General features: G+C 48.2%; 1 protein-coding gene across 1 annotated transcript; it reads right to left on the reverse strand.

Moving 5' to 3' along the window:
• Nucleotides 1–6,159: 6,159 nt before the first annotated feature.
• Nucleotides 6,160–71,536, reverse strand: HIPK2 (homeodomain interacting protein kinase 2). The gene is given in 17 exon segments (XM_063929250.1): nucleotides 6,160–8,322; nucleotides 10,053–10,192; nucleotides 10,391–10,635; nucleotides 14,686–14,974; nucleotides 17,226–17,360; nucleotides 17,363–17,394; nucleotides 17,911–18,050; nucleotides 18,354–18,475; nucleotides 18,945–19,071; nucleotides 19,157–19,319; nucleotides 23,301–23,452; nucleotides 23,454–23,486; nucleotides 23,743–23,829; nucleotides 24,917–25,036; nucleotides 26,194–26,317; nucleotides 45,137–46,208; nucleotides 70,994–71,536. Coding segments are annotated over 16 exon segments (3,420 nt in total). The 5' UTR covers nucleotides 46,207–46,208; nucleotides 70,994–71,536; the 3' UTR covers nucleotides 6,160–7,881.
• Between the last annotated feature and the right edge of the window lie 72,643 nt (nucleotides 71,537–144,179).

The following is a 144,179-nucleotide window of genomic DNA, read 5'->3' on the forward strand; positions in this document are numbered from 1 at the left end:
AGTACCTTTGGTATGAGAGGAAGAGGAGGGAACACATAAACCGATCGGTACACCCACGGTGTTACCAGAGCGTCCACAGCTATCGCCTGCGGGTCTCTCGACCTGGCGCAATATTTTTCTAGCTTTTTGTTTAGGCGGGACGCCGTCATGTCCACCTGTGGTTTTTCCCACTGGTTTACAATCATTTGAAAGACTTCTGGATGAAGTCCCCACTCTCCCGGGTGGAGGTCGTGCCTGCTGAGGAAGTCTGCTTCCCAGTTGTCCACTCCCGGAATGAACACTGCTGACAGTGCTAACACGTGATTTTCCGCCCATCGGAGAATCCTTGTGGCTTCTGCCATCGCCATCCTGCTTCTCGTGCCGCCCTGTCGATTTACATGGGCGACCGCCGTGATGTTGTCTGACTGGATCAGTACCGGCTGGTTTTGAAGCAGGGGTTTTGCCTGACTTAGGGCATTGTAAATGGCCCTTAGTTCCAGAATATTTATGTGCAGGGAAGTCTCCTGACTTGACCATAGTCCTTGGAAGTTTCTTCCCTGTGTGACTGCTCCCCAGCCTCGAAGGCTGGCATCCGTGGTCACCAGGACCCAGTCCTGTATGCCGAATCTGCGGCCCCCTTGAAGATGAGCACTCTGCAGCCACCACAGCAGAGACACCCTTGTCCTTGGAGACAGGATTATCAGACGATGCATCTGAAGATGCGATCCGGACCACTTGTCCAACAGGTCCCACTGAAAGGTTCTTGCATGAAACCTGCCGAATGGAATCGCTTCGTAGGAAGCTACCATTTTTCCCAGGATCCGCGTGCAATGATGCACCGACACCTGTTTTGGTTTTAGGAGGCCTCTGACTAGAGATGACAGCTCCTTGGCCTTCTCCTCCGGGAGAAACACTTTTCTCTGTTCTGTGTCCAGAACCATCCCTAGGAACAGCAGGCGTGTAGGGACCAGCTGTGACTTTGGAATGTTTAGAATCCAGCCGTGCTGTTGTAGCACTTCCCGAGATAGTGCTACCCCTACCAACAACTGCTCTCTGGACCTCGCCTTTATCAGGAGATCGTCCAAGTACGGGATAATTAAAACTCCCTTCCTTCGAAGGAGTATCATCATTTGCACCATTACCTTGGTAAAGACCCTCGGAGCCGTGGAGAGACCGAACGGCAACGTCTGGAATTGGTAATGACAATCTTGTACCACAAACCTGAGGTACTCCTGGTGAGGATGGTAAATGGGGACATGTAGGTAAGCATCCTTGATGTCCAGCGATACCATGTAATCTCCCTCGTCCAGGCTTGCAATAACCGCCCTGAGCGATTCCATCTTGAACTTGAATTTTTTTATATATGTGTTCAAGGATTTCAAATTTAAAATGGGTCTCACCGAACCGTCCGGTTTCGGTACCACAAACATTGTGGAATAGTAACCCCTTCCTTGTTGAAGTAGGGGCACCTTTACTATCACTTGTTGTGAATACAGCTTTTGAATTGCCTGTAACACTGCCTCCCTGCCTGAGGGAGTGGTTGGCAAGGCAGATTTGAGGAAACGGCGGGGGGGAGACGTCTCGAATTCCAGTTTGTACCCCTGAGATACTACTTGAAGGATCCAGGTATCCACCCGTGAGCGAGCCCACTGAAATTTTTGAGACGGGCCCCCACCGTACCTGGCTCCGCCTGTGGAGCCCCAGCGTCACGCTGTGGACTTAGAGGAAGCGGGGGAGGACTTTTGCTCCTGGGAACTTGCTGTATGCTGCAGCTTTTTTCCCCTACCTCTGCCTCTGGGCAGAAAGGACGCGCCTTTAACCCGCTTGCCCCTATTGGGCCGAAAGGACTGTACCTGATAATACGGTGCTTTCTTTGGTTGTGAGGGAACATGGGGTAAAAATGTAGATTTCCCAGCTGTTGCTGTGGAAACGAGGTCCGAGAGACCATCCCCGAACAATTCCTCACCCTTATAAGGCAGAACTTGCAGATTCCAAACGACATATGGATCACCTGTCCACTGTCGAGTCCATAACCCTCTCCTGGCAGAAATGGACATTGCACTAATTTTGGATGCCAGCCGGCAAATATCCCTCTGTGCATCCCTCATGTATAAAAGTGCGTCTTTAATATGCTCTATGGTTAGCAATATAGTGTCCCTGTCTAGGGTATCTATATTTTCTGACAGGGAATCTGACCATGCAGCAGCAGCACTGCACATCCAGGCTGAAGCTATAGCCGGTCTCAGTATAACACCGGTGTGTGTATATATAGATTTCAGGATAGCCTCCTGCTTTCTATCAGCAGATTCCTTCAGGGAGGCCGTATCCGGAGACGGTAGTGCCACCTTTTTTGACAAGCGTGTGAGCGCTTTATCAACCCTAGGGGATGTTTCCCAGCGTGACCTATCCTCTGGCGGGAAAGGGTACGCCATTAGTAACCTCTTAGAAATTACCAGCTTTTTATCAGGGGAAGCCCACGCTTCTTCACACACTTCATTTAACTCTTCAGATGGAGGAAAAGCTACTGGTAGTTTTTTCTCTCCAAACATAATACCCTTTTTTGTGGTACCGGGGGTAACAACAGAAATGTGCAACACATTTTTCATTGCCTCAATCATGTAACGTGTGGCCCTACTGGAAGTTACATTAGTCTCATCGTCGTCGACACTGGAGTCAGTATCCGTGTCGACATCTGTGTCAACCATCTGAGGTAGCGGGCGTTTTAGAGCCCCTGATGGTTTTTGAGACGCCTGGGCAGACACAGGCTGAGAAGCCGGCTGTCCCACATTTGGTATGTCGTCAAACCTTTTATGTAAGGAGTCGACACTATCACGTAATTCCTTCCACAGCACCATCCACTCAGGTGTCGACCCCGCAGGGGGTGACATCACATTTACAGGCATCTGCTCCGCCTCCACATAAGTCTCATCAAACATGTCGACACAGCCGTACCGACACACCGCAAACACACAGGGAATGCTCTGACAGAGGACAGGACCCCACAAAGCTCTTTGGAGAGACAGAGAGAGTATGCCAGCACACACCAGAGCGCTATATAACACTGGGATCCCACTATCAATGAGTGTTTTCCCTATAGCTGCTTTTTATATATATATTACATATATATCTTATCTATACTGCGCCTAAATTTAGTGCCCCCCCTCTCTTTTTTACCCTTCTGTAGTATTCAGACTGCAGGGGAGAGCCAGGGAGCTTCCTTCCAGCGGAACTGTGAGGGAAAAATGGCGCCAGTGTGCTGAGGGAGAAGCCCCGCCCCCTTTTCGGCGGACTTTCTCCCGCTTTTTCTGTAATACTGGCAGGGGTAATTTTACATCTATATAGCCTCTAGGGCTATATATGATGTATATTTGCCAGCCAAGGTGTTATTTATTGCCCTCAGGGCACCCCCCCCCCCCCCCCAGCGCCCTGCACCCATCAGTGACCGAAGTGTGAGGTGTACATGAGGAGCAATGGCGCACAGCTGCAGTGCTGTGCGCTACCTTGGTGAAGACCGAAGTCTTCTGCCGCCGATTTTCCGGACCTTCTTCGTGCTTCTGGCTCTGTAAGGGGGACGGCGGCGCGGCTCCGGGAACGAACACCAAGGTCGGGTCCTGCGGTCGATCCCTCTGGAGCTAATGGTGTCCAGTAGCCTAAGAAGCCCAAACTACCACCAGTTAGGTAGGTTCGCTTCTTCACCCCTTAGTCTCTCGGTGCAGTGAGCCTGTTGCCAGCAGATCTCACTGTAAAATAAAAAACCTAAATATACTTTCTTTCTAGGTGCTCAGGAGAGCCCCTAGTGTGCATCCAGCTCAGCCGGGCACAAGAATCTAACTGAGGTCTGGAGGAGGGTCATAGTGGGAGGAGCCAGTGCACACCAGTAGTCTAAAGCTTTCTTTTAGTTGTGCCCAGTCTCCTGCGGAGCCGCTAATCCCCATGGTCCTTACGGAGTCCCCAGCATTCACTTAGGACGTTAGAGAAACAATATAACCCACCCAAATCTAACTCTCTCTGCACATGTTACATCTGCCACACCTGCAGTGCACATGGGCCCTCATTCCGAGTTGATCGGTCGCAAGGCGAATTTAGCAGAGTTACACACGCTAAGCCGCCGCCTACTGGGAGTGAATCTTAGCTTCTTAAAATTGCGACCGATGTATTCGCAATATTGCGATTACTAACTACTTAGCAGTTTCTGAGTAGCTCCAGACTTACTCTGCCTGTGCGATCAGTTCAGTGCTTGTCGTTCCTGGTTGACGTCACAAACACACCCAGCGTTCGCCCAGGCACTCCCACCGTTTCCCCGGCCACTCCTGCGTTTTTTCCGGAAACGGTAGCGTTTTCAGCCACACGCCCCTGAAACGCCGTGTTTCCGCCCAGTAACACCCATTTCCTGTCAATCACATTACGATCGCCGGAGCGATGAAAAAGCCGTGAGTAAAATTACTTTCTACATAGTAAAGTTACTTGGCGCAGTCGCAGTGCGAACATTGCGCATGCGTACTAAGCGGATTTTCACTGCGATGCGATGAAAAATACCGAGCGAACAACTCGGAATGAGGGCCATGGTTTTGCCCAACTGCTAACAAATTTGCTGCTACGATCAGGTCTGAATTACCCCCAAAGTCTGCTGCCTGGTGAGGTGCACGATTACTCATTACAGGCCGAATTCAAGCAGCAAACCAACTGCAGTGATCCTAACCGCGGTCAGTTATGGGGAAACGGTCACGTTTCGCATCTCAGTTTGTACCTATGGCTACAGTGGCTCCAAGAGAGGAGGGGAGCAGGTACTGTTTATTCCCGGCCCATTGGAGCAGCCCAGAGGGGGGCCGAGTCCCGCTGCCCTTCCCCGTTGCCGAGAGCCGCATGCTGAGTGGGGTAGTGAAGACTGGCCGCAGCGCGCTGGGGAGAGAGGTAGCTGCAGCCAGTCTGCTCTACCTGCACGATGAAAGGAAGGGGAACGATCGCGCCCTTCCTCCTGCTGCCCGCCAGTTCTGACACCGCCGCCCCCCTGTAATCCCATGTACTACGTAATCCTGACGTAATCCCACATGCTTATTGCAATCATGGCAGATGCACACGCTCTGTTGCGTGATAATCGCCCAGTGCATACACACATGAATTTCTCCCTGTGTACTAATCCTTAGAGAGATATAAAGTGGATGGAGATAAAGTACCAGCCAATCAGCTGCTATGTTACAGGCTGTGTTGAAAAATGACAGTTAGGAGCTGGTGGGCCGGTACTTTATCTCCCGCCAAGGCTTAGTACATCTCTCCCTATGACTAGGACTATGCACAGAATGGGTCCCGGGCATGTGCAGTTCCCTCGCCATCAGGACAGTACGCGTGTCACACTGCGCACACTCCAGGGTAGCTGAGCCATGCCGCCCGCAGTGAGGATGCATTCGCAGCGTGATGGACAGTCAGGGACTGGGGAGGTAACGGGGAGCGACGGCACAGACGCAGGAGCGTTGCAGCTGTTTCGGGGCGGGCCTCAGCCTACACTTGCGATCCCATACGCAGAAAACATGGCGCCAGCATTCCATTCTCCATAACAATAGAGTCACTCATGGATTCAATTATCGGAGGATCTGCGTCCGCTGCTGTGCGTTTGTACGCAGCCGCTGGGATCTGCAAAGCTGCCAGTGGGAGTCTCGATACAAATCCAGGCGTCTGTGTCATCTTTCACATATGCGCTACGCATTGGATCGCAACTGCGATTGCATTCGTTTATATTTCTGTCGTCAGTGCTGCGTCTCCGGTAGCAGCGGAGCCGAGAACTTATGTCAGTGCAGCAGGAGGCGTCTTCTGTAAAAGGGCGCCCACCGGCAGCTTCTCAGACCCGCTGCCTGCATCCGAAGACGCAGTAATGGATCGCCGCCGGCAGTGGCGGACCATCGGAAAATCTGCGCAACCTTACCAGGTTTCTTTATTCTTTGGAGATGAATCAGCTGATTTTTTTCTTCTATAACGCAATTTAAGGGTCCTGTAACTGGTGCTCCAGCCAAACAGCTCCCAACAGTCATGTGTTTGAAATATGACAGTTAGGAGCTGATTAGATGGGGTACCATTCATCATACGCAGCAAGTGTTATCACTCGTTGATAAATGAGCCCTTAAGTCTTTCAAATTTCACAAAATAAAACAAAATGAACACAAAGCAGCGATAGTAAATGTACGCACATTGTCTCACAAATTACAGGTCCTTTATTCCCTTTTTTTTTTTATCCCATCAGCACTGAAGGGGTTAAATTTCGCTCACATATACGGTCACACACATAACTATGCGCCAACATTTGGGATTTTGCCGTTTGTCTTCTTAATGACTCTGAGTCTTAGGAACTGCTGGGAATCTCGACGCGACCGGTATTCCAGGCAACGGTTGCGCCTGCTAAACTGCTTCCTGCAGCTGAGGGGTTAAAACGTAATGGAATTAAAATCAGTTTGTGAACGTGATTAATACTGGTTGCGCCTCCGGCACACAGAGATGGATGCCGCCCGAAATTCAGAAGGGTGAAGGAGAGACTTATGGTCCATGTGGATTTAGCACAGTTGGGTTTGACTCGCCGACAACCAACCTAACACGGGACGATATTAGAGAAACAACGAGAACCAAACAATTTCAGCAGTTTGTAAGGCACTAGGAGCGAAGGACATGGAATAGCGCGTTTTAGGACATCACAAATTTACATGCCGTTACCTTAGATCACAGACAGGGGTAGTGTTTTGGACTCTGGGATGTGTGATGGGTGGGGTCTATATCTATTGTGCAACTTGAACGGAATTTTTTTTTATATATATATATATATATATATACATATAGATCTGTCAGAAGTAGCATATAAAACAGCGCGCCCGGCTGTGCTACATTGTAGCGGTGGAAGGGGGGGGGCGAAGTGTCCGTTTCTAAAGTGACTCAGAATAGGGAGAGATTAGCAGCTGTCTCCGTTTCCGTCCATCCAGCAATTTCCATCTCGTCCCCCCGTAGACACAGTGCGATCTTTAGTCCACATATTGCAGTCCTTCTCCACGTAGCCACAGTCATCCCTTTTCACGACATCCGAGAACCCTCTTCAGAACAAAAAGAAAAAAACCACTGCCCATTGATCGTCTTTTTTTTTTTTTTTTTTGGTATCTTAAAACCCTCCCGGCTAGGCGCCAGAAGTCCATTATTCCTCTATACTCTATTGATAAAAATTACAATCCTCTAAAATTTAAAATTATTACAATTAGTGCTGGAGGGGGACCTGAAACCTAAAAAGCGGTGCAAATGTGTTATCAGAGGTATCCAGAGTGCTCCCCAGTTATAGGAGAGGGGTAAAAAGGAGGAAGAAACTGGAAGTGGGGGCTCCCTTTAGCGCAGGGATAGCCCTTGCTCCAATTCTTACTGAACACAATAAAATTAAAACAGAAACTAAAAACTTGAGTTACATCATGGTCACAAACCCCTAACTCTATAGACTCTGTATAAGCTCCTAAATCTGCACGACATCACCAAAGCCCGGTGTGTTTCTCATCAGTAAGTCAGATTAATAAATTACAGCATTGCGGTCACCCCACGGGTGCTGCAGCAACGTCCATACGCCTTCCCCCAAGAGTTTAAAAAGGTTAAAAGTCCAGAGGAGAGAGAAGACTTTGCAGACTCTGCGTCGGGCGGTCCCAGAGACCGTTCAGTGTTCATTGGAGTCCTAGAGTTCTAGGTCTCCGTAGACACAGGTCCAGGTGTCCCCCCCGAACCTTGCACAGGCAGAGTTACTCCAAAACGTGTTCAAGGATAAAGAAAAGGAACAAATGGCATCCTGCCGCCTCTATTTCCATAATTCTCCAGGTTAAAAAGTTATCACTAGTATCATACCCTTTACATTAGTCCGTGCCCCCCCCGGCGTCCTTTTCCCGCCAACCGGATCTAGATGTAAGGGTACTGATTAACTTTCGGTGGACTCAGCGGATATCCAGTGTAAACAGCAGAGGTGGGGGAGGCTGGGATATAAGTCTGATGCGCAAATTGAGCCTGGTAATGACTGGGGTGGAGACTGGGAGAGGGAAGCAACCGCGACGCCATGCTGACGGGCACAATGCTGGCTGGGTATGCGGCGTGGCGCGCGGATCCTTGAGATGCCACCAGGTGGGCCACAGTGCCGGTGGAGCCCAGAGCGGCAGGTGCCGTGTAGGTGTACAGGTGCGGCTGGCTGGGCAGGTGAGCGGTAGCAGCCAGGTGAGGGTGCACTGCCCCGTGGCTGGGGCTATTGTGTGGGAAGGAGTAGGGCGCCTGGGCCAGGGTGGGCGTGATGTAAGCCTGCTGCCTCCGGTGGCTGGCCGAGCGCTCTGTGCTGAGGTGCTGAGTGACCTGGAAAGAGAAGACGGGAGAAGGATAATCACTCGCCGGCTGCGGCACTGTACACAGATACACACTGATGGAAGAAAAGGAAAAGGCGAGACAACACAAAAGAGGAAAACGTCACAAGTTAGTGGAAGAGTTACAGGATTTAGAGAGGCAGATGTATTAACCGGGAGAAGTGATAAGTGCAGGGTGATAGCGCAACAGCCAATCATTACGGATTTGAAAAATGAGTGTTAAAAGCGGATTGGCTGGTGCTTTATCACCTTGTCCTCCCTAAAGCACTGTGCCCCCAATTTGGTGCAGGCTGGAAAAGTCTGGCACTCCTCTATGGGGAAACCCCTCTTTTCCTGAACTCCTTGCCTGGAGGGTGGGTCCCTCTGGTTCTCTAATAGAGCGGGACTGTGGGTCGCCTGTATCAGGATAGCGTGCTCCGTTCCCTTTGTCAGATTAGGATCTTCAGAACAGTATGTTTTATAGATATGTGCCGCTCCGTCACGCCCTCGGGGTACAGTTCCGGCTGGATCTGAATAGCTGCTCCCCACCAGAAGCCCAGCTCCTATGTGTATTCCTCCCCGACACTACATTCTGGAGATGGAGAATTGCAGTCATTGAGATTACGGTGGGAGAGAAACCTGGGTCCCCTGACGGACAATGACTGGACGATGATACTTGGGTCAGCTGATACAGCTTTATATACTGCAGAGGGTCTACTGGACTCCAGTGCATTTAGCTAAGCTTCCTACCTCCGTTCCTGATGCTTGGTCCCCTCCATCTATATCGGAATTATGTTCTGCAGTGATCCGATGTATCGCAAGATCAGGATCGAATCCCCTTTTTGGACCCTCGTATCTGTTGCTTCGGCCTCTGCCTTTAGGACTTTTTAAATACCTACCTACAAGCTCTATGTCACTGTTCTCCTAACGTTAATCAAGGTTCTTATTGCTAGGGGATGGATGGCTCCACAGGCTCCGTTCCTTACTGCCTGGATTGGGTTGTGAACTGTTCTGCTTCATGTATAAGTGTTAAAGTGTGGTCTCCCTGGCAATCATCCCACTGTGCCTTGCACCAGGATCTGCTCTCCAGATTCCCTAAGGTGTCCCGTGGGTGGCCCCACCTTCCGAATTGCTTTTGATGTGACCGCTTAGTCTTCTTCTTTAGTATAGCTTTATACCTTCTCAATTTATACTGTTTGTATATTGTTGCCCGTACATTCTATACGGTCATCACTTATACACCTGAATTGCTTTTATCTTCTCGTCATTCACCTAACATGCTTTGTTGCGCTTGTGATTCTGTTACTATGTTATTATTTTTTTTGTTTAACATTTGTTATTTTGTTGCACTCTTAAGAACAAAACCTCAGTAAAAAAAAATACTTCATTTAAAAAAAACAAAAAGACACCTTTATTGGAGCCGCCGCTAATAAAAGTTTAACTTTGGTTCTAATTAGCAAGAAACACCCTTCACGCCCGGCTTAGCGGACTCTGAAGTACACAATACACAGGCGCATGAATATATATATATATATATATATATATATATATATATATATATATATATATATAAAAAAAAAAAAAAAAAACTATAGTGCAATGGGCAGAAAATACAATACAAAATAGAATTTCTAGAGCCCAACGGTGGCCAATGACACCCCAATAAACAAATGCTAAATGACCTATGTAAACCACTCTCTGCACCCCCTGATACGGTGACGATCTGGACATAGAGGCTTTTACCTGGCTAAGGTTCAGTGGCTGTTGCTGGAACGAATGGCCCACAGGCCTGGGCTGTCGGTAGGTGGCCGACACCGTAGAATTGCTGGAAGCTGTAGTGGATGAGGAGGATTTGGGCTTGCACGAGTGGTGGCTGGTTGTATCTAGAGGGAGGGAAATCAGACATTATAAACCGCAGAATATTCTTACCGACACGGCAAGTGCTAAAAATTGTCACGGTGAATGGCGATACATCGATGCAGCAAAATATTATTCCGATCATGGTTCATTCCATTGCAGTGTTCTACAACGGAACCTATAAAAGGCAACCGCGATAATCGCCCCTAGTACCGGAACCGCACCTGGCTGCCTCTTTTCACACTCCAGACGCCCCTCGCTCGGCTGGGTCTTCAGAGGTGGCACAATGATGGTGCGGGGGTTGGAAGAGGAGGAGATCTCTGGCTGGCATTTGCTCTCCTGGGCAGCTGTGTTGGCGGTGCGTCGCTGCCCGTTGGCGGCATAGGGGCTGGTGTTGCTTGAGGAATCGGAGATGGGCGAATCGTGTACTGTAACGCAGCTGATGACGTTCCGGCGCTGCTTGGGCAGGCTGAGGAGAGACGAGGCAACTTGTGAACATAAGAACATTCTGAGGTCTAAAAGCAAATTGCCGCTACGATACAAGTTACTGCGGGTGCCATTCTCGCAGAGGCCCAGATTTATCCGGGAGAACTATTGTCATACACATAACAGAAAGACCTGCATTATACAATGAATGGCTTTTTAACCAAACATAAACCTGAGCTTGGACACTGGCAAACCCTGTGGAGCAAGTTTGTCTGGTGACGGCTTCCGTAGAAGAAAAACAACCTGAAGAATCATCGGATGCGACTGATAAATGACGATTAATCATTATTTCATGGTTATTTGTTGCAGGACAGACTTCCATGCCAGAACGGAAAACTAACAGCTGTGTAACTTTGTGTATTTCTATTTAATGAAACCCTCTAGTACTGGAAGTGACCGCACGGGATATCTGTGGAAGAGTACGGGACCAGTGACACTAGAGGACAGAACAGTCTTTAGTCTTCCGGTCAGGACAAGATGGCACAGAGTACTGGCACATACAGCAGCCGGCATCTGACGCTGTGCTTACTCTGTATTACTAATGAGCCTCACAAACCCCTCTATATCAGCCACAGGTTCTGAATTTCCCAGCAGCACCTGGGAGAACCTTTAACCTGTTATATACACGTGATCGATGCAATCAGCGGCTCCACTATTCATGAAGAGGATGAACCTAGATCTACAGATGGTCTTCAGGTGAGGCTCAAGTTGTTGTTTCTGAGGTTTCCAGAGTCCCCATACAGAGCAACCCCCAAGGGGTAAATTTGGTAAGAGGCGCTTTTCAAAGCCGCCATGAATTTGGAGTTCGGATTTAACGGGGCGATAATAATACATTTGAAAAAAAACAAAAACAGGAGTATGGGCCTCACAATTTGTCCAGGATCTGCTGGAACACTTCCATGTGAAGCCATTCTCCGGGGTGTAGGGTATGCCTGTTGAGAAAGCCGGATTCCTAGTTCTCCGCCCCAGGTACAGACACTACCAACCCAACACATTACCCTGCTGGTTTCATTCATGGCCCGGAAGCTCTGGGCACCACCCGGATGGTTGATGCATGTCCCCGCCGTGGTACTGTCTGGCTGAAGCTTGATTGCCTCTCCTCACAGCTGTACTACATTTATGGGGTAGTTCTGATACCTCCTACAACCGGGCAGCAAGGGAGTCTGCAGCTCTCACTGGCAGGTGGCTGGTGAGGGTAAGAGGCACCAGCCAAACCACATACACGGATAACCCCCTGAGCGAGCCCATCCCATCACAGGGGCAGAACATGGTGGATTGCTAGAACGCTGCAGAGAGACGACTTAGACCTAATCCTGATAAATGAGAGCAGAGCCTGATTTCAGGCAATAAGAACAGTATAATACCAGATCCAGGAATCAGCTGAATAAACCGTAATGACCGGTTTCTATATGCACCGTATTAGCAGCGGTGATTGTACAATGGGCCTATTTCATGTTTTATATGTAATGGCCAACGGAGCATTATTCAGCAGACTGCGCATGTGCTGCGACCGCAGTGCGCATGCGCGAAGGGGCCGCTGCGATCCCGCTCGCAATGAGGATCACATGGAGAATTGGTTGACAGAAAGTGACCGTTTGGAGGGGGTAACGTGGAGTGGTTGGGAAAACGCAGCCGTGTCGCGGACGTTTTCGGGGCGTGTATCCGTCATCAGCTGTGATCTCGTACATACAAAAACATGATGCCTGCATCGCTACTGCCGCGTCCAGTCTCGGCAGCCATAGGCCAACTCTTTAAAAAACGTGAACAAACAAAACGGTTTAAATTGCGCACCTCTGCTGAATAATTGCGCTCAGATGGTCGCCAGTAACAATGTGTGGCTGTAACCCCTTATTGCGCAGTAAATACCATTTCTCGCCACCGGAGCTTACTCTCATAGTACAATCATGGAGTGTATCTGTATCATTGCTGCAATGCTATGGATGTGCTCACATGAAGCAGAAGCTGACCCTGGACGGGTGACGGGAGATAGGGCGAGAGGGAGAGGCGGCGGCTGCTGCAGCAGCAGAGACACGAGGCACAGAGTGGCTGGGAGGAAACAGCTTGTGCACTGACTGCATTATGTTGCTATGATAACAGAGGTCTGAGATCAGTGGGGCAGGATGGATGGAGTAAACCAGCCCGCGCCATGTGTCACACCGCACAGCAGAGACAAAGGACCTTTCTACGCACAAATCCACGTCTCCGGCGAATGGCTATTTGCAGAGCCATAATAATGACGTTTTCCCAGGGGGTGGCCTATTTATGATCAGAGTGCAAACCTATAGCGGCCTGCAGCACCCAATCAGAAAGCAGCTTTCATTGCTGTAGTGCGAGTTGGACATGAAGGAAGAGTCTGATTGGTGGCTATGGGAGATTTCATGTATGTAGCTTGTTAGCAGATAATCCGCACCGCGTCATCTACGCTGGCTTCAACAACAGATGACGGACAAAAATAAATAAATATTAAAACATAATCCGGCAGTGAGTGATGATAATGATGTTTGCGCAAAGCAGAAATGAGCGGGGAGACAGATGCAGCAGGCATTCTGGCAGTGTAAAAAGGAAGAGTTATGTTTTCCGAGCCACACAGAAGGAGCAACCTCCCTTCACATCAAAGTGTCCGCACAGGAGGGACTGACGCACAAAACGCCAGACTGACACAACCTTACGTCTCTCATTCATTCCGGTATAAAGGTTTCCGCACACATTAGGGTTGCGGTGTTAGAACACGGTAATGGAACTACCTGAGGCCAAACGGTTACTAGTTACTAAAGAACAGAACTGTCGCAGCATACAGATTCATTGTCCTAGCAAACCGAAATAGTCACGTCACATTGCACCAGCTATCTCAAGCTTAGCGTATGTTATCAATTATCAAACAAAACATTCTCTAAGCATGTCATAGGAAATGACTTCCAGCTCACTATTATCTGCAATTAATACAAATTTAGTTTTTTTTTTTTTTTAAACCAGCGCAGCTGGTGACCTGGCGCTTCGTTAACCTTTATCTGGTATAAATTAGAGGAACGGTGACCGTAGGAAACCTGAAATAACTCTGTAAGACCACATCACACGTTTACACGCACAATTATTAACAATTTTTGATTAAGAAAAAATTAATTTAGAAAAACTCCTGTAATGGGGCAATAAGATTAAGGGGGGGGGGAATGTATAATTTATGTTAACACTCAGAGGCGCACCAACTACTATATCGATGCCTCAAAATAGCGCATTCAGCGTCTGATAATCTGGCTCCGATACCGTTTAAACACACAAACAAACAGAGATGTGTTTTCAAATGTTGTCATTATCCCTCAATACCCGCCTGTGTTTTTGGAAGCTGTTACGAACACACGCAGCCGCCCCCTCCTCTATATTGACAGTACGCCCCTTGTTCTATTCAGAAAGCAACTGGGATCCGATATGCGGCCAAACAGCTGAGTGGAGGGAGGCAACGAGATTATTTACCGGGGACAATTTCTTTTTAGGAGATCATTTAAAAAAAAAAAGTAAGGAGTTATTTCTTTTCCTGTAGCTAAAGTCATCCCAGAGTTACCCAAAGACACAGCTGCGGAAGATCTGCATCGTGTGAAACGCTGCAGCCGTCCACGTAATCTCAGGAAGTTTTCCCTGTCAGCTAGGAATACCCATCATATAGCCACCTGCCAAGGGCTGCAGCTTACATGGCCGCAACACAGTAAAAAAATAAATAAATAAAAAAGTGGGGGAAAAAATAATTTTTTACAAAAAGTTACCAAAAAGTAAAATGTCATGGCAACAAATAATCTTCATTCAGAAAGAAGCGCTTAGGATGATTGCTGACGAGGCAGATCCTAAATCTGCCTCCTGCAGAGCAAAGTGGAACCTATTTGTATTTTTGTTAAAAAAAAAAAATGTATTCTGAATGTAGAAGAACCCACGAGACCTCCAAACCAGCTGCCCCTCCACCAGCCCACGCATACTACAGCTAGCGGGAGACGTTGTGCTTCTGTCTTTCCCATCACCTGCAGGAGACGGCGTATTGGGGGCTCACCTGGGAGCGACGAGTTTCTGCTCCTCCTCCTCCTCATCTGTGTCGCTGCTGATAGTGATCACACTGACGGCCGGGCTGGGGGTGTCCGGGATGACTATTGGTTGCCGCTGGTGGTCAGCACGAGATGAAACCGCAGGTACGTCTCCCCAGCCGCAGGTTATGGAAGGGCCGCAGGGGGCAGGGTTCTGGGGTATGGAGCAGCGTGGTGGGGTGTTTTCCTTCACCCGCTTGGAGCGCTGGGGAGAACTGTGCGACTGGGAGGATAGCATCTCGTAGTTCCTGAGGGTTGTAGTCAGCGATGGGAGATGGAATCGGGAGGAGATCGAGGGTGAACAAGGGAGAGAGAAAGTGAGAGAGGGAGAGGGAGAGATGGTGGGATAAGGAGAGAGGGAGGGGGAGATAGAGAGAGTACGAGGTAGAGAGAGAAGGAAAAGGAGACAGAGGAAGAGGGAAAAAAGAGGGTGAGAGAGAGAGAAGGAGAAAGAGGGAAAAGGAGAAAGAGAAAGGGAGGAGACAGAGAGAAGAGCAAGGGAGGGGGGAGAGAGAGAGCAAGGGAGGGGGAGAGAGAGAGCAAGGGAGGGGGAGAGAGAGAGAGAGAGAGAGAGAGAGAAGGAAGGAGAGAGGGTGGTATAAAGAGGGGGTGGAATATAGAGAGAGGGTAAGAGGTAGAGAGAAAAGGAGAGACAGAGGAAGAGGAAAAAGAGGGAGAGAAATAGAGAGGGAGAAGGAGAAAGTGAAAAGGAGACAGAAAGAGGGAGGAGACAGGGAGAAGAGAGAGAGAAGGCGAGAGGGAAAAGGAGACAGAGGGAGAGTAGAGAGTGGGAGGGAGAGAGAGAGAGAGCGAGAGAGGAGAGAGAGAGAGAGAGAAGGAGAGAGAGAGAGAGAAGGAGAGAGAGAGAGAGAGAGAGAGAGAGAGAGAGAGAGAGAGAGAGAAAGAAGGGGACAGAGGGAAAGTAGAGAGTGGGAGGGAGAGCGAGAGGGAGAGCGAGAGGAAGAGAGAGAGAGAGAAGGAGGAGAGGGGAAAGGAGACAGAGGGAGAAGGTGGAGAGGAGAGAGAGAATAGGAGAGAGAGAGAGAATAGGAGAGAGAGAGAGAATAGGAGAGAGAGAGAGAGAGAGAGAGAGAGAATAGGAGAGAGAGAGAGAGAATAGGAGAGAGAGAGAGAGAATAGGGGAGAGAGAGAGAGAGAGAAGGAGAGAGGAGAAGGAGAGAGAGGGAAAAGGAGACAGAGGGAGAAGGTGGAGAGGAGAGAGAGAGAGAATAGAGAGAGAGAGAGAGAGAGAGAGAGAGAGAGAGAGAGAGAGAGAGAGAGAGAGAGAGAGAGAGAGAATAGGAGAGAGGGAAAAGGAGACAGAGGGAGAAGGTGGAGAAGAGAGAGAGAATAGGAGAGAGAGAGAGAGAGAGAGAGAGAGAGAATAGGAGAGAGAGAGAGAGAGAGAGAGAGAGAAGGAAAAGGAGACAGAGGGAGAAGGTGGAGAGGAGAGAGAGAATAGGAGAGAGAGAGAGAGAGAGAGAGAATAGGAGAGAGAGAGAGAGAATAGGTGAGAGAGAGAGAGAGAATAGAGAGAGAGAGAGAGAGAGAGAGAGATAATAGGGGAGAGAGAGAGAGAGAGAGAGAGAGAGAGAGAGAGAGAGAGAGAGAGGGGAAAAGGAGACAGAGGGAGAAGGTGGAGAGAGAGAGAGAGAGAGAGAGAGAGAGAGAGAAGGAGAAGGAGAAGGAGAAGGAGAAGGAGGAGAGAGAGAAGGAGAAGGAGAAGGAGAAGGAGGAGAGAGAGAAGGAGAGAGGGAAAAGGAGACAGAGGGAGAAGGGAGAAGGTGGAGAAGAGAGAGAGAATAGGAGAGAGAGAGAGAGAGAGAATAGGAGAGAGAGAGAGAGAGAGAGAGAGAGAGAATAGGAGAGAGAGAGAGAGAGAGAGAGAGAGAGAGAGAGAAGGAGAGAGGGAGAATAGGAGAGAGAGAGAGAAACCGGATCAAAATAATATTTTAACATAATTCAATGTAACAATCTCTGGTTATTATACAGTGCAGACTCCGCTATAATCAGTCTATTCTATACATAGAAACTCCTCTGTATTTTATCCAGATAATGTAAATTATTGACAATTTCTTATCCAGAATACCATAATATCCGTGTCAGTGTAATAGACTATAATGTGTGATTGACGTGTATAATGTGTGACTGGGAATTACACCCTATTCTCCTGCGCTCATGCAACAAACATTTTATATCGTAACGAGCGGAGAGTAATGAATACTATGTCCCTGATGGGAGGTTATCAGAAAATACAACCACTCTGTATGTCGGGATCATCGATCTGGTGCCAGTGTACGGAGATGAACTCAGGTTGGGGGGAAGTCTTTATCCAACATGTGGGCAAACTGGTTGTCAGTAACAACCACACTGCACGTATATTACCCCAATTGTGTATATGTTATGCTACGTTCTCATTGCATCCACTGCACGGTCTGTATACTTTACTCTTGCCGCATACCCCCCCCCACCCCCCCCTTCCACCGCCCCTTTTCGTTGCTCTCACCTCACTGACGAGTGATGCTTTTTGCGGGAGAGGAAGAGCTGGTTGGCTGCTGTCTCATGACGTGAGCCACGCCCACATTTCAAGGGCTGAGCGGAGGGTAGGGTGACATGACCGCCAGGAGCGCCGGCTGCTGCATTATGGATTGTAGTGGCCACCGTGAGCGTGACTGTTCCTGGAAAGAGATCAGAAGAAAAAACAAAAGGAGGGTCAAGGACAGGAGCGGGGAACGCGTCCGGAACACGCTATTGTCCGCAGTCATCTACTGAAAGTCAGACTGTATTTTTATGGTGCAGTTTGCAAAACAAAGGAGGCGTCAGGTCACCATACATTACAGCACATCTGTGCATACAGAATAATAAGACTTATACCGACTCATTAGGGAAAGACAGGATATTTACAGAGCCCATCAGATTTGGAACGTGCAAATTGGTGCGGCAGTTATAAGGGCGTCCTTGTTCCTTGCCCAAAATTCCATAAATTATTTGCACTACAGCGATGCAGATTATAAAATACAAAGACGTTACATTGCATCATGCTAAAACCGAATGACCAGCTTGCCCGTGTCTGAGGCATCTGGGCACAAGAGGGCAGTAAATGCCCAACAAGTGGGCAGACTCCACCCCACCCCCCACCACACACACACACACACACACACACACACACAACTACTACTTCAGGACAGACTCACCGCCAGTCTGCCAGCTGCTGGGTACTCGTCATGCTCTCTGGGATGACCGTGGCATGCTGGACAGAAGTAGGTGCTGCCACTCCTGCCAGCTGCTGCCACGCCGGGGGAAGCAGGATCTGCTGAGTGCCGCTGGGCCACGCCTGCAGTGCAGAAAAAAGGGTAGATTTACACACATAAATGCGCCATCAACTAGAAAATCCACTTAAGGTTTAAGTATGGTTTATATTCACTTTGCCATTACTGTGCGTGTGTTCAGTAAGATACATGGACACTGCGTATTATGCAGAGGGAAACGGTTTCCCCTTCCTCCCATAAAACTAAAAGGAAAATCATCTACAGCAATAGAATAGTTCCCCCTACAGGCCAAATCTAGAACTATAGATTGTATGATTGGCCTACACAGCAGTTTCTAGATACAGGCGTACGCTGGTCTTACACTGTACCTGAGTCAGGAGGCCCGACTGGATTTGCAGAGCTTGCGCGGCCGCCGTCTGCGTGACCAGCGGAAGTGTGTTATCCATACGCACAGAATAGCCGCCGTGTTTGGAAGGAGAGGTCTGCAGGCCTGAGGAAGCACATAACAGCATTTACTGTATCACAATAAAATCAGAGAAACCCTATTAAACAAATTATTTATTTATTGCTATTTATTTACGTGGCGCATTATGCAGCGCTGCACAAAGAATCTTCAGCCATTCGCGATCGGTCCCTGCCCCAGAGGAGCCTGTAATCTTCCCTTAAACCGGCAGAAACATACAAACAAGGGTTCTTTTTTTTCAGAAGCCAATTAACCTCCCAGTAGTTTTTGCATTTGGACTGTGGGAGGAAACCGCAAACTTACCATTATAGGAAGCTACCATACATCACATCACATCACATCCCACCCATTAAACAGTATAGGTCTCACAGGTGCAGGAGTGGCTTGCAATAGACCACTGTCTGAACGTCATAGATAAAATGGGTCATGTGACACCACAGGGCCGATTCCCATTGGTCAGTAGGCTCCCCCAAGAAAAAGGAGATGGAATACTCACCTTGGAAGGCTGGTGGGCAGACAATCAGAGCCTGCTGGAAGGGGTCAGGCCGAGCGCAGATCTGTGCGGCTGCTGTCTGCAGGGGCATGCTCCTCTGAGCAACAGCCGCCATGGAGGCTGCAGAGGGCTGGTGAAGAGGGGGAAGACGATTAGAACGGTATGAAAACCAAATGATGACATCATACATAGAGTTTGGGCGGCAGGGTCCTCACCTGGCTATGCACAGTGTTCAGCTGGTTGTTGAAGGTCATGGTGAGGTTGGTGGAAGTACTGGGGGCTACGTGTGTGATGAAGGGGGTCTTGCTGTGGTTCACAGTATCGTACATATTCACCCGCCTCTTGCAGATCTCCATATTCTGGAAACAAGACTTGACGCTGCGGAGAGAGGCAGGGGGGAGACACAGGCCAAAGCCATAGCGAGGAGGAGGAAGGGGCGATGGACGGGTGTTTGGAAGAAGATGGGAAAGAGAAATGGGAAAAAAAAGGACAACATTATTGAATGAAAAATAAACCACATGGTGGCGTGGCTTGACGGTCAGCCGAGGCAGACGTGCCTAATAGGAGCTCCTGCACTCGCAGCAACAAAAAGGACCTAAAACCCCTATTGCTGCCCGCTTTAACTGCATCATTTATTGCCCTAGGCTGCCCTGACAATTTGCATCCGGTGGGGCTAGGTTGCGGAGTCGGGGGGACGGGTTTTCCTGTCCCTGCATGTTGCGGCCTACCCTCCTTTCAGGATCCGTGACTTCGATTGGGCATCCCCCCCGCTGGGAGATCCGGTGTCTCGGGTGACATCTGCGGACCTCATCCCGTCTAGCGACGGACCTCCCGGGGAACTAAGCGGTGCTCTGCGCTGCTGCCAGGTTATCTTGGTGAGCGGAGAGAACAGACTGACTGAGCAGCCCCCGGCAACGGGACTCGGCCATTTTGGAACAGCTCTGAGGTGATAAGCGGCAGCCCCATGTCTGTCTCCAGCCATCCTGCGGTGCTCCCTGGGCTTATACAGTGCCACAGCACTACTGGCTGCGGATTGGTGCTCCGGACTACTGGCTGCGGATTGGTGCTCAACACCTGCTTCGTTGCCAGCAGACATAGTGGTGATCCCACAAACCTGACCGAGATTCCTCGAAAAGTGCCAACTACCGGCCAATGTCTCCACTTAATGTAGACCTAAAGAGTTACTCCAAAATCTTAGCGCTGCGTCTTCCCCACCTCATTCACCCGGACCAGGTAGGCTTTATTCCAGGTCGCCTGGCGTCCGACAACACTAGGAGAGCCATAGACGTAATTCACTCTATCCATATACAGAAACTCCCCTCTTTGATTCTTGTGCTGGATGCCGAAAAGGCGTTCGACCGGATTTCATGGTCCTTTGTCTTTCAGATCCTCCAAAGGATGGGTTTTGCCGGTAGATTTCTCCAAGGTATCCAAGCTCTGTACCACTCCCCCTCAGCCACGGTTTCAGTTAATCGCTTCACCTCTTCCCCTTTTGGATCGCCAACGGCACCAGGCTGCCTGCTCTCCCCCCTTAATATTTGCCCCTCGTTATGGAACCCCTAGCTGCGAGGATATGTGCCAATGCCGACATTGCTGGTGTGCGAATAGGCCCAACTTAACACCAAATCACGCTCTATGCAGACGATGTCCTGATATCCCTTGGACAACCGGCCCAATCTATGCAATCTCTTTTAGCTGAAACAGACCTCTATTCCAAATTTTCCAGTTAGACAACCGATACTGACAAAACTGAAGTACTTGATTTCTATGTTCCGGGGACTGGTTCCTGGAGCGTCCTTCCCGTTTAATTGGCATAAACGCAAACTTAAATATTTAGGTATCTATTTAACTCATCGGCATCATCAACTCTTTCAGGCTAATTTCCCCCGGGTCAAATCGGACCTGCTCTCATGGTCTTCTCTTTTTATATAGTGGAATAGGAACGAACTAAAAAACTCGGTAAAGATGAATGTGCTCCCTAGGCTCCTTTGTCTCTTCCAAACACTCCAATCTTCATCCCCTCCTATGTATTCAAATTTGTAAGATTTCAGTCCTCTCGCTTCATCTGGGCCAATAAAAACCCCAGGATTCACTTACACCTGCGACAGCGCCCTAGCCGTATTGGAGGTCTGGGTATCCAGATTTTAGACGTTATATTGCAGTGCAACCCTGAGGCACGGAAGGTCTGGACTGAGATTGAGGCTGCTGAATTTGGGCTCTCTTTAGTCTCCTCCCTTTTATGGATACCGAGGTCCAGCCGACCCAAAGGTGTCGTCTCCCACCCAATCATCTCCCGCTCCTTATCTGTTTGGGACTCTGCAAATAAAAAATACAGCCTAGCCCCCAATCCATCCCCGATTGTGCCTCTTCTACATGATCCTGCTTTTCCTCTCGGTATGCACAACACATTGTTCCTCCCGTGGAAGAACAGGGGCGTACTGTTTCTAAATGATATCTCCACAAACGCAACCCCAATTTTCTCAAATTCAGGAGGCTATATCTATCCCACCAAGAAATTTGTTTCAGTTCCTCCAAATTAGTCGTTTTCATTCTACCCCGTTATCACCAAACGGCCGCTGACTGCTTTTGAAGCATTGTGCCTTAGACGATCTTCCACTAGAGGTCTGATTTCTCTTATATACACATTGACACCGACCACCCTCCCCCCCCCCCCCCCAGCCCACCTCCTGCGAGACGGCTTGGGAATCTGATCTTGACACTACGCCAGCTGAGGACGAATAGGCGGAGATCTGGGACAATGCTGCTTCTAATTCTATATGCGTTAAGAACACTTATAAATTACTTTACAGATGGTACTATGGGGGTCATTTCGAGTTGATTGTTCGCTAACAGTTTTTAGCAGTCATGCAAACGCTATGCCGCCGCCCACTGGGAGTGTATTTTAGCTTAGCAGAAGTGCGAACGGTTGTATCGCAGAGCGGCTACAAACATTTTTTGTGTAGTTTCAGAGTAGCTCAAAACCTACTCAGCGCTTGCAATCATTTCAGACTATTCAGTTCCGGATTTGACGTCACAAACACGGCCCTGCGTTCGCCCAGCCAACGCCTGCGTTTTTTCCTGGCACGCCTGCGTTTTCCGCACACTCCTGAAAATGGTCAGTTCCCACCCAGAAACACCCTCTTCATGTCACTCTGCGGCCAGCAGTGCGACTGAAATGCATCGCTAGACCCTGTACAAAACTACATCGTTCGTTGTGCCCGTACGTCGCACGTGCACATTGCGCCGCATACGCAGAACTGCCGTTTTTTAGCCTGATGGCTGCGCTGCGAACAAATGCAGCTAGCGATCAACTCGGAATGACCCCCCATGTTGCTTCCAGACTCTGCAAACTGTATCCTGGTTCTTCCGACAGGTGTTGGAGGGGTTGCGATGCAGAAGGCTCATTCATACATATATCCTGGTCCCGCTCTAAAATAGTTACTAGTTTTTTCTTCTGCCATTATATGTCCCAACTTTATCCAGACGCCAAAATCTATTGATGCGTCATGTGGTCTCTGCGACCACCTGCCAAATTGCGATGGACTGGAAACGTGCCGCTGCCCCTTCCTTCCATTCTATATTAGCTCGTATTTGGTACATGACGAGCATCATTAATAATTCTTCCAAAAAATTTGATTCCGTGTGGTCCCCATGGATTTCCCTTTAGCAATTCGCCTCTCCATTTGCTTCCGGATGAGTCGTCCTGTTCTCAGGCTTCACTGGTTTGCATTTTTTCTCTCTCTCACCGAGGATCCGCTCTTCCGTCTTTTTCTCCTTTTCGGTTCCTCTTCTCTTCTATTGGTCTTTGCCCTCTTACTTACTACTTCGCTACAACTTCTATCCTTTTTTTTTTTTCCTACGCAAATTTTTAAAATGGATCATATTCAATATGCTGCCTGAATGGTCTTATCCGAAATGATGCACTTGCTTTTATTTCCCTGGATTTTGGCAGTTGTGTTCCTGTGTTATGATCCCCTAATAAGCAAATTTCTCAAAAACATAAAGAAGGAAGAAGAAAGTTAAGAGAACTTTCATAAGGTGTACAGAAAGTGTTCCGACCAAAGAAAACACACAGGATCCCCTCTCTATGCAAGCCACACCCCACTAACACCCACAATTACATCAGCTGACCCCAAGTACTCAAATCTTACCCATAAAGTCGCGCTCCCAGGACCCCTCTTCCCCGCCCTTTAAAATGCCCCATAAAGTGAACCTGATCTCGAATGAATAATCTATTTACGTTTGGGACTGGTTGCGATTATGTCTAGTCTGAAAGTAACTGTACTTTTTTACTGTGTCCCTATTTTCCTCCCTCTTTGCCCCCCAGTGCCCCTCCGAGACGCCAGAATGTATCCGTACTGTGAGCTGTGTGGGAAGTCCAGGAGATGAGTCATGGTGACAAACGGGTGGTTCAGGGTCTCGATGGGGGTTATTCTCTTGTCTGCATCTATGGTCAACATTTTCTTCAGCAGGTCGATAAACTCCCTCCTGTCCGCCTTCTCCACCAGCAATGTCGCTACCTTCCAGATCCGAGGTCATATTCACCTGCGGAGAGACCAGGCCACACCTACGCTGAGTAACACATTCGGAGCAGCTAAAGCTACACCCATCAGACCTCAGGCATTTCACATTCGCCCGCCACCATTGGCACCCAGTAGACCTGGAGGACAAATCTTTGCCCCAGCACTCTGGACATCCGAGCAGGAGAATATAAATGCCACACAGCCCACTGGGCCCACTAGAACACAAAATAGCCAGCTGAGAGCCTATACAACCCAACCATGGTGCCTGAGGGACATACCTGCGCCATGTCATCCAGACAATTGAAGATGTATTTCCTGGCCTCCTTGGACTTGATACCCGTTTCAGACTCATGATCGTCAGGCGTCTATACCAAAAGAGACAACACAAATGTTACACAACAAATCACAAACCAGAGGAGCTGAAGAGTTATGTATTCCCAAACCTCCATCCCAGTATAGTACATTAGAGGGAACCGTGCTGGCCGGTCACCTAAACAGTCATTCAGAATTTGCTCACTGCCATATTTCTGTAAATGTCTGTTCTACAACCTAAACCAATGACTTCTGTCAACAAGCAAAATCCTGCGCCTCACCTCTATGGGAGGAGTTCAAGTGTTTTGCGCGCCAGCGGCCACTAGATGGCGCCTGACAGAGCCGACATTACTGTTATGTTCTTTTGTCATTTTGACGGGCTGGTAACTAGTTCATGATAAAAAGTTGAACTCGTCAATGACACCAGTAAGAAAACACCAGCAACCATTGACATCACCGAGAGTGCGGCCTATCCAGTCACTAGTAACCAGTGATATCACTGAGAGTGCAGCCTATCCAGTCACTAGTTACCAGTGACATCACTGAGAGTGCAGCCTATCCAGTCACTAGGAGCCAGTGACATAACTGAGAGTGCAGCCTATCCAGTCACTAGTATCCAGTGACATCACGGAGAGTGCAAGCCTATCCAGTCACTAGTACCCAGTGACATCACTGAGAGTGTAGCCTATCCAGTCACTAGGAGCCAGTGACATCATTGAGAGTGCAGCCTATCCAGGCACTAGAAGCCAGTGACATCACTGAGAGCGCAGCCTATAGTCACTAGGAGCCCAGTGACATCACTGAGAGTGCAGCCTATCCAGTCACTAGGAGCCAGTGACATCACTGAGAGTGCAGCCTATTCAGTCACTAGGAGCCAGTGACATCACTGAGAGTGCAGCCTATCCACTCACTAGGAGCCAGTGACATCACTAAGAGTGCAGCCTATCCAGTCACTAGGAGCCAGTGACATCACTGAGAGTGCAGCCTATCCACTCACTAGGAGCCAGTGACATCACTGAGAGTGGAATATGGCATTAATAGGCTGTGAACATTAGTATAACACACATATGGGCTGCCTCCATTGTACACACACATCATGTTCTGCTTGATATAAAGGTTTACATATGAAACACTTCCCACCTTTAATCTCCACAGGGGATAAGGCGAGTCTCCGTCCCGGTTAAAGAAGCGGGTGGTCTTGGTTCCGGAGCTGAGCAGATATTCCGCCGGCAGTCCCTGTGTCTGGGAGATGTATCTGATCTATGAGGACGGAGATGGTAGAAATTATTACACAAGTAGGAGGGAAAGTTCCCTCTCCAGTCACCGTCCGGGTGCAGGAACCGGTCCTCAGCGCACAACCGCAACATTTGTCAGAATTCCAAAATCCTGGTTAAAGACATCATGTGGGTTACAGCGCCGGCAGGGATTATACAATGTGTCCATAATCCACCGCATTGTTATACTGTAACATTAGTTCTATGTTCTATAGGAGACAACAGATGTTATATCACCACTGGGAGCATAAACTGTTCACATGTAACAAAGAACCACAGATTCCACGTCGCTGGGTTACAGAGACCAGTGGACCCTTCAGAACGCAAAAACACAAGGTTCTAGGAAGAACGGGCATAACGCGTTTGATGGAGCCCTGTATCTGTTAGCGCAACTTCACGCAGAAGATCTTTGTGCGCAGCTGCCATTATATAGTGTCTGGCAGAGACCCCGTACAATCTAATGACAAGTCTGCAATTACTATTATTATTACTTTTTAAGCAGGTTTTAATGATCATATAAATTAAGACTTGGTCAACGTTCCAAGCTGGGTACACACTATATGATATATTGGACGTATAGTGTGTACCCCCTAATCCACCCAATGCATTGTTTAATGACTTGGGTGGTTGCATCATCATATCAGATGTGCTGCACATAAGATGGGACGATTCCACGCAGAACGTTGTGTTGTTGCATGAATAATATATTGCGTTGTCATACAACAGATTGTGTAGTGTGTGCGGTGATGCGATATACGGTTATATCGCATCGCCACGTCGCTGGGTTGCATCATCACTCTGGTGTGCACCCAGCTTTAGTTTTGAGGCCCCGATTGTGCCATGTGATTATGTGGTGATAAAAGTGTACTGGACAGCATAGTTGGCATAGTGGTTAGCATTGCTGTCTCATAGCAATGAGGTCAACAGTTAAATTCCAAGTCACTTTCTGTATGGAGTTTGTATGTTCTCATCATAACCCTAGTGTGTATGGACCAGGCAATGCTACTTCCAGGAACCACATGAATACAGATAGATATGAGATAGCGGGTAAATGCTGCATATACGAAGGATTGTGTATAATAGAGAGCGGGGATCTCAGTGCAAGACATGATAATAATAGTTTGTATGCACAACACAACCCACCTGGTCATATTCGGAGGCCCCAGGGTATAAGGGCCACCCCAAAAACAACTCGGCAATTACACATCCCAAAGACCACATGTCGATGGCCTCGCAAAAAGGTAAACCCAGGATAATCTCCGGAGCCCTGCAAAGGAGGGAGGGAGGGAGGGGGAGAGAGGGAGGGGGGGGGGGGGGGAAGAGAGAGAGAGAGAGAGAGAGAGAGAGAGAGATGAGAGAGAGAGAGGAGAGAGAGAGAGAGAGAGAAGGAAATAGTAAGAGAAGCAGAGAGAGAGAGAGAGAGAGAGAGAGAGAGAGGGAAATCGTAAGAGAAGGAGAGAGAGAGAGAGAGAGAGAGAGAGGAGAGAGAGAGAAGAAGGAGAGAGGGGTGGTATAAGGAGGGGAAGGAATAGAGAGAGAGGGTAAGAGGTAGAGAGAAAAGGAAAAGGTGAGACAGAGGAAGAGGAAAAAGAGGGAGAAAGAGGGAAAAGGAGACAGGGAGAAGAGAGAGAGAGGAGAAGAGAGAGAGAGAGAGAGAGAGAGAAGAGAGAAGAGAGAAGAGAGAGAGAGAGAGAGAGAGGAGAAGATGAGAGAGAGAGGAGAAGAGAGAGGAGAGAGAGAGAGAAGAGAGAGAGAGAGGAGAAGAGAGAGAGAGAGGAGAAGAGAGAGAGAGAGAGAGAGGAGAAGAGAGAGAGAGAGGAGAAGAGAGAGAGAGGAGAAGAGAGAGAGAGAGAGAGGAGAAGAGAGAGAGAGAGAGGAGAAGAGAGAGAGAGAGAAGAGAGAGAGGAGAAGAGAGCGCGAGAGAGAGAGAGAGAGCGCGAGAGAGAGAGAGCGCGAGAGAGCGCGAGAGAGAGAGAGCGCGAGAGAGAGAGAGCGCGAGAGAGAGAGAGCGCGAGAGAGTGCGAGAGAGAGCGCGGTGGGATTCGAGAGAGAGGTGGGATTCGAGAGAGAGCGCGGTGGGATTCGAGAGAGAGGTGGGATTCGAGAGAGAGAGAGGTGGGATTCGGGAGAGAGGGTGAAGAAGAGGGGGATTTGAGAAAAAAGAAAGGACAAAATAGACCATTAGGTAATGTTCTACAGCACAAAGTAAATCATATCAAATGTAATAAAATAACGATTATGCATGTAAGTAATAAGGCAGAGTTAATAATTTATTGTACAGAATATTTGGAGGTGGGCAGGTGAAAGACAGGGTTACCAGCCACTCGCAAGCACTCCTCTCAGGGAACAACAAAAATCAAGAAAGAGTTAACTCCGACATTCCCCACCCCCATTGTACACTGTTATTAAATGAGTTTGCAGAGCTGACCTGTCCCAATCTTATTACTATGCAAATCTCAGCGCTGTCCCATCTGGCTCTCCCATCCCCTGTCACAATCAGGGTACAAACTCCAGCTAGAGAAAGCCTCTAATATTATACATTGTGCTGGTAATATCACGCCACGACCAGGCCTAGAACCACCCTGTCACATCACACCCCATACAGGCCCAGAACCAACCTGTCACATCACACCCTGTACAGGCCTAGAACCACCCTGTCACATCACACCCTGTACAGGCCCAGAACCACCCTGTCACATCACACCCTGTACAGGCCCAGAACCACCCTGTCACATCACACCCTGTACAGGTCCAGAACCACCCTGTCACATCACACCCTGTACAGGCCCAGAACCACCCTGTCACATCACACCCTGTACAGGCCCAGAACCATCCTGTCACATCACACCCTGTACAGGCCTAGAACCACCCTGTCACATCACACCCTGTACAGGCCCAGAACCACCCTGTCACATCACACCCTGTACAGGCCCAGAACCACCCTGTCATATCACACCCCATACAGGCCCAGAACCACCCTGTCACATCACACCCCGTACAGGCCTAGAACCACCCTGTCACATCACACCCTGTACAGGCCCAGAACCACCCTGTCACATCACACCCTGTACAGGTCCAGAACCACCCTGTCACATCACACCCCATACAGGCCCAGAACCACCCTGTCACATCACACCCTGTCCAGGCCTAGAACCACCCTGTCACATCACACCCTGTACAGGCCCAGAACCACCCTGTCACATCACACCCTGTACAGGCCCAGAACCACCTTGTCACATCACACCCTGTACAGGCCCAGAACCACCCTGTCACATCACACCCTGTACAGGCCCAGAACCACCCTGTAACATCACACCCTGTACAGGCCTAGAACCACCCTGTCACATCACACCCTGTACAGGCCCAGAACCACCCTGTCACATCACACCCTGTACAGGCCTAGAACCACCCTGTCACATCACACCCTGTACAGGCCCAGAACCACCCTGTCACATCACACCCTGTACAGGCCTAGAACCACCCTGTCACATCACGCCATGTCCAGGCCTAGAACCACCCTGTAACATCACACCCTGTACAGGCCCAGAACCACCCTGTAACATCACACCCTGTACAGGCCCAGAACCACCCTGTAACATCACACCCTGTACAGGCCCAGAACCAACTGCGCAATATCACACCCTGTACAGGCCCAGAACCACCCTGTCACATCACACCCTGTACAGGCCCAGAACCACCCTGTAACATCACATCCCTGTACAGGCCCAGAACCAACCGCGCAATATCACACCCTGTACAGGCCCAGAACCACCCTGTCACATCAAACCCTGTACAGGCCCAGAACCACCCTGTAACACCACACCCTGTACTGGCCCAGAACCACCCTGTAACATCACACCCTGTGTACAGGCCCAGAACCACCCTGTAACATCACACCCTGTACTGGCCCAGAACCAACCTGTAACATCACACCCTGTACAGGCCCAGAACCACCCTGTAACATCACACCCTGTGTACAGGCCCAGAACCACCCTGTAACATCACATCCTGTACAGGCCCAGAACCAACCGCGCAATATCACACCCTGTGTACAGGCCCAGAACCACCCTGTCACATCACACCCTGTACTGGCCCAGAACCACCCTGTCACATCACACCCTGTGCTGGCCCAGAACCACCCTGTAACATCACACCCTGTACAGGCCCAGAACCAACTGCGCAATATCACACCCTGTACAGGCCCAGAACCACCCTGTAATAACACACCCTGTATAGGCCTAGAACCACCCTGTAATAACACACAGGCCCAGACCCAGAAGCACCCTGTAACATCACACCCTGTACAGGCGCAGAACCACCCTGTAATAACACACCCTGCACAGGCCCAGACCCAGAAGCACCCTGTAACATCACACCCTGTACAGGCCCAGAACCACCCTGTAATATCACACCCTGTACAGGCCCAGAACCACCCTGTAACATCACACCCTGTACAGGCCCAGAACCACCCTGTAATATCACACCCTGTACAGGCCCAGAACCACACTGTAATAACACACCATGTACAGGCCCAGAACCACCCTGTAACATCACACCATGTACAGGCCCAGAACCACCCTGTAACATCACACCATGTACAGGCCCAGAACCATCCTGTAACATCACACCCTGTACAGACCCAGAACCACCCTGTAACATCACACCCTGTACAGGCCCAGAACCACCCTGTAACATCACACCCTGTACAGGCCCAGAACCACCCTGTAATAACACACCCTGTACAGGCCCAGAACCACCCTGTAACATCACACCCTGTACAGACCCAGAACCATCCTGTAACATCACACCCTGTACAGGCCCAGAACCACCCTGTCACATCACACCCTGTACAGGCCCAGAACCACCCTGTCACATCACACCCTGTACAGGCCCAGAACCACCCTGTAACATCACACCCTGTACAGGCCCAGAACCACCCTGTCACATCACACCCTGTACAGGCCCAGAACCACCCTGTAACATCACACCCTGTACAGGCCCAGAACCACCCTGTAACATCACACCCTGTACAGGCCCAGAACCACACTGTAATAACACACCCTGTACAGGCCCAGACCCAGAACCACCCTGTAACATCACACCCTGTACAGGCCCAGAACCACCCTGTAACATCACACCCTGTACAGGCCCAGAACCACCCTGTCACATCACACCCTGTACAGTTCCAGAACCACCCTGTAACATCACACCCTGTACAGGCCCAGAACCACCCTGTAACATCACACCCTGTACAGTTCCAGAACCACCCTGTCACATCACACCCTGTACAGTTCCAGAACCACCCTGTAACATCACACCCTGTACAGGCCCAGAACCACCCTGTAATAACACACCCTGTACAGGCCCAGAACCACCCTGTCACATCACACCCTATACAGGCCCAGAAGCACCCTGTAACATTGCACCCTATACAGGCCCAGAAGCACCCTGTAACATCACACCCTGTACAGGCCCAGAACCACCCTGTAACATCACACCCTGTACAGGCCCAGAACCACCCTGTAATAACACACCATGTACAGGCCCAGAACCAACCTGTAATAACACACCCTGTACAGGCCCAGAACCACCCTGTAATAACACACCCTGTACAGGCCCAGAACCACCCTGTAATAACACACCCTGTACAGGCCCAGAACCACCCTGTAATAACACACCCTGTACAGGCCCAGAACCACCCTGTAATAACACACCATGTACAGGCCCAGAACCACCCTGTAACATCACACCCTGTACAGGCCCAGAACCACCCTGTCACATCACACCCTGTACAGGCCCAGAACCACCCTGTAATAACACACCCTGTGTACAGCCCCAGAACCATCCTGTCACATCACACCCTGTACAGGCCCAGAACCACCCTGTAACATCACACCCTGTACAGGCCCAGAACCACCATGTAATAACACACCCTGTACAGGTCCACAACCACTCTGTAATAACACACCAGCCCAGAACCACCCTGTCACATCACACCCTGTACAGGCCCAGAACCAACCGCGCAATATCACACCCTGTACAGGCCCAGAACCATCCTGTAACATCACACCCTGTACAGGCCTAGAACCACCCTGTCACATCACACCCTGTACAGGCCCAGAACCAACCGCGCAATATCACACCCTGTACAGGCCCAGAACCACCCTTAACATCACACCCTGTACAGGCCCAGAACCACCCTTAACATCACACCCTGTACAGGCCCAGAACCACTTGTAACATCACACCCTGTACTGGCCCAGAACCACCCTGTAACATCACACCCTGTACAGGCCCAGAAGCACCCTGTAACATCACACCCTGTACAGGCCCAGAAGCACCCTGTAACATCACACCCTGTACAGGCCCAGAAGTACCCTGTCACATCACACCCTGTACAGGCCCAGAACCACCCTGTAACATCACACCCTGTACAGGCCCAGAACCACACTGTAACATCACACCCTGTACAGGCCCAGAACCACCCTGTAATAACACATCCTGTACAGGCCCAGAACCACCCTGTAATAACACACCCTGTACAGGCCCAGAACCACCCTGTAATAACACACCATGTACAGGCCCAGAACCACCCTGTAATAACACATCATGTACAGGCCCAGAACCACCCTGTAACATCACACCCTGTACAGGCCCAGAACCACCCTGTCACATCACACCCTGTACAGGCCCAGAACCACCCTGTAATAACACACCCTGTATAGGCCTAGAACCACCCTGTAATAACACACAGGCCCAGACCCAGAAGCACCCTGTAACATCACACCCTGTACAGGCGCAGAACCACCCTGTAATAACACACCCTGCACAGGCCCAGACCCAGAAGCACCCTGTAACATCACACCCTGTACAGGCCCAGAACCACCCTGTAATATCACACCCTGTACAGGCCCAGAACCACCCTGTAACATCACACCCTGTACAGGCCCAGAACCACCCTGTAATATCACACCCTGTACAGGCCCAGAACCACACTGTAATAACACACCATGTACAGGCCCAGAACCACCCTGTAACATCACACCATGTACAGGCCCAGAACCACCCTGTAACATCACACCATGTACAGGCCCAGAACCATCCTGTAACATCACACCCTGTACAGACCCAGAACCACCCTGTAACATCACACCCTGTACAGGCCCAGAACCACCCTGTAACATCACACCCTGTACAGGCCCAGAACCACCCTGTAATAACACACCCTGTACAGGCCCAGAACCACCCTGTAACATCACACCCTGTACAGACCCAGAACCATCCTGTAACATCACACCCTGTACAGGCCCAGAACCACCCTGTCACATCACACCCTGTACAGGCCCAGAACCACCCTGTCACATCACACCCTGTACAGGCCCAGAACCACCCTGTAACATCACACCCTGTACAGGCCCAGAACCACCCTGTCACATCACACCCTGTACAGGCCCAGAACCACCCTGTAACATCACACCCTGTACAGGCCCAGAACCACCCTGTAACATCACACCCTGTACAGGCCCAGAACCACACTGTAATAACACACCCTGTACAGGCCCAGACCCAGAACCACCCTGTAACATCACACCCTGTACAGGCCCAGAACCACCCTGTAACATCACACCCTGTACAGGCCCAGAACCACCCTGTCACATCACACCCTGTACAGTTCCAGAACCACCCTGTAACATCACACCCTGTACAGGCCCAGAACCACCCTGTAACATCACACCCTGTACAGTTCCAGAACCACCCTGTCACATCACACCCTGTACAGTTCCAGAACCACCCTGTAACATCACACCCTGTACAGGCCCAGAACCACCCTGTAATAACACACCCTGTACAGGCCCAGAACCACCCTGTCACATCACACCCTATACAGGCCCAGAAGCACCCTGTAACATTGCACCCTATACAGGCCCAGAAGCACCCTGTAACATCACACCCTGTACAGGCCCAGAACCACCCTGTAACATCACACCCTGTACAGGCCCAGAACCACCCTGTAATAACACACCATGTACAGGCCCAGAACCAACCTGTAATAACACACCCTGTACAGGCCCAGAACCACCCTGTAATAACACACCCTGTACAGGCCCAGAACCACCCTGTAATAACACACCCTGTACAGGCCCAGAACCACCCTGTAATAACACACCCTGTACAGGCCCAGAACCACCCTGTAATAACACACCATGTACAGGCCCAGAACCACCCTGTAACATCACACCCTGTACAGGCCCAGAACCACCCTGTCACATCACACCCTGTACAGGCCCAGAACCACCCTGTAATAACACACCCTGTGTACAGCCCCAGAACCATCCTGTCACATCACACCCTGTACAGGCCCAGAACCACCCTGTAACATCACACCCTGTACAGGCCCAGAACCACCATGTAATAACACACCCTGTACAGGTCCACAACCACTCTGTAATAACACACCAGCCCAGAACCACCCTGTCACATCACACCCTGTACAGGCCCAGAACCAACCGCGCAATATCACACCCTGTACAGGCCCAGAACCATCCTGTAACATCACACCCTGTACAGGCCTAGAACCACCCTGTCACATCACACCCTGTACAGGCCCAGAACCAACCGCGCAATATCACACCCTGTACAGGCCCAGAACCACCCTTAACATCACACCCTGTACAGGCCCAGAACCACCCTTAACATCACACCCTGTACAGGCCCAGAACCACTTGTAACATCACACCCTGTACTGGCCCAGAACCACCCTGTAACATCACACCCTGTACAGGCCCAGAAGCACCCTGTAACATCACACCCTGTACAGGCCCAGAAGCACCCTGTAACATCACACCCTGTACAGGCCCAGAAGTACCCTGTCACATCACACCCTGTACAGGCCCAGAACCACCCTGTAACATCACACCCTGTACAGGCCCAGAACCACACTGTAACATCACACCCTGTACAGGCCCAGAACCACCCTGTAATAACACATCCTGTACAGGCCCAGAACCACCCTGTAATAACACACCCTGTACAGGCCCAGAACCACCCTGTAATAACACACCATGTACAGGCCCAGAACCACCCTGTAATAACACATCATGTACAGGCCCAGAACCACCCTGTAACATCACACCCTGTACAGGCCCAGAACCACCCTGTCACATCACACCCTGTACAGGCCCAGAACCACCCTGTAATAACACACCCTGTACAGGCCCAGAACCATCCTGTAATAACACACCCTGCGTACAGCCCCAGAACCACCCTGTCACATCAAACCCTGTACAGGCCTAGAACCACCCTGTAACATCACACCCTGTACAGGCCCAGAACCACCCTGTAATAACACACCCTGTACAGGCCCAGAACCACCCTGTCACATCACACCCTATACAGGCCCAGAAGCACCCTGTAACATCGCACCCTATACAGGCCCAGAAGCACCCTGTAACATCACACCCTGTACAGGCCCAGAACCACCCTGTAACATCACACCCTGTACAGGCCCAGAACCACCCTGTAATAACACACCATGTACAGGCCCAGAACCAACCTGTAATAACACACCCTGTACAGGCCCAGAACCACCCTGTAATAACACACCCTGTACAGGCCCAGAACCACCCTGTAATAACACACCCTGTACAGGCCCAGAACCACCCTGTAATAACACACCATGTACAGGCCCAGAACCACCCTGTAACATCACACCCTGTACAGGCCCAGAACCACCCTGTCACATCACACCCTGTACAGGCCCAGAACCACCCTGTAATAACACACCCTGTGTACAGCCCCAGAACCATCCTGTCACATCACACCCTGTACAGGCCCAGAACCACCCTGTAACATCACACCCTGTACAGGCCCAGAAACACCATGTAATAACACACCCTGTACAGGTCCACAACCACTCTGTAATAACACACCAGCCCAGAACCACCCTGTCACATCACACCCTGTACAGGCCCAGAACCAACCGCGCAATATCACACCCTGTACAGGCCCAGAACCATCCTGTAACATCACACCCTGTACAGGCCTAGAACCACCCTGTCACATCACACCCTGTACAGGCCCAGAACCAACCGCGCAATATCACACCCTGTACAGGCCCAGAACCACCCTTAACATCACACCCTGTACAGGCCCAGAACCACCCTTAACATCACACCCTGTACAGGCCCAGAACCACTTGTAACATCACACCCTGTACTGGCCCAGAACCACCCTGTAACATCACACCCTGTACAGGCCCAGAAGCACCCTGTAACATCACACCCTGTACAGGCCCAGAAGCACCCTGTAACATCACACCCTGTACAGGCCCAGAAGTACCCTGTCACATCACACCCTGTACAGGCCCAGAACCACCCTGTAACATCACACCCTGTACAGGCCCAGAACCACACTGTAACATCACACCCTGTACAGGCCCAGAACCACCCTGTAATAACACATCCTGTACAGGCCCAGAACCACCCTGTAATAACACACCCTGTACAGGCCCAGAACCACCCTGTAATAACACACCATGTACAGGCCCAGAACCACCCTGTAATAACACACCATGTACAGGCCCAGAACCACCCTGTAACATCACACCCTGTACAGGCCCAGAACCACCCTGTCACATCACACCCTGTACAGGCCCAGAACCACCCTGTAATAACACACCCTGTACAGGCCCAGAACCATCCTGTAATAACACACCCTGTGTACAGCCCCAGAACCACCCTGTCACATCAAACCCTGTACAGGCCTAGAACCACCCTGTAACATCACACCCTGTACAGGCCCAGAACCACCCTGTAATAACACACCATGTACAGGCCAAGAACCATCCTGTAATAACACACCCTGTGTACAGCCCCAGAACCACCCTGTCACATCACACCCTGTACAGGCCCAGAACCACCCTGTCACATCACACCCTGTACAGGCCTAGAACCACCCTGTAACATCACACCCTGTACAGGCCCAGAAACACCATGTAATAACACACCCTGTACAGGTCCACAAACACTCTGTAATAACACACCAGCCCAGAACCACCCTGTCACATCACACCCTGTACAGGCCCAGAACCAACCGCGCAATATCACACCCTGTACAGGCCCAGAACCATCCTGTAACATCACACACTGTACAGGCCCAGAACCACCCTGTCACATCACACCCTGTACAGGCCTAGAACCACCCTGTCACATCACACCCTGTACAGGCCCAGAACCAACCGCGCAATATCACACCCTGTACAGGCCCAGAACCACCCTTAACATCACACCCTGTACAGGCCCAGAACCACTCTGTAACATCACACCCTGTACAGGCCCAGAACCATCCTGTAACATCACACCCTGTACAGGCCCAGAACCACCCTGTAACATCACACCCTGTAAAGGCCCAGAACCACCCTGTCACATCCCACCCTGTACAGGCCCAGAACCATCCTGTAACATCACACCCTGTACAGGTCCAGAACCACCCTGTAACATCACACCCTGTACAGGCCCAGAACCACCCTGTAATAACACACAATGTACAGGCCCAGAACCACCCTGTCACATCACACCCTGTACAGGCCCAGAACCACCCTGTCACATCACACCTTGTACAGGCCCAGAACCACCCTGTAACATCACACCCTGTACAGGCCCAGAACCACCCTGTCACATCACACCCTGTACAGGCCCAGAACCACCCTGTAAATAACACACCCTGTAAATAACACAACATATACAGGCCCAGAACCACCCTGTCACATCACACCCTGTACAGGCCCAGAACCACCCTGTCACATCACACCCTGTACAGGCCCAGAACCACCCTGTAAATAACACACCCTGTAAATAACACAACATATACAGGCCCAGAACCACCCTGTCACATCACACCCTGTACAGGCCCAGAACCACCCTGTCACATCACACCCTGTACAGGTCCAGAACCATCCTGTAACATCACACCCTGTACAGGTCCAGAACCACCCTGTCACATCACACCCTGTACAGGCCCAGAACCATCCTGTAACATCACACCCTGTACAGGCCCAGAACCACCCTGTCACATCACACCCTGTACAGGCCCAGAACCATCCTGTAACATCACACCCTGTGTATAGGCCCAGAACCACCCTGTAACATCACACCCTGTGTATAGGCCCAGAACCACCCTGTAACATCACACCCTGTGTATAGGCCCAGAACCACCCTGTAACATCACACCCTGTACAGGCCCAGACCCGCCCTATAATAACACAACCTGTGTACAGGCCCAGAACCACCCTGTCACATCACACCCTGTATAGACCTAGAACCATCCTGTAATATTACACCCTGTGTATAGGCCCAGAACCACCCTGTAACATCACACCCTGTACAGGCCCAGACCCGCCCTATAATAACACAACCTGTGTACAGGCCCAGAAACACCCTGTCATATTACACCCTGTATAGACCTAGAACCATCCTGTAATATTATGATCTATGCGAGACAGGAGTAAAATGGATCAAACACATAATGGAATCTGGTCACATTCCATATTCAGGGTGGGTCACTGACAGAGCGGTGACAATGGGTGAAGGGGGTGACCATCACTGATAGAGGTGAGGACCGCAGGAGTGGTGGGAACTAGGGAGGAAATGAACAGTAACTGAGAGATAGGCCGCCCTGTGAGTGTGAGGGGTCCGCGGCTCTTGGGTTAATCAGGAATTTGCCGTTTCCGTAGTGGTAATAATAGTCGAGAAAAGGAAAAAATGTTTCTGAGGAAGAACTTTTCCTGACCTCTTCTCTGTAACCACAAACCCAGCGGATAGAGAAGGGGGGGGGGGGGAGGGGGCTACAGGGAGAGACGGGTATTACTGCAGCAGGACTACGTCCCTACCACTGCTGGCGGGCAAGACTAGGGAATGAGGATCTGCAGCTACGGATCACAGAGGATGGTGGGAGCTGTAGTCAGCCCAGCTATAGACCCTACCAACTAGAAATCGTACGCACTATACAATTATTGGGCAGACTTGGCAAGAATCGGGTGGTGGGACAGATTTTTGGTGCAGTGTGCAGACAGACATGAGTGTTTTTGTCACATTCTATGTTTCTAAGTAACTGGGTTTAATTGTAAAATTTGTTTGAATTGTTCGGGGGGGGGGGGGGGGGGAGATAATCGTTAGAATTCACGATAGTTTTAATTTACAACCCTATGGTATCATCGCTGCCACAGAAGATGGGTGCAGGCAGATTAGGAACCGCTTTCCAATACACAATGGACCAATTTTGATTTTATTTCCTAGCCATTAAAAGAAAGGAAGTGGAAAAATTGTATTTACGTCGTCTCTGAGCGGTTTGAGAATCGTATTTGTGTTTCATGTGAAAAAGAGGAGGGCGAGGGAGAGGACATTTTGCCGTCAGTGTCTCTTCCAGAGAACAATTATTTCCAAGGCCAGCGCAGTATGTGGTGCTGGACGCGGCGTTCTGCAGAAACTCCGGAAAATCCCAATATTAGACAATCGTGAGCAGGGTGCAGAAACAGAGCGGTGATAATGAGACGGAGGGAAAAGGAGGACAGGATCTAGAAGGGTGGATGGATGCAGAGCGCGGGGACCGAGGCAGGCAGGATTAAGGCTCTTATTAACCTAATTAGGTTCTGCGCCAGTCTCTGCAGAGCAGTGTAACGGCCATCTATCCAACGCGTAACAGGTTATAAAGTCTCAATTTAATCAAACGGTGCTAAACTTTACTTTAAAAGGAGGTTTTTCCTCTTGTCAAACTAAAGGAAAAGTTCAGTTTCTTTGCATGCAATTAATAAGCGGTCACAATCATCGAGCAAAACTTTAGGGGAAGCCGGTTATAATAAGATTTTACTTACCGGTAAATCTATTTCTCGTAGTCCGTAGTGGATGCTGGGGACTCCGTAAGGACCATGGGGAATAGCGGGCTCCGCAGGAGACTGGGCACTCTAAAGAAAGATTTAGTACTATCTGGTGTGCACTGGCTCCTCCCTCTATGCCCCTCCTCCAGACCTCAGTTAAGGAAACTGTGCCCGGAAGACCAGACATTATAAGGAAAGGATTTTGGAATCTCGGGTAAGACTCATACCAGCCACACCAATCACACCGTATAACTTGTGATGCACTTATCCAGTCAACAGTATGAACAACAACAGGGCATCAACAATGGATGCCAACATAACATAACCCATTATTAAGCAATAACTATGTACACGTATTGCAGAAAGTCCGCACTTGGGACGGGCGCCCAGCATCCACTACGGACTACGAGAAATAGATTTACCGGTAAGTAAAATCTTATTTTCTCTGACGTCCTAGTGGATGCTGGGGACTCCGTAAGGACCATGGGGATTATACCAAAGCTACCAAACGGGCGGGAGAGTGCGGATGACTTTGCAGCACCGAATGGGCAAACTCAAGGTCCTCCTCAGCCAGGGTATCAAACTTGTAGAATTTTGCAAATGTGTTTGAACCCGACCAAGTAGCAGCTCGGCAAAGCTGTAATGCCGAGACCCCTCGGGCAGCCGCCCAAGAAGAGCCCACCTTCCTTGTGGAATGGGCTTTCACGGATTTTGGATGCGGCAATCCAGCCGCAGAATGAGCCTGCTGAATCGTGTTACAGATCCAGCGGGCAACGGTTTGCTTTGAAGCAGGAGCACCCAACTTGTTGGGGGCATAAAGGATAAACAGCGAGTCAGTTTTCCAGACTCCAGCCGTTCGGGCTACATAAATCTTCAAAGCCCTGACTACATCTAGTAACCTGGAATCCTCCACGTCACGAGTAGCCGCAGGCACTACAATAGGTTGGTTCACATGAAAAGATGACACCACCTTTGGCAGAAATTGGGGACGAGTCCGCAATTCCGCCCTGTCCATATGAAAAACCAGAAAGGGGCCTTTACATGACAAAGCCGCCAATTCTGACACACGCCTAGCCGAAGCTAATGCCAATAGCATGACCACCTTCCACGTGAGATACTTTAGCTCCACGGTCTTAAGTGGTTCAAACCAGTGGGATTTTAGGAAACCCAACACCACGTTGAGATCCCAAGGTGCCACAGGTGGCACAAAAGGGGGCTGAATATGCAGCACTCCCTTAACAAACGTCTGAACTTCAGGAAGAGACGCCAGTTCCTTTTGAAAGAAAATGGATAGGGCCGAAATCTGGACCTTTATGGATCCCAACTTCAAGCCCATAGTCACTCCAGACTGTAGAAAGTGCAGAAATCTGCCCAGTTGGAATTCCTCTGTAGGGGCCTTCCTGGCCTCACACCAAGCAACATATTTTCGCCATATGCGGTGATAATGCTTTGCTGTCACGTCCTTCCTAGCCTTTATCAGCATAGGAATAACTTCCTCCGGAATGCCTTTTTCCGCTAGGATCCGGCGTTCAACCGCCATGCCGTCAAACGCAGCCGCGGTAAGTCTTGGAACAGGCAGGGCCCCTGTTGTAACAGGTCCTGTCTGAGAGGCAGAGGCCATGGGTCCTCTATGAGCATTTCTTGCAATTCCGGGTACCAAGGTCTTCTTGGCCAATCCGGAACAATGAGTATTGTTCTCACTCCTCTTCTTCTTACGATTCTCAGTACCTTGGGTATGAGAGGAAGAGGAGGGAACACATAAACTGACTGGAACACCCACGGTGTTACCAGGGCGTCCACAGCTATCGCCTGAGGGTCTCCTGACCTGGCGCAATACCGTTGCAGCTTTTTGTTGAGACGGGATGCCATCATGTCTACCTGTGGCAGTTCCCATCGATCTGTAATCTGAATGAAGACTTCTTGATGAAGTCCCCACTCTCCCGGGTGGAGGTCGTGCCTGCTGAGGAAGTCTGCTTCCCAGTTGTCCACTCCCGGAATGAACACTGCTGACAGTGCTTGCACGTGATTCTCCGCCCACCGAAGAATCCTGGTGGCTTCCGCCATCGCGACTCTGCTTCTTGTGCCGCCCTGGCAGTTTACATGAGCCACAGCGGTGATGTTGTCTGACTGAATCAGCACCGGTTGGTTGCGAAGCAGAGGCTCCGCTTGACTCAGGGCGTTGTATATGGCCCTTAGTTCCAGGATATTTATGTGCAGACAAGCCTCCTGACTTGTCCACAACCCTTGGAAGTTTCTTCCCTGAGTGACTGCCCCCCATCCTCGGAGGCTCGCATCCGTGGTCACCAGGACCCAATCCTGTATGCCGAACCTGCGGCCCTCGAGAAGGTGAGCACTCTGCAGCCACAACAGAAGAGACACCCTGGCCCTCGGGGACAGGGTGATCAGCCGATGCATCTGAAGATGCGATCCGGACCACTTGTCCAACAGATCCCATTGAAAGATCCTCGCATGGAACCTGCCGAAGGGAATGGCTTCGTACGATGCCACCATCTTTTCCAGGACTCGCGTGCAGTGATGCACCGACACCTGTTTTGGTTTTAAGAGGTCTCTGACTAGAGTCACAAGCTCTTGAGCCTTCTCCGTCGGGAGAAACACCTTCTTCTGGTCTGTGTCCAGAATCATACCCAGGAAGGGCAGACGCGTCGTAGGAATCAGCTGCGACTTTGGGATATTCAGAATCCAGCCATGCTGTTGCAACACCTCCTGTGAGTGCGCTACGCTGATCTGCAACTGCTCCCTCGACCTCGCCTTTATGAGGAGATCGTCCAAGTATGGGATAACTGTGACTCCTTGCTTTCTCAGGATCACCATAATTTCTGCCATTACCTTGGTAAATATTCTCGGTGCCGTGGACAGACCAAACGGCAACGTCTGGAATTGGTAATGACAGTCCTGTACCACAAATCTGAGGTACTCCTGATGAGGCGGATAAATGGGGACATGCAAGTAAGCATCCTTGATGTCCAGAGACACCATAAAATCCCCCTCTTCCAGGCTTGCAATGACCGCTCTGAGCGATTCCATTTTGAACTTGAATCTTTTCAGATAAATGTTCAGGGACTTTAAATTTAATATAGGTCTGACCGAACCGTCCGGTTTCGGTACCACAAACATTGTGGAATAGTATCCCTTCCCCTGTTGAGGAAGGGGAACCTTTACCACCACCTGCTGGAGAAATAGCTTGTGAATTGCCGCTACCACTACTTCCCTTTCTATGGGGGAAGCTGGCAGGGCCGATTTTAGGTAACGTTGAGGGGGCATCACCTCGAATTCCAGCTTGTATCCCTGAGACACAATCTGTATAGCCCAGGGATCCACCTGTGAGCGAACCCACTGGTGGCTGAAATGTCGGAGACGCGCCCCCACCGCTCCTGGCTCCACCAGTGGAGCCCCAGTGTCATGCGGTGGATTTAGTGGAAGCCGGGGAGGACTTCTGTTCCTGGGAACTAGCTGTAAGGTGCAGCTTTCTTCCTCTGCCCCTGCCTCTAGCAAGAAAGGAAGCACCTCTGACCTTCTTGCTTCTTTGTGCGCGAAAGGACTGCATTTGGTAATACGGTGCTTTCTTCGGTTGTGGGGGAATATATGGCAAAAAGTTTGACTTCCCAGCAGTAGCTGTGGAAACCAGGTCCGAGAGACCGTCCCCAAACAATTCCTCACCCTTGTAAGTTAACACCTCCATGTGTTTTTTGGAGTCGGCATCACCTGTCCACTGCCGAGTCCACAGGACCATCCTGGCAGAAATTGACATTGCATTAATTCTAGAGCCCAGTAGGCAAATGTCCCTCTGGGCATCCCTCATATATAGGACAGTGTCTTTTATATGCCCCAGGGTCAGCATAATAGTATCCCTGTCTAAGGTATCCATTTCCTCAGACAGATTATCTGTCCACGCTGCTACAGCACTACACATCCACGCCGACGCAATTGCCGGCCTCAGTAGAGTCCCTGAATGTGTATAAACAGATTTCAGGATACTTTCCTGCTTTCTATCTGCAGGATCCTTTAGGGTGGCCGTATGGGCCACCTTTTTAGATAAGCGTGTCAGAGCTTTATCTACCCTAGGGGAGGATTCCCAGCGCACCCTGTCCTCAGGCGGGAAAGGATACGCCATAAGTAACCTTTTGGAAATCAGGACTTTCTTATCTGGGGAATCCCACGCTGTTTCACATAACTCATTTAACTCATGTGAAGGGGGAAAAGTCACCTCTTGCTTTTTCTCCCCATACATATAAACCCTCTTGTCAGGGACAGGGTTCACCTCTGATATGTGCAATACATCCTTCATCGCTATAATCATGTAACGTATAGCTTTTGTCATTTTTGGTTGCAATTTTGCATCATCGTCGTCGACACTGGAGTCAGAATCCGTGTCGACATCTGTGTCAACCATTTTGGATAGTGGGCGCTTTTGAGACCCTGAGGGCCTCTGCGCTGTAGGATCAGGCATGGGTTGAGACCCTGACTGACCCGAGGTATCAGCTTTATCCAACCTTTTATGTAAGGAGTTTACATTATCATTTAACACCTTCCACATATCCATCCAAACAGGTGTCGGCACCGTCGGCGGTGACACGTCAGTCAACTGCACTTGCTCTGCCTCCACATAGCCCTCTTCGTCAAACATGTTGACACACGCGTACCGACACACCACACATACAGGGGAAGCTCTAAATGAGGACAGGACCCCCAAAAGGCCTTTTGGAGAGACAGAGAGAGAGTTTGCCAGCACACACCCCAGCGCTATATAACCCAGGGATTACACAGTAACTTAGTGTTTACCCAGTAGCTGCTGTATTATGATTAATGCGCCTAAATTTATGTGCCCCCCCCTCTCTTTTTTACCCCTCTACCGTGATTCTGCAGGGGAGAGCCTGGGGAGCTTCCTCTCAGCGGAGCTGTGGCAGGAAAATGGCGCTGGTGAGTGCCGAGGAAGAAGGCCCCGCCCCCTCAGCGGCGGGCTTCTGTCCCGCAATTTCTTGTAAAATAAATGGCGGGGGCTCATACATATAACAGTGTGCCACTGTTTATATGCAGCATTCGCCAGGAGGTAACAATTGCTGCCCAGGGCACCCCCCCCTGCGCCCTGCACCCTACAGTGACCGGAGTGTGTGGGTTAGTGTGGGCACAATGGCGCACAGCTGCAGTGCTGTGCGCTACCTCATGTGAAGACAGGAGTCTTCTGCCGCCGATTTCGATGTCTTCTCCGCTTCTGCCGGCTTCTGTCTTCTGGCTCTGCGAGGGGGACGGCGGCGCGGCTCCGGGAACGGTACGACAAGGTCAGGTCCTGTGTTCGAACCCTCTGGAGCTAATGGTGTCCAGTAGCCTAAGAAGCGCAACCTATCCGCAGTTAGTAGGTTTGCTTCTCTCCCCTCAGTCCCACGTAGCAGAGAGTCTGTTGCCAGCAGAAGCTCTCTGAAAATAAAAAACCTAACTAAAATACTTTCTTATTAGCAAGCTCAGGAGAGCTCACTAAAAGCACCCAGCTCTGTCCGGGCACAGATTCTAACTGAGGTCTGGAGGAGGGGCATAGAGGGAGGAGCCAGTGCACACCAGATAGTACTAAATCTTTCTTTAGAGTGCCCAGTCTCCTGCGGAGCCCGCTATTCCCCATGGTCCTTACGGAGTCCCCAGCATCCACTAGGACGTCAGAGAAATCAGGTCTTCACTTTGACAATTAATTGGAGAATATAATTCTATAACACCTTCTTGGAACTTGCGCTTGGTCTAATGGTCTGTCTGTTCAATGACCAGATACAGCAATATAATCCTGCATAAGGCAAGCACATCAAACACAAACTTCCCAAATGTTGCACAACTGGGAGTATCCTATTATTCTGAAGTTCAAAAAGACCCCCTCATAATATTATTGCTAGGGGATGATGTACTAAATCTTGGATAGAGCTAAAGTACCAGCCAATCAGCTCCTCTCATTTTTCAAACACAGCCTAGGCATGTGGCAGTTAGGAGCGGATTAGCTGGTACATTATCTCTCTCCACTTTATCACGCTTCAAGGCTTTGTACATCTCCCCATATATCTGTAAAGCGCCACCTGCTGTCCAACCGCACCTGACCTTTAAATACGGCTTAGTACCGTGCACCAGGAGACACCGTTCATCAGCAGAATGATTCATGGTCAGCAGGAAGGATTCACTTAGGTACAGTTAGTGGGGTCTTAGCCCATGACCATGTCTCACCTGTAATATCTGGACTGCAGGTAGGTGGAACACACAGCTTTGGACACATGGCTTGCGGACCCAAAGTCGATGACCTTGACTTTGTACGGCTGCCTGGAAGGATCAACCAGCATGATGTTCTCCGGCTTCAAGTCTGCATGGATGAGACCCAGGCTCTTCAGCTTCATGAGAGCGGTGCCCACCTGCTGCAGGACGGGCCGGATGTACTTCAGCGGTAACGGACTGAACTTGTTCTGCTTGAGATAGTCGTACAGGTTCTGCTCCAGCATCTCAAAGACGAGGCAGGTGTGGTTCTTGTGCTGGAAACACTCGTAGGCTCTCACAAAGTTGTAGTCGTCCGCGCTCTCCGTGCTGAGCCGCGCCAGTATGCTCACTTCAATCTGGCCCTGTCTGGCGTACGAAGGGTGGTTCTTCAAGATTTTGATTGCCACTATCTCATTGGTGCCCCTTTTCCAGCATTTCACCACCTGCCCGAAGGTGCCTCTGCCCAGGAACTCCAACACCTCGTAGGTGTTGGTCATGGAGCAGAGGACTTCATGTTGCACCAGCTGGTAATCCCCTTCGCTGTTGGAGCCACTGTTCTTGGAGGTGGCCGTGGAAGTGGTAGCAGCAGTAACCCCACTAGCATTGTTCTGCGTCATGGGGGGATGCTCGTCTACAATTTGCACACTGCCGTTATCCAGCTCCTCACACTTTCTCTTCAGGCCACACTTCTGGTAGGTGTCCAGAAGGCTTACCGTACTGCGACGCATCAGGCTGGTCGGGGGGCCGCAGAGCGTCTGACCGCTCACTGCTGCCGATGACCCGCTACTGGATGAGGTCACCACAATGTGACCCACACTGGTAGGAAAGATGACAGTCTGCTCGTAAGGTGCTTGAAGAAGGGAGGCGTGGGTGAGCACAGGCTGGCTGGACGTGGAGCTGCTCTTGCCTGGATTATAGACCTTGCTGTGGCAGCCGTAACCGGTCATATCCCAGATAGAGCCGATTTCCAACTTTGGCTTCTTCGCACTACAGAAGGCGCTCAACGAGAGGCCGTGGGAGGAGAACATCTGCAGGGGAGAGGCCATACCTGAAATAAAAAAATAAAAATAATGAGATATTTTATATATACTGGGGTCAGACTTTTCAAAGGCTTTCAAAATATTTTGTAGAAGTCGAAAATTGATGTTAAAAAAACACATTTGATGCTTTAAAGTCGGACAAGAAAAAAAGATAAGAAAATGAAAATTTTCCCCCCGCACACTGAAAAGTATCAGCAATGACAATATGCAATTATATGACCCAGAGTGGGTGCTGTTATCACGTAGCTGCCAGTAACAGAGTTACCTTGATGTGGCCTGGCAGTTTAATCATATCTTTGCAAATATATGCAACCAAGTCTCGGAATTTCTATTAACACGTAGTATTCAAATCTCATTGCTGATACTTTTCAGTGTGCTTGGGGAATATACTTTTCCTTTTTTTTCTTTTTTTGTCTAGAATAACCCCTCCCTTTCATGCACTTGAAAAGGATTACTAAATTAATTGATTGATTGATACAAGTTTATAGTACTGTTCAGGGAGGCATGAACAGGACCAGCATTTGGAGGATCTAGTGGTGACTCCAGGTGACTTGGCTCTCAATTTAGATATATTCATGTATGTGCTATTATCATGAAGCATAACAATATCAATTATAAGACCCAGAGTGGGTGCTATTACTACATAGTGTTAAGGACTACCAGTAACAGAGATGCCTTGAGGCGGCCTGGCACCTTAATCATATTTTTGCAAATATAAGCAACCAAGATCTACGTTACGGAAAAGCAAACCACCTAGCACCAAAGAAAGTGAAGTCATGCAACAAGAATATTTCTATGCACTTATCTGTTAATATTTTAAAACAGAAAGAAAATAAAAAGTAGTGTCAAAGTCAACAAGTTGATGTAATACTGTCCACAACATATTTAAGAGCCACCCCATGTCCTCTTCCTCTCAACCTTCTGTGAATATTGGGAACATGGATCATACATTCAAATGTTGCCCCACCTGCTGCCCATTCACAAGGTGGTCTCCAATTGCACCCCCAGGCCCAACAAGCGGGTAAGGAGGTTGGTTAAGACTCTGCCATGGTATGCATGACGTTGACAGTCCATTTTAGTTAAGGTTAACCTAGAGTTAGGGTGAGGCTAGAGTAGGATTAGGGCTACAAGCATCTGAAAAAACTATGTCAATATTCACAATGTTGACATTATATCCATGGGATGTTGAATGACAACAATCAGAACATGTCGAATTCTGTACACACCCTTCCCCATTACCTTTGCTGCACACAGTACATTCCTACTCACTACAGCAGCCTCCCCTGCCCTGATCGAGAGTCCCGCATGCTAACCAAGTCCTGAAATCCAGCTACTTCCATACCTTTCTGGAGTCCACCATGATCTCAGCTGTGACACAAAACCATAATGTACGGAATCCAGAAACTCTCCTGCACAGCGGATCATCACTGGTGAAAGTTCTGTACGGAGTTCTCAGGTGTACCGCTATTTACCTCTCCTTCCGAAATGCTCCGGAGATTGCCAAACCGTAGGATTCCATTCCATCACCTAACCTCAGCCTTCTATCCCCAAAATGCTCCTTTAATACTTCTCCAGCCTCAAACCCAATCCCTCAGACCACCATCACTGACCCAGACCTTGTGTCCTACTGCAAAGATATCAGATTGGAAATACTATTCTCTTCTCATCAGCAACAACTCTATCCTGTAGCCCCAGAGAACTTCTTCTGATCCAAAACTCAGAATGAAGTCTCTACCCTCCTCTCCCACTGGAGTGCTATTGGAGAAAGAGTGCTATATAAATAAAATTATTATTAAAATACCTGCCCAATCGATACTGTGCCCTCACAGTTTGTCTTTTGCCTTTGCGGTACTCACCACTGCCTCTACTTAATCTGTAAACTCTCCCTGTAAGGCAATATCCTTCCATCATTACTCAGGTTTGCAGTAACTATTCCTATTTTGAAATCCGCTCTCCATATTGCCATGCCGTCTCTAGTCTCCCATGCCCTCCAAACTTCACGAGAGGCTTCTTCTCCTCGCACAACTTTGGACCCTCTTCAGTCCAACTTTCATTCCCAACACTACACAAAGACTATGGTAGTCACAGATCTGGCTACTGCTCTAGCTTCTAGCGATCCACGACCGCTCTACAGCATTGGACGCAGTCAGCTGGTCACTTCTCATACAAACACTGCATTCCCCAGATTACTGTCCTATCCTGGATCTCCCATCAGTGGTCACCTCGCCAGATACACCTCCACTTCCTCTATAGTTGGAGACCACAATACTCACTGCTAGGTCCCCTGACCTTCTCTATCTCCACCACTTCCCTTGGGAAACAGATAAACTCCTTTGACTTTTAGGATCACCTGTACGTGTATGAAACCCAACTTCTACATCTTATGGTGCCCATACACTTGTTCGATGCCCCGCGACATCGAACAAGTAGATCGCATGGTAATCACATGATGGGCACGTCACCGCCGAGTGGGAGCGGCCGGAGCATCGCAGTGCGATATATCGCATGTGCTTTTAAAAACACATGCAACCGCACTGCGATTCGAGAAATATTAAGTGCAGCACATACTATCTTGAGACGAAAGAATCCACCCGCGTGCCCTCGCATAGTGTTGCAAGGTACCTAAAATGTGCATACAATCCTTCGATTTATCTCACAGATGCGGTCGAAATCGAAGGATAGTACCCGATATCTCACAAGTGTATGGGCTACATAAGAAACATCTCCAAGATCTCTCACACAGGATCCCGCACAACATTCATTCATTAACCCATCGTCTCCCACACTATTACAATTCCGCTTTTGCAATCTATGTTCTATTTCTATCTCAAACCATCTCCTAAGTGAGCCCATCCAAGCGATACAAGATCTGCGTCTCTCGTCCACTCCTGCTCCCTTCGCCCTAGTCTGCAAACCCACCTACTTTAGGGATCTTATTCATTCCCGAACCATCTTCTTATCCGCACTACACTCCTGCCCAAATACCACCCGTCTAGCAGATCTTACAGTGATCCTCTTTTCCTTGTGCTGAAATGGCTCTCTGCCCTCCTGACCAATATTGCAGTGACACAGGGTCACTCTACCCTAACATACTGTATATTGTGCCACTCATCTAGGGTTTTACACACCCCAACCATTGGTGGCCTGGGCCTATAAGCAGCACGGATGGCGTGGTGGTCAGCATTACTGCCTCACGGCCCTACGGTCATTAGTACACATTCCTGACTAAAGTACAATCAGTGTGGGGTTTGTGTGTTCTCTACATGTCTGTGCGGGTTTAATCCAGGTGCTGCAGTTTCTTGTTGCAGCTTGAAAACATACTGGTAGGGTTAGTTGGCTTCTGACAAAAAGACTAACGTGTGTGTGTGTGTGTGTGTGTGTGTGTGTCTGTGTCTGTGTGTGTGTCTGTGTGTGTGTCTGTCTGTGTGTGTGTGTGTGTGTGTGTGTGTGTGTGTGTATGTGTGTGTGTGTGTGTGTGTGTGTGTGTGGGGTAGGTAATTAAGGGGTCTATTTACTAAGATAAAATACCAACCAACCAGCTGCTGTCATTTTTCAAACACAGCCTGTAACAGTGACTGCATGTCACTAGCTACAGGGTGGTATTCGGATTCTCAAGCACATTACCAGAAGGGGGCGCTCAAAGGCAACCCCCCGAGCTGTTTTACACTACCGGCGTCCTTTCTCCCTTACAAAGCCGGGGCTTCAATTTTGCCCCAAATACTCAAAAACAGAAACACTCCTAGAGACCTGTCCTAGGAAATTAGGTACAATTGACAATTATGACATGCCATTCAGTTCTACAAATTAACGGGACAGCCAAATAACTGGAGACAAGCTAATTAAAGCAATGAATACAATTAGATTAGATGGTGGGGACAGGGGGACGAGAGATTCTTCATTTTAAAGCTTTTGCTTAGAAAGACCAGGATGACAATGTAACATTTGCAAGATAATGTAGCCAGTAGGGGGAGCTGTTCCATTGCAGTCTATGGGTGAGATATCAAAGACTGAAACTACTTTGTGTGTTTCATTTAACATTTAAGCAATGTTATTTACACTTAGAGTATACTTTACCTATGAAGCCAATTACCCCTGCACCCCTGCACCCAGTGCAGTCCTAATATTCTGGTAGGGAACTGGAATCTTTGTAAAACTAAGAACGATGGTGACAGAAAAGTGCACGATGCCTACGGTGTCAAAATACTGAACAAAATACTAAATGCCCCCCCCTGCTGCAAGTTCCCTGATATATGCAACATGACAGAAGCAAGATGGCGGACGGGCAGCAAGGTGCCAGGATGCGTTAGAATCACTTTCCCGAGGTACTTGTGTCAGGCAATGTTTACGGGGAGGAATCCTGCCCCCCGTGCAGCGCTGCTTTGTGCGAGAACAAAGACTCGCATCTCCCGTCCGGCCGAATTCATCCCCACAAAGCTGCCTCTCAGACGGACGTTTATATCAGAGCGCGGGTCACATGACCAGCGTCTGGCTGCCTCGACTGGGGCTCATTGTCCTCCCAAGCGCGGCTGAAATGTAACCTGCTCATTTAAAGTCAAGTCATAACATTCTGTTCCCTGGTACACACACAGCTGCCAACTGTCCCTAATTTCCACACACAGTCCCCGGGCTGAAGAACTGCAAACCCAAATTCCTTTCTCTGCAAATCAGATGCAGCTTTCCTTTACCCTTTATCCCTACTATACTCTTCACAGAGGCCCAGATTTATCAAGCCTTGGAGAATGATAAAATACCAACCAATCAGCTCCTAACTGTCATTTTTCAAACCCAGTCTCGGACGTGGCGGTTAGGAGCTGATTGGCTTGTACTTTATCACCGTGCAATATATCACTCTCCAAGGCTTGATAAATCTGGGCCATCGGAATTAAATGCGAGTATTTCAAATGCAAAAAAAAAAAAAACCACTTGTTCCATGCACAAATAGTGGATACATTTACCTACAGGCTGTATCTGTGAACACACACATTCAGGATACATCAATCAGACATACATAATAAACGCTAGTCTTGGTGTCTGCAATATCACACAATAATCAGGCTTCTGCAGTGTGTCAGATGATTAGACTGTGAGCTGTTTGCCCAAGCTTCCTACTTGATAATAGCCATAGGAGCACTAAGTGTACACATGACAGTGATGTGGATGTCCTGAAAACAGGACTGGTGATGTCACGATGACGTCATGTTGAGTCACAGCCCCTGACTCACAGGGACGGGAGTCCGTAGAAATGAGCTGGCAGCTATTTACAGATGGACGGGGGACCGGTAACAGTAATAACACAGATCGGGTTTATGAGTAATGGAAAATCTTAGTTACAAGTGCATAAACAGCATTTACTGCTAGAATATTCCATACATCCCGGCTTTCCTCTGTCACGTTCCTGCCACACCAGCTAAAGGGTTATTATAGTGAATAGAAGCTTTTCTTGTTGTGTATGTGCTCTCCTCCCCTACACCCCCTCAGACTTTCCACAGAACTCCAAACCGGCTCTCAAAACCCACATCTTCACCAACCCAGCCGTCTCTCATCCTAACCCTCTGTCCCATGCGGACTGTCTACCCCATCTGTGTCACCCCTGTCTGTCTGCCCCTCCCATTTAGGAAGTAAGCTCTCACGAGCAGGGCCCTCTCCCCTCACGTGCTTTTCCCTCTCTTACTTAGACTATCTCCTACACCATGGGTCTTCAACCAGCGCCCTCCAGCTGCTGTAAACTACACATCCCAGCATGCTTTGCCTCAGTTTTTTATCATGCCTTAATAGCAAAACATTGGCAGGGCATGCTGGAATGTGTAGTTCCACAGCAGCTAGAAGGCCGCAGGTTTATGACCTATGTCCTACATCAGTGGTCTCCAACCTTAATTGGGGTGTGAGCTACTGTCGGAAAATAAAACCTCTGAAGGAGCTACCCCCTCCCCCCAATGCGCGTGCGTTCCAGCAAAAGTGGGTGGGGCCTCACAACTACAAGTAATGCCCCCCTTCGCATAGTGCCAGATACACAAATAATGCCCCTCAGCAGTGCCAGATATTAAAATAATGCCCCCACCAGTGCCATTTAAAATGCCCCCGCAGTGCCAGATATTCAAATAATGCCCCTCACCAATGCCAGATATTCAAATAATGCCCCTCAGCAGTGCCAGATATTCAAATAATGCCCCTCAGCAGTGCCAGATACACAAATAATGCCCCCAGCAGTGCTAGATATACAATGCCCCCACCAATGCCATTTAACATGCCCCCACAGTGCCAGATAAAATGCCCCCCCCCCCCCCCCCCCCCCCCGCAGTGTCCGATACAGTGCCCCACACAGTGCTAACCCTTGCTGGCTTCTTCTACTGCCGCCAGTGCTGCTCCTCCTGTATGAGGGACGGAAGGGGAGGAGAGTGCATTGCGCGCCTCTCCTGTGATGTCCGGAGAGCGGCTACGGTGAGGGTGACAGAGTCTCCAGCAGCAGCGGGCTTTTAAAATGTGGTGCCAGTAAGTGAGCCAATCAAAACTCGCGGTCCGGCAGCCAATCAGGTGCTGCCACTGCCGGTCCACGAGCTCTGATTGGCTGACGGCTGGCACCATGTTAAAAATGAAGGGAGGAGGAGTGCCAGTGACTGCCCAAGCCTGTGCGCTCAGGGAGCTACCGAAAATACTACGGCGAGATACCGGTAGCTCGCGAGCTACGGGTTAGAGATCACTGTCCTACATCATACTCTCTACAACGGCACCTAACACTCGGTTTCTGCCACCCTGATACTTATTTCAGTGCCATGTCCGCTGATGCAGCAATCTTTATAGACCCTGTACTTGTCCTACATTGTCTAGCACTGTAAGTTACCGTGTTCTTGTTTATGTACTTTGTTAGGCGCTGCAGAACCCTTCTGGCGCCATATAAAGGGTAATAATAATACTCCCAATCCTGAGGGTTGTGTGTTCTGTAGCTATTTCTATAGAGGTAATGTGCTAAATCTGTATGAGGTTCCCGAAACACGTCACATGACAAACACAGCATTATTAATGAAGTGCAAGCTCACAAGAGCCAGATCATACCAGGTCGCAGGACTGACGGCCAGCCTGGGGAAAGACGAGAGGATACTATATTGCATTCATGTACTATTACTGGATGGGGCTGGCAAACACCAAACTTAGAGAGGAGAATGTGTATGGAAAAGGGAACAGGTGCCCCAGTAACAGGAATGGACGCAATTCTAGGTCGCAATAGATGGAAATATTAAGCACGGTCAGATTAGGGAACCATAGTTCCAATATGGAATAGGAGACTCAGGGGCCGTTTCTGGAGAGTTCGGTCTAGATAAGGGGCCAAAAGTATTAACCCACGGATTCCGGAACGTGGAGACGATACGGTGATATATACATGAGATTTAAAGCCGCAATATTTTTTATTTTCGGATTCTAAAATGGCAAAACCAGCTGCTTACACCATGACAGGAAAAACATCATAGGACGTGGATTAAAAGGAGAAATCATTTTTATTTAAATCACTTTACAAAGGGTCAAATTCCAGCTTTCTACATAATGAGACGGGTCCCAAAGCAGCGTCCTCCCCGCATTCACTAAACTCTCCAGTCATTGGTTTTCTGTCAGTAGAAGATAAAATATAAAAACTTGCAATACCCGTATATAATGCCCCAGATATCCTGGTCCTGTACTATTGCTTCCGCCCACTTGTTGCCCTTCACTGTTGGCGTCTTGGTCACCGACGCTTCTGCCAAACCCACCCCATCTATCAGCCCTCGTCCGCCGTCACTGAGGCCTCCTCCTGCGGCCAATCCAGATATAGTACAAGCAGGTATTATACACATGACCGGATCCGGCTGGGCTGTGATTGGCTTATTTACTGCATAAGCCCACCCGTGCGGAAGCCCTTGCTTCCAATATACGTATATTGTACATATACAGGTGCAATACGTTTAGGACGGCCAGGCACGCTGATGCTGTGCAAGGGACAAAGTCATAAAGTATATTGGTGGTCATTCCGAGTTGATAGCTAGCTGCTTTCATTTGCTGTGCAGCAATGAGGCATAAAAAACGGCACTTCTGCGCATGCGGCGCAATGCGCACGTGCGAAGTAATATTACAATGAACGATGTAGTTTTACACAAGGTCTAGCGAAGCTTTTCAGTCGCACTGCTGGCCGCAGAGTGATTGACAGGAAGAGGGCGTTTCTGGGTGTCAACTGACCGTTTTCAGGGAGTGTTCAGAAAAACGCAGACGTGCCAGGAAAAACGCAGGCGTGGCTGGGCGAACGCAGGGCGTGTTTGTGACGTCAAAACAGGAACTGAACAGTCTGAAGTGATCGCAAGCGCTGAGTAGGTTTTGAGCTACTCTGAAACTGCACAAAAAAAAATTATGCTGCTGCTCTGCGATCCTTTCATTCGCACTTCTGCTAAGCTAAAATACACTCCCAGTGGGCGGCGGCATAGCGTTTGCACGGCTGCTAAAAACTGCTAGCGAGCGAACAACTCGGAATGACCATCATTGTGATAACACTGTATTCCTACAAACAGGGGCCGTGTGTCCGAGAAATGATTTACTCCAAAAAGTCACCCCTTGATAAGAACGACCAAGAACAAGCACATTTCTAATCTACCCCAAGTATTCCTGCAAGCAACTACATCCAGAGCCGGCCATAGGCAAACTAGGCAATTGCCTAGGGCATTTGATATGCCTAGGGGCATCAGAAGCTTCTGCTGATTAAAATGATATGCGGCATGCCTATATTCTGTGTGTAGCATTTCATATGCAGATACAGCCACAGTCTCACACAGTATATAGGCATGCTGCATATCAGTTTAATCAACAGAAGCTGCTTGTGCATCCTAGCCACATAGCAATGCAAATAAGATGCATTTTCATTAAAAATTGTGCCCTACGTTAGCATTGAGGCAAGATTTGATTGGATACATCTGTATCCAAGCAGAGGCAGAGGTCACAGTGTTAGTGGCAGTGTGAGTGCTGTGTGCATGTGAGTGGGTTGGTTGTGCAGTAGTGTTCGGAATATGTGTAAGGAGCATTATGTGTGTCATGTAAAACTGCATTAATGTGCAACATATGTGTAGGGGGCACTATGTGTGTCATTATGTGTATAAGGGCATTAATAATGTGCGGCATATATGTAACAGGGTACTACTGTATGTGTGTCATGTGTATAGGGGCACTAATAATGTGCAGCAAATGTGTAGGGGGAACTATGTGTGTAATTATGTGTATAAGGGCATTAATAATGTGCGGCATATGTGTAAGTGGCACTATGTGTGTCATTATGTGTATAAGGGCATTAATAATGTGCGGCATATGTGTAACAGGGTACTACTGTATGTGTGTCATTATGTGTATAGGGGCACTAATAATGTGTAGCAAATGTGTAGGGGGCACTATGTGTGTCATTATGTGTATAAGGGCATTAATAATGTACGGCATATGTGTAAGGGACATTGGGGCAGATGTAGTAACCTGGAGACGGTATAAGGAAGTGATAAACCAGTGATATGTGCAAGGTGATAAAGGCAGCAGCTAATCAGCTCCAATATGTAAATTAACAGTTAGGAGCTGATTGGCTGGTGCGTGTATCACCTTGCACATATCACTGGTTTATCACTTCCTTATGCCTTCTCCAGGTTAATACATCTGCCCCATTATGTGTAAAAGGGCATTAATAAAGGTTGTCATAATGTGTAAGGTGCATTATGTTTATAAGGACATTAATAAGGTGTCTCATATGTGTAAGGGGCATTACTGTGTGGAATTATGTGTATAAATGCATTACTAATGTGTGGCATTATGTGTATAAGGTGCTCTACTATGTGGCGTTGCATATAGAAAGGGCACTACTGTCGTCTAATATGAATAAAGAGCAACAGGGTGTGGTGTAATGTGAATAAGGAGCAATTCAGTGTGATGTAATGTGAATAAGGGGCTCTACTGTGAGGAGTAATGTTTAAGGTAAAGTAATAATACTGCGAGGAGTAACATTTATAAGGTAAAGTGATAGTACTGTGGGATGTAATATGAATTATGGATACTATCGCACGATCAAATGTGAATAAAGGTGCAGTACTATGTGGCGTAATTGGAATTGGGGTTACTATTGTGTGGCCATGCCTCTTGCCAGCAAAAATACACCCCTTTTTGGGCTGTGCGCCAAATGTGCAAACTGTTCCTATTTAAAATATAGGGGGTACAAACACCAAAATAAAGACTGCTATGGGTGAGGGGTGATGGTGCTTGGAAAGAGGTGCAAAGTCAGAGGCGGAACCAGCGGTGGTGCTAGGGGGCACCAGCCAAAATCTTGCCTAGGGCATCATATTGGTTAGGGCCGGCTCTGACTACATCCAGAAGCCGTGTTTACTGACGGTCGGGCTAAAATGGACTTGATTAACTATGGGATACACAAGTGACATCACTGCATATAGAAAATCCTGCAAATGACAGCGAGTAATAGGGTCGTTACGTCATTTAAAAAAAATACGCAAAACTAATGATGAAGAAATAGCGTTATTTCACTATTTTACAGATATTGGACCTCATCCAGTAAGGATTGCAAAATTTGCAAATCGTAATCCGGCCGATTATCGAACATCTGCGCATGACCTTTGAGCACGTGCAAGTAAAAGTAGCGACAGAAATTGCATACAGATCGCGACTGCAATGCAGCTGCTATCTGACCGACAGGAACCCGGCATTTCTGGGTGGAAACATGCCGTTTTCTGGGTGCGTCCGAAAAAATGCAGGCGTGCCCAGGCGTTTTTACGGAGGGCCTCTGACCTCAGCGATGACCACTTCCAGCCTCCTGTGTCGCAGCAATAGTGGATGACCTTGCCTAGCGCAGATAGAAAAAATATTAGATGTTCCGGTAATTATGTATGGTTGTGTGATCAGCGCGCATATTGAGATGCATTTGCAATTTCTGCAATGGGCGTTTATCTCAATTTCCGGGCGGCAACTATTTGATCGCAGGAAATACTTTTTAGTAGAAATTTCAATCCTTACTGAATACGGTCAGTAGCGGATCTTGCTACGGGCATGCAGGATTTTTGTCCGGGGCGCCGCCGTGGCAAGATCCGCTACTGGTGCTGTGCGGTGCTCATCGCGCACCTGCACTGCATTGTGGGAGCGGCACATAGACGCTAGAGTTAATTATTGACCTCTAGTGTCTATGCGGTGCTATGGGAGAGACGTCATGACCTCTCTCCCATAGACCCGAGGAGCGGCGCCGGCGGCTGGAGACGGAGGACAGCAGCGGTTGGGAAGCAGGAGCGGCGATTGTAAGTATTTTTTTTTTGTTTTTGTTAAGCAGCGCAATTAGGGGGCACAACTCTATAGAGGGCACAGTACTGGGGGCACAACTACTGAGGGCACAGCTACAGGGGCACAACTGACCACGCCCCTTCACCATGAAGCCACGCCCCTGTTTTTTTCGCCCTGGGCGCCACAAGGTCTAGATCTGGCCCCGAATATGGTCCATTTCCATGTAAAGTAACAGCAAAGATTCTATGCATTGTTGAGATGACACACAGTATTGTATACATGTATATATGACAACACCCAGTAATGTACACAGCACAACACACGGTCATGTATACATGTATATAAACACAGTACACAGTAAATGTGTGTGTGTGTATATATATATATATATATATATATATATATATATATATACATATATATATACACACACACACACACACACACACAAAACAACACTGTATAGACACGTGTATAAGACAACACACAGTAATGTATACATGACAACACAGTATTGTATATATGTATACAATACTTGGAATTACAAGAACATATAGTTAGTGTGTAGAATAGTAACAATGACAGGAGGTCAGGACATAGTGTTGTGTGTTCCCTGCAATAACCAGTGACAGGCAGGTGTGCCACTCTGTGCCAGCCTGTGCAATGTAGCGGTTCCGCCATATACCCGCCCAGCAGTCTCTCAGCAGCATTCCTGTACATTATGCAGTCTCTGGAACGCGCTCAGGCATATAACGCTGCAAAAATGAGGCTAACTGGTTCTTTTTTGTTAAAATTTAGGTCACAAGCTCAGGAGAAAAAAAAAATTCAGTCCATTAGAGCGGGCAAAATGCGGCAGACACATGGCGGATGTCTGGGGTGGGGTAATGTGCGATCTCAGGGCGCAGGCAGGGGAAGAACCAAAACCTTCTAGAGAAATTTCACAGTCTAATTGGCATCTCTAAACAAACCAGAGCCGGGATAATAATGAGTTAGATGCCTCCTTTCTGTGCTGGTTCTCCAACCAAATCCTGAGCGCAGGCGGAGGTTGGGAGTCTTTATGTTTGGGCATGAACAGGGTAATCCTGATGAGCTGCACTGCCTACAGCAAAGAGCTGAGTTAGGAAGACTGGAAATGGTAACATAGAAAAAGAGGAAGAGATAAGGAATAGAAGCCGTCACGGTGACGTGTGTACAAAGCAATATTTATAAATGGTAACGATATGCTTGTGACATGCTGCAAACATGTTACATGTTACTGGCGCCGAATTCAGGGCACAACACGCATGAAGAGCCACCCGCTACATACTGCCCGCCACACCGGCTGCTATTATCATGGGTTTTATTATCATGATATTTTCCTGATTAAATTACAGATTTTTTTATGTTAATTATAATTAGATTACAGATTGTATCCCCTGAGATCGCTATTGGTTTAGCTTTCAGCTCTTTGATCAACAGAAAATTAGCAACTGGAATAAAGCGCCCCATACACTTATACGATACGACGGTCCAATGTCATAAGATTTCCTCCAACCTCCCGGCAGCCTCCCCGTTGGCAGGATAGTATTAGATATATCGTGTGCAGTTTTCTCTGCATACGATGTATCGTTTACTTTCCCATCCATTACTGCGGGATCCGACATATCACGAGTGCAGCACTGGTTATACGTCGGACCTAGGGGGATCCGATCCGATGCTCACGGGAACGCGCATCGGATCGGATCGGGGGAAAAGCACAACGAAAATGCCCGATTTCACCCAATATATCGGGCCGAATGCCCGAATTGGGCTGAAATCGGGCATTATGGGGCCCTTAAGGGAGATCACCTCAACACACTGCTTATGGGGACAGCTGAATGTAAAGTATACGTACACACTGCTTATAGGACAACTGAATGTAAAGTATACGTACACACTGCTTATAGGACAGCCGGATACAAAGTATAAGTACACACTGCTTATAGGACAGCTGAATGTAAAGTATACGTACACACTGCTTATAGGACAGCTGAATGTAAAGTATACGTACACACTGCTTATAGGACAGCCGGATACAAAGTATACGTACACACTGCTTATAGGACAGCTGAATGCAAAGTATACGTACACACTGCTTATAGGACAGCTGAATGCAAAGTATACGTACACACTGCTTATAGGACAGCCGGATACAAAGTATATGTACACACTGCTTATAGGACAGCTGAATGCAAAGTATACGTACACACTGCTTATAGGACAGCCGGATACAAAGTATACGTACACACTGCTTATAGGACAGCCGGATACAAAGTATACGTACACACTGCTTATAGGACAGCCGGATACAAAGTATACGTACACACTGCTTATAGGACAGCCGGATACAAAGTATACGTACACACTGCTTATAGGACAGCCGGATACAAAGTATACGTACACACTGCTTATAGGACAGCCGGATACAAAGTATATGTACACACTGCTTATAGGACAGCTGGATACAAAACATATGTACACACTGCTTATAGGACAGCCGGATACAAAGTATATGTACACACTGCTTATAGGACAGCTGGATACAAAACATATGTACACATAGCTTGTAGAGGAGCCGGAAAGGCAGCAGTATATGTACACAAAGCTTATACAGGAGCCGGATAGGCAGCAGCATAGGTACACACAGCTGGATAGACAGTAGCATATGTACCCACCACTTGTACAGTAGCCGGATAGGCAGCGGTATACGTACACACCGCTTGTACAGTAGCCAGATAGGCAGTGGTATACGTACACACCGCTTGTACAGTAGCCAGATAGGCAGTGGTATACGTACACACCGCTTGTACAGGAGCCAGATAGGCAGTGGTATACGTACACACCGCTTGTACAGTAGCCAGATAGGCAGTGGTATACGTACACACCGCTTGTACAGTAGCCAGATAGGCAGTGGTATACGTACACACCGCTTGTACAGTAGCCAGATAGGCAGTGGTATACGTACACACCGCTTGTACAGGAGCCAGATAGGCAGTGGTATACGTACACACCGCTTGTACAGGAGCCAGATAGGCAGTGGTATACGTACACACCGCTTGTACAGGAGCCAGATAAGCAGTGGTATATGTACACACCGCTTGTACAGGAGCCAGATAGGCAGTGGTATACGTACACACCGCTTGTACAGTAGCCAGATAGGCAGTGGTATACGTACACACCGCTTGTACAGGAGCCAGATAGGCAGTGGTATACGTACACACCGCTTGTACAGGAGCCAGATAGGCAGTGGTATACGTACACACCGCTTGTACAGTAGCCAGATAGGCAGTGGTATACGTACACACCGCTTGTACAGGAGCCAGATAAGCAGTGGTATATGTACACACCGCTTGTACAGGAGCCAGATAGGCAGTGGTATACGTACACACCGCTTGTACAGTAGCCAGATAGGCAGTGGTATACGTACACACCGCTTGTACAGGAGCCAGATAGGCAGTGGTATACGTACACACCGCTTGTACAGGAGCCAGATAGGCAGTGGTATACGTACACACCGCTTGTACAGTAGCCAGATAGGCAGTGGTATACGTACACACCGCTTGTACAGGAGCCAGATAAGCAGTGGTATATGTACACACCGCTTGTACAGGAGCCAGATAGGCAGTGGTATACGTACACACCGCTTGTACAGTAGCCAGATAGGCAGTGGTATACGTACACACCGCTTGTACAGGAGCCAGATAGGCAGTGGTATACGTACACACCGCTTGTACAGGAGCCAGATAGGCAGTGGTATACGTACACACCGCTTGTACAGGAGCCAGATAAGCAGTGGTATATGTACACACCGCTTGTACAGGAGCCAGATAGGCAGTGGTATACGTACACACCGCTTGTACAGTTGCCAGATAGGCAGTGGTATATGTACACACCGCTTGTACAGTTGCCAGATAGGCAGTGGTATATGTACACACCGCTTGTACAGTAGCCAGATAGGCAGTGGTATATGTACACACCGCTTGTACAGTAGCCAGATAGGCAGTGGTATACGTACACACAGCTTGTACAGTAGCCAGATAAGCAGTGGTATATGTACACACCGCTTGTACAGGAGCAGGATAGGCAGTATATGTACATGGAGACACACACACACACACACACACACACACTTACATACACACATTACCTAGAGACTACATTTTAGCCCAGTCGCAGAGTTGATCACAATAAGTAAGTAAAACAAGAAATAGATCCCTTGTAGCACTAAATAAATAAAGGATAATAATAATATTTAGAATATCGTGCAAAAGTTTTAGGCAGGTGAGGAAAAAGTGCTGCAAGGTAAGAATGCTTTCATAAACAGAAGTGTTAATAGCTTATTTTTATCAATTACCAGAATGCAAAGTGAATGAACAGAAGAGAAATCTAAATCATATCAGTATTTGGTGTGACCCTGCGTTGCCTTCAAAGCAGCGTCAGTTCTTCTAGGTACACTTACACACAGTTTTCGAAGGTACTCGGCATGGAGGTTGTTCCAAACATCTTGGAGAACTAAGCCCAGATCTTCTGTGGCTGTATCTTGCTCATATCCTTCTGTCTCTTCATGTAATCCCAGACAGACTCGAGGTTGAGATCAGGGCTCTGTGGGGGCCATATCATCACTTCCAGGACTCCTTGTTCTGCTTTACGCTGAAGATAGTTCTTAATGACATTGGCTGTATGTTTGCAGTTGTTGCGTGCTGCAGAACACATCTGGAGCCAGTCGGACGCCTCCCTTATGGTATTGCATTTTTTCCACACCTGTCTAAAACTTTTGCACAGTACTGTTCCTCCCAACCACACTGTGCCGACATCACGGGATCCACTGAGAACTGGCACCACGTTTCAATACTAATTGGTTCACTGCATATCCTGGGGTAGCCTCTAGGAGTAGTTATGCCTGACTTCTGCAATGTCCCCGGGCCCATCCAGATATGCAGAATACAAGTCGGACATAATGAGGTCACAGATCCGTCCACATTCTGCGATCGGAGGTCACATGCAGACATCAGCTGGTGTTTGGTGTCTGGCACGTCAATGCGCCACCAGCCATCTGTTTGCGAAAGCCACCATCATTGTTCTCATCAGCAATTGCTCCAGACCCATCCTCAGCGCAGGAAGTTCATCTGCAAGTGGATGGATGTCTGCATACGTGCAGCTCAGAACAGGCCCACAGCAAATGTATGGCCCATCACCACCCAGTAACGCCCATACAGCTGCAAGTGCGTAGCGACCGACATGCGTACGACCTGTATATAATGCGTATGCAGCCCTCCACTTGATGCGCCCACATTGGCAATTGCATCAAACTCAGAATCAGGCCTTATGAATCTACTACAGATAGCCAGAGCACAACAACCCATAACCCCGCCGGTCACGTTGTATCGCCAATGTACATTGCTCAACATGGCCGCAGCAACGTACAGAAGCACGCCGTTGTTTTTGGGAGGTGGTTTAAGGTGGTCTCAAAATTGATGTTACAGAATTACGCAGCCCTCATCCCCATCTCTATGAGGGCAATTCAAAAGGGATTATTTTATCTCTACGGATCATAACATCATCCAGAAAAACATTATCACAAGCTCAATAAAGAGGATTAATTAAATCCACTGATTATTAAGACATAAGTATTCTATATATGCACAATTAGAAGACATCACAATGATGTATCATATTTCATATGTAACGGGGGGGGGGGGGGGGGTTCCATGATAGGAATTACCAAAAATAAATAAATAACTTCTATACAGTAAATCAGATAATATCGCAAACTGCACAAAAACGCATTTCTGTCCGCATCGTCTGAGCAAAAGCCACAGGAAGTGTAAAGGCGCCCGCTGCTGGCTTCTGTGATCCGCTGTGCCTGAGTCGGTAAGGTCATTTGAATGTTCAAAGCAGCACAGATTATTTCAGGAGATAAGTGAGGTAGGCCGTGACCTGTCCACTCTGTAATTCCGTAAAGGTGCCCATAAATTTGTCAGCCAATTTTGTAAATTCAGGACTCAGCAAGTGATAAATGCAAGCTGTTAATTTACATATTGGAGCTGATTGGCTGGTGTGTTTATCACCTTGCACATATCACTGGTTTATCACTTCCTTATGCCGTCTCCAGGTTAATACATCTGCCCCTCAATCACAGTAACTGCTGGCCCATAGAGATGACCGCTCTAATGATCATATAAATGGGTTTGCTGGAATTTCGACTGAGGTAACTGGTAACATAGAAACACAGAATGTGACGGCAGATAAGAACCACTTGGCCCGTCTAGTCTGCCCCTTTTCTTTTTTTCACTATATTTTGACCTCAAACCTTATTTGATCCTTATTTCTGTGTAATGATATCCTTATGTCTATCCCAGGCATGTTACATTGCTCTTCTGTCTTCGGGGTATATTCAATTGAAGTCGGATCCATTCCGACATTCATTTGTCGGAATGCATCCGTCCTGGCTATTCAATGCCATCTCAATTTGACTTTTAAAAAAGTCGAATTGAGATATGGGGGAGAGCCGCGGGCAGATGGGGGAGAGCAGCGCTATGGCAGCGGTTATATAGCCGCTGCTGTAGCGCTGCTCTCCCCCGTCTGCCCGCGGCTCTCCCCCGTCTCCCACCCCCCAGTCTCTCTGCCGCTCCCCGTCCCTCCTCTCTGTCCCTGCATCATAGTCGCCGTCCACGGCAGCGTCCACCCGGCTCCAGCAAGTAAGGTCTCGCTTGCTGGAGCAGAGTGGATGCTGCTGTAAGCGGCGGCTGTGACATCCTTCAGCGTGTGCTCACACGGTCCCCGCCTCAGCTCTGCCCGTCCCCGGCGCTGCTCTCCCCATCTCACGTCGACTTTTTCAAAGTTGAATGGAGATGGTCGAAAAGGGGGCCAAAACCTGACGCTTTTGGCCCTGTTTTTGACACAAGCACGTGGATTGGCAGCTATTCCGCCGATCCACGTGCTTTTCGACAAGTCAAAACCCCTTCCGACCTAAAAAAGTTGAAAACTGCTGTCTTTTCGACAGGCGGCAGAATTCAATTGATTATACCCCTTAGTCTCTACCACCTCTGATGGGAGGCTCTTCCACTTGTCCACTACTCTTTCTGTTAAGTAGTTTTTCCTTAAATTTCCCCTGAACTCCCCTCTCCCCTCCAGTCTCAGTGCATGTCCTCGTGTCCTATTGCTTCTCTTCATTTGGAGAATGATTTACTATTTATTTATTACCAGTTATTGATATAGCACACTCATATTCCGCAGCGCTGTACAGAGAATATTTGCCCGTTCACATCAGCCCCAGCTACGGTGGAGCTTACACTCTATATTCCCTATCACATGTACACACACATTCACGCTAGGGTTAATTTTGCTGGGAGCCAATTAACCTACCAGTATATTTTTGGATTGTGGGAGGAAACCGGAGTACCGGAGGAAACCCACCCAAGTACGGGGACAATATACAAACTCCACACAGTTAGGGCCATGGTGGGAATCGAACCCATGATCTCAGTGCTGTGAGGCAGTAATGCTAACCATGACACCGTCCGTACTGCCAAGAGATAAAGAATGTTTCTCTCCTGGACCTTGGTAATACCCCTGGTATATGTGACAGTCTCGATCATGTCCCCCCTTTCCCTTCTCTGCCCCACACAATACAGTATACATAGTGAGATGTCTTAGTCTTTCTGGGTATGTTGTGTGATGTAGGCCATGCACAATTTTAGTTGCCCTTCTTTGTACGCTCTCTAATGTATTTATATCCTTCTGAAGATATGGCCTCCAGAACTGGACACAGTATTCTAGATGAGGCCGTACCAATGACCTATACAGTGGCATTATTACTTCTTTCTTTCTGCTGCTGATTCCTCTCCCTATGCAGCCAAGCATCTGACTTGCCTTCATTTCAACAAAACAACGTCATAAGGGATTATTTTGGTTTTATGCATAAATATGATTCCAATAATAATAAACTATTATTATTATTATGATAATAACAGATGTAAAAAATAAACCCTTTTATAAAGCTTGTCCAATGAGAGACTCTCCTAATATGAAGTTTTCATTGGGGGGGGGGGGGGGGGATGATAAATGACAGTGAATATTCCCAAACAAAGTCAATTAGGCTTCATTTAAAATAATAATAAATGAAAATACAATCTGCTTCAACTAACCCATAAATGATTTAGATTGGGCATCTTGAGGTCTAACCTAGGCGAATGTATTTATACGATTACGAATAAATAAAAATGTAAGTGATTATCCTGTAAAGATACTTCAGTTTTAATTACATCAATTTTAGGAGCAATAGAGCAGGAGGCGGCCATTTTCCCTGACAGGAAACCTCAAATGAGCTATAGCCGACGGCCACGAGAATGGGGAGAATCTTACAGCCCAGTCCTCAAAAAAAATGGCTGCCACCTGACTCCTTTTTGTAGGCCCGTGATAAAAGGGTCTGGGAGGCTGACTTTAATGCTTCTATGCTGTGATGTGATTGATGATCCCTTGTCACTCTCGTCTCCAGGTCAGGAGCCTGTTCCAGAGGGAATTATACAACCCCCACCCTTCCCTGCCTGGAGCATTAACTAAACATTCAGGACAGATGGTAGCAGTGTAACCCCTTCAACACATCCGGGACAGGAATTACATGACTGTAGAGGAGCTAACTCTACTGTCAACAAGCTCTGTTGATGGCTTGCATTGTTCTGTGCACAGCCCGCCATGAGAACCCACACCCGCCCCCAACCCAGCAAACAGGTCCGCAAATCCTGCAGGGAGAGCAGGACGCACTCGAGCTCGGGAGGAGATTTGCCTCTGAAGTGGAAGAACACGTTTCACGAGTATCCACAGGCCTAAGGCGAAATGCGTTTCATTTCCAGAAAGTGGTACTCAGGGGTGGATGAATGGCGTACGGATGTGTGTGCGTCCTTTTACAGTCGCACTAACAGACCACTGAGACTGCTCCCCCCAAACTGTGCAGCCATGTAGAATTTGCCCAACTAGTGGCAAACTGGGAACGGTTCGCTTGGCGGCAGAATCGGAGCAAGCAACCAGCTTTACTTTGTCAAGGTGGCTGTATTATATATATTATATATATATATATATATATATATATATATATATATTCAGATATAAAGGAACAGAAGCGGACATTACTTACTGAACTTCTTAATGAACTCTGTTCCAGCAAAAAGTTTTAATTGGCAACTACATTTCAGACTATTACATTTTGATATAATGTGCGCTACCAAGCAACGCAGCGTTGTCCGGCGGTACACCGTCACATATTAAATATGCCCCTTACATAGACTCCATTTCTTCGTTCAAATTGTTAAAATGAATAAGATATTTATTGCATCTCTTTTGCCAGAAGACCCTCTCAGAAGCCAGAGTCGTTCTATGCAATTATCAGTGAGGAGACAGATTCTGCAGACACTCTACTAGTCTAAAAAGAAGCACGGATTCCGCCATTGCAGCCTCGTTAAAAGGGATGAAAGGCAAATGACAAAATCCACCTTTTTCTTGTTTAAACAGTGACAATGGGGTCTATGTATCAAATATAAATAAATAATTAATAATATAAAGAGAATTTTTATATGTATATAATAAATCTCAAACAAACAACATATAGAAAATAGTAGTACATTTTTAGACTAGTTCAATATATACAAGTATAATTTAGATAAAGGGAGATATTTTTAGCATTTTCTTTTTGTAAAAAAAAAGAAAATTTAGGAGGTGGTACTACAAGAACAATCATGGCCTATTGCTAAACTCGCCAGTAAAAGCTGGCGAAAAAAAGAAATGAAAAGTTTCAGACAATTTTCACGATAATACAATGATACATAAGGTTCCCATTCATTTTCAATAGATGTTGGAAAAGTTTGGAAAAAAAATGCCCTGATAAATAAAAATCAAAAAACTTACATACAGACGATACTAAAAAAAAATGCGAAAAGTATTAAAAATAAATAAATCGAAATTTATCTAATTTTTTAATGACCCCTATGTGATTTAGATAGACAGACACTCAATATCTTGTGTGCAGCATTGCAGACTGCTGCAAATGAACCAAGGTAATCCTTGCTGCCTGACCTGCCATTAGCGTTGCATAAGTACATCAATTAGGATTAAACGTTAATAAATAAAATTGATTAATAAAATATATTATGCTAAATTAAATGATTCAATATAATGCCTGGCCACTATTACCGTACAAATCAAACTCATTTTGAAGTTTTAACAGATAAAAATTAAAATTTTGGGGGTGTCAAGCGTTACAAAACTACCTTACGTCAATAAAGTGGGAGGAAATAAAGGGATCTGATTTTAGAAAGGAAGTATAAATATAAAATTCACATTACACATTATATTTTTCATTTTTGACATAAAACATGTAGTCGTTGCTCATAGCAACCAATTAGATTCCAACTATCATCTTGTAGACTGCGTAGAATAAATTATAGCTGTAATCTGATTGGTCGCTATTCCAGTTTCCTTTTTAGACGTGTTAATAAATCTTACCCTTTATCTGTTTATGTATTGCCATAACAAGGCATGAAGGGACAACACATTTAATTCCAGTTTCTGACAATACAGCCCAAAGCCTATTTTTATCGTGCAATGCTTGTTACTATGGTGCTGACCTGACAGATGACTCCTGTTTATTTTACACAATGAAACCTCCTATTACTGGCTACGGTAATTCTCTACCAACACAAGGAAATAGCTGTATTCTCTTACAGCGGTTATTGTTTCAATTACACCCTTGTTTATACAACACTTTACCTCAGAAATGTAGTGTAACAAGATGGCCGCCCCCTGCCCATAGATTTCCATTATCACCTGACAGATAGCATCTTAATACTTTATCCTACTAAAGAAGGGATGCCGCACATAATTTTATAAGGGATTTAAGCCAGTATGTATTTAAAAATGTATGGAGGAGCATTAGCCACCAACTACAAGAAGTGGGGGGCAGCCATTTTGTGGGCTGAACCACATTCATGAAAATATCAGGCAACAACACACACCAGTGTTCAGTCCATAAAATAGATGCCACATTGGGCCTCAGGCCCGAGTCACTCATTCCTGGTGAATTGCAAAATTATGACTATTGGTTCACCCCATAAAATGGCGCAAAGGCAACCGGTACCCCACTACCACCACCTCCCTTTGCGCCCATGACCGTGTTTACAGAAGTGTACAGTATTTGGCCAATAGTGATGCTCTCCGCTAAAACACAATGCTGTAGGACACAAAACATAAGAGTGCAACGATAATGTAGCAACAAATTATACAACACATCCACCCCACACCCGGAAAAATAAATTATAACCATTCTCACAATCCATAATTTACCAACCACTTTAATTTTGGGGTCTAGTAAATGCTGCATTTTTAAGATTATACACATGATATTATTTAGGGGAATTACAAAAAACGTTGACTTGCTCCGAAGAGCTGACACTTTATTCCGCAGGTTTTTGCCACTTCCCAAGGTCACCCCTGAATAAACAGCCCCTATATAACAACAGCTCTGACTGGCAGAGTGTACATTCTCTGGAAATTATCCTAATAAGGATTAATTCATAATCTGAGATCATGGAGGCTTTTTTTGGAGAATGTCACAGAGGACACAAGTGTTTAACTTCCACCCCATGTGAGGTGCCAGCGTTAACCCGTTCACTGCCAGTGCAGGGCCCACCACTGCGTTGTAGACACAGGGTCTCAAAATACATGATGGGACTCTATGTACTAAGACTTGGAGAGAGATAAAGTGGACGCAGATGAAGTACCAGCCAATCAGCTTCCTAACTGCCGTGTTACAGGCTGGGTTTAAAAAATGACAATTAGGAGCTGATTGACTGGTACTTTATCTCTCTCTGCACTTTATCTCTCCAGGGATTAGTACACAGACCCTCAGAGCGTCCATGTTGGGCAAAACTTAAGTAGTAGTAATATTACAGCAGTTATACAAAGTTAAGTAGATGAGAAATGTAGGGGTAAATTTACTAAGGTGGGAGATTTTTAGAACTGGTGATGTTGCCCATGGCAACCAATCAGATTCTACTTACCATTTATCTAGCTGCTTCTAGCAGATAATAGATATAATCTGATTGGTTGCTATGGGCAACATCACCAGTTCTAAAAATCTCCCACCTTAGTAAATTTACCCCGTAATCTTTATATAGTGTGCAGGAAGAGCTCACTTTAACCCCTTAAGTGCCTACATGAGGCATCAAAATGTCATATGTTCATCTGACAGTCTATAGGTGTATTCTGCTCCAAATGCAAGCAATGGTAGTGGAAGCCAATGAGATATATATATATATATATATATATATATATATATATATATATATATATATATATATATATATATATATATATAGTTTTTTTCATGGCTACACCAAGCACATACATACATACATAATTATACACACACACACACACACACACACACACACACACACACACACACATATATACACACACATACACATATCTTGCAGAATGGCACACATTAATATACACTGGGGCTGCCTTACCCCCTGCTGGCAGACCGTGCTATCACCAATTATTAACTTTTCAAAAGGAACATTTTCCTCCCTAAAATAGCCTGCAATATTCTTATTTTAGAATGCCCCCTTAGCTGCCTGTGCTGGGTGCGCTGCGCCCGGCCGGCCGCCAGGTGGCGCTGCTCCCGGATAGTCAGTGAGTGAGGATCTGCAGCCACCCAGACAGAAGAGGCCCTGATACATCTTGGTGCAGTTTTAACAATAAAACAACCTTTGTCTGCGCTTTTCTCCTGAGGTGGGAATCTCGCTGCAGTCCACAGGCAGCCACAGAGGATGCACAGGGGAGAGGGCCATGCACAGCTCACTGATACCCCCTCTCCCCTGCACATGGGCAAGGGGGGAGGCTGAGCAATGCTCTGCAGCTGATGCATGCTGGCAGGCAGGGGGTTAATAAACTTCCATCTGATTAGAGGTTGCCATTACACTGTGTATAGGAACAGCCTGGCATAGAACACCATACTGTATACAGGGACACAACAGCAAGTGTAACACAAATACAACAACATTGTATCAACCTGCACAATGACACATACATCACAGGGAAATATAACCAGTAGCCCTGGGACCTGGGCAGTAACCCACCCCTCCCCCATCCAGGGCATTTAAGGGTTAATTAAAAAAAAATTGCTACCCAGCAAAAAAAAAAAAATCCATCTGAGAGGGGGAGGGGGGACTATGCAGCAAGTTGTGGATAATGCCGACATACACCAGCAGCCTCTCTCCACCCCATCCTTCCTCTATGTAACCCAGGCAAGAAGTCAGGCACAGTTCAGATTAACCCTATCACACCCCCAGGCCGACCCTGGGACACCACCAGCAGTCCCTGCCAATGCCCCTCTCACCCCAGGGGCTGTTCTATAGGGGGAGGGGGGGTCAGAAGGCTGCAAGGGTTAATGGGGGGGGGGGGATGTATTTGGGGGCTGAGCATGAAAGGAAAGCCCCCCCCCTCTTACCTCCACAGACAGGGGCCACGGGTGCAGGAGACGAGGAACTTCATGTCAGTCACCCCGCAGAGACCTTCACTGCAGTCCGGGGCTCACAGCACCCCCATGGCATCTGGGGTGGGGGGGTGCTGCCTCCTCCTGCTGCTGCTGTCCTCACAGAGATGGGGGGGTCAGCCCTGAATCCTCGGGGGGTCTTCTGCATGGGGGGGCTCAGGCAGACACCAGCTGCACCCCCAAGCCTGGTGCATTCCTGGTGCACACAGGATGCAGGGCCCACCTAGGGGGGGGCGATGCAGGGGATATCTTAGGGTGACCCACAGCCCCTGGCAGCCAGACTGCAGGGAAGGAAGAGCAGCCAAAGGCAGCCCCTGTGAGGTCACCCCACTGCACCCCCATGCAAGGAGCCCCTGCACCCAACCTTCCGGCAAGCTGCAAAAAGTTGAATTTAGGAAGAGGAGAGGGAGGAGGAGGAGGGGAGAGAGCTCTGCTCGTCTCTTTCTTTCTCTCTCCTGCTCCAGCAAAGCAATCAACCGCCCATCTCATGGATGACGTGCAGGGAGGGGGGGACTCTGGCCTCACCCTCCCTCTGCTGGGGACATTGTGTGGGATTTCTGTTTAACCAACACATTTCAATCAGGAATGAGGGGAGGGGGGGTCCTTATCTTGTTAGCCCCCCCATGCATTCCCCTCCTCCCCATGTCAGGGTGTAGCTGGTGGCTGCAGCACACACAGGAGGCTCTGCACATTGCAATTCCTGCTAACTTGTTCCATGGTTATTCCTACAGCCAGGGGGCAGGGTTACAGGGTGTGGGGGCATCTACCAGTACAGCTGCCCTGTGATGTCACATATCAGCCAGGGCAGGGTTACAGGGTGTGGGGGCATCTACCAGTACAGCTGCCCTGTGATGTCACATATCAGCCAGGGCAGGGTTACAGGGTGTGGGGCATCTACCAGTACAGCTGCCCTGTGATGTCACATATCAGCCAGGGCAGGGTTACAGGGTGTGGGGGCATCTACCAGTACAGCTGCCCTGTGATGTCACATATCAGCCAGGGCAGGGTTACAGGGTGTGGGGATATCTACCAGTACAGCTGCCCTGTGATGTCACATATCAGCCAGGGCAGGGTTACAGGGTGTGGGGCATCTACCAGTACAGCTGCCCTGTGATGTCACATATCAGCCAGGGCAGGGTTACAGGGTGTGGGGGCATCTACCAGTACAGCTGCCCTGTGATGTCACATATCAGCCAGGGCAGGGTTACAGGGTGTGAGGGCATCTACCAGTACAGCCAGGGCAGGGTTACAGGGTGTGGGGCATCTACCAGTACAGCTGCCCTGTGATGTCACATATCAGCCATGGGGCAGGGTTACAGGGTGTGGGGGCATCTACCAGTACAGCTGCCCTGTGATGTCACATATCAGCCAGGGCAGGGTTACAGGGTGTGGGGGCATCTACCAGTACAGCTGCCCTGTGATGTCACATATCAGCCAGGGCAGGGTTACAGGGTGTGGGGGCATCTACCAGTACAGCTGCCCTGTGATGTCACATATCAGCCAGGGCAGGGTTACAGGGTGTGGGGCATCTACCAGTACAGCTGCCCTGTGATGTCACATATCAGCCAGGGCAGGGTTACAGGGTGTGGGGGCATCTACCAGTACAGCTGCCCTGTGATGTCACATATCAGCCAGGGCAGGGTTACAGGGTGTGGGGGCATCTACCAGTACAGCTGCCCTGTGATGTCACATATCAGCCAGGGCAGGGTTACAGGGTGTGGGGGCATCTACCAGTACAGCTGCCCTGTGATGTCACATATCAGCCAGGGCAGGGTTACAGGGTGTGGGGGCATCTACCAGTACAGCTGCCCTGTGATGTCACATATCAGCCAGGGCAGGGTTACAGGGTGTGGGGCATCTACCAGTACAGCTGCCCTGTGATGTCACATATCAGCCAGGGCAGGGTTACAGGGTGTGGGGGCATCTACCAGTACAGCTGCCCTGTGATGTCACATATCAGCCAGGGCAGGGTTACAGGGTGTGGGGCATCTACCAGTACAGCTGCCCTGTGATGTCACATATCAGCCAGGGCAGGGTTACAGGGTGTGAGGGCATCTACCAGTACAGCCAGGGCAGGGTTACAGGGTGTGGGGCATCTACCAGTACAGCTGCCCTGTGATGTCACATATCAGCCAGGGCAGGGTTACAGGGTGTGGGGCATCTACCAGTACAGCTGCCCTGTGATGTCACATATCAGCCAGGGCAGGGTTACAGGGTGTGAGGGCATCTACCAGTACAGCCAGGGCAGGGTTACAGGGTGTGGGGCATCTACCAGTACAGCTGCCCTGTGATGTCACATATCAGCCAGGGCAGGGTTACAGGGTGTGGGAGCATCTACCAGTACAGCTGCCCTGTGATGTCACATATCAGCCAGGGCAGGGTTACAGGGTGTGGGGCATCTACCAGTACAGCTGCCCTGTGATGTCACATATCAGCCAGGGCAGGGTTACAGGGTGTGGGGGCATCTACCAGTACAGCTGCCCTGTGATGTCACATATCAGCCAGGACAGGGTTACAGGGTGTGGGGGCATCTACCAGTACAGCTGCCCTGTGATGTCACATATCAGCCAGGGCAGGGTTACAGGGTGTGGGGCATCTACCAGTACAGCTGCCCTGTGATGTCACATATCAGCCAGGGCAGGGTTACAGGGTGTGGGGGCATCTACCAGTACAGCTGCCCTGTGATGTCACATATCAGCCAGGGCAGGGTTACAGGGTGTGAGGGCATCTACCAGTACAGCCAGGGCAGGGTTACAGGGTGTTGGGGCATCTACCAGTACAGCTGCCCTGTGATGTCACATATCAGCCAGGGCAGGGTTACAGGGTGTGGGGGCATCTACCAGTACAGCTGCCCTGTGATGGGTACATATCAGCCAGGGCAGGGTTACAGGGTGTGGGGGCATCTACCAGTACAGCTGCCCTGTGATGTCACATATCAGCCAGGGCAGGGTTACAGGGTGTGGGGGCATCTACCAGTACAGCTGCTCTGTGATGTCACATATCAGCCAGGGCAGGGTTACAGGGTGTTGGGCATCTACCAGTACAGCTGCCCTGTGATGTTACATATCAGCCAGGGCAGGGTTACAGGGTGTGGGTGCATCTACCAGTACAGCTGCCCTGTGATGTCACATATCAGCCAGGGCAGGGTTACAGGGTGTGGGGGCATCTACCAGTACAGCTGCCCTGTGATGTCACATATCAGCCAGGGCAGGGTTACAGGGTGTGGGGGCATCTACCAGTACAGCTGCCCTGTGATGTCACATATCAGCCAGGGCAGGGTTACAGGGTGTGGGGGCATCTACCAGTACAGCTGCCCTGTGATGTCACATATCAGCCAGGGCAGGGTTACAGGGTGTGGGGCATCTACCAGTACAGCTGCCCTGTGATGTCACATATCAGCCAGGGCAGGGTTACAGGGTGTGAGGGCATCTACCAGTACAGCCAGGGCAGGGTTACAGGGTGTGGGGCATCTACCAGTACAGCTGCCCTGTGATGTCACATATCAGCCAGGGCAGGGTTACAGGGTGTGGGGGCATCTACCAGTACAGCTGCCCTGTGATGGGTACATATCAGCCAGGGCAGGGTTACAGGGTGTGGGGGCATCTACCAGTACAGCTGCCCTGTGATGTCACATATCAGCCAGGGCAGGGTTACAGGGTGTGGGGGCATCTACCAGTACAGCTGCTCTGTGATGTCACATATCAGCCAGGGCAGGGTTACAGGGTGTTGGGCATCTACCAGTACAGCTGCCCTGTGATGTTACATATCAGCCAGGGCAGGGTTACAGGGTGTGGGTGCATCTACCAGTACAGCTGCCCTGTGATGTCACATATCAGCCAGGGCAGGGTTACAGGGTGTGGGGGCATCTACCAGTACAGCTGCCCTGTGATGTCACATATCAGCCAGGGCAGGGTTACAGGGTGTGGGGCATCTACCAGTACAGCTGCCCTGTGATGTCACATATCAGCCAGGGCAGGGTTACAGGGTGTGGGGGCATCTACCAGTACAGCTGCCCTGTGATGTCACATATCAGCCAGGGCAGGGTTACAGGGTGTGGGGGCATCTACCAGTACAGCTGTCCTGTGATGTCACATATCAGCCAGGGCAGGGTTACAGGGTGTGGGGGCATCTACCAGTACAGCTGCCCTGTGATGAGTACATATCAGCCAGGGCAGGGTTACAGGGTGTGGGGCATCTACCAGTACAGCTGCCCTGTGATGTCACATATCAGCCAGGGCAGGGTTACAGGGTGTGGGGTATCTACCAGTACAGCTGTCCTGTGATGTCACATATCAGCCAGGGCAGGGTTACAGGGTGTGGGGGCATCTACCAGTACAGCTGCCCTGTGATGTCACATATCAGCCAGGGCAGGGTTACAGGGTGTGGGGGCATCTACCAGTACAGCTGCCCTGTGATGGGTACATATCAGCCAGGGCAGGGTTACAGGGTGTGGGGGCATCTACTAGTACAGCTGCCCTGTGATGGCTACATATCAGCCATGGGGCAGGGTTACAGGGTGTTGGGGCATCTACTAGTACAGCTGCCTTGTGATGGGTACATATCAGCCAGGGCAGGGTTACAGGGTGTGGGGCATCTACCAGTACAGCTGCCCTGTGATGTCACATATCAGCCAGGGCAGGGTTACAGGGTGTGGGGGCATCTACCAGTACAGCTGCCCTGTGATGTCGCATATCAGCCAGGGCAGGGTTACAGGGTGTGGGGCATCTACCAGTACAGCTGCCCTGTGATGTCACATATCAGCCATGGGGCAGGGTTACAGGGTTTTGGGGCATCTACTAGTACAACTGCCCTGTGATGTCACATATCAGCCAGGGCAGGGTTACAGGGTGTGGGGGCATCTACCAGTACAGCTGCCCTGTGATGGCTACATATCAGCCATGGGGCAGGGTTACAGGGTGTTGGGGCATCTACTAGTACAGCTGCCTTGTGATGGGTACATATCAGCCAGGGCAGGGTTACAGGGTGTGGGGCATCTACCAGTACAGCTGCCCTGTGATGTCACATATCAGCCAGGGCAGGGTTACAGGGTGTGGGGGCATCTACCAGTACAGCTGCCCTGTGATGTCGCATATCAGCCAGGGCAGGGTTACAGGGTGTGGGGGCATCTACCAGTACAGCTGCCCTGTGATGTCACATATCAGCCATGGGGCAGGGTTACAGGGTTTTGGGGCATCTACCAGTACAGCTGCCTTGTGATGGGTACATATCAGCCAGGGCAGGGTTACAGGGTGTGGGGGCATCTATCAGTACAACTGCCCTGTGATGTTACATATCAGCCAGGGCAGGGTTACAGGGTGTGGGGGCATCTACCAGTACAACTGCCCTGTGATGTCACATATCAGCCAGGGCCGGGTTACAGGATGTGGGGGCATCTACCAATGGAATTGTTAATGGGGGTCATTCCGAGTTGTTCGCTTGCTGGCGATTTTCGCAGTGCAGCGTTTAAGTGAAAAAACGACAAAAATGCGCATGCACATGGGCCCTCATTCCGAGTTGTTCGCTCGTTATTTTTTTTCGCTACAAGCGATTAGTTGCAAACTGCGCATGCGCAATGTTCGCAGTGCGCCTGCGCCAAGTAAATTTGCACAAAAGTTTGGTATTTTACTCACGGCCTAACTAGGTTTTTTCATCGTTCTGCTGATCGTAGTGTGATTGACAGGAAGTGGGTGTTTCTGGGCGGAAACTGGCCGTTTTCTGGGAGTGTGCGGAAAAACGCAGGCGTGTCAGGGAAAAACGCGGGAGTGTCTGGAGAAACGGGGAGTGGCTGGGCGAACGCTGGGCGTGTTTGTGACGTCAAACCAGGAACGAAACTGACTGAACTGATCGCAGTGTAGGAGTAAGTCTCGAGCTACTCAGAAACTGCTAAGAAATTTCTATTCGCAATTCTGCTAATCTTTCGTTCGCAATTCTGCAAAGCTAAGATACCCTCCCAGAGGGCGGCGGCCTAGCGTGTGCAATGCTGTTAAAAGCAGCTAGCAAGCGAACAACTCGGAATGAGGGCCAATAATAGGCAGTACAGATGGTGTAGTGGTTAGCATTACTGCCTCACAGCACTGAGGTCATGGGTTCAATTCCCACCATGGTCCTAACTGTGTGGAGTTTGTATTTTCTCCCCGTGCTTGCTTAGATTTCCTTCGGGTACTCCAGTTTCCTCCCACAATCCAAACATATAGTAGGTAGGTGAATTGTTTCCCAACACAAATTAACCCTAGCATGAATGTCTGTGTGTACATGCGGTAGGGAAAATAGAATGTAAGCTCCACTGGGGCAGGGACTGATGTGAATGGCCAAAATATTCTCTGTAATGCGCTGCGGAATATGTGTGCGCTATATACATAACTGATAATAAGCAGATATACTGCCAATGTTATTAAAATGTATAGGGGCTCATTCTCAGTCCGCACTGACCTCTTGTTTTTGGTCACAAATGGGGAGTTTTTGCATACAGCGCATATAAACTAATACGTATTTCTGCGTCTCTCCGTCCTGTTCAGACACGACTTGACCGGATTTGTCTTACCTTGAAATATGGCGTTTCGGGGCTGAACTAGGCAGAGATCGCACGGAATCGCCCTACTTGTAGTATCATGGGCGTGTATGAAAAGCTCTGTGCCATCTTGAGTCCTGCGTATGGGGAGGGACGCCTGTTTCTGCCGGATCTCCTGCACCTATCGTCTTATGGGCGCCGACTTATTACGATGTGCATGCGTTGCAAATTTAACATCAATTATGCTTGTAGCCGGCGCTACAGCATGATAAAGAGGTTGCGCTGCGTCCGAACGTTACAACGGCGGTGTGACATTTTAGTGAGAGCGCACTCATGATCAATATTTATTTCTATAGCACCAGCGTATTCCGTTGCGCTTCTACAATTGGTAAATTGCTGAATTGCACATTCATCTCACACGCATTAACCCTTTAGTTTAAATAGATTTTTCCAGCAGCTTAAACCAGCAGGTAAGTGCCTATACGTAGGGAAGCCTCCTGTAAATGCACCTCATGATTTTCTTCCCAGAGGTCCAGGCATTTTTATGTTTAGTAGGAAATATTATCCATATAAGGCTTCAGCCCTTGTGGAACTATAAGTCTCAGCATGCCATTCTACTGCAATATTGTAGTTTAAGGATCTGGCAACACGCAGCGGGGCTTGTGATATCATAGTTTAGGAACGATAGTGTCGCCTCCTCATTCCTGCTGCTCATAGAAGTATACAGATTAGCTGGTGTCTGTTTTGACAGCTTATATCATTATTGTGTAATGTTTGATGCGTTACATTTTATGGCCACATTTGCGCTGTAATATATTCCATAAAATCCTAATGAAAACATGTAAAAGGGAAGAACAGGTGTAATGTGCGCACAGCGGTTAGGTATGATGCACACCGCGCAGTCTCAGCCACTCTAAGGGCTGCTGTCACTGGGCTTTGCACATTGGGGGTCATTCCGACCTGTTCGCACACTGACGTTTTTCACAGCGCAGCGATCAGGTCACTACTGCGCATGCGTATGCACCGTAATGCGCAGGCGCGTCAAACGGGTACAAAGCAGATCATTGCTGAGCGATGGATTTAACGAAGAATCCATTCGCACAGCCGATTGCAAGGAGATTGACAAGAAGAGGGAGTTTGTGGGTGTCAACTGACCGTTTTCTGGGAGTGTTTGGGAAAACGCAGGCGTGTCCAAGCGTTTGCAGGGCGGGTGTCTGACGTCAATTCCGGGACCGGACAGATTGAAGTGATCGCAGCGGCTGAGTAAGTTCAGACCTACTCATAAACTGCACAAAATGTTTTTGTACCGCTCGGCTGCACATGCGATCGCACACTTGCAAAGCGAAAATACACTCCCCCATAGGCGGCGACTATCTGATCGCAGCAGTATAAAAAATAGCTAGCGAGAGATCAACTCGGAATTACCCCATTGACACATTTCATGGAGGATGATTAATGAAGCCGGCCCACAGCGCACTGACCCCGCAACGGCCATTGTCAGCCATTATTGTGTGATTGGTGGACGTCAGGCGGAACCCGGATGTTGCCCTTTCCGCTACTACCGGCTGGTCTACAAAAACTGCATTTTGTTTCATTAAGATATCAGGGCCGGTTCTGGGGCTCTGTGCGCCCCGGGCGGCAATATGGGGCGTGGCTTCGTACAGGGGGCGTGGTCATTTACGCCCCCTGTACAGACTACTGTAGCGCTCTGAAATGTGCGGTGCGCGATGACGTCATTGCGCACCGCACAGCAAAGGTCCTCTCCACGAAGGGAAACTAGACGCGTAGCGTCAAGTTTCCCTTCACAGCGGCCAGTGGCAGCGGGGGGCACAGCAGCAGCGGATCTTGCCCTGGTGCGGCGCCCTCCGGGAGGCGGCGCCCCGGGCAAAAGTCCTGCTTGCCCGTGGCAAGATCCGCTACTGTAAGATATGTAAATGAGCCGGAAATGATGGAGCTGATGAACATTTGGTGGTGAAATTACGCAAGCGGGCCAGGAAGATCCACCGCCGGTAAGGGTGTGAACTCCTTATACACAGGGAGTAAGTAATATGGAGTCCATGGCAGCAGGAGTAAAAGGATTCCATACAGACAATCTGATGTTTTATACATTTATCAGTAAAATAAGCAACACCCACGTTATCCCATACTGTCACGAACTGGGGAAATTTACCGTATTATTGGGGGAATTCAATGCCGGTAAATGCCTTTGCCAGGCCGAATCAGTGCTTCACCCGCCATACTTAATGGCAGCGGGATCTTGCACAAAAGTGTTTGCTACCCCACAGTGGTAGCGTAGCGTGTACACTAAGGTTAATTTTTGTGTCAGAATTCAGTTCACCTACCAATATGTTTTTGGATAGTATCTCAAAGTGGTTCTGGCCACTGTCAGATTTTGCACCGTGGCCCAGCGGCCTCTAGCAGAAACCACCGGAACAGCTAAAAAATGTCTGGTCCCCATCACAAAACAGTGATGGGCCCTCATGGTGTGCACTAACCTAAGGTAGAGAGCATTTTGTCCCTCCTGGAATGGGTCATGGTGGGAGGAATAGATTGTGTATATTAAATTGAAACCAATGGTGTATATTAGTTTTAACTAATAGTTTGATAATACCTGGGCACTGTTTATAGCTCCATCTAATTGAAAGACAACTATTTTATAAACTTTTCTTGTAGTGGAACAAAGACAACTTAACCTTAAAATACACATAGAAAAATAAAATAATTTATCTTGTCACATGCAAGAATATCAACAGCCTCTGTACTACTTACACACTGGGACAGGACTCAGGAGGACTCTCTGTGTGTGTGTCTCTATCTCTAGACCCAAATGGTTTAGTTGCATAACAGTTTACACAGGACTCAGACACCCAGGCAGGGAGGAGGAGAAGCTGGGATCCCTGTGTCACTTATAGCTCTCTCCACCCTCCTAGCTCTCCTCTGGTCAGAAAGCTCTGTCGGTAGCTCATGAAACCTGATATTCCTGTGTCTCAGCCTGCACTGCATACTGTCCTGCTTGATTTCTGGCTGCTGGTTCTGCTGCTGCCTAAGAAGTAAAGCTAGTGATGTCAGTGTTCTCTGGACAGGGGGGCCCCTGACAAATGGGGGCCCGGGGTACAGTATGCCCTGCTTCCCCCCCTTAATCTGGCTATGTCCGCCCCTCCCACAGCCTAACCCTAACCGTCCTTGTGTGTCGTCGAACACCCCCCCCACCCCACCCCACAACCTAACTCTAACTGTCCGTGCGTGTCTTTGTCCCCCCTAGCCTACAGCCTAACTCTAATCACCCCCCCTACCCTCATCAGTACTTACCGTTGGAATCCATCAAGATTCTGACTGGTGGGATCCCGCTGTCGGTGTTCTGTATTCGGTATTCTGACTGCCGGATCCTGACCGCATCCCCTAATATCTGCTCCATTCCCAGCCAGCAGGGCTGAGTGCTAACTGCATTTGTAGCAACCGGTCCTATCAGTCTGAATTATGTATACAGTCATTTTATTCATTAATTAGGAGACAGTCCCCCCCCCCCCCCTGCTGTTACCCAGGAAGTCAGGAGCGTCAGGGGAAATTGTTTCCCTCTAAGATTAGTGAATATAAATGCAGACAAGGGGGTATAATTACTAAGTGGTGGCATTTCTAAACCACCGCTTGTTGCCGCCTTTGGAGCTGGGATTTAAAACAACAATATTATTCCTTTCAAAATCAATCCTAGTTTTCCAGTCAGTATTATTGCCAGGATATGGCCAGTAATTCATTGAAAAGGGTATTATGAGGGTATTATGACACTGTATCCTACAGAATCTAGACATCTGTAAAGTCTTCTCCAGGCCTCGGAGACCGTCCATCAGCCCACCGTGTGGATTGTGAACGCTGTAAAATGATCTGCACTACTGGTATAACTGTGGCCTAAAATGTCATCCATACCTAATTACCATTAGTAAAACCTAATAACAGATAACAAGAATTTGACTAAACAAATAGTGCAGACACATTTTCTACTTTTTGATATTTGTTGTATACATTGATTAGTGTTCCTCTTGGTCAGCTGACTGTATTAAGGAGGTGATTTCAATAAGTTGTTCCATCAATGAGATGACAATCCAGAATGCGATTATCAAACTGAGGGTCCAGAGGGTGTCCCGAAGTAATGTAACTGACGCGTTTCATTACAGTATAGCCCTCAACTCAAGTTGTGAGCTGTTCCACAATGAAACGCGTCAGGAACATTACTAGTAAACAAAAAGTACCCAATGGCTTCTGTCAGGCTACTCGTTATGCTAAAGGTGATTCCTGTCCTGACCAAAATAAGTTTTGTTACTCTGTGAACAGTCATGCCCCTCCGATGTGTCTCCTTGCCCTCATCACTGCATTTAAAGAAACCATTTGAGCCACTCTGTTGAAACTGGATGATGTTGGGGGCCCACTGTGGATAGAAGTTCATGGCCAGCCCCCAGAGGTTGTCTTCAGGGCAGGTAAGTACTCACTCTATGGCAAAGTGTATTTATAAAATGCTCACAAATAGTATACGTTGTGACAGAACCACATAGACAGAGTACAGTCCAAATCACTTTATTTTCTACTTCAGACAGGTTACACAATTTCATGCAGGATTTGCAGGTCAGGTTTTACAGGCAGTTTTAAAACAGCAGCTCAACATTCCAAGTTCTGATAATCACAAATAGTACAGATTGTAATGGCTCCTAACATAACCCCAGACCCCCAACCTATCACCTGTCCACTTGCTGGCATCAGGAGCAATTACCTACCGAGCTAATTACCACAACTGGTCTGCTACCTTTTTAAAGGTAGCAGACCAGTTGTAGTAATTAGCCCAGCTGTGGCTTACAACAGACTCAGCTAAAACCTGGACTGGATTCCATCAGAGCTGTTGCTGCTGCTCCAATCCTGCAAAAGCCTGCCGTTCCTCATTAACCTCATGTGACATCATGCTGTCCCTGAAACAATGTGTTAGGGTCCACTTTGTTGTGTTCACTCCTTATATGAAATTAAACTTCTTGAAAGCGGCCTTAGCCATTAATCTGAATCTATTCATCTAATAATAGGAGTCAGATAAAGAACAGATCGCACTTTAGATGAAGTGAATGGAGTGACAGATGAAGGGGTTCACAAACATCCCCTAATATTACTGGTAATATGTCCATCCCTTGCTGTTTCTCCAGGGAGGAGGTGTGGTCTCATAGTATATGGGAGTGGTTTAGGTGTGGCTTGGATGTTTAGTTCACAACTGTCCTGATCTGTGAACCCCCAAAAGGGGTAGGGCTCAGAGGGAAATGGGTGTGGCTTTGTAAGAAAACAAGCTTGTGGACTTGTCTTGCATGGATCAGGGTGGGGCTAATTTTGGGGCATATGTATCAAAGCTTGGAGAGCGATAAAGTGGAGACAGAATGGTGGTACCAACCAATCAGCTCCTAAGTGACATTTTTGAAACACAGCCTGTATTATGGCAGCTAGGAGCTGATTGGCTGGTACTTTCCCTGTCTTTATTTTATCGCTCTCCAAGCTCTGATACATCTCCACACCATTGAACCAATAGGCTGATCCGCGGAGCAGCACTTACAATATGGCATCTGGACCTGCAGTGGACCAGCCACCATACTGCCCATATTGCACGCCCTGGTTCACCACAGAGCTGCACTATATTTAAATGCACAGCTCAGGTGCAGGCAGGCCAGTATGGAACAGGGACATATGCCACCCTGACCTCTTGTCCAGCCCACCCCTGAGTCCAGAGGAGGCCCTAACCAATATGATGCCCAGGGCAAGATTTTGGCTGGTGGCCCCTTGCACAGACGCTAGTTCTGCCTCTGACCCTGCACCCCTTTCCCAGCACCATCGCCCCTCACCCATAGCATTCCTTATTTTGGTGCTCCTACCCCCTATATTTTAAATAGGAACAGTGCGCAAATTCAGTATGCAGCCCAAAACGGTGCGTGTTCTTGCTGGGAAGGGGCATGGCCACACAATAGTACCCCCAGTTGAAATTACGCCACACAGTACTGAAACTTTATTCACATTATATAATGCAATAGTGTCTCTTATTCACGTTACATCACTCATTAGTGTGATAGCCGGGCAGCGGCCGGTCCTTCAGTGATTTTAAAAAGCATTGCACGCCAGGCCGTCTCATCACATAAGCAAGCAGTTTATTCACAGTTCAGTCAGAGTTATCACGACAATAACATCTAACTCCTTGTTCTCCTCTCCAGCGCAATATTCATATTGGTTACATCAAGTTACATCTCCTTTCATTTGCTTTACTGGCAATAACAGCATTTACAGTGATGTGGCAGCATTACAGTACAGTACATACCAGCGCAGTCTCTGGGAATCAGTATTGCGGCGACCGCAAACTGAGATTCATTTCAGTGTGCTCTCCCCCATTCCCTAGTGGCTCTATCTAAACGGGATCTCATGTACACGTTACTGGGGTCTTCCGCCAAACGTGGTTTCCTACCACTCACCCAGCTCGTCCTCTCCCGCAGACTCACCCCTCCCGTCCTACTTCTTGGGTACCCCTGAAGATGCCTTTGTTCCTGGTTACTTCAACTGTACTCTGCATACTGTGGCTCTCACACTGCAAATCTGGATATCTATTGCTCTTCCTAGCAGCACCTACATGCTGTTCTATAATGCCAGGGATTGTGGAGTACCATGCTTGTTCCACAGTCCCCAGACTGCGTTTCTTCTGGACACTAGCCTGTGCCCTCCATCCTCAGTCCTCAGCTCACACTGCACTGTCCTGTGCTTTGTTCCTTTTGCTAAAATTCCCCTGCACTTCCTGTCCTAACCCCCTACATGTGGCAGGGTCTGCCAGAACTGGTTTTGGGGCCATAAAACTCCCCCACTCACTGATAAGAATTAAATGGCTTTTGGAACTTTCCAATATCTCTTGTCTCCTAACATTCCAGTATGCCACATTAGTACCACATTACTCCTCACAGTAGTGCCCCTTATTCACATTACACCACACCACATTGCTCTTTATTCACATTAGACCTCACAGTAGTGCTCTTTTTGGTGGTCATTCCGAGTTGTTCACTCGACGTTTTTTGCAACGGAGGGATTAGGTGGAAAATGCGCATGCGTATGGTACGCAGCGCGCATGCGCTAAGTACTTTAAAACGAAACTTTGGAGATTTGCACAAGCTCGAGCGACGTTTTTTCAACGCTCGAGTGATCGTAGTGTGATTGACAGGAAGTGGGTGTTTCTGGGCGGCAACTTGGCATTTTCAGGGAGTGTGCTAAAAAACGCAGGCGTGCCAGGTAAAAACGCAGGAGTGGCTGTAGAAACGAGGGAGTGGCTGGCCGAACGCAGGGCGTGTTTGTGACGTCAAACCAGGAACTAAACGGACTGAGGTGATCGCAGTCTAGGAGTAGGTCTGGAGCTACTCAGAAACTGCAGCAAATTATTTAGTAGCAATTCTGCTAATCTTTCGTTCGCTATTCTGCTAAGCTAAGATACACTCCCAGAGGGCGGCGGCCTAGCGTGTCCAATGCTGCTAAAAACAGCTAGCGAGTGATCAACTCGGAATGAGGGCCATTATACGTTACGCCACAAAGTACTGTAGTACACCTTATACACATAATGCCGCACATTAGTAATGCATTTCGTATGCAGATAGAGCCGCAGTCACACACAGAATGTAGGCATGCTGCATATCATTCTAATCAGCAGAAGCTGCTTGTGACCCTAGGCATTCCAAATGCCCTGAGAGTTTGCCTAGTTTGTCTATGCCTAGGGCCGGCTCTGCCTGAGTCCCACAATGCATTGCCAGCCTTATAGACTCATGCAATTGGATATTAGATATGGTTCTTTAGTTGTCCACTGTCCCTAATTTGCAGGGCCAGCCCAGGTGTTACAGGTTCATCCATGGAAGTGTCCCTGTTTTTCAGTACTGACCAGCAGCTCAGTGATACCCCTTTTTCCATTAGCTCTAAAAACATGGGCAAATGCACGGGGGGAGGGGGGCATTTACCCATGTTTTTCCCTAGTGGAAAAGGGTCCCCCTGCAAATTCCCGGATCAAGTGGTCCGGGAATCCTACCCGGGTAGCTAGCCGGGTTGAACACGTGTTCAACCCGGTAAGCTTATATGAAATTAGTGCTATAGGGTGCGCTTCAAAGATCAATCTAAGACGTGGCACATAGATTGCTTATACGTGAGAATAAAAACATATACTTCCCTTAATACTTTCACATATGCAAATGCGGTCCTCAGAGGGGTTCCATATGAAAAGAGCAGATAAATAAGCATATAGTGTAGTATATTTGTATAGGGAAGATTTATTACAATGACATTCAATTAAAAAGTAAAAATTGGTAACATGCACATAAAAACTAGTAATCCTTTTAAAATTCAATTCCCAAATGGGGGTTATAAGGGTGGAGGATTACCAGAAGGGAGTGTATAGTGGGCGTTTCAGATGTAACCTTAGGGTAACTGGCTCCGGAACCTGGTTCCCTCGTCCACGTCACACACGTCTGGTCAGCCTTTCCCCTTTCTGCAGTTCATCCAAATCTCCAAACTCCTGCTCCACCCTTATAACCCCCATTTGGGAATTGAATTTTAAAAGGATTACTAGTTTTTATGTGCATGTTACCAATTTTTACTTTTTAATTGAATGTCATTGTAATAAATCTTCCCTATACAAATATACTACACTATATGCTTATTTATCTGCTCTTTTCATATGGAACCCCTCTGAGGACCGCATTTGCATATGTGAAAGTATTAAGGGAAGTATATGTTTTTATTCTCACGTATAAGCAATCTATGTGCCACGTCTTAGATTGATCTTTGAAGCGCACCCTATAGCACTAATTTCATATATACTCACATCGACACTTTGGTAATAGGGATTACCTTTTGGTGCAAAGGGGGTAGCTGCTTTATATTGAAGTTGGCGCCATATTAGCTCTCTATATCTTCTGTACAAAACAACCCGGTAAGCTGTCTAGTGTGAACGGGAGACGTGTCGCCTTCACAGTGTATGGGAGGGCGGCGCTGGGAGATCATGTGATATCCCAGCGCCGCCCCTGCCACGTCACTAGCAGCGTCACCAACCCAGGCAATATGCCGGGTTGGGGAGCGCTGTGGGAAAGGGGGCTGCGACCCGTGCTACAGTGGAAAAGGGGTATAATGGTGACACAATGTCCCTAAACAGTATTTTTTTTAATGTTTTCATGTTATGGTATTAATGTACCTTAGGTTTCTTTCACTAGTGTATATACATATAAGTCTATATAGTAATAAATTTTTCTATTTTCAAAAATTGTCGGTACCCCATAATATTGCTGTCTATTCACACATAACTGCTGAGCGGCCTCCCGGGGGAGGTGGGGTACAGTTGGAGTAGAGCTTATTGCAGCAACCAGTGCACTAGAGTTCAGAATATTTTAGTTATTTAAATATCCTGAGCTGTTCCCAGCTCCACCAATCAGCGGCCTGCCACAGGATAACGCGGATTCTCCACTTAACCCTCGCTGAGGAAATACACATTTCACTAACAATAGAAGAACAGATCTAAATATTTGCAGATTGTTTTCATCCCTCCCACCGCCTGCACTCCATGAGCCCCACACCCAGAGACCCCCGGATTAATCCCCTACTAGCAGTCTGTCTCTAACATATTGGGTGGGGGAGGGGACAGGCCTCATTTACAAAAAAACGTGTGCACAGGAATAATGGGGGGAAAAAAGACACTGGAAAAGATTATTGACAGGTATGCTAAACACTTATACAAACTGCGCGACCGTTTTATATGCGCCCACCATGTGCCAGTCCTGTCCGAAATAGGACGCGCTCCAGTTTCTTTATCACAAGTGTCTTTTTTATAAACACTCTGCTGCTTTCCTGCCCAATATAATTAATATTATCATCATTATCACCATCATCTTTATAATTATTATCCTTTATAACGCATCGCCGTACATCCAGGGGATCAGAATACCAACAAAATTAATTAATTTATTGTTTATTTATTCTAGCACACGCATTATAACGTAGCACTTGTACGGGATATGTATCAAACCTTGGAGAGAGATAAAGTATCAGCCAATCAGCTCCGAACTGCCATGTCACAGGCTGTGTTTGAAAAATGACAGTTAGGAGCTGTTTGGTTGGTGCCCCCATAGAGTATATTTGGTAATACACATTAGTCCCTGCCACAGTGTAGTTTATAATAGGGGTCTATTTACTAAAACTTGGATGGAGATAAAGTGGACCGAGATAAACTACAAACCAATCATCTGTCAAGCCCAAGACGCTGATTGGCTGGTACTTTATCTCCGTCCACTTTACCTCCATCCAAAGCTTAGTAAATAGACCCCTTCTCTATCACATACATACACACGTGAGGGTTAATTTTATTTTTCCATCAGAATACAATTAATCTACACGTATTATCGGTATGTTTTTGGATTGTGGGACTTGGAAACCGGAGCACTCAGACGAAACCCACGCCAGCACAAGGAGGACATACAAACTCTACACGGGTAGGGAATCTACCCCATACCTCATTTCTGTGAGGCAGGAATGCTAACCACTATGCCAACTGTGCTAACTACACAGTGATATGAAACAGCAGGTAAAGATACCTGTGTGCAACTGAGCTTACAGTCTAAGAGGTGTGGTGAACGCATGGCGCATACGGTAGCGGAATAACGATTGTAGGAATAACGATTGTAGCTAGTGGCCTCAATTATTACAGCCGTCATTGGTGATGGGCGTTTCTATGCAAGTATAGCTGCGGGAGATCACTGGTAGGTGGAGAGATGGGGTGAAGGCGAGACGTGAAAAATACATTTGTCATTCACTATTTATATTAATTCTTCTGCACGGACTCACGTGTGGTCATCTGTCATCTCTGAGTCGCTATGTAGCTGGTATTTTCATTTGACTTAATGTTCTCTGTTGGATACAGAGCCAGGACATGTGGTCCCCTATGCTCGCAGAAGATGTGGCAGTAGATGCAACCACCAAGAGAGGCCACCGAAATCACCAACGGAGGACCAGACATGGGAACAGCTAGGACTAAGATCTTTGACACAATCCTCGTAGTGATGACTCCACATTGCCACCTTTCAATCTCCCACAAATATCAGCAATGTTCTGTTAGTGAGGAGATGACTATGGGAGAGGTCGGAATGTATGTGTAGCCACCTATCACACCCATCTTCCTGCCTCTATGGTCCACCAATTTTTAGGCGACTCATCGTGGCTTTTTCACACAAAATTGAAATTTCCTGCCCTATATTACTGCAGGAGAATCCAACTGGTCATGGGAGACACTAATCATAACCAATTTACAGGACCACTAACTACTAAATAAATGACTTATTTTCACTAAGGCCAGCCTTAAACTGTCTGCTCTTCTACCACTCTTATAGAGACACTGTTTTACCATAGCAACAAGGAGCCTATATAATGTTGTACTGCCAACAAGGGGCCTATCTACAGTTATACTGCCAACCACGAGCAACAAGGAACATTACATATCTATAGGTGCAATGCTAACCAGGAGCAAAGAGGAACCTATGTATGTACTGCCAACAAGGAACCTATCTAAGGATGTACTGCCAACAAGGAGTCTGTCTACAGGTGTAATGCCAACAAGGAGACTATCTATGGATGTAATGTCAAAAGAGAGCTTATCTAAGGATGTTCTGCCTACAAGGAGCCTAACTATGCATGTACTGCCAACAAGGAGCCTGTCTATAGATATACTGCAAACAAGGAGCCTGTCTACAGGTGTACTGCCAATAAGTAGCCTATCTACAGATGTGCTGCCAACCATGAGCAACAAGGAGCCTACCTACAGATGTACTGCCAACCAGGAGCAACAAGGAGCCTATCTACAGAGGTACTGCCAACCAGGAGCAACAAGGTGCCTATCTACATGTGTACTGCCAATAAGTAGCCTATCTACAGATGTACTGCCAACCAGGAGCAACAAGTGTTAGGCGGCGTGGTCCGCGATGTCCTCGCGGCCCGGCGCCTAGCAACGCCGAGCGTGCTAGCCGCCGGGTCCCTAGCAACGCTGGGACTCCGTGCGCGCTGAGCCGCCGGCTCCCTAGCAACGCTGGGACGCCGGGCGCGCTGAGCCGCCTGGACCCTAGCAACGGGGACGCCACGGGCGGACCGCGCTCCCCGTTGCAGGGTCAATCAAGTTAACCACACATACACTTGTCTTCTGGTCGTGCAGCAAGGCAGCTGCACGGCATTTATGCTAATCAGGCTCTGAACATCTGATTGGAGGACTCCCTGCTAAATACCTTCTCAGTGCTTCACACAGACGCCGGTAATAGTTTCCTACATGCTGCTTAGGTTTGCTGAACGTCTGTTCCAGTCCTGCTGTGTCCGGTCATTCCTGTCCTCAGAGTTCCTGAATCTTGGAGTTGTCATCTCATCCCAAGGAGTCTTCTGGTCCTCAATTGCCCGCAATAGTCGCCAGAGGATCTCGTGTGGTTTTCGTGAGTTGCGGCTCTGCCGCGTGCTGCGGCCTAGCCCGCTTCATTTTGTATTCTGTTTCGGAGCATTTGCGGAGGTTTCCGCTTCCACAAGTCCTCTCCGGAACTCGGCGGTGCCGGGTAGGAGAGTGGACAAGTGGGTATTTTGGTTGTCCTTTTCCCTGGCGGTTTTTCTGCACATATTCTAGTTTTAGGTTAGTTTGTAGCCCCTGGCTTTGTTGCTTAGTTAGAGGGCCCCTTGTTATCACCCTGTCTCGGATTTCTCTTTGTCTCCCATTAAGACCTGAGGGGTCATCGGAGTTGGGCAGACGTAATCCGCCCTTCAAACGCGGCTGCCATGGGCTCAAGCAACCATAGTCTCGCAAGATATTTCTGACAGCACGGGCGAGACAACGGAGTTAGGGCGCCAGGGGCTATTCCCGTTCCCTTTCCCAGCATTACGTTCCAGTGCTCAGGTCCTTGCTATAAGATCTCCCCAGACCAGAGTGCTGGAATCATAACAACAAGGAGCCTATCTACAGATATACTGCCAACCAGGAGCAACAAGGTGCCTATCTATGGATGTACTGCCAACAAGGAGCCTTTCTAAGTATGTACTGCTTGTCTACAGGTGTACTGCCAACAAGGAGCTTATCTATGGATTGCTTGCCAACAAGGAGCCTACTTACAGGTGTACTGCCAACAAGGAGCCTATCTACAGGTGTGCTGCCAACAAGGAGCCTATCTACAGGTGTACTGCCAACAAGAAGCATATCTACAGGTGTACTGCAAACAAGGAGCCTATCTATGGATGTACTGTCAACAAGGAACCTGTCTATGGATGTACTGACAACAAGGAGCCTGTCTATGGATGTACTGTCAACAAAGAGCCTGTCAAAAAAGAGCCTGTCTATGGATGTACTGCCAATAAAGAGTCTGTATAAGGATTAACTGCCGAAAAGGAGCTTGTCTTCAGGTGTACTGCCAGCAAGCTGCCTATCTACAGGTAAACTGCCAACAAGGAGCCTATCTACAGGTGTACTGCCAACAAGGAGCCTATCTAAAAGTGTACTGCCAACAAGCGGCCTATCTACAGGTGTACTGCCAACAAGGAGCCTATCTAAAGGTGTACTGACAACAAGTGGCCTATCTACAGGTGTATTGCCAACAAGGAACCTATCTACAGTTGTACTGCCAAAAAGGAGCATATTTACAGGTGTACTGCCAACAAGGAGCCTGTCTAAGGCTGTACTGTCAACAAGGAGCCTATCTACAGATGTATTGCCAACCAGAAGCAACAAGGTGCCTAACTAAGTATGTACTGCCAACAACGAGCTTGTCTACAGGTGTACTGTCAACAAGGAACTTATCTATGGATACCTTGCCAACAAGTTGCCTATCTACAGGTGTACTGTCAACAGGCAGCCTTTCTACAGGTGTACTGCCAAAAAGAAGCCTATATAAAGGTGTACTGACAACAAGGAGCCTATCTACAGGTGTAATACCATCAAGTTGCGTATCTACAGGTGTACTGCCAACAAGGAGCCTATCTATGGATGTACTGTCATAGGGAATTTATCTAAGGATGTTCTGCCTACAAGGAGCCTAACTATGCATGTACTGCCAACAAGGAGCCTGTCTATGGATGTACTGCCAACAATTATCCTGCCTAAGGATGAACTTCCAACAAGGAGCCTATTTACAGGTGTATTGCCAACAAGGAGTCTGTCTATGGATGTACTGTCAACAAGGAGCTTGGCTTCAGGCAAACTGCCAACAAGGAGTCTGTCTACAGGTGTACTGACAAAAAGGAAACTATCTACAGGTGAACTGACAACAAGGAGTCTGTCTACAGGTGTACTGACAACAAGGAGCCTATCTACAGGTAAACGGCCAACAAGGAGCCTGTCTACAGGTGTACTGACAAAAAGGAAACTATCTACAGGTGAACTGACAACAAGGAGTCTGTCTACAGGTGTACTGACAACAAGGAGCCTATCTACAGGTAAACGGCCAACAAGGAGCCTGTCTACAGGTGTACTGACAAAAAGGAGCCTAGCTACAGGTAAACTGCCAACATGGAGCCTGTCTGCAGGTGTACTGCCAACAAGGAGCCTGTCTACAGGTGTACTGCCAATAAGGAGCCTGTCTACAGGTGTACTGACAACAAGGAGCCTATCTACAGGTAAACTGCCAACAAGGAGCCTGTCTACAGGTGTACTGACAAAAAGGAGCCTAGCTACAGGTAAACTGCCAACAAGGAGCCTGTCTACAGGTGTACTGACAACAAAGAGCCTATCTACAGGTAAACTGCCAACAAGGAGCCTGTCTACAGGTGTGCTGCTAACAAGGAGCCTGTCTACAGGTGTACTGCCAACAAGGAGCATATCTACAGGTGTACTGCAAACAAGCAGCCTATCTATGGATGTACTGTCAACAAGGAACCTGTCTATGGATGTACTGCCAACAAGGAGCCTGTTTATGGATGTACTGCCAACAAGGAGCCTGTCTATGGATGTACAGCCAACAAAGAGCCTGTCAACAAAGAGCCTGTCTATGGATGTACTGCCAACAAAGAGTCTGTCTAAGGATTAACTGCCAACAAGGAGCTTGTCTTCAGGTTTACTGCCAACAATCTGCCTATCTACAGGTAAACTGCCAACAAGGAGCCTATCTACAGGTGTACTTCCAACAAGGAGCCTATCTAAATGTGTACTGCCAACAAGCGGCCTATCTACAGGTGTATTGCCAACAAGGAACCTATCTACAGTTGTACTACCAAAAAGGAGCACATCTACAGGTGTACTGCCAACAAGGAGCCTGTCTAAGGCTGTACTGCCAACAAGGAGCCTATCTACAGATGTATTGCCAACCAGGAGCAACAAGGTGCCTATCTAAGTATGTACTGCCAACAACGAGCTTGTCTACAGGTGTACTGTCAACAAGGAGCTTATCTTTGGATACCTTGCCAACAAGTTGCCTATCTACAGGTGTAAGCCTTTCTACAGGTGTACTGCCGAAAAGAAGCCTATATAAAGGTGTGCTGTCAACAAGGAGCCTGTCTTCAGGTAAACTGCCAACAAGGAGCCTGTCTACAGGTGTACTGACAACAAGGAGCCTATCTACAGGTAATCTGCCAACAAGTAGTCTGTCTACAGGTGTACTGACAACAAGGAGCCTATCTACAGGTGAACTCACAACAAGTAGTCTGTCTACAGGTGTACTTACAACAAGGAGCCTATCTACAGGTGAACTCACAACAAGGAGCCTGTCTACAGGTGTACTGACTCTACAGGTGTACTGACAAAAAGGAGCCTAGCTACAGATGCACTGCCAACAAGGAGCCTGTCTACAGGTGTACTGACAACAAGGAGCCTATCTACAGGTAAACTGCCAACAAGGAGCCTGTCTACAGGTGTACTGACAAAAACGAGCCTATCTACATGTAAATGGCCAACAAGGAGCCCGTCTACAGGTGTACTCACAAAAAGCAGCCTATCTACAGGTAAACTGCCAACAAGGAGCCTGTCTACAGGTATACTGACAAAAAGGAGCCTAGCTACAGGTAAACTGCCAACAAGGAGCCTATCTACAGGTGTACTGCCAACAAGGAGCCTGTCTACAGGTGTACTGCCAACAAGGAGCCTATCTACAGGTGTACTGCCAACAAGGAGCATATCTACAGGTGAACTGCCAACAATTAGTCTATCTACAGATGTACTGTCAACCTGGAGCAAAAAGGGATTTTCTTCAGGTGTACTTCCAACAGAGAGCAATGTGGAGCCTAACTTTGGATGTGCTACTGACAAGGAGCCTATCTATTGAAGCACGGCCAACAGAGAGCATCAAGGAATTTATCTTTGGATGTACTACCAATAAGGAACCTATCTACAGCTGTACTGCCAATAAGGAGACTATCTATAGAGGTAGTGCCAACAAGGAGCCTATCTATAGAGGTAGTGCCAACACAGGGCCTATTTTCAGATGCCCTGGCAACAAAGAACCTATCTACAGACATAGTGCGAACAAGGAGCCTACCTACCGATGTAGTGCCAACAAGGAGCCTACCTACAGATGTAGTGCCAACAAGGAGCCTACCTACAGATGTAGTGCCAATAAGGATCCTATCTACAGACATAGTGCCAACAAGGAACCTATCTAGAGATGCCCTGGCAACAAGGAGCCTATCTACAGACGTAGTGCCAACAAGGAGCATATCTCCAGATGTAGTGCCAATAATGAGTATATCTCCAGATGTAGTGCCAACAAGGAGCCTACCTACAGACGTAGTGCCAACAAGGAGTATATCTCCAGATGTAGTGCCAACAAGGAGCCTACCTACAGACGTAGTGCCAACAAGGAGTATATCTCCAGATGTAGTGCCAACAAGGAGCCTACCTACAGACGTAGTGCCAACAAGGAGTCTACTTACAGATTTAGTGCTAACAAGAAGCCTATGTAAGGACGTACTGCCAACAAGGACCCTATCCCCTTATGCCCTAGCAACAAGCGTGACAATATGTTTTTGACTGTCCAGGTTCAAATGTCCAGAACAACGGTAACTTTAATGATGGACCCTGCAGCGACGTAACATCGGGGGGACACTGAGCCCCAACTGTTTCAGTTCCTATTTTGACGTTTATTGAGATAAGAATATGGTGCTAACTAAATTAATGTTTACATGAAGTAATCCAGTTTACCTGTTACCCACAAGTGGAGATGCGGCCGACTTATCTATGACTCTGAAATGCCCGCAGTTGCATGCGCTCGGCAACAGAGCTTGCACAGAACGAAGACACACAAGATCCCAAATTGCTTTAAACTCTGCCTCAGCCCCAATGCGTCTATTATATATATATATATATATACTAGGTGCTTCATCGCGCCCTACGGGCGCTCTTCACACCGTCGGAAGTGGCTGCGCCCCTTTAACCCCTGCAGAGACGCGGGGCGCCAGGGAGGGGACGCAGAGACGCGGGGCGCCAGGGAGGGGACGCAGAGACGCGGGGCGCCAGGGAGGGGACGCAGAGACGCGGGGCACCAGGGAGGGGACGTAGAGATGCGGGGCACCAGGGAGGGGACGCAGAGATGCGGGGCGGCAGGGAGGGAACGCAGAGATGCGGGCGGCAGGGAGGGGACGCAGAGATGCGGGCGGCAGGGAGGGGGCGCAGAGATGCGGGCGGCAGGGAGGGGGCGCAGAGATGCGGGCGGCAGGGTGGGGACGCAGAGATGCGGGGCAGCAGGGAGGGGACATGGCGGCAGGGAGGGGATGCAGAGATGCGGGGCGCCAGGGAGGGGACAGAGGCAGGTTGGCAGGGAGGGGACACGGTGGCAGGGAGGAGATGCGGGGCGGCAGGGAGGGAAAGCAGACGCGGGGCGGCAGGGAGGGAACGCAGAGGCGGGGAGTGGACGCGGGGCGGCAGGTAGGGGACGCAGAGACGCGGGAATGGCATGGAGGGGACGCAGAGACGCGGGGTGGCACGGAGGGGACGCAGAGACGCGGGGCGGCACAGAGGGGACGCAGAGACGCGGGGCGGCACAGAGGGGACACGGTGGCAGGGAGGGGACGCAGAGACGCGGGGCGGCAGGGAGGGGGTCCAGAGATGCGGGGTGGCAGGGATGGGACAGAGGCAGGTCGGGGACACGGTGGCAGGGAGGGGATGCAGAGATGCGGGGCGGCAGGGATGGAACGCAGAGATGCGGGGTTGCAGGGAGGGGACGCAGAGAGGCGGGCGGCAGGGAGGGGACGCAGAGGCAGGAAGGGGACGCAGAGAGGCGGGCGGCAGGGAGGGGACGCAGAGGCAGGGAGGGGATGCGGAGCGGCAGGGAGGGGACGCAGAGAGGCGGGCGGCAGGGAGGGGACGCAGAGGCAGGGAGGGGATGCGGAGCGGCATGGAGGGGACGCAGAGAGGTGGGCGGCAGGGAGGGGATGCGGAGCGGCAGGGAGGGGACGCAGAGACGCGGGGTGGCACGGAGGGGACACAGAGACGTGGGGCGGCACAGAGGGGACACGGTGGCAGGGAGGGGACGCAGAGATACGGGCGGCAGGGAGGGGACACAGAGACGCGGGGCGGCAGGAAGGGGGTCCAGAGATGCGGGGTGGCAGGGATGGGACAGAGGCAGGTCGGGGACACGGTGGCAGGGAGGGGATGCAGAGATGCGGGGCGGCAGGGATGGAACGCAGAGATGCGGGGTTGCAGGGAGGGGACGCAGAGGCAGGGAGGGGACGCAGAGGCAGGGAGGGGATGCGGAGCGGCAGGGAGGGGACGCAGAGAGGCGGGCGGCAGGGAGGGGACGCAGAGGCAGGGAGGGGATGCGGAGAGGCATGGAGGGGACGCAGAGAGGCGGGCGGCAGGGAGGGGACGCAGAGGCAGGGAGAAGATGCGGAGCGGCATGGAGGGGACGCAGAGAGGCGGGCGGCAGGGAGGGGACGCAGGGGCAGGGAGGGGATGCGGAGCGGCATGGAGGGGACGCTGAGAGGTGGGCGGCAGGGAGGGGATGCGGAGCGGCAGGGAGGGGGCGCGGAGCGGCAGGGAGGGGACGCAGAGACGCGGTGCTGCCTGTGCAGTCTCTCTTACCTGTGAGGTTGGTGCAGCGGCCACATTAGCAGGCGCGCTGTCCCCCGTCTCTGGCCTGTGGAGCCGGCAGCCCAGGGGCCCTGTGACGTGCAGTCCGGGTCTCTGGGGATGGTGGGAGGCAGCGTTGTATTAGGTGTGCGGAGGAGGCGGCGGGTGTCTGTACGCGGCGCAGGGAGGGCTATGAAGCCTTCTCCTGCGCCACCCGTCCCTCCTAATGCGTATGGCGGCGGCAATCAGGCGCGGGTGATGCTGACCTGTAACCTCACTGTCTTCGTCCGTTGTGTGGACGGCGTCTGGCGGGACAGTGGGTCCCAGCCGCGGCTGCAGTGCGGGAGCTGGCTCTGGTGGTGTGTGGAGGGTAAGAGGGGTGGTGCGGCCTGCGGCTGTCTGGTCGGCCGTGGTGCGGGCGGCGGGTCCCGGCTACCGCGTCCATGCCGCAGATGGCTGGGGGAGATGCTGGGCTTGTGCGGAGGGTGGGATCGTTATGCGTGGGGTGTGGGGGTGTCTGGGCCGTCAGTGGCTGCATGTGGGAGCTGGTGGAGGGTGGGTTTGGGGGAGTCTGGTGCGGGTGGCATTGGGGTGTCCATGGTTACCTGGCACTATGGTGTCCCCTGGCGGCTTCTGTGTGGGGATGTTGGGTGGATTATGTGGCTGCTGCTCAGTTTTGCTAGTGGTGTGCTAGGACAGGGCAGGAGCTGCTAACTCCACCCAGGCCTGTAACTCCACCCACCACTGTGACTCCGCCCAGCGTTAGAGGGCCAGGCACAGACTTATAATAAGACAAATATATAGGAGATATATATATATATATATATATATATATATATGGGTTCTATGGCATTAGCGCTCACCGTGCATTGGAATGCACTCCAGGCGATAACCTCAAAGCGCTTTGCAACCCTTACATTTTACCTATGAGAAAAGGTGACTAATTTGTACGTAGGGGGAAATGTACTAAGCAGTGATAAAAGTGGAGAAGTGAGCCAGTGGAGAAGTTGCCCTTGGCAACCAGTCAGCTGCTCTGTATGCTTTTATAGTATGCAAATTATAAATGTTACGTCAATGCTGATTGGTTGCCATGGGCAACTTCTCCACTGGCTCCCTTCTCCACTTTTATCACTGCTTAGTACATGTCCCTCTTAGTCTACTATCTAAGATAATAATCATATGTTTCTATCCTTTGACTTTGGAGTTTGCTGTTCTCTGCCTGAACCCCCATTACAGCCAGCAGACCATTGCTGAGAATCAGCTTGCACCCAATCTAGCAATGCAAAAGATATATCCAGTTGCAGTCAGCTTAGAATGCGCTCAGAGCTCGATTGCTAATGTCTGCAGCATTTAAAGCACCCAGGCTGACGTCAGCGGTGTGCAGAGTCCACTGGGCTCGGATTACAGAGTCCGGCCCCCTCCCCCCCAGCACACACATGGCATCATTTACTTATTTTTACTCAGCCCTTCTGGGGTGTGTGTGTGTGTGTGTGTGTGTGTGTGTGTGTGTGTGTGTGTGTGTGTGTGTGTGTGTGTGTGTGTGTGTGTGTGTGTGTGTGTGTGTGTGTGTGTGTGTGTGTGTGTGTGTGTCTCTATATATATACATGTATATATTATATATACATATCTATCTATAGATCTATCTATCTATCTATCTATCTATCTATCTATCTATCTCTCTCTATATATATATACAGTAAAAAAAAATAGATATAAATATATATATTTACTATCTGACCTCTCACTCATCATTCCTGTCTGTCTAATAACTCTACCTCACCTGCTTTAATTATCTACTATCTCTTATCTACATTATCTGTGTAATGCTTATCTATCTATCTATCTATCTATCTATCTATCTATCTATCTATCTATCTATCTATCTATCTATCTATCTATCTATCTATCTATCACATACCTTTATCAAATAACTATTCTCTCATATCTACATAATAACAATACCATATATCTATTTTTTAATTCAGTAACTTTTTATTGTTTTTCAAGTTACATAACAACATAACATAAACATTACAAACACAATAAGAAAATAAAAGACATTCTACAAATGAGCCGTGTGATCTTGTTATTACAGCAAGTGACGTAGCTTAGTTGGCAATTTCTTATTCATAATACTTATGGACGTATAACCATAGAAACATAGAATGTGACGGCAGATAAGAACCACTTGGCCCATCTAGTCTGCCCCTTTTTTTTATCCTTTAGGTAATCTCAACCCTTTTTGAACCTTAATTCTTTGTAAGGATATTCATATGCCTATCCCAAGCATGTTTAAATTGCTCTACAGTCTTAGCCTCTACCACCTCTGATGGGAGGCTATTCCACTTATCCACTACCCTTTCTGTGAAGTAATTTTTCCTTAAATTTCCCCTGAACCTCCCCCCCTCCAGTCTCAGTGCATGTCCTCGAGTTCTAATACGTCTCTTACTTTGAAGAATGTTTCCCTCCTGAACTTTAAGACCCTTGATATATTTGAAAGTTTCTATCATGTCCCCCCTTTCCCTTCTCTCCTCCAAACTATACATGTTAAGATCTTTTAGCCTTTCCGGGTACGTTTTGTGATGTAGGCCATGCACCATTTTAGTTGCCCTTCTTTGTACACTCTCTAATGTATTTATATCCTTCTGGAGATATGGTCTCCAGAACTGGACACAGTATTCCAGATGAGGCCGCACCAATGACCTATACAGTGGCATTATCACTTTTTTTTTTCTGCTACTGATTCCTCTCCCTATGCAACCAAGCATCTGACTTGCCTTTCTCATTGCTTTGTTGCATTGCTTTCCTGCCTTCAAGTCACTTGAAATAGTGACTCCTAAATCCCTTTCCTCCTCAGCAGTTTCCAGTATGATACTATATTTAGCCTTTGGGTTTTTGAGACCCAAGTGCATGATTTTGCATTTTTTAGCATTAAACTGTAGTTGCCACGTTCTTGACCATTTCTCAAGCCTAGCTAGGTCATCGATCATTTGTTTTATCCCTCCCTTTGCATCTACCCTGTTGCATATCTTTGTATCATCTGCAAAAAGGCATACCTTCCCTTCAATACCATTTGCAATGTCACCAACAAAGATATTAAAGAGAACTGGTCCGAGTACAGATCCCTGGGGTACTCCACTGTTAACATTTCCCTCCATAGATTGCACTCCATTAACTACATCTGTCTGTTTCCTATCCTGCAACCAGGTTCTTATCTATTTAACTGTTTTATAATCCACCCCCAGGCTTTCAAGTTTATTTAGCAGTCTGCGATGTGGGACAGTGTCAAATGCCTTACTAAAGTCTAGATATGCTACATATACAGCTCCCCCTTGATCTATTATTTTCGTCACAGAGTCAAAAAAGTAAATAAGATTTGTTTGGCATGATCTCCCACCAGTAAATCCTTGCTGTTTTGGATCCTGTAAGTTGTTTGATTTAAGATATTCCACAACTCTTTCTTTTAATAGTTTTTCCATTACTTTCCCTACTACTGGTGTAAGGCTTACTGGTTTGTAGTTACTTGCTTCTTCCTTGCTTCCACTTTTGTGCAGTGGAACTACATTTGCTCTTTTCCAGTCCTCTGGAATAGCACCTGTAGTTAGTGACTGGTTAAATAATTCTTTTAAAGGTGTAACCAGCACATCTTTTTGCTCTTTGAGTATCCTTGGGTGCGTCCCATCTGGTCCCATTGATTTATCCACTTTTAGTTTTGAAAGTTCTGTTAGGACCTTCTCCTCTGTACATGTACTTTCATCTACCTTATTTTTATGAATGTCCTTGCAACTTAACTGTGGCCCCTTCCCTTCTCCTTCTGTAGTAAATACTGAGCAAAAATAATTATTTAGGTGATCTGCTATTGCCTTGTCTCCCTCCACCAAATTCTCACTCTCTGTCTTAAGTCTTATTATTCCTCCATTTGATTTTCTCCTTTCATTTATATACTTTAAAAAAAATGTGCCCCCTTTATCTACTGACTGGGCCATTGTCTCCTCAGCTTCTGCCTTTGCACGTCTGATCACTTTCTTAGCATCCTTCCATCTGTCAAGATACACCTCTTTGTCATTATTATTTTGAGTCTGTTTGTATTTCCTAAAAGCCATCTTTTTTGCTTTCACACTAGTTGATACTTCTTTTGTGAACCACACTGGCTTTCTTTTCCTGGTGCTCTTCCTAACCTTTTTGATACAATGTTAGAGGGTGAAACGTACATTTTCACAGGTATCGGGAAACAGCGTCTATATTCGTTATTTTATGTTTACCCATATTTCCGAGATATATTTCAATTGCTAATACGAGGAGGCACGGATAATTCCAAACCAGGAAATACATCCACAATAACACCAAGTTAGACAGCATATGGAGAACCAATCCATCTAGTCCAAATATCAGGGCATTGTTGCGCCCCATTTCTTGCCAGGTAGATTATTTTCATCAGATGTGTTTAGTAATTCATAAACACGTGAAAGAAATCGGGCGCACAATTAAAAATTAGTAATTAGCACAACCTTTTATAAAAAAGGAATCTAATGGTGCATAAACCTCAAAAATAAAGAATATAGTTTTACAGCTCCTAATAGACAATCTGGATGTCAATTATACAGGAGAACACATCGATAATACAGTATATGAACCAATGATAAGGAGCGCTTAAAAAAAATGAAGTACATAATGTAATTGCATAGACAAGTATTAATACAAATACATTCAAAAGATCTCTGATGGCAAAAAAATTATATAGGCTGATATCATTATAAGTATATTCATTTTTTGCCATCAGATATCTTTTTAATGTACCGTATATACTCGAGTATAAATCGACTTTTTAGCACTTTTTTTGTGCTGAAAAAGCCCCCTCGGCTTATACTCGAGTCAGTGCAGGAAGGAGTGGGGACACGGAGGGCAGTCAGTGCAGTGTGAAGGAGGGACACGGAGGGCACAGCGCGCGCCTCTCCTGTGTCCCTCCTGCGCCTCCGGCGGCAGCGGCGGGTCTATTAAAGGAAGTACCCGTTCATGAGCTCTGATTGGCTCACGAACCGGCACTTCATTTAACAGACCCGCAACGGCCGCTGGAGACGCAGGAGGGACACAGGAGAGGTGCGCGCTGTGCCCTCCGTGTCCCTCCTTTACAAGACAGCGCGGGAGCGGCGGAAGGTAAGTAACTGGCACTGGGGGAGCATATTTGGCACTTGGGGGGGGGCGCATATCTGGCACTGAGGGCTGCATATCTGGCACTGAGGGGGCATATCTGGCACTATGAGGGGGGCATATCTGGCACTATGAGGGCATATCTGGCACTGAGGGGGCATATCTGGCAGTGTGAGGGCATATCTGGCACTGCGGGGGCATATCTGGCAGTGTGAGGGCATATCTGGCACTGTGGGGGCATATCTGGCAGTGTGAGGGCATATCTGGCACTGAGGGGGCATATCTGGCAGTGTGAGGGCATATCTGGCACTGCGGGGGCATATCTGGCACTGTGGGGGCATATCTGGCAGTGTGAGGGCTGTGTACGGCTAGAGCTGCATTTCCCACCCTAGGCTTATACTCGAGTCAATAAGTTTTCCCAGGTTTTTGTGGTAAAATTAGGTGCCTCGGCTTATATTCGGGTCGACTTATACTCGAGTATATACGGGAATTTGTATTAATACTTGTCTATGCAATTAAAATATGTACTTAAATTTTTTTTTAAGCGCTCCTTATCATTGGTTCATATAGTATCGATGTGTTCTCTTGCCAGGTAGATGTATTTTCCATGGGAAATAGTATCATTAACTAGGACTTTCTATGTTGCCATGACAGGACCATGGAGGTCATTCCGAGTTGTTCGCTCGCTAGCAGTTTTTAGCAGCCGTGCAAACACTAAGCCGCCGCCCACTGGGAGTGTATTTTAGCTTAGCAGAAGTGCGAACGAAAGGATCGCAGAGCGGCGGCATATTTTTTTTGTGCAGTTTCAGAGTAGCTCTAGACCTACTCAGCGCTTGCGATCACTTCAGACTGTTCAGTTACGGATTTGACGTCACAAACACGCCCTGCGTTCGTCCAGCCACGCCTGCGTTTTTTCTGGCACGCCTGCGTTTTTTCGAACACTCCCTGAAAAGGGTCAGTTGACACCCAGAAACGCCCACTTCATGTCAATCACTCTGCGGCCAGCAGTGCGACTGAGAAGCTTCGCTAGACCTTGTGTGAAGCTACATTGTTCATTGAAAAATTACTTTGCGTGTGCGCATTGCGCCGCATACGCATGCGCAGAAGTGCCATTTTTTTGCCTCATCGCTGCTCAGCGAACGAAAACAGCTAGCGAACAACTCAGAATGACCCCCATGAGGAGCAGGCCAAGACCTGGCTATACACACTTTTATTATAGTGCAAAGATTATAGACATATTTTCTAGCCCATTTATCTAGAAATTCCTCATCTATAATCGATAATATACATGCTGTTGGAGTAAATATGTCTGTGGGAATCCCCATGGACACAAGAACATCAATACAGGCCATCCAGAACCGTGTAACAGGTCCATAATAGGTGCCAGAACGTCCCCTCTCACGAGGTGCACTTGGGACCGCACGAATCAGCCCTACCTCCAAATCTGTATAACCTGACATTGGTTATATAAATTCTGTGTATTAAGAAGAATTTAGGGGGTCATTCTGAGTTGTTCGCTCGTTATTTTTTTTCTCACTACGGAGCGATTAGTCGCAAACTGCGCATGCGCAATGTTTGCAGTGTGCTTGCGCCAAGTAAATTTGCACATAAGTTTGGTATTTTACTCACGGCCTAACGAGGTTTTTTTCATCGTTCTGCTTATCGTAGTGTGATTGACAGGAAGTGGGTGTTTCTGGGCGGAATCTGGACGTTTTCTGGGAGTGTGCGGAAAAACGCAGGAGTGTCAGGGAAAAACGCGGGAGTGTCTGGAGAAACGGGGGAGTGGCTGGGCGAACGCTGGGTGTGTTTGTGACGTCAAACCAGGAACAAAACGGCCTGAGCTGATCGCAGTGTAGGAGTAAGTCTCGAGCTACTCAGAAACTGCTAAGAAATTTCTATTCGCAATTCTGCTAATCTTTCGTTCGCAATTCTGCTATGCTAAGATTCACTCCCAGAGGGCGGCGGCTTAGCGTGTGCAATGCTGCTAAAAGCAGCTAACGAGCGAACAACTCGGAATGAGGGCCTTAATCTGTTGGAATCTCACTGAATTACTAGCAAAACATATGTTTCCTAGCAGGGGCAAACGCAGGATTTGTAAAGGGGGGTTTCCATCAGACAAATTTCCCCACTTTCTATGGGATACGTTTAATTTGCCGACTGTTGAGATCCCGGCGGTCAGGATACCGACTCCGGAATCCTAACAACCAACAATGCCGCCAGCCGGAATCCCGGCGCAACAGGGCTATTCCACTCGTGAATGCCCACAGAGTGGCGAGCGCAGCAATCCCGCAAGGGGACTCTTAGCGCTCGCCCCACTACCGGCATTCTGGAGGATGGAGGATGCCGCTGTCAGTAATAAATACTGAACTCCTATCTACACCTCACTTCACTATGATTAGAGACTTCAGGTGCTATTAATATATTTATATCTCAGGGAGTAATTCAGACCTGATTGCTAGGCTGCGTTTTCTCATAGCCTGCGATCAGGTCTGAACTGCGCATGCATATGCACCGCAATGCGCAGGCTCGTCGGATGACTGCACCGGGCATTGGTGCATAGCGACGGGATGGTGCAAAAAAAGCGATTGCACAGGCAATCGCAAGGAGTTTGACAGGAAGAGGGCGTTTGTGGGTGGCAATTGACCATTTTCTGGGAGTGTCAGGGAAAACGCAGGCGTGTCCAAGCGTTTGCAGGGCGGGTGTCTGACGTCAATTCCGGTCCTGGACAGGCTGAAGTGATCGCAGCGGTTGAGTAAGTCCTGAGTAAATTAGTTTGTGCAGCTCAGCTACACATGCGATCACACACTTGCACAGCGAAAATACACTCCCCTATGGGCGTCAAAGTATCTTAACACAGGACAGCAAAAAAACACTCGCGAGTGATTAGGTCTGAATTACCCCCTCAATCAAGTAGCCTACAGTAGTTTTACATATAGATAATTATTATATTATTATTTACTCTTTATATTTAAATAATGTATTCAATTAGTTATGTTCCCATTAGCTTTTCCTGGTGCTATTAGACTTGTCAATTTGGCTTGAAAAATGTATATGTATATATATATATATATATATAATGCATTAAGCTAAAAAATCAGTGCACATGTACAAAAATGTTGGTACTGTATACTGGGAGAAGTTCCTTACCGAGGTCAGCTAGGAAGGGATCAGTCTGTGTGGTAGTCACATTCAGTGTAGGCAGCCTCAAGACTTGTTGTGACCAGTGGCGTAAGTTCCTCCCAGTTGCCCGGAGGCAAGATAAATATTGGTGCCTGTGACAGGACGGTCCCGTACGAAAGCACTCGCCGCTTTCATCTCCCGTCGGCTGCGCACAGAATGGAAGGTCAAGTCACACGAGGCCTGACCACATAGGGGATTCCCGCTTACCGTCAGTAACCGCCTGTTACTGACTCCACCCACTGCGTTGTGGGCGGGTTTTGCTGCCACCACCAAACTCCTAACCTGCCGTGGCGTTTGGAACCACGGTTCTGCTCTGTATGTGCCGACGCACTGCCTTACCACACCTGTGTGGTGTTGACGAATCCCCACTAGCCACTTGCTAGGCCTCTACCGGTAGCTGGCGGAAGGCGGAGCTTGGAGACGTTAGGTGCTTCCCTGGACAGCCGGAGGACGGGGCTAGGTTTGGCCTAACCCTGTTGGTCACAAGATGAAGCAGTCTTCTTGAGGCAATGATGTTTATTTGCTCAATGATAAATAACCTTTAAAAAGGCTCCTCCCTATTGCTAGGGGCAACAGCATACAATCAGATGTTTTCAGCAGAATAAGATGTTACAATACACCATCCTATGGGCCAACTGCCCTCCTTTTATCCCTCTCCAAGACCCCTTACCACAGGGGGTAAGCTCGCCCTGTGGTGCACAACCAATCAATGTTTACCCATGAGCTGTGCATGCCTTGGTCACATGCACAGCTAACATTGTTCCCTATGGACAGTGGGGAGTGGTCGGTCTCCTTTGACTCTCCCATCTTGGAGGATCAGGATACGCCCCGGTGCCGTTCAGTCTGGCTGGGGGGAAGTTTTCCCTCCTAAATCTGACTTCCAGAAACCTGCCCGGGACCCAGCTCACTGCCTGCAGCCTGGATTTGGGCTCCAGAGCTGGGCAGCCTGTGTCAAAGTCAGAAAAATATCTCTATGCACACTACCATATTTGCACCTCACACAGGTCCGTGCTGCGCATGCGTACGCTCTCCCGTACGTGCGCATACTCACAGTCGCGGGCACCCGCAGGCGCATGGTATGCGTATTTACGGTAGAGTTTATGCGATCGTAGCGTGCGACTCAATCATTACATATTTTCACTAATAATGTAATTTGTAGATCATGGTCCCTTTGATAGATTCTGAAAGTTTGGTTAATATAGAATGTTCATGAACAGAGGAATCCCTCTTTGTTTGATACGAAGGGTCAGACAGGAGTAATACAGTGGTGTTTAGTATCCATCGGAAGAATATTTAATTAGAAATATTCCGGTGTTGGTTTGAAGCAGATCAATCGCTCGTGCGAATAGTTATGGACATAAGAAGTTTATGAACATTTACTTTATTTGCACTTTATTACCCATGCGGCGGGAAACCCAGTTTCCCTCCCACCTGAGCAGTTGGAAATAGTCACAGCCCACCTGTATGAATCAACCTATGACCTTTTGTTATAATGCGAAGCCGAATTCCTGTGTCCAATGAACAATGAGATTGTAGGGACCATTGAATTGTATTGTGTGTGGGGCATAAATAGGCAGGCCGACCATATCCAACTTCACTCTCTTCAACGGTTCTCATTGCTGATAATCGGGAGCTGGATATCGAGGCGCACGCGATCGTTTCCCCTTGTGCGTAAGTTTTCTCCGTAATCATATTGTCTTACTGTGAGCCATCTCCCTCTCTCTCTATCTCTCTCGTATTTTCCTTTAATTATATTGTATTGTATTTCCTGTCTAGTTTATCTGGTTAGTTGGTTTATGTTATATTGTAGTGTATCATTTGTACTGTGATTCCTTTTTGCAAGTATAATAGTTATAATACATATAATAGGTTTTGGACCCTAAGCCCAGGTATCTGTGTATTTCTTATAGTGTTAAGTATTCTCTGAGCGTCGGTGACGCTCAAGCAGCTTTGTAGTTAATCAGGTTACACCAGGTTGCACTTACACTCTGTCTCTACACTAAGGTATACTGTGTATCTCATCGTTAAAGGTATAGATATAAAGGTTTAACGTTGTAAGCGTCTGCACCGCTGGTGATCTCCTCGTGGTCCCGAGCGTACGCTACGCTATAGCGAATCATTACGTTAGTCGGCAGCCAATAGCGTGCCTGCCTGTGATCACTGGGCCGTAAGCGAACGTGACGCTTGAGCGTCTCGACTACGGTTGAGCGATCGCTACACAACTTGCGTACCCTTACGGTACTTCTTACGTAGATAGCGTACAGTGTTCTTAGACCTCTTAAAGTGTTTTATATACGATAAATATTTAGTTTTATCAATTGGCGGCTCGCCCGTCCTTCACATATCTGCACTAGGTAGATCAGCAGACATTATCCCTCAGCAAAGGGCGGGAGGTTGTATCCCTCGTAGTGCTGACAGGATAAGCGTCTGCTTCGCTTAGGTAAAGAGTGCTGAAGGAATCCGGGAACCGGAGGTAAGAACAAAACGCTAGTGTCTTTTAAAACTGTTTATTTTTCTGTCTTGCGTACATACGCACGCACACATATATATCTGCATTTCCTTTTCTTTTCCATTTTCGTATATCACTCTCCTGTCTGCCAGTTTTATAGTTGATAGAAGTGCTAAAAAAAAAAGATTTGCCGTTATTTCATAGTTTAAGAGTAAAGGTAATATAGTTAAAAGATAGACAAACACACAGTTTTGCCTGGGAGATAAGGCGAAGTCAGTGTGTTGTGTGGTAGATGATCAAGGATCATCTACATTGATAAAAGTATAAATTGTGTTACGGTGGATCTTTGCTTTGCGTATACGTGTCTCTAACAAAGACCTGCGTACGCAATCCAAAGGCCGACGCACGCAGCGTACGTTACGCAACGGAGCGTCCGGTTACGCCCACGTAGCTCAAGTCACGATAAGTTGATTTTTAACGCAAAGCGATAAATAACGCGAGGCGAGAAATAACGCAAGTCTATTTTTGGGTGTCCGAAATTTAGTTAACAGATCCTGCTCCTAATTGGTAACACACCTGATCTGAAGAAAAATTTCTGCGCAGAAATAGAAATAAAAACAAAAGTGTACATGTGATGAGTGAGTGTTTTTACAATTTTTAAAGGTTGAACCACAAGAAAAGTCGAGTACTCGTGAGGTACATGCGTGTAAGTGACGTGCACGGTGGCTAGGGAGGCATCTCTGGTTAAATATACAATTTTGAGCATTAGAGTATAGCAGACCAGGAGGTCATACTGTAACAAGACCAGGAGGTCATAACAGACCAGGAGGTCCAGGTACAGCCGACAAGGAAGTCCGCTATACAGTTCACAGGCACAACACCGAAAAGGGTTGGTGCAACACCCATATAGGCCATATAAGCTCTGGCTGAAGGAATTCGCAGTCGTAAGTTTCGATTCCAGTGGTCTTTCCGTACATAAGCTTAGTTGTTTGTGTACTGAACGACTGGACCGCACGTAAGTGTGTGCAGTAGTTAGTAATCTGACCTAATACCATTAGAGTAAAGGGGTCACAAACGCTATCTGTACACTCTAACGTGATTTGTGTAATTTTTTTTATTTTAAGGGAAGTTCGCTGCTCACTCAGGAACTATCCAGCAACCAATAGTTACTGGAAAGAGTAAGTGTTCTTCGGATAACCCTCGCAGGTTCCAGTAAATAGAGGTTCAGGTCGCAGGGGCCCTAGGTCGAGTACGCCAGCACCATATCGGTGTGATCAGGTCGTATTGGTCGGCGTGGGCGAGTGAGTGGGGTACTCGGTAAACCGCCACCGTCAGCCTATTGTTGACATTTGGTTTTTCGTAAAGGGTTGGCTAAATAAAGCAACACTTTCGAACTATGGGGGCCACTTGTTCAGGTAGGGGGCGATCAACCTCGGTTCGGGTTGATTCAGTGGTCCGACCAATTGGGTCGGCCAGGTATATAATGTGTGAGAAATATGGAAGTCACACAGAAACTTTATGTGATGAATGGGAGAGAATGACTGTACATGACGGGGAGAAATTCCCAAGAGTAGGGAGCTTCAGCTCAGAAGTGTTACAAAATTTAAGGAGGAGGATATGTCTCATAAAATCAACAAAGAGACGAATCCAGCATTATGATTATTTACAGTTGTGGCAACAGGAAGGTGAGATACAGAGAGGTTTGGCTCAGGCGGCGGGATCTGGCTCTAACAGAAAACTGATTGCCACGGCCCCACCGCCACCATATATATCAGGAGAGAAGTTGATTGCGGAGAAAGACGCACTAAGGTGTAACACAAAATCACTTAGTAACTGTGTAAATGTTAATGATAATGTTAACCCATTAACCCATGCAAGTATTAACCCGTGCAAGTTGTACCCTGTTTTGAACTTTCCTCAGGAGTGTGATCAAGAGGACGAATCGGCAACGATTTCAGCGCTCTCTAGCAGCCACCATAGCAGAGACCACAGTAGGCACAGCTCCACCCACGAGATTAGTAAAGGCCCCTAGCGGAGGGATAGGTGAGGTCGTATCAACTGGTAAGTACGGCACCATGCATTATGCTGAAACTATTTCACCACAGCCTGTAGAATCTACACAGAATGAGGTTGTTAGAATTACACCTGTTAGAGTAATAGCAGTGCCAAATGGGAAAACAGACGCATCAGGAGCCACTCCCATTAGGAACATTGCCATGTACACTCCATTTTCCCGAATGGAATTAAGGACCATAGTGTCTGAATTTCCTGACCCTAGAAAAGACTTAGTTGCCAGTCAAAAATACATCAGAGACTTAGGTAACACTGCAGAGCCCAACAATAAAGACTGGCAGATATTGCTGAGAGCATGTTTACCCTCAAATGTCGACGCAACTCAATTTTTAGCTGATTGCGGACTAGATCATGATGTACCTCTTACAGATGTGTACAACCAAGATAATGTGAAAAGAATAAACTTGCAGCTAAAAGAGTATTTCCCAGCAGTAGCTAAATGGAATAAGATATTCTCCATTAAACAGAAGGAGTCAGAGACAGCTGCAGAGTATTTTCACAGAGCATTATTAGAAATGGCAAAATACACAGGCATAGAGGACATTAAAACAGACACAAACCATCGGGAAGTAGCAGTATCGGTACTGATGGATGGTTTAAAAGAGTCATTGAAGACTAGGGTACAGACCACGCAACCATGTTGGCGAGGTCTGTCTGTGGCTACTTTGAGAGAGGCTGCTATTGATCACGATAGAAACATCACCAGACACAGGGAACAACAAGGTGATAAATTAATGTCAGTAAGTATACAGGCCCTGACCACAAGGCAGCCTTTGTTTGTATCACCAAATCCTGTGGGTAAGTCAAGTATGGTTACTTGTTATTCTTGTCACAAACAGGGACACATGGCACGAGATTGTAGAGTAAAGAATCCACGAAACTCATACCAAACCCCTAGACAACGACACGACACACGACATTGGGAGCAAGGTCCGCAGAAACGGAGTTATGAGCCACATACAGGGGAAACAAAAAGATATCCCCCAAACAGAGACTGGCATGCCTCTGGTAGTTCCCAACTATCTCCCTCACAAGTAGTTGCTGCCAGCGGGATTCAGGGAGGTCACCATACCCAATAGGGGTGTGGCCATACCTGTAATCTGCAGCCAGTAAAATTAATTGCCAACCTTGGAAGTGAACCCGAGATTGCAATTAATGTAGCTGGTAAAACTTTAAACTTTCTTGTAGACACAGGGGCGGCCAAGTCAGTGATAAATTCGACAGTGGGCATGAGAACCACTGGTAGGACAATTCCAGCCATGGGAGTAACAGGAGTAGTCCAGCACTACCCTGTTAGCAAACCAGCCGAGATTACAATAGGGCCTTTGCATACCAAGCATTCCTTTTTGCTGGCTGCATCGGCACCAACCAATCTCCTGGGAAGAGACTTACTGTGTAAAATGGGGTGCGTCATTTATTGTACTCCTGAAGGTGTATTCTTGGACATACCTGAGAAACACGCTCAGGAAGTGCGAGACATGTTAGACTCCCCATCAAAATTAATGTCACATACCATTATGACAAATAGGAATCCATCCCAAATAGAAGAAATGACATCTCAGATACCAGAGTCACTTTGGACAAAAGACGGACAAAGCACTGGATTAATGGCAAACGTAGCTCCAGTAGTGGTACAAGTAAAAGATGGTAGGATAGCTCCAAAAATCCCACAGTACCCTCTGAAGCCAGAGGTGGAGTTAGGAGTTTACCCAGTAATAGAGCGCTTGCTACAACAGGGCATTCTGGTAAGAACGTCCAGCACTGCTAATAGTCCCATCTTCCCTGTGAAAAAGAGTGGGGGGAGGGGTTACAGACTAGTGCAGGATCTAAGGGGGATTAACAAAATAGTTGAGAGTCAGTTCCCCGTAGTGCCAAATCCAGCTGTCATCCTAATGCAAATCCCTCCCACTGCCAAATTTTTCACTGTTATTGACCTCTGCTCCGCTTTCTTTTCGGTACCTCTGCACCCTGACAGCCAATATTTGTTTGCATTCACATACAGAGGAGTCCAATACACGTGGACTCGATTACCCCAAGGTTTCATAGATAGTCCAAGTATATTTTCTCAGGCTTTGCATGATTGTTTACAGTCTTTCCAACCAGACAGTGGATCAGTATTGATACAGTATGTGGACGATTTATTACTGTGTTCAGATTCACTGGAAGCATCTCTGAAGGATACGAAACAGCTCCTGTTTCATCTTTCAGACACCGGACACAAGGTGTCCAAAGACAAGTTACAATTATGCCAAACTAAGGTAAAATATTTGGGACACTGTCTAACACAAGGACTGAGACACCTGACCGCTGATAGAATCCAAGCAATTAGAGACATGACTCTGCCACAAACCCAGCAACAGATCAGAACGTTTTTAGGAATGTGTGGGTATTGCCGTAATTGGATCCCAGGGTTTTCCATTTTGGCGTTACCTTTGCAGGAAATGGTCTCCTCAAACAAACCTGATAGGATTTCGCATACAGACGAGTCCGAAACAGCATTTGAGAGACTCAAACAGTGCCTAACGCAGGCACCAGCACTAGGTATGCCAGACTATGGGAAACCCTTTGAACTATACGGAACAGAAAGTGCTGGTTGCGCGGCAGGTGTACTAACCCAAAAACACGGTGATGCCAGCAGGCCAGTTGCATACTACAGCGCTCAGCTAGACACGGTAGCGCGATCCCTCCCCACATGCTTGCGAAGCGTTGCTGCAATAGCATTGCTAGTGACAAAAAGCGAAGATGTCGTGCTAGGCCACAACCTCACAATCCATACGCCACATGCAGTATCAGCCTTATTGAATTCTGCCCAAACCAGACACGTCTCATCAGCGAGGTTTACAAGATGGGAATTGGCACTAATGGCCCCCGTAAACATCACCATAAGGAGATGCAGTGCATTAAATCCTGCAACGTATCTCCCAGGTGTGCCTGGTCAGGCACAAAGGGTGGAAGGTGAGAGTGATGGGGAAGGAGGATTTAACACAAAGGAAGATACACATGATTGTATGGAATATTTGACCCAAAATTTTACCGCAAGGCCTGACATCAGTGACAACCCACTGAAAGATGCAGAACTCATGTTCTACACGGACGGTAGTTGCCATAGACAGTCAGACTCGGGAGACTTGTGTACTGGATACGCAGTCGTAGATGACCAAGACACCATAGAAGCGGAACCGCTAGGCCCACCGCACTCAGCCCAGGTTGCTGAACTGGTCGCCCTAACCAGAGCATGTGAATTGGCTAAGGGTAAGTCAGCCAATATCTACACCGATTCTAGATACGCATTCGGGGTAGTCCATGATTTCGGAGCCCTATGGCGCCTCAGAAATTTCATGACGGCAGCTGGTACACCGGTAGCGCATGCAGCTCACATAAAAAGGCTTCTAACAGTGATACAGGAACCCGACAGAGTGGCTGTTATCAAATGCAAAGCACACACATATAGCCAAGACCCGGTATCACTTGGTAACAGCCGAGCAGACGAAGCTGCTAAGTTAGCAGCTGCTACCCCCATACAGACAGACACCACACAATTGATGGTATTTAATACCATTAACACACAGAAGTTGTGTGAAATGCAAAATTTGTGTTCCACACAGGAAAAGGCAGTCTGGAAGGCAAAGGGATGTGGCCAGGAGTCCTCAGGACTCTGGACGGATGGACATGGTAAACCAGTGGCCCCCAGAGCATATCTTCCATGTCTGGCTGAAGCAGCCCACGGGCTGACTCATCTAGGCAAGGAAGGGATGTGCAAATTGGTAAGAGCCTATTGGTGCGCCCCAGGATTCTCCTCTCATGCGAGTAAAAGAGCAATGTCATGCCTTACCTGTTTGAGAAAGAATATTGGAAAGGCAATACCTACAGAACCATCCCATATCCCACCTGCCGGCGGCCCTTTCCAGGTAATACAAATTGACTTTATACAATTACCCCCTTGTCGGAATTTGAAATATGTACTTGTTTGTATAGATGTTTTCTCAAATTGGGTCGAAGCATTTCCTGCGGCTACAAATACCGCTATGTTTACTGCTAAGAAAATTGTGCAGGAATTTGTATGTAGATATGGTATCCCTAGAATAATCGAAAGTGATAGGGGTACCCATTTTACAGGTGATGTCTTTCAAGGAATGTGTAAGTTGATGGGAATTGATAGCAAGCTGCACACTCTGTACCGTCCACAGGCGAGTGCGAAGGTCGAAAGAGTGAACAGCACTATTAAAAATAAATTGAGTAAAGTGATGGCAGAGACAGGATTGACATGGCCAGAAGCTTTACCCATTGTACTGTACAGCATCAGAACCACTCCCAGGTCCCCTCTTAATCTGTCCCCTTTTGAAATCTTGTTTGGTCGACAACCGCATGTTATGATTAACCCTCAGGATGATTTGAAATATAACAATGAAGTAACTGTAAAGTACTTGATTAACATGAGTAAACAGTTAAGGAATCAAAATGATAGTCTGAAGTTGGTGATTCCTGATCTACCTGATAGTAATTGTCATGACATTGAACCTGGGGATTATGTGATGATACGGAATTTTCTACGCTCAGGTTGCCTTATTGACAGATGGGAAGGACCATACCAGGTCTTATTGACTAGCACTACAGCACTGAAGGTTGCTGAGAGAGAGACTTGGGTCCATTCATCCCACTGCAAAAAGGTTGCTGATCCAGAGAAGTCCCGTGATAAGGAACAGACGGTAGAGGTTGTATCACTGGAGTGTCTGTTCCAGGAGGACTGAGGCGGCACCTGAGCCTTGAAGACCGAGAGCTGTTGTCGACTCCCCACTCCCTTTTATTGTTTTCCTCCACTTCCCATCCCCTCTCCCTCAAATTTCTTTTCCCTCCTTCTCATTCTTCTCCGTTTCCTCCTATAAGATGGACTTGCCCCAAGAGACTGTGATCCGGATTTTCCTGTTGACCATGATGTTGACCAGAGCAGTCTGTTCCGGCGAGAGTACCATGGAGGTCGATAGAGGTTCTGGAATGGGTTCTGATGATAAAGATGGAGGCGTAGTTTTCCAGGATCAACCTAACCAACAAGCAAAGGCGAGTATCAGAAAACGATCCGATAGCATTGACCATAGAAGAAATTGTGACGGATTGTTAGCTGAGGAAAACTGTATCTGTAGGCTCTGTAACAATGTCATTGAAGATGGGTGCATTAAGAAATGCCAATCCAGTTTTAATATCCATATGGACCGGCATCCATTGAGTGACTATCACTCCTTAGTGGGTAATGTGTTAAACAAAACAGATTGTTGGGTATGCTCTCAAGTACCTCAAGGTCATAGCAAATCAGGGCTAGTGCCATTTCCTTTAACGATAGAGGAGGTACTTGAGTTAAATGGTGGGAGACCGGTGGACAGGAGGTTTAATATCTCCAGCCCTCCTAGTTTGAAGCTCCACCAATACCATGTGGATAGGTCCCTATTATGTTTCAACATCTCCAATCCCAGAAAGCCGGGAAATTGGGAAGTGTCATGGAGTAACCACACCATGACCTTTTCGCATAGAGCAGATAGAATGCCTACAGATACAGAGCTTGTACGCCACATAGCCAGTAGAGGAAAATCTTTCCGGTATAGGTACACCTTAGGAAATAGGATTACGAGAGTTGGAGAAGTATCACCAGGATACTGTGCACATATCGTACAACCTGATATGTGTATTAAGCAAATGGAAGAATTAGGGTTAGGAGAGTTCACCTGGAAGGTGTGTAATATGGTTATGTCCTTCTCCGTCCCATATGTTCTCCCCGATGATGCATATTTCATATGCGGGAGAAAGGCGTACAAGTGGCTTGCCCCAAACTCTGAAGGATTGTGTTATATTGGAAAAGTATTGCCTGAAGTAATGACTGTAACACATGATAAAATGAAAGACATACATCGTGGTGCCCAAGCTCCTTATACTCACACCCACTACGAGCACGTTGTTAAAAGGCACCTGATAGAGAAGACAGAGCATCCGGCCTCTGATCTGATAAGTGAATCCACCGGGATTCAATTCTTAATCGCGTTAGATTTCACCCGCACCGCTAGAGGAGTGCTAAATTATAAATACATATCGGCGCTCGCAAATTTGTTAGATAATATCACTGAAATGTATGATGACACGTTTAGATATACTGGAAGGGAACTTCAAGCTTATAAAACAGAACTGGTGCAGCATAGAATGGTTCTTAATTACCTCACAGCAGTGACAGGCGGATATTGTGTTACATTGGCAACACAGTACGGCGTGAAGTGTTGCACGTATATCACGAATAGCACCGAGGATCCGGTCGAGGTCATAGACCAAAAGATGGACGATATTCTCCAATTGAAGTGGGAATTTCGCCGAAAACACAATCTCAATCTTGCTGCTGTAGGTAATGAGCTGACTGGTTGGGTGTCATGGTTGAACCCGCGAAATTGGTTCTCCGGTTTGGGAGACTGGGCTCAAGGAGTCATAATGGATGTTGGGAAGTTTCTCCTATGTATCTTAGGTGTTATCATAACGATCGGTTTGATATTTAGATGCGGTCAGGCTTTAATGAGGTGCAATCGCCGTACTAAGGTAATGAGTTTGAGGAGTGAGGAAACTGTAATTAACCTGGATTTGATTTATGACCCAATGATAGAAACAATGATGTGATGAAAATGCGATTTCTACGGTCCGTTTCTTTCACCTGTTTTTCTGCTTTTCTCCAAGATAAAAAGACCCCCTTGGACGAGGAAGTTGACGAGACGCTATACAGACAACGGATAGACCAAAGAAGAAGTTTTGACCACTTGAGATATGGACACTTGATGAACTTTGCCATGGATCCCCAGTTTCCCTAGAATTCTTAAACTTACGCTAGCCCAACATTTTTTGTAAATCTAATGGCATTGACAAAGCTTTTTGCTCACACCTAATGGGCAACACAGCGCAAAGAAGACGACTTTCAACTGATACCGAACAAAACTTCAACCGACAGATGTACATTAACCTGACATAGAATACCACCGCATTTACCGTAATTATGTCTTTTCTTCATTTCTACAACCCTCAGGTTGTAACGATTTCTAGGGTTCTCTGTGTGTGCGTACTTGGAAAGATGTCAGCTGAAGCCAGGTGAAAATTAAGTAAAGTTTATTGTGGAAAAAGTGATAGTAAAAATAAATATAAACTGGATCCTTGATTACATGGAACAAAACACGATAAATGGAATATTTCAGGTTAAACATAGATGCAAAATAAACATGAAGATATCCGGGTTTAAATCAAGCAGGGGCAAAATAACATACCAAAAATGAAGTGATCAGGCAGGAATGGAAACAAACTGCAAATAATAGTCCAGGAATTTAGATGCTGAACCGGCAGGGTAAGAAGTCCAGAAGCAAGGCACATGAGTTAGCAAACTGCAGGGAAGTCTCCAAGATGCATATAAGGCAGAATCTGGACAGGATTACTGGAGAGAGCCCAGTCTCACTCCATACGGAACCACAATGATCTGCACCTAGATGCTTGTGAGCTGGAGTTAAATAGCAGCCCCAGGTGTTGGGCTCCAGGTGCACACAATCAGGTAATTACCCTGCAGAGGCAGTGTGCAACTGCCATTCGGACCTGAGGCACAAAGTGAGACCCCTAGAGGCAGGAATGAGAAAATACAAGGCAAAACAAACACAAACATTCCTAACATTATCCCCCCCTTAAACAGGCGGATTCCAGACACCTCAAAGTTCACCTTCTCTTCTTTTTTCCTCTTTTCTTTTTGGGTTGCCTAGACCTACTAGAAGGTGTCACAAAGACACTACTTGGCAATACAGGTCCATCAATAACGAGTCTAGGATCATACAGAAGCTCACTCTCCGAGTCGGAGCCACAACCCAGCGGTAGAACTGACTTCTTATTTTCCTGTATGGAATCAAGAGTGGATGGTAAATTTGTAGATGCTAAACTTGCCGAGCAATCTGCGTGAACACCTAGAGATACCTGCCCACATCTGAAAAACTGAGGGTGCTCCCCAGACTGCAAAGGCAGGTTCTCAGACGGGCATACCTTAATAGACTCATCTAGGAGAGTGAGGACAGTTGGTGGACAGAATCTTTCTGTCACAGCTTTGAGGAAAGCGGGCAAATCTTGTAACACTGGATCTCCCTTCTCAATAAGACCATTTACCCACTTCAAGGCCCTCCCTCTGAATCTCATACATGAGTTAGCAATGATATCAATAGGGGACAAGTCATCAAAACTCAGAAAATATCTAAAGAGAGCTAAACAGTGAGAGATATTTCCATAAAAGTAAGGCAGTTCCTCAACGACTTGGGTTTCCAAATAAGATTTAACATCAGGGAGGATAGACAACTGTGGCCTCCCAGACAAGACGGACTCTTCTTGCACCTTAGACGGAGAAGTCTCAGATGGCCTCGGCTGGGCAGATACCTCGGGCAAATCTTGGATCTCGGGCATGGCAGGCACCTCTATCTGGTGCTGGACAGGCGGAACCCCCTCCTGGGGCTGGACAGGCGGAACCCCCTCCTGGGGCTGGACAGGCGGAACCCCCTCCTGGGGCTGGGCAGGCGGAACCCCCTCCTGGGGCTGGGCAGGCAGAACCCCCTCCTGGGGCTGGGCAGGCAGAACCCCCTCCTGGGGCTGGGCAGGCAGAACCCCCTCCTGGGGCTGGGCAGGCAGAACCCCCTCCTGGGGCTGGACAGGCCTTGGCCGGACCTCTGGCAAGGTGGACACCTCTCGGACCTCTGGCAAGGCGGGCACCTCTCGGACCTCTGGCAAGGCGTGGACCTCTGGCAAGGCGGGCACCTCTCGGACCTCTGGCAAGGCGGGCACCTCTCGGACCTCTGGCAAGGCGGGCACCTCTCGGACCTCTGGCAAGGCGGGCACCTCTCGGACCTCTGGCAAGGCGGGCACCTCTCGGACCTCTGGCAAGGCGGGCACCTCTCGGACCTCTGGCAAGGCGTGGACCTCTGGCAAGGTGGGCACCTCTCGGACCTCTGGCAAGGCGGGCACCTCTCGGACCTCTGGCAAAGCGGACACCTCTCGGACCTCTGGCGAAGCGGACACCTCTCGGACCTCTGGCGAAGCGGACACCTCTCGGACCTCTGGCGAAGCGGACACCTCTCGGACCTCTGGCGAAGCGGACACCTCTCGGACCTCTGGCGAAGCGGACACCTCTCCTGGGGTCGCTGGGCCGGACACCCCTCCTGGGGTCGCAGGGCCGGACACCCCTCCTGGGGTCGCTTGGCCGGACACCCCTCCTGGGGTCGCTTGGCCGGACACCCCTCCTTTCGAAATTTGAGCACCACAGTGGCATAACTGAGCAGAATTTGGCACTATGGCAGAATGAGGAAAGCTCTTTTTATGTTTGCGAGCAGGACATAACTGAATAAAATGTCCCAACCTGCCGCTATAAAAACAGAGCTTCTTATCCCTTCTATGTCTCCTTTCTTCCTCAGAGAGGCTGGGTCGTGGAAAACTCCAAAACTTGCCTTTGCTTACGCTAGAAAAACAGCAGCCAGAATTGAAAGCACCAGACTGATCTTCTCCCCTTTCTTCCTGCGTCTCCTTAAAGGGAGCAGGTAATCTTACTGAACCTTCAGGCAGAGCAGACAGTATCTCTGAAGATAGGATTTGAATACCCTCCAGTTTCTCTCTGAAATCCACCAGCAATGCAGAACTCAAAAACGGCAAAAACTTGAGAGGCAGGGAACCTTTCTGAAGTGAAGCCATTTTATGAGATTCAGCTGAATCAAAACAAAACTCCTGCACACGTTTATTTTGGCAGATCATTCTGTAACGATTTCTAGGGTTCTCTGTGTGTGCGTACTTGGAAAGATGTCAGCTGAAGCCAGGTGAAAATTAAGTAAAGTTTATTGTGGAAAAAGTGATAGTAAAAATAAATATAAACTGGATCCTTGATTACATGGAACAAAACACGATAAATGGAATATTTCAGGTTAAACATAGATGCAAAATAAACATGAAGATATCCGGGTTTAAATCAAGCAGGGGCAAAATAACATACCAAAAACGAAGTGATCAGGCAGGAATGGAAACAAACTGCAAATAATAGTCCAGGAATGTAGATGCTGAACCGGCAGGGTAAGAAGTCCAGAAGCAAGGCACATGAGTTAGCAAACTGCAGGGAAGTCTCCAAGATGCATATAAGGCAGAATCTGGACAGGATTACTGGAGAGAGCCCAGTCTCACTCCATACGGAACCACAATGATCTGCACCTAGATGCTTGTGAGCTGGAGTTAAATAGCAGCCCCAGGTGTTGGGCTCCAGGTGCACACAATCAGGTAATTACCCTGCAGAGGCAGTGTGCAACTGCCATTCGGACCTGAGGCACAAAGTGAGACCCCTAGAGGCAGGAATGAGAAAATACAAGGCAAAACAAACACAAACATTCCTAACACAGGTAATGACACACATAGTATAGGGAATACAGGCACAGATATCAGCAATCACATATTCCCCCATTAATGTATCATCAACTAAAATGTGCTCCCCATTTTGTTCAAAATCCGAAAAGAGCTCGGTAAAGTTTGACAGCCCATCCACAGACCCGTACCACGGGATAAGAAGGAATTCAAATGTATACTTCGCAATACCTCGAAGCTTGATTTACAACACGTACGGCACGATGATACATGACCCCCCCAAACATGGACTCATACACACATGCTTCTGCTATCTCACTAGGTCATACCCTCTTCCCACCTACTCCTCTCTCCTCCCTTACCCAACCATGGAAATGAATTAACCCCTGACATATATTTTTCTCCTTTTGAAATGTTTTAGAAGGTGGCAGTTATTATTGACTGCCAAAGGGTGGACTGTCAAAGTCAGAAAAATATCTCTATGCACACTACCATATTTGCACCTCACACAGGTCCGTGCTGCGCATGCGTACGCTCTCCCGTACGTGCGCATACTCACAGTCGCGGGCACCCGCAGGCGCATGGTATGCGTATTTACGGTAGAGTTTATGCGATCGTAGCGTGCGACTCAATCATTACATATTTTCACTAATAATGTAATTTGTAGATCATGGTCCCTTTGATAGATTCTGAAAGTTTGGTTAATATAGAATGTTCATGAACAGAGGAATCCCTCTTTGTTTGATACGAAGGGTCAGACAGGAGTAATACAGTGGTGTTTAGTATCCATCGGAAGAATATTTAATTAGAAATATTCCGGTGTTGGTTTGAAGCAGATCAATCGCTCGTGCGAATAGTTATGGACATAAGAAGTTTATGAACATTTACTTTATTTGCACTTTATTACCCATGCGGCGGGAAACCCAGTTTCCCTCCCACCTGAGCAGTTGGAAATAGTCACAGCCCACCTGTATGAATCAACCTATGACCTTTTGTTATAATGCGAAGCCGAATTCCTGTGTCCAATGAACAATGAGATTGTAGGGACCATTGAATTGTATTGTGTGTGGGGCATAAATAGGCAGGCCGACCATATCCAACTTCACTCTCTTCAACGGTTCTCATTGCTGATAATCGGGAGCTGGATATCGAGGCGCATGCGATCGTTTCCCCTTGTGCGTAAGTTTTCTCCGTAATCATATTGTCTTACTGTGAGCCATCTCCCTCTCTCTCTATCTCTCTCGTATTTTCCTTTAATTATATTGTATTGTATTTCCTGTCTAGTTTATCTGGTTAGTTGGTTTATGTTATATTGTAGTGTATCATTTGTACTGTGATTCCTTTTTGCAAGTATAATAGTTATAATACATATAATAGGTTTTGGACCCTAAGCCCAGGTATCTGTGTATTTCTTATAGTGTTAAGTATTCTCTGAGCGTCGGTGACGCTCAAGCAGCTTTGTAGTTAATCAGGTTACACCAGGTTGCACTTACACTCTGTCTCTACACTAAGGTATACTGTGTATCTCATCGTTAAAGGTATAGATATAAAGGTTTAACGTTGTAAGCGTCTGCACCGCTGGTGATCTCCTCGTGGTCCCGAGCGTACGCTACGCTATAGCGAATCATTACGTTAGTCGGCAGCCAATAGCGTGCCTGCCTGTGATCACTGGGCCGTAAGCGAACGTGACGCTTGAGCGTCTCGACTACGGTTGAGCGATCGCTACACAACTTGCGTACCCTTACGGTACTTCTTACGTAGATAGCGTACAGTGTTCTTAGACCTCTTAAAGTGTTTTATATACGATAAATATTTAGTTTTATCACCTGGCTCCCCGGTCCAGGTTTCTAGGCCACTACGGGTGATCTGGATGGGAAAGCATTCCGTTTTTTGGGGAAAAGGTCTGGGAGAATCCATCAGCCTGCACAGCCATGGATTCCCCCCTCCTGGGACACACAACCAAGTAAGTGCAATTTACCTTTAAATACATTACATTTAGATCACACTGTACATGTTATACATTTTTTACACAATGTCTGGTTTGTTAAACCCTGTGCCCAGTGCTGGCTCCCCTAGCCCTGCAGCCTGGCTGCTAGGGCTCTCTGTGTGCTGGAGGTATGGGGCTGGCTTCCCCCACCCTCCAGCCTGCCTGCCTGCCTGCCACTGGGGTCCAGGGAGCTGGCTCTCCCTGTCCCCCCAGTGTGGCACTAACTTTGTGGCCTCGCCGCACGCAGCGGCGCACCCCCCTGTACCGAAGCCCAGCGGCCCGGGACACTTGTCCCGGCCGCCGTGACTCTGGCTCTGTTGCAGCGCTGAGGTGCCGGGAGCGTAGCTCCCGGACCCCAGCGCTCATCATCCTGCTCACCCCCGCCGCTAGGGAGCCGGCTAGCCCGGTCCCCCATGAGCGGCGCCTGTGGTGGCCTCGCCGCGCAGGGGGCCGGCTAGCCCGGTCCCCTGTATGCGGCGCTGGATCCGTGGTGTCTCGCCGCAGTGTCCGGCGGGGAGCCGGGCTGCGGCGCACCCCCCCTTGCCGGCCAGCAGCCCGGGACGTCCGTCCCGGCTGCTGCGGCTGGCCACCCATGATGGGCTGAGGCGCCGGGAGCAAAGCTCCCGGCCCCCAGCGGCGGCTCTCCCTTCTCCCCGGCGCGCACACTCCAGTGCGCCCGGGGCTGCACCGACCGCTGCCGGGAGCGGAGCTCCCGGACTCCGGCGGTCGGCGGCTCCCCTCTCCCCCGGCGCGCACACTCCAGTGCGCCCGGGGCTGCACCGACCGCTGCCGGGAGCGGAGCTCCCGGACTCTGGCGGTCAGCGGCTGCCCTCTCCCCCGACACGCACACTCTGCTGAGCGCGCCGGGGGCTGCCCTCACTGCCGTGGTCTCCGGAGAGGTCCGGGACCACAGCACACAATAAAAAGTACAGTATTTAAACATTTTACAAACACGGCGCCTAGCGCCCATTACTTTTTAAATCTGGCGCCAAGCGCCCATTGTCTGTTAGAATGGCGCCGGGCACTAGGGGTTAACCCCTTCAGTGCCGCGGCGGCCATTTTCCGCGTGGCTGGAGCCTCTCCGGCCACAGTGCCCCCCCTAAATTTAGATAAAAATATGTATATATATATATATATATATATATACACACACATGCGTGCACATCTGCACTCTCCTTCATATCATCTAAAAGCGGTGCTTCCCTTAAGTCTGTTCCATATAGGTCCAGTACAAACAGAATTTTGGTAGAAAGGGCACTCACAGTTATGAAAACAATATACTTTTATTTTCACCCAGATAGGGCACTGTAGAAACGTCTTTAAAGCAGAAAAGGCTCATTAAATAACATCCAGTTTACCATAATTCTCCTGCAGCACCATCAATGCCACAGGTATAACTTCAGTAACACATCAATAGAAAGGCATATTAGTCACTTATCAGTCCATCGACCTTGGTCAGTAAATGACCGCTTGAGACCCCAGCATCACGTCACAATCACCTCCCAGGGCTGGCTCCTGTTAGTGGAAGGTGATTGTGACGTGATGCTGGGGTCTCAAACAGTCGAGGAAGTCGGCCACTGAAGACATAGCGGCGGCTATCAATTAACTTAATTGAATGGTTTCACTGAATGAGAAGAGAGGTGACCCCCTTCAGAGCAGGAGCCCGGCGACAGATGACTCCGTTGCCTCCCAGAGTTACGCCTCTGGTTGTGACCATTAGCTCTGGTTCACCTGCAGCTGGCTGAGAGAGGCCAGTGTGTGTAGCTCTACCCGGAGGGTCCGCGAATCGCGGCAAAATGCCACGAGTGGGCGGAGCCTAATGCAGCGAGTGGGCGGAGCTACACTCGTAAGCCACAATTAGCAATACAATTGATTTGGTCCATTTCTGAGTACCCAGAAAACCCCCCTGGGTGCGCCACTGCCTAGTGCCACCCGCCGTTCCTCATCAGAAACATTACCCAGATCTGATATGCATAATGAATGAAGGTTAGGCAAGGTATTATCGTGGAGTGCTGCAAGTAAATCAGGTTAAAGAGTCCTGCAACGTCAGGCCAACCTCCTCAAACTGTTTATTAAGAGCAGGGCCGGTTCTACACCTTGTGGCGCCCAGAGCGAAAGTATCCACTCCCCCCCCCCCCCCCCAGTGGTAAAACAGTTAGTGCGCGCCTTCGGTGTGCAGTAAAAAATAGGGGCGTGGCTTCATAGGGGAGTGGCCACAGTTATGCCCCCAGTAGTTGTGCCCCCAGTAGCTGTGCCTCCTGTAGATTTGCCCCAAGTAGTTGTGCCCCCAGTTGATTTGCTCCCAGTAGATTTGCCCCCTGTAGCTATGCCCCAGTAGATTTGCCCCCTGTAGCTATGCCCCAGTAGATTTCCCCCCTGTAGCTATGCCCCAGTAGATTTCCCCCCTGTAGCTATGCCCCCAGTAGATTTGCCCCAGTAGTTGTGCCCCCCATAGCTATGCCCCAGTAGTTGTGCCCCCTGTTGCTGTGCCCCTTAGTAGCCACTTACAAACACACATAAAAAAAAACACCAATACTTACCAACCCCGCTCCTGCTTCCCGACCGCTGCTGCTGCTGCTCCGTGTGGCCGCCTGCGGCTCCTCTCTATGGGAGAGACGTCATGACGTCTCTCCCATAGCAGCGCCGCACAGACACTAGAGGTCAATAATGACTTCTAGCGTCTGACAGGTGCGCCGGCTGCAGCGGACGCCCACACAGCCCACAACGTCTGCTGCAGCCGAGGAGCAGGATGTGGGCAGGCCGTCGGCGCCTGCGGGGTGACTGCAGCCACGCCCCCAGGCCGCAGCGCCCCGGGCACTGCTTGTCCGCACCAAGAACCGCTCCTGATTTAGAGCGTGGCGAAGCTGCAAGTATCTGAGAAAATACGAGTTTGGTAGGGATAACGCCAGCTGCAGTTTCTGAAATGATTCTAGTCCTTCGCTGTTATAAAGGAGCCCAATCGTGGTCACTCCCTGAGAACCCCAAACTTCCCGGACCTCCAATCCGGCCAGTAACTTCTCCGCCTGTCTCCAGTAACTTCTCCGCCTGTCCCCAGTAACTTCTCCGCCTGTCCCCAGTAACTTCTCCGCCTGTCTCCAGTAACTTCTCCGCCTGTCTCCAGTAACTTCTCCGCCTGTTGGATGAGCTGAGGCCACCTACAACAAAAGTTTCCATTAAGTAATAATTGTAGAGGGTTATAACCTGACGACATCTGACATACCAATAGGGACGATACATCGTCGGCACCAGAACCATGTATCCAGTTTCGTAGATGACCCAGCTGTGCCGCTAAGTAATATAGCCTAAAATTAGGAAGCGCTAGACCCCCTGCAGGTTTCGGTCTGGTCTTTGTGACTAGTTTTATACGGGGCCTCTTATTAGTCCATAGCGAGGAGGAAATAAAGCCGTCTATCAGTTTAAATATCCTGTGTGGTAAGTAATTTGGTGAATGTTGAAGAATATATAAAAGCTTTGGCTGCAACACCATTTTCACAAGGTTTTCCCAGCTTGTGAGAGTCAACGGGAGTCTCCCCCAAATCGAGATTCGTGATTTCAGATAAGCTACCCGTGGTGTAATATTAAGGGGTATATAACTAGCAGGGTCATTAGCAATCCAGACACCCAAGTATTTGAATGAGTTCACCCAACGTAATGGTAGAGGGATACGGGGGACCGAGCGGCACTCTCCCCAAAAAGGAAGAGGACGAGATTTTTCCCAGTTTATGATAAGGCCTGAATACTTTCCAAACGTATAAATGGCTGCCAAAGCCGCTGGCAATGAAACATCATATTTGTCAACAAACAGCAATATGTCATCTGCATGTAATGCAATTTTATCCTCCCTTGTTCCTATACGTAGTCCTGGAATAGCAGAACTAGCTCCGATCCTACACGCCGGAGGCTCAATCGCAATAGCGAACAGAACCGGCGAAAGGGGACATCCTTGGCGAGTGCCCCTCTGATGAGGGAACAAGGGAGAGACAAAGCCATTAACCGAGACCCTAGCCATAGGAACGTCCACTCCAACAATATCATATATTTACTATATCAATCTACTGTATATAATAACTAGTGTTACACCATTCTCTATATATCTATCGTGTCTATCTGTATCTATCGCACGCTCTTATAGCTATTGATTTATCTATCAATCTAGTCTAGGCGCGACCTATCCCACACGGGGTATGCTTACTGTGTTCTAAAGGCTGCTTTATTTCTGTGCGGTTCTCTACTTGCTGTAATACAAAATACTATGTAAAATGCCTTATGTTTTTGTTTTTTTTATTGAATGTCTGTAAAGCGACTTTAGCCCTTACTGGAGAAAAGCGCTATATAAATAAAGTCATTATTATTATTATTATTATTATTATTATTATTATTATTATTATCTATCTTATAAGTTTATATAAATCTCATGTCTGTCTATCTATCTATCTATCTATCTATCTATCTATCTATCTATCTATCTATCTATCTATCTATCTATCTATCTATCTATTAGGCCCTACACACTGGGCAATAATAGTCAAAGATATGAACGATCTCGTTCATTAATGAATGAGATACCATTCATATCTTTGAGTGTGGAGGTTCCAGCGATGAATGATGCGCGGCCCCGCGCTCGTTTATCGCTGGTGCCCCGTCGCTTGTGCATGCAGGCCAATATGGCCGATCTTGTCCATATTCGCCTGCACTGCTATTGGAGCCGGGTGACGAGGGGAGTGAAGTTTCCGTATCCGCCGTCGGGCAACTCAGCGGCGGATCGCGCAGTGTGTAGGGCCTATATCATCTATCTATCTATCTATCTATCTATCTATCTATCTATCTATCTATCCATCATCTATCTATCTATCTATCTATCTATCTATCTATCTATCTAGCTATTATCTATCTATCTATCTGCACGACCAGAAGACAAGTGTATGTGGTTAACTTGATTGACCCTGCAACGGGGAGCGCGGTCCGCCCGTGGCGTCCCCGTTGCTAGGGTCCAGGCGGCTCAGCGTGCCCGGCGTCCCAGCATTGCTAGGGAGCCGGCGGCTCAGCGCGCACGGCGTCCCTAGTTGCTAGGCGCCGGGCCGCGAGGACATCGCGGACCACGGCGCCTAACAGTACCCCCCCTTGAGGAGGGGTCAACGAACCCCTAAAGCCTGGTTTCTGAGGAAATTCCAGAAAAAATGCTCTCTTGAGTTTAGGGGCATGAAGATCCTTATCCAGGACCCAAGACCTTTCCTCCGGACCATAGCCTTTCCAGTGAACCAAAAAATAAAGCCGACCCCGGGACATTCTAGAATCAAGAACTTTCTCTACCAAGAACTCCTGTTGTCCCTGCACATCCACTGGAGATCTACCCTGAGAGATCCTCCGAGGAAATCTACTGGAAGAAACATATTGTTTCAACAGGGAACAGTGAAAAGTATTTCCAATTCTGAGAGATCTTGGTAAACGTAGCCGAAAGGCAACTGGGTTGACCTTCTTAATAATAAGAAACGGTCCAATAAATTTGGGTCCCAGTCTAGCCGAGGATTGTCGAAGCTTGATGTTGCGAGTAGACAACCACACCTTATCCCCCACCTTAAAAGTGCAAGGACGTCGGAGCCTGTCAGAAAATTTCTTCTCTCGGAAGGCCGCTTTTCTGAGAGCAAGGTGCACTTTTTTCCAAATTGCTCTGAGATGGGAGGTTAAGGTTAGCGAGGAGACTGGAGAATGATGAAAAAAAGAATTGGCTCTGGGGTGAAAACCAAAAACTGAAAAGAATGGAGACTCTTTGGTGGAGGAATGACAAGAGTTATTATAAAAAGAAAACTGTGTATCCCGCACAAAACATAAACACAAATAGAAGAATACAATGTATTTTAAACCAGCAATTACAGTAATTTACTTATATTCATTTAGTATCACAGCTGGAGGTGCTCCACGGAACTGAATATCACATACTCCAAAACCGGAAACCCAGAGGTGGCTTCACAAAGAAAAAAAGTTCCTTTTGTGGAGCACTCTTTTAAGTAAGTAATTGATAGATGATTTTAATAAAACATAACTTTTAATCACTATTATTCATAAAACCTTTCTAGACATGATCATGCAATACATTTATAATTATAATGAAAAAAGTATTAAAAAATATATATACGCTCACCAAAATAATATTGGTAGTGGTGATAATTTAAAGCATCAAAAGGTAAAATACCTATAACACATCTACACACCGATAATTTTACTGAGGTTTAGGAGCTTTGAATGCTATTTCATAATCATCTCCAGCTAATGATACCCTTGTAAGTAATCCTAGTAGTTTCTCATATAATTCCTTCATATGATACCTGTTAATAACTTAGCGTGGTTCTAGACATTAGACCGTGGGTACTGCTTTGGGGCATGCTATCATAGTTTGAATGTTAGACATGCACCCTACCCTGGAGATTTATGTTACTACTTATAAACAATTGCTATGGTAACATAACCAAATGTCCTCTCTCTATATCCTCTCCCTTATTAACTGTCAGGTACAAATAATGATGAACACACTGGGGATAGAAAGGAACAGCGTGAAGGTATGCCACCCCTTCTACTGCCGCCGTCTTCCGTGAGCGGACGGGGGTGAGAGCGGGATCGGCAAACGCTGTTCACGATAGAGAGATGCAGTGATACGCCCTGAATCCTCCGTTTGCGGACGTCCGCTCATTGAAGACGGAGGCAGCAGAAAGGGCTGCAGACTCTCACGCTGTCCCTAATTTTCAAACTATGTGTTAAGCAATTGATTATAATCTTGCCAGGGATACAGTGTTACACACTCTCCTTAATTATTCTAAGGCACAACAGTTAACCCATTTCATATTGATATCCAGTAATTTAACATCACTTCTGGTATACACCCTAAAACTCTTCAGTGTGGTGGATCAGTAATGTAATCAGTTGATATAACCAACATTAGACCTATCAAGGAGTTCAGCAATTAACATGTGATATATGTATCTATCCTATTTACTTTCGGTGTCTGCCCTCCTCCCGGTGGCGAATTTGGTTCCTGCTATGCCTAGTGTAATCAGGACCATCTAACACCGCAAACGGAGGATTCAGGGCGTATCACTGCATCTCTCTATCGTGAACAGCGTTTGCCGATCCCGCTCTCACCCCCGTCCGCTCACGGAAGACGGCGGCAGTAGAAGGGGTGGCATACCTTCACGCTGTTCCTTTCTATCCCCAGTGTGTTCATCATTATTTGTACCTGACAGTTAATAAGGGAGAGGATATAGAGAGAGGACATTTGGTTATGTTACCATAGCAATTGTTTATAAGTAGTAACATAAATCTCCAGGGTAGGGTGCATGTCTAACATTCAAACTATGATAGCATGCCCCAAAGCAGTACCCACGGTCTAATGTCTAGAACCACGCTAAGTTATTAACAGGTATCATATGAAGGAATTATATGAGAAACTACTAGGATTACTTACAAGGGTATCATTAGCTGGAGATGATTATGAAATAGCATTCAAAGCTCCTAAACCTCAGTAAAATTATCGGTGTGTAGATGTGTTATAGGTATTTTACCTTTTGATGCTTTAAATTATCACCACTACCAATATTATTTTGGTGAGCGTATATATATTTTTTAATACTTTTTTCATTATAATTATAAATGTATTGCATGATCATGTCTAGAAAGGTTTTATGAATAATAGTGATTAAAAGTTATGTTTTATTAAAATCATCTATCAATTACTTACTTAAAAGAGTGCTCCACAAAAGGAACTTTTTTTCTTTGTGAAGCCACCTCTGGGTTTCCGGTTTTGGAGTAAGAGTTATTATAAGCAAATTCAGCCAAAGGGAGAAACTCGGACCAATCATTCTGGAGTTTGGCTGAATACAAACGTAAATATTGTTTTAATGACTGGTTGACTCGTTCGGTTTGCCCGTTAGACTGTGGGTGATAACCAGATGTTAAAGACAGTTTCATCTTCAATGAGGCACAAAAACGTTTCCAGAATTGTGCGATGAATTGTGGACCCCGATCAGAAACAATATCAGTGGGCAAACCATGAAGCCTGAACACATGGCGGAGGAACAAAACTGCCAACCCTTGAGCAGAAGGCAATCGGGGAAGAGCAATAAAATGAGCCATTTTACTAAAACGGTCCACTACCACCCAAATGACTCGGAATCCGGCTGAAAGGGGAAGGTCAACCACGAAATCCATGGAGATATGAGACCATGGCCTGAGAGGAACAGTTAAAGGCATGAGTTGCCCGATAGGCAACGAACGAGGAACCTTATGCTGTGCACAAACCTGACAGGAATGGACGAATTCCTTAACGTCTTTAGAAAGACTAGGCCACCACACTGAGCGAGAGACTAACTCCAAGGTCTTAGTGATACCCGGATGCCCTGAGACTTTGTTGTCATGAAACTCAGATAAAACAGTGGCTCTCAAAAATTCAGGGACATAAAGACGACCAGCAGGAGTAAGTCTAGGAGCTTGGTGTTGAAGCTGGTTTAACTGGGTAAATAAATCCTGTGTGAGGCCTGCCCGGATGACCGAAGATGGAACTATGGGGGTAACAACAGGATTGCTATTGTGAACCGGAAGAAAGCTACGTGACAGGGCATCAGCTTTCGTATTCTTGGAACCAGGCCTGAAAGTGATGATAAACCTGAAACGAGTAAAAAATAATGCCCAACGTGCCTGCCGAGCATTAAGCCGTTTAGCTGATTCAATATATTGCAGGTTCTTATGGTCAGTTAAAACCGAAATAGTATGTCTAGCTCCCTCCAGCCAATGCCTCCATTCCTCGAAAGCCCATTTTACTGCCAGTAACTCATGATTACCAACGTCATAGTTGGATTCAGCGGAGGAGAATTTCCTGGACATAAAGGCACAAGGATGTAACTCCAGAGACTCCGGATCTTCTTGAGAAAGGACAGCCCCCACTCCAACCTCTGAGGCATCAACCTCCACAATAAAGGGCAATTCCGGATTAGGATGTCTGAGGACAGGAGCCGAGACAAAGGCTTGTCTCAAGGCCTGGAAAGACAACTCAGCTTCATGCGACCAATTGGAAGGATCCGCTCCTTTTTTAGTCAGAGCTACTATGGGAGCAACCAGGTCAGAAAAAGAATGAATGAACCGCCTATAATAATTCGCAAACCCTAAAAAGCGCTGAATTGCTTTTAAATTAGTGGGTTGCGCCCAATTAAGGATGGCCTGGAGCTTCTTCGGTTCCATGGAAGATCCCTGGGGAGAAATTATGTACCCTAAAAAAGATACTTCTGTGATGTGAAAATCACACTTCTCCAGCTTGGCATATAAATGATTCTCACGTAACTTTTGAAGAACCAGACGCACCTGGGTAACATGTTGTTCCATCGATTCAGAATAAATCAAGATGTCGTCTAAATAAACGACCACGAATTTCCCTAGGAAGTCACGGAGAACATCGTTAATGAGGTCTTGAAAAACTGCCGGAGCATTTCATAGGCCGAACGGCATCACCAGGTATTCATAGTGACCCGACTGAGTGCTGAAAGCCGTCTTCCACTCATCCCCAGATTTAATTCGGATGAGGTTGTAAGCTCCCCTAAGGTCAATTTTAGAAAAAATCACGGCGGAACGTAACTGATCAAATAGCACAGAAATTAACGGCAAAGGATATGTGTTTTTAACGGAGATCTTATTCAGAGCCCTAAAATCAATGCATGGTCTAAGCGAGCCATCTTTTTTCTCCACAAAGAAAAAAACAGCACTTAAAGGAGATTTCGATGGTCTAATAAATCCCTTCTTTAGGCTTTCCTGAATATAATTATTCATGGCCGTGGTTTCTGGCCCGGACAAGGCATATAATCTCCCCTTAGGCAAAGTGGCACCTGGGACTAGCTCAATTGCACAATCATAGGGCCGATGGGGAGGCAGAATGTCCGCATTGCCTTTGGAGAAGACATCGGCAAACTCCTGGTATTCCACAGGAATGAGCTCTGGGACGACTGCTGCAACTCTGACTGGATACGAAATACATTCTTTAACACAAAAAGGATCCCATTGGGAAATCTCCCCGGACCGCCAATCAATGGTGAGATTATGAAAGGCAAGCCAAGGGTGACCCAAAACCACAGGAACTGCCGGGCAATGTGTAAGGTAGAATTCTATATCTTCAGAATGTAAGGCTCCTACTGTAAGTACTACTGGAGGTGTACGGTGAGTAATTATCCCATTGGAAAGCGGACCCCCATCTAAGCCGTACATGGTGATACATCTATCTAATGGTAACTGCGGAATGCCTAAGGCCTTAGCCCAAGTTAAATCCATAAAGTTTCCTGCAGCTCCACTGTCGACAAAAGCCGACACCAAAGAACTGAGGCTGCCAAAGGAAACCTTAACAGGGACTAATAGAGAGTTGTTTGAGGAGATAAGCTGCAGACCTAAGTGAACCCCCTCACCATTCACCTGGTCAGAGCGTTTCCCGACTTGTTCGGGCAGTTACGAGCAAAATGTCCCTTATCCCCACAGTACAAACAAAGACCGGATTTTTGTCTTCTGGTTCTTTCCTCAGGAGACAGCCGGGAGAGACCTATCTGCATGGGCTCCTCGACGTCCTCTGGGAAGGTATAAACACAAGGACTAGACCTTACAGTTGTTCCTCTTTCAGCCCTCCGCTCTCGGAGACGACGATCAATCTTTATAGCAAGCCTCATGAGTTTATCGAGAGTCTCAGGAGCGGGGTACTGGAGGAGACTGTCTTTAATAAATTCAGATAAACCGAGGTGAAACTGACTGCGCAGGGCCGGGTCATTCCAGCCACAGTCGTTCGACCAACGGCGAAACTCGGTACAATAAACCTCCGCTGGATTTCTACCTTGTTTGAGAGCGCGCAGATAACTCTCAGGGGACGCCTCTCTATCTGGGTCATCATACAAGAGCCCTAATGACTTAAAAAAGGCGTCTACAGATAACAACGCAGGATCCTCAGCTTTTAAACCAAATGCCCAGGTCTGAGGATCCCCCTGGAGTAAAGAAATAATAATCCCAACCCGCTGAGATTCGGTACCAGAGGATGTAGGTCTTAAACGAAAATAAAGCTTACAGGCTTATTTAAAATTAAAAAAATCTTTTCTGTCACCGGAAAAACGGTCGGGCAAATGCATCTTTGGTTCAGGGACTACCTTCGGGGAGGCTCGCAAAAGATCTTCCTGCGACCTCACCCGAAGAGAAAGATCCTGAACCATCTGAGTAAGTTCTTGAATCTAGTTGAGTAAGAGCTGACCGGGATTTGGCCCTAAACCTGTCGGATTCATGAGGCCGATAAACTCTCACAAAAACAGAATGATAAAAAATTAAACCCCGTTTAATTTAAAGTTTTGGTAGGGCCGGTAATAATGTTATGATTCCAGCACTCTGGTCTGGGGAGATCTTATAACAAGGACCTGAGCACTGGAACGTAATGCTGGGAAAGGGAACGGGAATAGCCCCTGGCGCCCTAACTCCGTTGTCTCGCCCGTGCTGTCAGAAATCTCTTGCGAGACTATGGTTGCTTGAGCCCATGGCAGCCGCGTTTGAAGGGCGGATTATGTCTGCCCAACTCCGATGCCCCCTCAGGTCTTAATGGGAGACAAAGAGAAATCCGAGACAGGGTGATAACAAGGGGCCCTCTAACTAAACAACAAAGTTAGGGGCTACAGACTAACCTAAAACTAGAATATGTGCGGAAAACCGCCAGGGAAAAGGACAACCAAAATACCCACTTGTCCACTCTCCTACCCGGCACCGCCGAGTTCCGGAGAGGACTGTGGAAGCGGAAACCTCCGCAAATGCTCCGAAACAGAGTACAAAATGAAGCGGGCTAGGCCGCAGTACGCGGCAGAGCCGCAACTCACGAAAACCACACGAGATCCTCTGGCGACTATTGCGGGCAATTGAGGACCAGAAGACTCCTTGGGATGAGATGACAACTCCAAGATTCAGGAACTCTGAGGACAGGAATGACCGGACACAGCAGAACTGGAACAAACGTTCAGCAAACCTAAGCAGCATGCAGGAAGCTATTACCGGCGTCTGTGTGAGGCACTGAGAAGGTATTTAGCAAGGAGTCCTCCAATCAGATGTTCAGAGCCTGATTAGCATAAATGCCGTGCAGCTGCCTTGCTGCACGACCAGAAGACAAGTGTATGTGGTTAACTTGATTGACCGTGGCATCCCCGTTGCTAGGGTCCAGGCGGCTCAGCGCGCCCGGCGTCCCAGCGTTGCTAGGGAGCCGGCGGCTCAGCGTGCACGGCGTCCCAGCGTTGCTAGGGACCCGGCGGCTAGCACGCTCTGCGTCCCTAGTTGCTAGGCGCCGGGCCGCGAGGACATCGCGGACCACGGCGCCTAACAATTATTGCCCCCCCCCTCCTACACAACTGCCCTCAGCCCCCCCTGTCTTGGGCATTTAAGCAGAGCTGCCCAGCAGTAGTGACAGGCTGATAGTGGGTGCTCCCGGCCGGCTCTACCGCCTTCATGATGTCTGGCGCCAACTGGCTCCGAAACTGAAGCCTTCCAGCGGACAGCAAGGCAGCCCCAACTTCTCCTGCATGCAAATCGCTGCGCGTGATCCCCTCACGCACTGGTGCTACATAACTGAGGGATCAGCGACTCCGGGCGGTAGGGACAGCCTGCTGTGTGGCACCCATCAGCTGGTGCGCTGGGTATATCTGCTAACCACGCACGTGTGGCGGTCATTGCAGGGAGGGGTCTGGAGGAAACATCTCCCGGTGAGTTTTGCAGAATAAAGATGGTGTTAGCTGCCGGGGTGACAGCGTTGCATCAGCCATGGACACCTATGGGGGATGCGGCTTCTGTGGGAGATGGAAGGACTGCGGTAGGTATGGCGATATATGCTGCGGTCCCTCCTTGGTACATGGGCCCTCATTCCGAGTTGTTCGCTCGCAAGCTGCTTTTAGCAGCATTGCACTCGCTAAGCCGCCGCCTACTGGGAGTAAATCTTAGCTTATCAAAATTGCGAACGAAAGATTAGCAAAATTGCGAATAGACACTTCTTAGCAGTTTCTGAGTAGCTCCAGACTTACTCGGCATCTGCGATCAGTTCAGTGCTTGTCGTTCCTGGTTTGACGTCACAAACACTCCCAGCGTTCGCTCAGACACTCCTCCGTTTCTTCAGCCACTCCCGCGTTTTTCCCAGAAACTGTAGCGTTTTTTCGCACACACACCCATAAAACGGCCAGTTTCCTCCCAGAAACACCCACTTCCTGTCAATCACATTACGATCACCAGAACGAAGAAAAAACCTCGTAATGCCGTGAGTAAAATAACTAACTGCATAGCAAATTTACTTGGCGCAGTCGCACTGTGGACATTGCGCATGCGCATTAGCGACTAATCGCACCGTTGCGAGAAAAATATAACGAGCTAACAACTCGGAATGACCCCCATGATTCTTATATTTACATATATCCACTGAAAATGGGTGTTTTCTGGGAATTTCCTGCAAATATTGTTCGGTTAAAAAGCCCCAATTTCCCTTGTACATCTGCAGCATTAGCGTTCTATAGTGTTGCATTAGTGCAGGGCCGGCAACAGAAATTTTGGGGCCCGGTACACAGATATCTATGGGTCTCCCCATCAACTCTTCTCAACACACATTCACATACTGTATATACGATATCCTCTGTTTCCCGGTGGCAGCTGAAACATGCAGCGCAGAAGGGATCAATGGACCGGCCTGAACAAGGACGTACCACGCGTGGAAGGGGCAGAGAAGGGAAACTAGTCCGGAGATCCCTCATTACCCCACTCATGCCACCACCGTAAGCTCAGGGCACCGTGAAGGTTTTAGAGTTTTTAGCAACACCAGCATTTGTTTTGTTTTCTAAAGACTTATCACCAGCAGATGTGCGGGACGCCGCAGTCTGCAACTTAACCTGCATGAACTATTAAGAGACTAATTCCCCAATTCTGGACAATTACTCCACACCTGTAGCATGGCCAATATATAATAAATACAGTGGCACACAAGTATCTAATTGTATCATATTGTTATTACTGTGAATCCTAAATCCAATTGCCCGCTCTTATTGGGTCTGTGTATGCACATATCCATCCATTGCACTAGCTGTGCACTCGATTTACCCATTCATTATCAACACACATACACTTTAGGAGTTGAGCGCAGTTCAATTGTGGTATATCCACTAATTACTCCGATCAATGTTACAGGTGGGTTGGGACACCCACCAGAACGAGCAGCACACCCCGGCTAGTTATAGACTACAGACCAGTGGCGTAAGTTCGTCACAGTCGCCCGGAGGAAAGATAAATATTAGTGCCCCCCTATTTCCTATATTAAGATAAATATATGTATGTATGTGTGCGTGTATATATATATATATATATATATATATATAATGTGTGTGTGTATATGGAGTGTTCTGAAAAAAAATGTATATACTGTATTTATACATTTAATTGTATTTTATTTTAAATCACACATTTCTTAGCAGTCATACCCAGGATTAGAACCCATGACCTGTTACACTAACAGCAGACACTTTACTGATGGAGTTATTTACTCCTGTAGAGGAAGCATGAGAATTCTAACTATATGAAGTTACGTGTAATTGTCAGAGAAGTATCTTCATATAGTTAGAATTCTCATATTTCCTATACAGGAGCAACAGTTTCATCAGTAAGGTGTCTGCTTCCAGTGTAATAGGTTATGGTTTCTAATCCTGGGTGTGACACTTGTAAAATGTGTATATTCAGTATAATAAAGAGGGTGTGATTTGCAAGGTGCAGGGACCAGTGAGGAAGTCACCCACTGAAAAGACAGCGACAGCTATCAATTAACTTAATTCAATGGTGTCACAGAATGGGAGGAGAGGTGCCCCCCTTCAGAGCAGGAGCCCGGCGGCAGATGACTCCGTTGCCTCCCAGAGTTCTGCCTCTGCTACAGACACTCAGTGCGCAGAATCTTCCATCTTTATAGCAAACACACAGGACATCACACACTGACCAGACCAAATGCATAGGATGGCAAACACTGACCAGACATAAGACACAGGACGACACACACTGACCAGACATAAGACACAGGACGACACACACTGACCAGACCAAATGCATAGGATGGCAAACACTGACCAGACATAAGACACAGGACGACACACACTGACCAGACCAAACGCTCAGAACATCACACACTGACCAGACCAAACGCACAGGACATCACACACTGACCAGACCAAACGCTCAGAACATCACACACTGACCAGACCAAACGCTCAGAACATCACACACTGACCAGACCAAACGCACAGGATGTCACACACTGACCAGACCAAACGCTCAGAACATCACATACTGACCAGACCAAACGCTCAGAACATCACACACTGACCAGACCAAACACACAGGACGTCACACACTGACCAGACCAAACGCACAGGACGTCACACACTGACCAGACCAAACGCACAGGACGTCACACACTGACCAGACCAAACGCACAGGACGTCACACACTGACCAGACCAAACGCACAGGACGTCACACACTGACCAGACCAAACGCACAGGACGTCACACACTGACCAGACCAAACGCACAGGACGTCACACACTGACCAGACCAAACGCACAGGACGTCACACACTGACCAGACCAAATGCACAGGACATCACACACTGACCAGACCAAATGCACAGAACATCACACACTGACCAGACCAAACGCTCAGAACATCACACACTGACCAGACCAAACGCACAGGACGTCACACACTGACCAGACCAAACGCACAGGACGTCACACACTGACCAGACCAAACACACAGGATGTCACACACTGACCAGACCAAACGCACAGGACGTCACACACTGACCAGACCAAACGCTCAGAACATCACACACTGACCAGACCAAACGCACAGGATGTCACACACTGACCAGACCAAACGCTCAGAACATCACATACTGACCAGACCAAACGCTCAGAACATCACACACTGACCAGACCAAACACACAGGACGTCACACACTGACCAGACCAAACGCACAGGACGTCACACACTGACCAGACCAAACGCACAGGACGTCACACACTGACCAGACCAAACGCACAGGACGTCACACACTGACCAGACCAAACGCACAGGACGTCACACACTGACCAGACCAAATGCACAGGACATCACACACTGACCAGACCAAATGCACAGAACATCACACACTGACCAGACCAAACGCTCAGAACATCACACACTGACCAGACCAAACGCACAGGACGTCACACACTGACCAGACCAAACGCACAGGACGTCACACACTGACCAGACCAAACACACAGGATGTCACACACTGACCAGACCAAACGCACAGGACGTCACACACTGACCAGACCAAACGCACAGGACGTCACACACTGACCAGACCAAACGCACAGGACATCACACACTGACCAGACCAAACACACAGGACATCACACACTGACCAGACCAAACGCACAGGACGTCACACACTGACCAGACCAAACGCACAGGACGTCACACACTGACCAGACCAAACGCACAGGACGTCACACTCTGACCAGACCAAACGCTCAGGACGTCACACACTGACCAGACCAAACACACAGGACATCACACACTGACCAGACCAAACGCACAGGACATCACACAATGACCAGACCAAACACACAGGACGTCACACACTGACCAGACCAAACGCACAGGACATGCTGTGCCTTCTGGTACCCAGTCTGACAAAATACCACCCCTGATATCAAAGCAAGCAATTAACATGGCTTTGAATTTGGATTTACTCTGACGTGCTTTCTTTATTCTTGATGATGGTGTTCTCCAGTGCATGGATTGGAGTTTTGTTTTGGGATCGTAGTGGAAGATCCATGTTTCATCAACGGTAATAACTATGTACAAAATGTGAATCCACAAAAGTTTGTTCCAAAATGTCTGTACAAATTTGCTTTTCGATTTTCGGCAGTGAGAAGCCTTGGAACCATCTTAGCTCAAACTTTTGTCATGTTAAGATCTTGATGCAAAACTTGCTAACAGGTTTCTATGTCGACATTTACCAATTCTGCTGTCATTCGGATGCTGAGTCAACGGTCAATTCAAACAATTTTCTCAATTGTTTCCACATTGTCATTTGTTTTTGATGTGCACGGCCTCCTGGGACGTTCATCCTCACATCCGTCACTAAATCTTTTGTGCCATTCACACATGCACATGACATACAATCTGCCCCGCAAGCCTCGGTTAGAATACGGAAAGATTCGGTGGGCAATTTGTTCAATTTATCTAAAAATTTTAAGCGAACACGTTGTTCTGCTTTTGACCTTGTATCCGTTCCAACAAATGCATCCAATATTCAAGCATCAACTTCATGGCCAGCAGTTATTTCTGATGGTATCATTCCTCTCAGCTGGTAAGAACTTTCAAGAGAAGAACCCGCAAGGATGTAATTGAACATCAGGTGCTCCCCCACTCCAACAGATGAGGAGTCAACTTCGAGGAAGAACAGAAGAGCAATGTCTGGCTGATTAAAAACAGGTCGAGATGAAGGCCTGCTTTAGTTTCTGGTAAGCAACTGTAGCTTCTTCGGACCAGATAGTTGGGTTGGAACCTTTCCTGGTGAGGACAGTGATTGGTGCCGCTACTGTTGAGTACCTTAGGATAAACTTAATAATAATTAGAATAATAGATAATTAGTTAAAACCTAGAAATTGTTGGACTGCCTTCAAGGTGGTGGGCTGAGGCCAGTTAAGAATCACTTTGAGTTTGTTTGGATCCATGCGCAGATCGGAGATGATGTACCCAAGGAATGGAATGGAATCCACTTCAAACACAATTTTCAGGTTTACAGTAAAGTTATTCTGACTAAGCCATCGGAGGACTTTCTTGACATGCTGGTGATGTTACAGCATATAGCAGGCCACAAAAGGTCTCGTTAACAACATTTTGAAACACAGTTGGAGCATTGCACAGGCAGAATGGCATCACTGAGTACTCATAGTGCCCGTCCCAGGAATTTTAAGCCGTCTTCCACTCATCACCCTGGCAAATACGGGTAAGATTATATCCCCCTCTGAGATTTAGTTTCGTGAAAATAATGGAACTTTTGATCCTATCAAAAAGTTCTGAGATCAGAGGCCTATTTTGACCGTGAAGTCATTTAGACACTGGTAGTCAATACATGGCTGTAGTCCTCCATCTTTTTTGTTGTAGAAAACTCCTGCTCCAGCAGGAGAGGTAGATGGGTGAATGAAGCCTTTCTCTAGATTCTCTTTTAGGTCATCTGGCGTGGACTTATTCTTTGGTAGGGAGAGCAGATAAACTCTTCCCCTGGGCTTAATTTTACCTGGAATCAAAATGATAGGACAGTCCCTGTCTGAAGGTAAAATCTCTGCTGCTTGTGTTTTTTAAAATGTCCTGGAACTCCCTATAATGATAAGGAATGCTGAGGCAGTGTGTTACAAAATGTCCCAGTTTCCGCTGCCGCTAGGTTACTCACCTGTCACCCCATTCCTGATTCCGGCTCCTCAGAAAGCATGTCTCATCTGTCAATATCCCGCACGTCGGGATATCCTGCTTTGCTAAGTTTCTTGTCTGAGAAATCTGCTCAGAATACAAACTGCAGCACATTCAGTTTGAGCATGGCACTGAGGGGGTGATTCAGAGTTGATCGTAGCCCTACTAAATTTAGCATAGCTACGATCAGGCACACAGACATGCGGGGGGACGCCCAGCACAGGGATAGCCCGCCCCGCATGTTAGTCCCTGCTCCGTCGCTGAAGTACAAAAGCATTGCACAGCGGCGATGCTTTTGCACTTCAGGAGTAGCTGCTGGCCAGCGCAGCTTTTGCGTGCTGGCCGGGAGCTACTTGTTGCTGCCCGGGTCGTAGTGGCTGCGTGTGACGTCACGCAGCCCCCTGCACGGTCTGGCCACGCCTGCATTGACCGGACCACGCCCACAAAACGGCTGTGGCGCCCCCTCCCTCCCAGCGACCGCCTCTGCCTGTCAATCAGGCAGAGGCGATCACTAGGCAACGACAGCCGTCGGCTGTCAGCCATGTGCCGGCGCACTGCAGCGCCGGTGCATGCGCACTTCTGACCTGATCGCTGCAATGAACGTCTGCGTGCGATCAGGTCAGAATGACCCACTGAGACACTAATTGCTGAATCTCCCTTTAGGCCGATTATTCACCTGAGAGTTCTTCTGAGTGTGTTTGCAGATTCCTGATTGTAGCAGTGCTATCAGTCCCTTATAGCCTGCTGCTGTCCATGGTGCACCCCAGTTTCCCTATGTGTACCTCATGAGTTATCCCTCCATCTCCAATTGCTGGTCGCCGCCATGTTGGTTCAGTCAGGTGATTGTCCAAACTCCAATAGGAGACCAGTCTGCAGTCATATGATGCCACCAGCCTATCGCTGATCAGCCAGTGGTATAAAGGGATTTCCTTGAGAGACAGAAAGTGCCAGTGCAATGTCTAGCTGTGTGCTAATTCAGTGAGCTCCTACAGATTCTTGTGACTCCAAGTTCAGATTTGCATCCTGCTGCACCCCTGTCTCTCTAACGGATCCAGTCCGATATCTTGCACCATTGATTTCAGCACCATTGGTTCCAGCCTGATAACCAGTAACATCGGTTCCATTACGGTGCTCTTGTTATTCTGGTTTCATCCTGGTTATCCAGCATTCAGTACCATCCTGGTTCGTGCAACCTCATTCTACCCGTGGTATTCTGGCGCCAGTACTGGGAAACCCAGTCAGAGGGTCGCGATCTGTGCGTCGGGCGCCACTAAGCCCAAATTCTTTTGCGGGGGTCCTTGGTGAAGACAACCACTGTGTACCTCTGTACCAGGTCTCGGTCAATTCCCACGTACCATCCAGCATCTTCATCTATTCTGCATCCATTCCAGAGACTACAGTATTCCATTTTTTCCCGGTGACTTCAGCTGTAAGATTGTACCTGTCTGCACCTGTGTGCCCAGTATCTATCCATTGGTTCTATCAAGACTCTGGCTGTTCCACCAGTGCCTCCAGTCGCCAGCAGCCACATCATGCTCACCAGTTTACCACACAAGTACACACAATCACCATGTATTCTTGTTCTATACCCATGAGCAGGAATTGCGGTAGACCTCCCAGCTTTCAGCCACTCACCCTAGATCCCAATCAAACTGAGTACTTCAGTCCAGTTCCAGAGATAAACCCAATCATGACACAGCAGTGATACGTGGAGGAAGTGCACATCTGAGACACTATCCTATGCAGCTTGACTACCAAAACCAGAATTTGGGGTGTTGTCCAGTCAACTTGTGGGTTATGCTGCTGGAGCCATGGGAATCCGAGAATGAGTGGGTTGTAAGCTTTTCCCGATTTCTTAGGATAAGAACTGAGCATATGGCCATTCCCTTTACCTAGAGTCACCATATCCATTCACCCAGGGTCACCAGCAAATCCTCAATTCACCCAGGGTCACCAGCGCATCTTCCATTCACCCAGGGTCGCCAGCGCATCTTCCATTTACCCAGAGTTGCCAGCGCATCTTCCATTTACCTAGAGTTGCCAGCGCATCTTCCCTTTACCCAGAGTTGCCAGCGCATCTTCCCTTCACCGAGAATCACCAGCGCTTCTTCCATTCACCCAGAGTCGCCAGCGCATCTTCCCTTCACCCAGAGTCGCCAGCGCTTTTTCCATTCACCCAGGGTTGCCAGCGCTTCTTCCATTCACCTAGGGTCGCTACGGCATCTTCTCTTCAACCTGAGTCTCCAGCACATCTTCCCTTCACCCAGAGTCGCCAGTGCTTTTTCCATTCACCCAGGGTTGCCAGCGCTTCTTCCATTCACCTAGGGTCGCTACGGCATCTTCTCTTCAACCTGAGTCTCCAGCACATCTTCCCTTCACCCAGAGTCGCCAGTGCTTTTTCCATTCACCCAGGGTTGCCAGCGCTTCTTCCATTCACCTAGGGTCGCTACGGCATCTTCTCTTCAACCTGAGTCTCCAGCACATCTTCCATTCACCCAGGGTCGCCAGTGCTTCTTCCCTTCACCCAGAGTCACCAGTGCTTCTTCCCTTCACCCAGAGTCACCAGCTCATCTTCCCTTCACCCAGGGTCGCCAGTGCATCTTCCATTCACCCAGGGTCACCATATCCATTCACCCAGGGTCAACAGTGCTTCTTCCATTCACCCAGAGTCGCCAGCACATCTTCCATTCACCCAGATTCACCATATACATTCACCCAGGGTCACCAGTGCATCTTCCATTCACCCAGAGTCACCATAGCCATTCACTCAGGGTCACCAGTGCTTCTTCCATTCACCCAGGGTCACCAGCCAATCTTCCATTCACCCAGAGTCACCATATCCATTCATCCAGGGTCACCAGTGCTTCTTCCATTCACCCAGGGTCACCAGTGCTTCTTCCATTCACCCAGGGTCGCCAGCGCATCTTTGCTTCACCCAGAGTCGCCAGTGCATCTTCCCTTCACCCAGAGTCGCCAGCACTTCTTCCATTCACCCAGGGTCACCGGCGATTCTTCCCTACACCCAGAGTTGCCAGTGCTTCTTCTCTTCACCCAGAGTCGCCAGCGCTTTTTCCATTCACCCAGAGTCGCCAGCACATCTTCCATTCACCCAGATTCACCATATACATTCACCCAAGGTCACCAGTGCATCTTCCATTCACCCAGAGTCACCATAGCCATTCACTCAGGGTCACCAGTGCTTCTTCCATTCACCCAGGGTCACCAGCCAATCTTCCATTCACCCAGAGACACCATATCCATTCACCCAGGGTCACCAGTGCTTCTTCCATTCACCCAGGGTCACCAGTGCTTCTTCCATTCACTCAGAGTCACCAGCCAATCTTCCCTTCACCCAGGGTCACCAGCGCATCTTCCATTCACCCAGAGTCGCCAGTGCATCTTCCCTTCACCCAGGGTTGGCAGCGCTTCTTCCATTCACCCAGGGTCACCGGCGCTTCTTCCATTCACCCAGGGTCATCGCGCGCTTCTTCCCTACACCCAGAGTCGCCAGCACTTTTTCCATTCACCCAGAGTTGCCAGGAAGCTGTGGGAGGGGAGGTTAAGGATAGGTACTAGGGGGAGAGTTAGGCTATGGGAGGGGATGTTAGGCACTAAGGGGAGGGGAGGGTTAGGCATTGGGGAGGGTTAGGCTGTAGGAGGTGAGCAGGGCCGGTTCCGGGGCTTCTGGAGCCCCGGGCGGCATTAGGGGGCGTGGCTTCATACAGGGGGCGTGGTCATTTACGCCCCCTGTACAGACTGAAATGATGTGCGCTGCGCGATGACGTCATCGCGCACCGCACAGCAAAGGTCCTCTCCACGAAGGGAAACTAGACGCGTACGCGTCTAGTTTCCCTTCCCAGCGGCAG

Source organism: Pseudophryne corroboree, chromosome 6 (genome assembly GCF_028390025.1).
Source record: "Pseudophryne corroboree isolate aPseCor3 chromosome 6, aPseCor3.hap2, whole genome shotgun sequence".
Classification (NCBI taxonomy): domain Eukaryota; kingdom Metazoa; phylum Chordata; class Amphibia; order Anura; family Myobatrachidae; genus Pseudophryne; species Pseudophryne corroboree.